Source organism: Vombatus ursinus, unplaced genomic scaffold (genome assembly GCF_900497805.2).
Source record: "Vombatus ursinus unplaced genomic scaffold, bare-nosed wombat genome assembly UNPS02007284.1, whole genome shotgun sequence".
NCBI classification, from domain to species: domain Eukaryota; kingdom Metazoa; phylum Chordata; class Mammalia; order Diprotodontia; family Vombatidae; genus Vombatus; species Vombatus ursinus.
Window position 1 is genome coordinate 20,239,736 of NW_020947062.1, and position 140,707 is coordinate 20,380,442.

At 38.0% G+C, this 140,707-nt stretch overlaps 3 protein-coding genes across 4 annotated transcripts; 1 reads left to right on the forward strand and 2 right to left on the reverse strand.

Moving 5' to 3' along the window:
* Positions 1–314: 314 nt before the first annotated feature.
* CDKL3 (cyclin dependent kinase like 3) lies at positions 315–80,799 on the reverse strand. Its single transcript, XM_027849184.1, has 13 exons — positions 80,702–80,799; positions 79,670–79,855; positions 75,212–75,406; positions 49,599–49,777; positions 46,112–46,224; positions 41,814–41,953; positions 38,576–38,664; positions 13,416–13,569; positions 12,952–13,280; positions 11,616–11,712; positions 10,530–10,692; positions 9,572–9,669; positions 315–400 (listed from the first exon to the last, which is right to left on the reverse strand). Exons 2-13 carry the CDS (start codon positions 79,832–79,834, stop codon positions 356–358), a joined length of 1,767 nt encoding a protein of 588 aa, XP_027704985.1. The 5' UTR covers positions 79,835–79,855; positions 80,702–80,799; the 3' UTR covers positions 315–355.
* An 11,815-nt stretch (positions 80,800–92,614) lies between these two features.
* On the forward strand, positions 92,615–107,620 carry UBE2B (ubiquitin conjugating enzyme E2 B). Its single transcript, XM_027849089.1, has 6 exons — positions 92,615–92,721; positions 97,196–97,276; positions 98,920–98,945; positions 101,376–101,465; positions 101,882–101,970; positions 102,846–107,620. Exons 1-6 carry the CDS (start codon positions 92,678–92,680, stop codon positions 102,972–102,974), a joined length of 459 nt encoding a protein of 152 aa, XP_027704890.1. The 5' UTR covers positions 92,615–92,677; the 3' UTR covers positions 102,975–107,620.
* A 24,216-nt stretch (positions 107,621–131,836) lies between these two features.
* On the reverse strand, positions 131,837–140,283 carry CDKN2AIPNL (CDKN2A interacting protein N-terminal like). Of its 2 annotated transcripts, XM_027849229.1 has the most exons (3): positions 139,997–140,283; positions 137,748–137,847; positions 131,837–132,061 (listed from the first exon to the last, which is right to left on the reverse strand). In XM_027849229.1, exons 1-3 carry the CDS (start codon positions 140,236–140,238, stop codon positions 132,050–132,052), a joined length of 354 nt encoding a protein of 117 aa, XP_027705030.1. In that variant the 5' UTR covers positions 140,239–140,283; the 3' UTR covers positions 131,837–132,049. The 2 variants fall into 2 exon arrangements, with proteins under 2 accessions (XP_027705030.1, XP_027705029.1); XM_027849228.1 differs by lacking the exon at positions 131,837–132,061 and having other exon boundaries at positions 137,112–137,847.
* Between the last annotated feature and the right edge of the window lie 424 nt (positions 140,284–140,707).

Genomic DNA, 140,707 nt, shown 5'->3' on the forward strand with positions numbered 1-140,707 from the left:
ATCATGTTTACAATTGCAAATTGATGTATTAAAAGTCAACCCAAATAAGTTTACCTTACCATTACCTTTTTAAAAGTCCCTTTCAATAAAATTACATTCAGTCCTATGAAGTACAGTCTTTAGTATTACGTCACATTTTATCATGTATTGGCAAAGTATGACGACACATTTACATTATGGTTTTTAGATCAACAGCAATTTCAGGACAAGATCCTATTTATACAATAAGGGAATGAAATCACGTCGATACAGGGTTCTAAGCTTTTCTGAGACTTAGATCTTGAACTAAAAGGGAAGAAAATCAGTAAAAGGTTGTATCAGGCAATAACTTATGCAAGTCTTCGTTCTTTGGCAGTCACTCTAGCCAGTCATCTTTAAAAATTGCCAAGGATCTTTGTACCTAGGATTTAAAATTGCAACATAACATTTTTTTAAATGAAAAAGAATCCTCACATCTTTAATTATCACACCCATAATTGAGAAGTGAAGTTGTAGTAACTTTTACTACAGTAAAACTGTAGTAATAGTTACTACAACCAGTAAAGATACCTGATCCTATGATTTTTGCACATGGTAAAGATGTGGGCATTTGGGTGGCAGACTCATACCACTGTGTATTTCCTTTGAATAACCTTAATTTTCCAAGGATAGAATGTCTGTCTGGCAGCTGAGGCTAAGAATATGCCTATTTGGAAGGGCATACCATTTACATGATTTAAGTTATTATTAATCCTAACAAAAGCTTTTAGTTGAAGAGATCATAAAGCAGCACTGAATTAAACTGTTTTCCTATGTGATTTTTTTTAGATTATTTTGTGAATGCAAAATTCTTTCATTTACATTTTCAACAAGGCAAGGAAACACATGACAATTCCTTTTTATAAGCTTACACATTGCTTATGAACTGCTTAATGAATAAATTCAAGAGACTAATTACTATTTGTTACGCATCATTTTTATGTAGGTTGATCTACACCACAGAATAAAGAAGATAACCCAGTGTCAGCCATAGAAGGGTATACAATAAACAAGTGGGTCTAAAACTAGGCCTTTCAAGTCTCTGAAAAGGCAAATTACCTGCCACTCATTAAACATATGGTACTCTTCCCCCTTGACTTATCAGTTAGTGACAAAACAGGGTCAGGAGAAACAGGGACAAGTACTTTCATACATGCCATTGCTTTCAAAGTGTCTCCGTGATCTAATGCAATCAGCACTGATTCTTACTAGTTCTCTCCATCTTTAAATTTTTATATACTGAGAGACATCCTGAATCTCAATTATCTACTTAAAGAATCAGATATAGTTCTGAAAAAATATCAGAGATGATTTTATTATGCTTTAGGAAATGATGTAGTCTTGCTTTTTTGGTGATCCTCTGAATTTTAATAATATTTTATAGGAGTTACTATATGGAGTAGGGATGGAATTTTGCATAATGTGAAAATTATATGTAGTCAAAGGGAAAATCATTCATAACTTTGAATTACTGGGAGGTATTTAAGATAATAATGGAATTTCATTAAGATTTTGTACATATCATTTCAGATATTTTACTCATTTTTATTACTGAACACCAGAATATATTTTAATCCATGATAATGGTAATGCATGTGTTATTTTGGATTTTTTTTTTAAGAACAATGGGTCAGATATTTACTAAGTACTTACAAGTACTTCAGTAAGCCTGAATAACCTAAAATAGAATTTAACTCTTAAGGTTGTGAGATTATCAAAGGGCAGAAATCATCATTAATACTATGTAGTATTTGGATAAGAGAATTGTGTCCTACTGAGTAATCACAATAAGTAAAAAAGCAGGAAAACAGAAGGTGACATTATAACTCCATTTCAAAACATCACATCAAGAGAGCTCTTCTGAAGGAGAAAGTAGAAAAGTGACTATTTTGCTAAGAAAACAGAAAGAGTTGGCTGGTATTATTCAGATGGCTGGCTGTCTTCACAGCTCACATAACATTTCTATTGTACATAAAGTACATATTAAGATTGCCAAACTCCTGATTTTTAGGGTTATTTGGATACAAAGGCACTACTATGAGAAAAATCTGTTCCTCTTCAAATTCTTCCCCTCACAATGGGCTTGTCCTCCCTAAAATTAAAAACCAAGCTAGTAAGGACCAGGGGTAAGAATGGAAATTATCTGCTGTTGAAACCCTGGATGCATTATTGTTAAATTATTTATATTCTACTAAATGATGAGCATGCTGGTAGGGCCAGGAGACTCCAGAACTGTGTTCATTTGTGTTTTCCTACATTGCTATCACTTAAAATCTGCCGTGTGTTTAAGTGCTGTTCTAGTATCTTCATGTGCAGAAACAAAAACTGTGCTCCATGCTTGTCAATTCTATTGTTTTGCTCAGCAGTATTTGATGCTTCCAGAAATAATGATCTTACCTTATCAAGAATTCAGGAACATTTTCTTCCTCATTACTAAAGGCCTGAACCAAAGCTAAATATGACCACCAATAAGACAAAGTTGAGAAGACAGATGATCAAATCAAATCCTGTAACTTAATGTAAGGTGCAGTTTTTTTTTATTAAGATGCACCTGTCAAGCAGTTTTTAATAAATTAATGTTCAAATTAGGAAAATACGAATAATTTATTGATCAGTAAATTTTCAAACAAATTTTGGTAAATATATACATAACGATACAGGGACTATGATATATCTGTAGAATTCTCTAGTCAGCATCTGTGTGTGTGTAATGTTTATAGAAAATGATTTTTTTAACCATACTGGAATTCCCTGAGATCTCAGCTGCTGCATTTTCTACTCTACATCTGGCAGGTTCTTCTTCCTTTTAGTTTGTGCAATTCCTGTATTCTAAAAACTAAATATAAACAGGCCCTTAATTGAGAGAATATTGATTCTTTGGCCAGTTGAAGACAGCCAAAGAGAAATTTTAAAAATTACCTTGCACTTGCGGGTTATTGCACAGAGACTATATGTTCCTTGAGGGCAGAGATTGTATAATTTTTTTATCTTTATCTCCTGATCTCCTAATACAGTGCTGTGTGGATAGCAGGTGCTTAATAAATGTGTGTTGATTTAAACTGAACAAGATAATTAAAAGTGATGAACAAAATGTTGTCTTTACCCTTATCAAATATAATTTAAGATTACTATGGGTTCTAGACTTCCTCTCCCCTGTCACTCCATAGTCAGGTGCCTAAGAAAGCACATAAAGATTTTCAGGTCCTAGGGCCCATGGCACTTCAATACTCATTTAGTAACCTGAGAGAGTTAATGCACCTCCATACATGCCCATATCTCTAGGGCCAAATATTTGGTTATAATTTGCATTTTATAGATGGGGAACATGATTAGGTGATTCAAGGAAGACCAGATAAGAGCCAGGAATAGAACAAATTATCATTCTTTCTCAGGGGGAGAAGGAGAAGAGGGAAGGAAGGTCCAAAAAGCATGTCATACTCCCTTCTCTAAAATGACAAACTACAGATCTAAACGTTTCCAAATTTCTTATATTTTCTTAATTTCAACATTAATTTATTAAAAGCTTTTGGAAATAGCCAATGGAAATAGCCCTGCTGCTGGTACAAATGCAGTCAGTCACTTGGAACTGCCTTTTGAAGTGCAGTGCAAATAAACTACAACTTACATCAGTGACTTCTGACTCTGAAGTAAAACTACAACTTGTTTCAAGGTCACTTAAAAAAAAATAATTATTCTTTCAGGGTTTCCAAATCATGGAAGGTAAAAAGGATTCTCCTTCCCTCTCACTCCTGTTTAGACTCATTAGAGAAATGACAGACACTTTTGAAAACTTTGTCTCTTTTTTTTTTTTTTTTTTGAGGCAATCAGGGTTAAGTGACTTGCCTAGGGTTACACAGCTAGCAAGCATCTGAGGTCGCGTTTGAACACAGGTCGTCCTGACTTCAGGGATAGTGCTCTATCCACTGTGCCACCTAGGTGCTCCTGTCTCCTCTTTTGAAAGGTATAAAAGTTTAGTTCTGTGGAACATTATTGATCCAAGGTGTTATAAACACATGCATCTCACCACTAATTTGTTGCACCTTAATTCCATACAACCCTTAATTTATCCACCATTCAAAAAATGTGCAAAATTGAACTTATCACAAATAAAATATTATGTAATAAAAGACACCTGTTTCAATGTTTAAAACCAGTTTGAATTTTTTTGGAGAAAACTAAAAAGATTTCTACCAACAACGTCTCTTGTTCCACCTGTAGCAGGGGACTGAACAGGGGAAATTCTGATCAACTGAGCCCTTCCAGTAAAGTTGGACCTAATCTCTGGTCTCTTGCTGAAGGACGTGCACTTTGCTGAGATAACACAGACATTCCTGATTGGTCCCTGTGGGGGTGGTGGTGGTGGTGCATCAAATAAGACTGAAATCTGTGAATCAGGAAGGGCTACCCACTCTGTGGTCTCTAAGAAGAGCAAAGGAAAATGGCTCCATCCACTTCTTTGGGGCCCTTCTTTTTTGGACCTCTTTGAGCACTTTTTTTCCCTTGGACTTCGAACAAGGCTAGAGAAGGGGATTGTTTTTCTTGTTTTCTCAAGGCGGAGGGGAGGCAGAGGAAGGGAAGGAGGTAGTGGATGGGAGAGATTTGGTGCTAAAAATAAAACTGAATTTAAAAAAAAGAAAAGAAAAGTATATGATAATAGTGATCAGCTTATGCTTGCCAGGGTGGCCTGAGACAGGACCTGGGGTCCCTCGATGCTTTCTGCCTGTTTCCTTCCCTGAGCACAGGCCAGCAACCAGCAATCCTGAAAAGAAGATTCTTCTAATCTTAGTGGTAACCTCCTGGGGTGAGAGCTCCACGGTTCCAGATTCAGGCATCAGCTGACTAGAGAGAGAATAACTTCCCAGAAGAAAAGAGGGTCATCACTTAGATCATCCTGTGGCTGAAGGACTAAACAAGTCAACGCTCTGGCTGGCCAGGAAGTCTGGACCTTCTAAATTGTTCAAACAGTTCAGGTCTGAGGTGAATGGGAAATATCTGTGCAGCCAGTCAATAAAGGGCCTTTATCTTTTGGGGGACTGTAATTTGCTGTTTGAGATGCTGTATGTTTTCTGTACTTATTATATATGCCTGTGAGTCTTTTGTATCTTAAGCATTTGCTGGGGCAGAGGAAATAAACTCTGTTCTATACCACCACTCCCCCACATATATATATACACACATAAATATTTATAGAGACTGCTTTTTCTAAAAGGGACAATGTTGCCACATTTTGAGGAAACCTTAGACATAAAGCATTCCTAAATCTGTTTGAGAGTTTTATCCTAGGGTAGGGGGCAGATCCAGAATGAAAGAGAAACCTTAGCCCCATTTGGGGTCAGGCCCTTCCAGTATGAATCTGGGTCTAGATGAGCCTAGAGCCCCTTCCCCTAGGGAGGTCTCTTGGGCATTAGGACACTTCCTGATTGGTCCCTGTGGGGGGGGGGGTACATCAAATATGACTGAAATCTGTGAATCAGGAAGGGCTACCTGCTCTGTGGTCTCTAAGAAGAGCAAAAGAAAATGGCTCCACTCACCTCTTTGGGGCCCTTCTTTTTTGGAGCTCTTTGAGTACCTTAAACAGAACTCAAAAGATGTGGAGGCTTAGTTCCAATTAATTCCCAAGTGCTTAATCCCTTTGTAGAGTTACATATATCTTTGGGACTTTTCTGAGTTTGATTTCTTTTGGGGTTGGCTTTTTTAGTAGGATGGACTAAGTTTGTACCTCCATTTGGAATGCCTATGCTTTTGCTGGGATCCTTGGGAGAAATTTTTAGGTGTCCTATGCATTTGTAAAATGTCACTGGAGAAATGTTCATCAGGACCTTCATCTGGATTGTCCTAGTTATTAGAAAGATCCATTACAGGCATTTATTAGTTACCCTCTATACTAAAGAACTCCATGGCAAGAATTTTTACCCAGAACAGTTTGGTTTGTCACCTTAGGATAAGGGTGACTTATAGTTAACCCCACGCTTCTAATCCCTAATGGAAGAACTGCACAGGCTCTGGGAACTGATTTAGGACTAGATTTTTCCCCACTGAGGAAGCAGCTTGTTTATATTTTTCCTTTTCCTTTTTGTTTTTTGCTTTTGCTATGGTTAACTGTTTATTTTAATTTTGTTCATTCCCAATTGTTCTGGGTTGGAATAGACCCTTTAAGCAGTAAGATAGGTGGTAACCTATGCCAACTTATGTGGTTGGCATAACTATATATTTGGGAATGAGTGCAATCTCCAGGCCTCCAGCTATGGTAGGTCTGGGCTCTCACAAAAGACTTAATTTGGGGAGTAAGAATTGTGCTGAATAGACATTGCTAGGAATTTTTGCATGGCACTTAGGAGGCATTTAACAACCGGGTCATTTGAAATCTGCTGAGACTCTTTAGTAGAAGGCATTGGAAAAACAATATCTGAGCCTCCCAGGCTTCCCAGAGTGTTATTCAGAATTGGAAATATGAAAAAGTGACTAAAAGCACTCTAGTTTGATTTACTAGGACAGCAAATATTTACCTAGGGGAAGGGTATAGAGAGGAGTTGAATTGAGTCCCCCTAGTCCACTTGATGAGATTACAGGGTATGAATCTGTCAGAAAGGGATACCTCTGATGGAGCTGGACATATGCTCTGGCCTCTTGTTGAGGGACATATGCTTTACTGGGATGACACTGTGATTCTTGATCGATCCCTGTGACTTGAGAAGTTGTGCCAAAGATAATTGGCTAATAAAGATAAGAGGAGTCACCCATTTGTGGTCTATAAGAAGAGCGAGACAAAAAGGTTTTCCCCAATTCTTTTGGGTCTATTACACTCATTATACTACCACCCAAAGGTATAGATCCTTTGTGGGATGGCTGCACAAACATTTCACATTCACCTCCCTATAATATCTGAGCAATTCACAAAATCCAAATCTCCTGGCTTTCTTTAGTCCTTAAGCTACAGAATGATCTTTGTGGTCCTTTGTGACTCCTTTGAGAAGCCATTCTCGCTCTAGCTGATACTTGAAATTGGAATTCTGAAACTCTTTATCCACAAAATTACCAAAAAGAGTAGAAATATCTGCTTCTCAGGATTGCTGGCTGCTGACCTATGTTAAGGGAAGGAAATAGACTGAAGAAGGCAATAGGGACCCCAGGTCCTAGCTCAGGCTTACCTGAACAAGTATAAGCCAATTGCCATTGGCATATGCTTCACAAGAAAGCCACCAATGTCACTGAGTGAGGAAAGAGAAATACCTTCTCTCCTTCCCAGAAGTTTAAAAGAGAAAGGGTGCTGGAAAAGTCCCCCAAAAGAAAAGCCCAAAAGAGGTGGGTGTAACCATTTCCCTTTGCTCTCATAGACCACAGAGTAGGCAGATCCTCCTGACTTGAAGCTGCTGATTATCTTTGATACAACCCCTATCATCATAAGGGCCAAACAGGAATTTCTCAGTCATCTCAGCAAAGCACCCATTCCTCAGCAAAAGGCCATAATGCATTATCTCCATTGAAGATGCCCCTTTCTGCTAAATGCTCATGCCCAATAACCTCATCAAGTAGGTGGGGAGCACTCAATTGATCAAGGTTTTCTCTGACCAACCTGGATGCACAATTTAGAGAGAAAACACCTCAGATATGAGTCTAACAATAACAGCTGTGTGGAAGATATCTTAGGCTAATCTAGAACAATCATGGGAAATATGCTCCTTTCATAAAATAGCCCTGGACAAGTTAAGGCATCCCATAGGATGATGAGTCTATATAGCAACCACAAACTGTAATAAAACAATTAGATTTACCCCAAATAAACTAGAATGTACAGATTTATCCTGGACTGGACCTCTCTTGGGTACTGAGGTGTTAGGATACTGGTCTGACCCTCAGCAAAGCATGTGTGACTGTTTTCCATGGGAAAGACAAAGAAACTATATTTAATTTATCTGAATTATTTGCTGAAATACTTTTCCTACTATACTAATGCTCCACAAAGTGATTAGGCTAAGGAACTTTTCTGTAAAATCCTAAATTAACAAAACAAATAACTATAGATTCTCATATTTGATAAATAACACAAAGAATGTTCAATCTAATTCTAGAAAATCAATAAGGTGTGGAGAAATAGTATTACATTAGGAAGTTAGGTTGGAACAGTCTAGTCTCTGGAAAAGTAGGATGACTGTGTTAAATGTGTTTACTCTTCATCAAAAATCCACAAACAATACAAGGATATGCCTGTGGAGCTTTGAAGGGAGACAAGATCCTATAAGGAGAATCCAAGTTTTTTTTTTTTGTTTGTTTGTTTTTGTTTTGGTGAGGTAACTGGGGTTAAGTGACTTGCCCAGAGAACCTGTGTGGCTAGTGAGTGTTATGTGTCTGAGGCTGGATTTGAACTCAGATCCTCCTGACTCCAAGGCCAGTGCTCTATCCACTGTGCCACCTAGCTGCCCCCAGAGTCCAAGTTTTGCTTGTTTAAGTAGGTACAATAGAAATGGAGACATCTGCCTATACAAGGAAGTTGATGTGATTTGAGAGCTACCAGGTAGAGCCCTCTGCCCTCAAAATATCTCTCCCATTATCTTCCACCCTGAAAGATTCATTCCTTAAGGTTTAGAAGGCTTTTCAGTCTTCATGTATCATCAAATAAAACTCAAATACCTTTTTGCAGGATATTTCATGGGAAAATACTGAACTAGGAAAAAATTCTTCTGTGAGAATGGAATACTTGTTAAGCATTAAGGTGGGGAAGAGATTAGGGTTTGATTATAAACAGGAGGAGGAAGAGGAGGGGAGAGAGTTAACAATGACAAACTTTGTTTCTTTAACAAATGTGCCCAGGGAGAGGCCAATCATAATTTACACTGTTCCACATTTCCCCTAATGTCACTTATCTGACTATGTGTGTGTCTGTAAGTTTCAATATGCTGTTTTCCCTGGATACCACAAAATCCATATAAATCTAATCATTTTGGTTTTAATTGTGGCTGGAAATTGCTATGTAACAGTAGGAACTGTGTCAATAACTTACTATCCTTTGATACTTAAAGGATCTACTATTTTATCAGTGTGAGTACTTCTTCCACCAACTCCTCCCACACCTTACCAAATGGTCTCTATGAACTATTGTAGTTTCCCACAATTCATCACTTGGTAGCCACTCTGGTAAAGAGCCACTCTGACACTTAGCTAGACTGGTCTTCAGACAATGACATATAATCTGTCACCAACCCATATTCAAAGTCTTCCTTGCACTGCAGGGCCTACCGGAGTTTGTGATTCATTGGCAGAACCTTTGAGAACCCAGGGTTACCTCCACATCACAATGGGGCATTAGAGTAAAGTTTTAGTGGAGGAATTATTAAGCCAAGATAATGATGATGATCAGTTTCCAGCTTTAAAAGAATTTAGGATTTGACATTTTTATCCAACTTTCTAGCTGGGCTGATTGAACTGACACTGAGTCAAGACTGAAAATACTCAAATATGCAATTGAGTATTCTAGCTCGACTGACCAAATGTATACACTGAATTAAGATACTCAACAAGAATTTCTTACTAATAACTATGTACAGAATAGTTTTACCTCTGGTTTTTCCTGATTTTGATCCACATTAAGTAAAGTTGGTATTTTAGATGTATCAGTTTTCTTTGGTTCCCTCTTCAGCACCTTTATCTGTTTAACTTTTATAAAGAGACAGAATCATTACTATTTATAATTCCTAGTCTGAATGTTTTTTTCCTTCTCATGGGTTTTGCTAGCAAATTCTAATGCACATAAACGTCCTTTACTTTCAGTTGGTTTACTACAAGGTATTAAAACCTAATTGTAAGTCCTAATGATAAATATCCCAATTATTTTGCTAGAAAGTCAATATGCTACCAAATATAAGATACTGGATATTCCTTTTTAGGTTCTGAGCCAAATTCTTAAATACGCAGTTCAGGAACGTGTTTCCTTGTGTACTATCCAAGCATAACATTACTGCTATTACAGAAACTTTTCACCAGATGTCACTGTTTTTTAACTAAATAAAATAATACTACATGTAAGGCACCACATTTCATTCATAAATTCAATGCTTGTTAGAGACCTTAAGTCATTAATTCTTAGAGCACTTCTTGAATGTATGAAGTAAATATTGTATTCCCTTCACTATGTGAGGGAATCTGAGTAGGGTCATTTGTTCCAAGTCATATGATAAATAAAAACCTAGGTAAGAACCTAGACCTAGACCAATATTCTAACAACTCAGTGATATACCTTGCCATACTCAGTAGTAAAAGCAATGATTTAATAAGAATTCCATCATTTAAAGCTTTTCCTAACTCCCTTTTAAATATATGCTCAACGAGAGAATATACTAAATCACATTTAAACATAACAAAATCCCACCAATTAGAAACTCATGTAAGTTTGAATCTCTTGACAGTTTATAATTTTTTCCCACAAACAACACATCAAAATTAAGGTTTTAGTTTAAAAAAAAGTCTTATAAATAATGCCATTTGAATCTGTACAAATCTAAGCAACAAATTTATACCTTCCATTCCTTTCATCTCCTTTGATTGTATTGTGAAAGGTAGCTCTGGGAAATGTATCTCTTTCTTGTCATTCCTTAAAAGATTCAGTTTCTTTTTGTTCCCATTTGCTATTTGATCATTTTGAGCTGTTCGCTCATGAAGTATGCCCTTCTCTGTTTGATTCTAAACAATAACAACAACAAAAATATGTGTGTGTAATTACTCACAGAATGACAAGATGAGAAAAGACCCCAAGTTAGTCTTCTGTTTCCATATGAGACCGAATGAAAATCATATAAAACAGTTGGTTCTTTATTCTCAAATCAGTCCAAAGAGGATCTTTATTATTTATTATCATATTTTATGACTATATGTGAAGAAGATATGGTCAGGAATGGATAAAGAGGAAAAGGATAAGGGAAAAAGTTTAAAAAGGATACAGGGAAATGTAAAGCAGTTCTAAATCCAATAAATATTTTAGAAACTAAGGTTTCAGTATACTAAGCATTATGAGAAAAGGATATTTTTTAATGTGAAAGAACCATAATAGGCATGAAAAATTATACATGTATGACTATTCAGAAGTCAGAAACTTCTATTTTTAAGTTCCATTGTTTACATTTCATCATTGTACAAATCTTCAATTCTGAATAGGCAGATTTTCCTATGTGTTATAAAATGAGATTGTGCATTTTGTTATTTTTTCTAATTAAAATTTTTTTGTAAGTAACTATTATATGAAATCCAGTTAGTAACATTTTTAGCGAGGGAAAACAAAAAAGAGCTGACCTGAAAGTGCTATATATTTACAAGTCACTTGTTTCACAAAAAAAAAAAAGGAGGAGGAGGAGGAGGAGGAGGAAAAGGTGGATCAGGTTTAATGATCTTTAGAGATGTAAAGACTTTCCTGAAGCCAAATATTAAATAGTTAAGTCAGACAAGAAACGTTGACTCTGTTGAGGACTTAAATCCCAGGGAGAAAATTTAATTTAAAATCAAAAATGGATTTAATAAATTAGAGTAGGGCCTCAAATGCAACAAACAATGGAAATGAAGTATAAATGTAGAAAAAGGTCACATTTAAATGATCAGCTCCTTGAACTTACTTGAACAGGGCCTGCATCCTCTTGCTTGTTAGACACAGACTGTATAAGAGACTGTGAGGAAGTCCTTCTCTTTTTGGCTTTTTCAGATGGCTTATTACTGAGAAATGAATATAAAAATTGTTAAAACTCCCTGGGGAGGCCAAAACCTTTGCTTCTTCTGCAACCTAGGATAACCAGCACATGTAGAGCCCTCTTTCCACACCAGCACTAATGCCAGTGCTTGTTCACTCACACTAAGCACAGCATGAAGCCAAGGCAGAAGACCAACAGCATCTAGTTACCACCAGGCTGCTGGAGCTAGTCATCTCCTCCTGTCTATAGGGGTCCACGAATCCTACCTACTATATACCTTTGTGCCTGGGTTCCTGGTGTCTCGATCAGCCTATCCAATAATGGCTTCCATTCTTTGTTACTAAGTTCTTCTGTGCCTGAAGACTGTTGTTCTGTGTCCAGGCTCTTAGCCTGTACTCTTGATACTCCCCTGACTCAGACCCATACTGTAAACTTGAGTCTTCACAACTCCTCTCTTCTTGTGTTCATTTCCTGGATACTTAGACCTAGCCTGTCCAATTATACCATTATTGCTTATCTTGATCCTTAATACCCATGGTTACCTTTGACTCTGCTTCTCCTCTTGGACTTAAAGAACTTGTGCGCCTGTTCTTAATCTAACTGATCTGGCTATTCTGATCTTCAATCCACTCCTTAGGTCTCTTCAGGCTTACTTGATTCTAAAGCTGCCCAAGAACCAGCAAAACAAATGATAAACACAAAATTGACCCAAAATATAATTCTTTTCCTAAACTATTTGACTATTTGAGAGTATTTCCAGCTTTCCTTTGACCAGTAGAATACTTTGTTTTACCAGGACCTAGTATTTCTAAAATTTATGCATTTCGTCTTTAAAAGCATTTCATATACACTATTTATTCTCTTCTCCAATATAATTCTCCTTTGATGATTCATCATGCATAAAGGTACCACCAAGGTCTCAAAGTTCATATCAGTAGAGTGCAAATTCTAACACGTCCTACCAAACAAGAAAGGTTTCAAAAACTGGCATGATGATTAACTGCCAGAAGATGAATCTAGATAAATGGAGGGGATCTTCACTGGGTTGGTGACAAGATAATGAATTTTGTCAGCTGCCGCAACCTTTGAAAGTCATCTAAGCTATAAAGGGAAACTGCATTAGTAAAGGGAATATACACCCCAACATTTAAAAATTCTTGAAGTATTGAATAAGTATTCATTCTTTGCAATATGCCTGGTAAACAAAGGCGAAATCACTTTTACCTTTTATTAATACACTATTATTTCCATAGTTACTACCCACCTTGTATTTGTCTGGGTGAAATGTGAGTTAGGATTTGCAGCAGTCAAATTACTGTTATTTGGATTGATGGGTGGCATGGTCATACACCCGCCAGCATGGGCATCTTCCTTCATGTTGTTACAATCAGTGTTGAGATTTGCAGGGATAGGTGATTCGGGTGTTGCAGATTTACTATCTTGAGAAAGAGTGTGAAAGATTTCCGAAGTGTCCCATTGGCAATGTCCACTTTCATGCTCTATCTTTTTACTTTCAGAAATTTCTCCTTTCCCTCCTTTTACTTTATAAACTCTGACTTTTATCTCCTTGGCCTTTTTGTCCTTGTCTCCATCCTAGAACAGATATAACCAAGTTCTGAATATACAAAATAACTTAGTCAATAGAGTCCTAACAAATGTTTTCTCTATATTATAGTTTTCCATATACAAAGTGTTATTTTTTGGGAAAATAAACATCTAAATCCTCACCTTTCCTATAGTTGAATTACTTGGCAATGTATTTCCATGGGTTGTTTTTCTGTCTTCTTTAATGAGTTCAGTTTCTTTAGAATTCTCTTTGGGCTTTATGAATGAATTGACTTTTGCTTCTTGTAGTAACTTAGCCCTCAGTTCTGGTATAAATCTGATAAAAAATTCAAACACAAAGCAATTTATGCACAAAATGCTGTATCTTTATGTTCTATTTGCTCTAATTTACTTATCAACTATGTAACAAATATATTTATACATGCTACATGCTGAATCAAGTGAACAACCATTTATTAAGTGCTTACTCTGTGCCAGACACTATGCTCAGCAAAGGAGATACAAAGAAAGGCAAAAACAATTTATATTTAACTCATCTATATTGCTTATAAATAAAGATAAGTCTTCCAAAATCTTTAGAAGAAGGAATTCTATATACTTGGATTGCTTTACAACTTAAAAATAAACAAATATTCCTAATAGGCAACACAGTTCAGAAAATGAAAAATGTTGATTTCAAATCGTTAAAGCCTTAAGTCTTGAAAGACAGCATAACACAGTAGATAAAGTGAGGAACTTGAAGCCAAGAAGCTTTGGTTCAAATTCTGCTTCTGACATTTATTAGCTCTATGTCTTTGTGCAAGTCACTTTTAACCTGAGTGTTTATTTTCTCATTTCTATAAAATGAAGGGGAATTAGACTACATGGCCTCTAAGATTCATCCACCTTATAATCCTATGATAGGATACTATGAGATCTTTCCTTTCTGTTATCAAACTATAAACTATAAAGAAACATGTATTGTTGTCATGGGATTTGTTTGGGAATGGTGCTCTGCCACGTTAGGGTTCCTCCCTGTGGGGAGTTGAGGGTCACAGTCTGTTGTGTGAAAGCAAGGAAGTCTTAACTGACCTCTCCTTTGTGGACATGCAGCAATCATGACTGGCTTGGCCCTCCTCTGACTGGTTGAGTGCCTCCCTGCATGCCCTGGACACACCCTGGACCTGAGGCTTTCATGCGGAGTGGGATAGCTAGGACTGGCTGTAGGGCTCTGATCATGCAATCCCAAGGTGCCTTGAGGGCTATAAAGGTCACACCCAGCTTACAATAAACAGGAGTTTCTGCCATCTTGCTGTCTCCCGCCTCATCCATGCGTCTCCGGGTTACTGAGCACTGAGCTGGTCTCATGCTCTCCACTGCAGCAGCCGCGACAACTGGCGCCCAACGTGAGGCAGATCAATGAGAGGCCTGACAGATACCCCACGGGTGGAGTCTAAACTCCATGAATAGCGTGTCAGCAAGCTTCGAGCTTTCAGCCCGACGGAATCGGGTCTCCGAGACGTTTCCCGTCCTTGGGGGGCAGAGAAAGTAAAGGTTTTGCTTTACACAATGGGGCAAAATATAGGGCTTCTCCTTCCCACAGATGAGGAGAATTACGCCAGAGCTTTATATAAGGTAGCAAAGAATGAGGGAATAACGATACCCCTAAAAGGTCTTAGAAAATTTGTGAGGTTGGCTTTTCAGGTATCCCCCTGGCTCCCAGAACAGGGTTGCTTTGAGCCAGGGAGATGGAAGGTGTTTGGGGAGCAGCTGACCTCGTATGATGGTACTTGCCCTGGAAAAGTTAGGTTTTCAGACTATACCATCTACAATCTTGTAAAACAGGTTCTGACGAATTAAAAGCAAAGAGAAGTCCGGTGCTTTCCAGTCTGTACTCAGACAGGTTCCTCCCTCCCTTCCCCTGCTGCGAGTAGACCCTGCTCTCCTAAACTAAGAGAGGATCTCGCAGACCTCCGTCTCTGGTCACCCCTAGGACACTATTCAAACTTGTATCCCAACTTGGGGGAGCTGGACACTTTAAGAAACTTGGTAGTGACCCCTCCCGAGAAACGGGGATTGCAGGAGCAGGATAGTAAGGAATTTCCACCGACAAGAGCAGATATTCCTGCACAGGATGTTAGAGGAAAGCCTCCCGCAAAAGAATTTCTTGCTGCGCCACAGACTTTGGGAAGTAGGTGTGGCCACCTTGGCACACACCCAGCAAAGTCCAGTGGTGAAGAATCACCATTACAAAAGGGCATTAGAGAAGCAAAAGAAAAGGGTGAGGATGTTAGTGAATGGGATATTGGCCTCTATCCGTCATTGAAGAACCTGATCCCTTTAATCCAGGGCGGGTATGGAGGAGGCATGAAAGTATTCCTTTTAAAACCTTGCTGCAATTAAAGCAAGCAGTTGCCCAATATGGACCTACTTCACCTTTTGTAATGTATCAATTAGAGGTTATATCTAACTCTATTTTGTGCCCAAATGATTGGAAGGCAATAGCCCGTGCTGTTCTGACGCCCGGAGCTGCTGTCTTTTGGATGGCTGAATTTGTAGATCAGTGCTGTATGGTTTCATACCAATTGGCACCTGGACCCCAAGAAAAAGCCCTCTTCAAACAGATGAGTGGCACAGGGGATTTTGCTACCACTGCCCAACAGCTAGGATATGCTGAGGAGGGCTATCATAGAATTGCAGTACAAGCTAGAAAAGCTTGGTCTAGGATACCAGAAAAGGGGCAGGCAAAGGAGTCTATGACTGCTGCCCGGCAGAAACCTACTGAGACTTTTGTTGATTTTGTGGCTAGAATTCAGGAACTAGTCGCACGAACAATGGGAGAGGTAGAAGGGACTGAAATAGTCATAAAATCACTACTTAGAGAAAACTGCAATGAAGACTGTAAGAAAGCCATGCTAGGTTTGCCTAGGGACGCTACCTTACAGGAAATGATAAGGAGATGTGAAAAGGTAGGGACTCAGTGTTTTCACTTTGAGTTGATGAATCAATTTTTAGCAGAGCATAAGTCAGGGGAAAAAACAGGGAAAACATGCTATCAATGTGGGAGAGAAGGGCACTTTAAGAAAGACTGCAAGTCAAACAAAAGGCACCCTCCCACACCCTGTCCAAAATGCAAGAAGCTAGGGCACTGGGCCTCTGAATGCAGGTCGGGAAACGGGCGCAGGGGCTCTACGGGAGCCCCGAACACTTGTCCCATGGGAATGACAGTACAGGAATCAAACCCTCTCCCAAACGAATGGGGAAAGAAATACATGACTCTAGCTGCCCAAGAAAAACAATTCGAGTATTGAAACTGAGAAGCTTAGATAATTTTAGACTGCCACCCCATGCTGTCTGTAATGTCCCACTCATGGACCAACAGGAATTGGGGCCAGAATTTTCCTTGATTACCATATCACCCCCAGATCAGCACTACTCACATGCAGTCCCAGTTATTCAAATGTATAAGGGTTCCCTCTCTCACCTCACCATGATTAACACTAACAATGATGATACCTATATAGAAAGGGGACAGTGCGTGGCTCAAGCCATCACCATCACTGCAGAATTCCATATAGAAGATCCTACCATAATAAAAGGCCCACCGACAGGCTGGAGGTCAGGAGCATTTTTTACACAAGCTGTCTCTATGGACCGTCCCCTATGTACTTTAAGTGTAGAGAAACAGAAATTTACAGGGTTAATTGATACTGGGGCTGATAAATCAGTATTCCCTGCAGACCAGTGGCCACCTTGGTGGCCTAAGGAATTGGCTTATACCTTTCTACGAGGTATAGGAGGCAATCAAGAAACAGAAATCTCTACACGTACCCTCACATGGGAAAAGGACAATAAAAGTGGCAGGTTCCGTCCGTATATCACAGCAGGATTACCTCTTATTTTATGGGGACGGGATGTTCTTACAGACATGGGTGTTAAAATCAGCACAGATTTTTCATAGGGGCCACTGATGTTTCATTAACAGCACATAAATTAGTTTGGCTTACAAAAGAACCAGTGTGGGTTGATCAGTGGCCCCTGACACAAGAGAAGCTCACCGCCTTACTTTCTTTAGTACAAGAGCAATTACAGCAGGGACACATAGAGGAAAGCTCTAGTCCATGGAATTCTCCTGTATTTGTCATTAAGAAAAAATCAGGAAAATGGAGAATGTTAATAGATTTAAGGGAAGTAAATAAAAGAATGGAAAACATGGGTCCTTTGCAAACAGGACTACCCTCACCTAATATGATCCCTAGACATCAACCCTTGTGGATCCTTGATATTCAGGATTGTTTTTACTCCATTCCCTTGCACCCTGATGACTGCAAGTATTTTGCATTTTCTATACCTACACCAAATCACTGTGCTCCTACTCGGAGATATCAATGGAAAGTTTTACCACAAGGAATGAAAAATAGTCCTACTATTTGCCAAAGACATATAGCAGACCTACTAGAGCCTTTAAAAATCAAATATAAAGGAGCTTATTTAGTGCACTATATGGATGATATTCTTTGTAGTCATGCCAATTTAGAAGTCCTTGAGCAGATACTCCAAGAAACAGTATTTTGACAAACAAAAGGCTTCGTATAGCACCAGAGAAAGTGCAAAAACAACCTCCCTTTCAATATCTGGGATTTCAGCTTGACTTGGAGGAAGTCTCTTTACAACCTCCTGAGCTTAGACAAGACAAGGTACAAACTTTAAATGATTTCCAAAGATTGATAGGCAATATTCAATGGATGCGACCAAAGATAGGCATTACTAATGAGGAGATGCAACCCTTATATTCTATCTTGAAAGGGGATCCCCACTTAAATTCTCCTAGAAAATGGACCCCTGAGGCTGAACAAAGCTTAAAACAAATCATTAGGAAATTAGGACATCACACCCATCGGGTATCTCCATAGAAGGCGATTGAAGCCACATTGATAATGGCTCAGCAACATCCACACATTATACTTCACCAAGAAGATAACATTATAGAATGGTTATACAGCAAAACCAGTAATAAAAGAGCTTTAACTAGTTATCTAGAAGAAGCCTCTATGTTGGCTAAAAAGACACTTCTCCATATTATACATCTTAGTGGGCAGAAAGGCACTTTGTGGGTCCCTGTTACAAAAGAAAGACTTGAGACCCTTTTATATTGTGATGACAATTGGACTGTGTTATTGAATCTAGGTAATATTCAAGCAGGACAAAAATACTCCTTTGCTAAATGGTTTAATAACTGGCAATGGATATTCCCCAAGATTGTCAGGAATACACCTGTTGATGGCTATAATGTCTATACTGATGCTACTAAAGAAAAGAAAGCTGCTATATGTTGTCCTAACTTAGACATTCATACAGTTATACAGACTCCATATACTTCCACTCAAAAGAATGAGCTATATGCTCTTCTACATGCTTGCAAAATACCTCAACCTATTAACATTATTACAGATAGTCATTATGCTGCTGGTGTGATCTCACACATCGAAACAGCATATATTAAACCTGAAGCTTCACCAATAACAGAGTTGTTTTATGACCTTCAATCATGCATCAGATCAAGACAACATCCTCTGTATGTAATGCATGTAAGATCCCATACAGATGGTTTAGGTCCCATATTTTCAGGGAACAATATTGTGGATTCTATGCTTATAGGCAATTGTCAAGAAGCACAAAAAGGACATGGTAAGTATCATATGTCAGCAAGGTCTCTACGTCGCCTTTATGGCATAACTAGAGAACAAGCCAGAGCTATAGTGAAAAGGTGCACTCAATGTGTCCCTTTCAATTCACCATCACTTCGCTCTGGTATCAATCCTAGAGGACTTTTTCCTAATTCTCTATGGCAAATGGATGTTACCCATATTCCACCATTGGGGAAACATAAATTCCTCCATGTTACTGTGGATACATTTTCTGGATTTTGTATAGCCACTCCTCAAACAGGAGAAACTGTTAAACATGTCATTAATCACCTTTATCATGCTTTTGCTATAACTGGCCCACCATGTGCGATAAAAACTGACAAGGGGCCCGCTTATACTGCCAAACAATTACAAGCCTTTATTCTAGAGTTTGGCATACAGCATATATGTGGTATTCCTTATAACCCAACTGGTCAAGCCATTGTTGAACGCATGAATCAAACCATCAAAACTTTCTTTCAAAAACAAAAAGGGGGAGCTGAGCGGTTATCCCCTCAAAGACAGATTAATAAAATCTTGTATACTATAAATTATTTAAAATTTGATGGTAATGATCTTACCCCTGCTATGAAATTCTTTTTACCTCACAATTCACCTACCTTGACTCATGATGGCCCAACAATATACACAGATAAAAAGAAATTGGTCCTGTGGAAAAATCCCAATAATGAATGGGTAGGACCTTTCAGGGTACTAACCTGGGGACCGGAGTATGCTTGTATCTCAACAGGTGTAGGAGCTAAGTGGGTGCCAACGAAAACTCTCAAGATTGTCCCTACTCAGGAGACACCCCAGGAAGAAAAGGAGGAGACCCAGCAAGAGGAGAAGGAGACGAAAGAAAATGATGACATCGACCAGTAGCACCTTGGCACTGCCGAGGTTGAGCTCATTAAGTTGACACAGGATCTCCTGTGTGACTATAGTTATACTAGCCTTGGTGGGGCTCTCTCACCCATTTACTTATTTTGCTTGTATTCTCTGGCATGCTCCTCTGTTGCTTATCTACTATCGTGGGATGTGTACTAAAAGCTATTACAGAGATGATTCGCAAAATCTCAGCCCAGGTACGAGTCCTAGCAGAGATGCATCTGCATAGACAGCTCCTCTAAAACAAAAAGGGGGAATTGTCACGGGATTCGTTTGGGAATGGTGCTCTGCCACGTTAGGGTTCCTCCCTGTGGGGAGTTGAGGGTCACGGTCTGTTGCGTGAAAGCAAGCAAGTCTTAACTGACTTCTCCTTTGTGGACACGCAGCAATCATGACTGGCTCGGCTCTCCTCTGACTGGTTGAGTGCCTCCCTGCATGCCCTGGACACACCCGGGACCTGAGGTTTTCATGCAGAGTGGGATAGCTAGGACTGGCTGTAGGGCTCTGATCATGCAATCCCAAGGTGCCTTGAGGGCTATAAAGGTCACACCCAGCTTACAATAAACAGGAGCTTCTGCCATCTTGCTGTCTCCCGCCTCATCCATGCGTCTCCGGGTTACTGAGCACTGAGCTGGTCTCATGCTCTCCACTGCAGCGGCCGCGACAAATTGTAAATCACAATCTCTATTTTGCTTAATTTATTTTTTATGGGAAAGTATAATGGGGGAAGTGACAGTTGTTTAATGGTTGATGTGTTAAAATAAAATGTATCAATAAAAATTAAAAATAAAGTATAAACTTTAACAAAAGTAATTATTTTGTTTTTGAAGAATTATATTAAGCTATTTGCAATGTAGGACTAGCATTCAAGGGGGAAAAATAGAGGTATTTATAAAGATCTTGGGCAGCTAGGTGGAACAGTGGGTAGAGCACTAGGCTTAGAATCAGGAAGTCTCATCCATCTAAGTTCGAATCCGGCCTCAGACACTTACTAGTGTGTGACCCTGGGCAAGTCAATTAACCTTGCTTGTCTCAGCTCCTCATCTGTAAAATGGGCTAGAGAAGGAATTGGCAAACTACTCCACTACCCTTGCCAAGAATATCCCAAATGGGCTCACAAGGAGTCAGATACAAATGAAACAACTCAACAACAACCAAAAATATAGATCTGGAGGACTTCAAGCAAGTATGGAGAGAAAAGAGAAGGGAGTCCAAGATGGAACCTTATCTCTAACTCTCTAAAACTTATCCATATGGTTATCCCACATTTTTCTCTCTGACTTGATTAAATTTGAAACTGAACCCCCTGGGGTCTGAAAATAAATGACTAAATGCTATAATAATAAATGGCATTTATTTATATTGTACTCTAAATTTACAAAATGTTTCACATACATTTGATCCTCACAGCAATCTTGTGAGATAGGTATTATAGGTATTATTAGCCCCATTTTATAGATGAGGGAACTGAAGCTCATAGATGTTAAGTGATTTGAAGATGGTCACACATAAGAAGAATCAGAGGTGGGATTTGAACCAAGATCTTCTTTTCCAAGTCTACTGCTCCACCTACTAAGTCACGGAGCATCTCAAATGGTACTGGACTAAATTATTCATCCATGAGTAACTTTCCCCATTACTTTTTGAAGCACAAGTAGTAATCATGAGGTTGCTTTTTTTAAAAAAAAACAAACTGTTTTACCAATCAAGTATTTGAGAGCACTTTTGCACTCAATACTGTGGGAAATTTTTTAAACTATAAAAATTATGGTCCCTGCTCTGAAGTTTACAATCTACATACTCCAAAACCTTAACACTTATTCTAATCAACCCTACCCTTCCCAAGGTCCACTCCAACATGGTCTGAAAGCAACTGTAGTCAACAAGAAGTATATTAACTCTTCCTTCTGTCCCTTTGATTTAGGGGAGTAAGAGGAGTAGACCCCAACAGAGTGATTTGCATTTCCTACCTCATTCCAATGTACCCTTTGGAACTCTCTTAAATATCAACCTTGAACTTTTCATTCAGCATCCTGCCCCCTCCTTACTCTAACAGAAATCCAATTCTCTTCTGAAGACACCATATACTTTATAACTCTCTCCACTGTAAGCCACTACTCTTTTATTACATAGGGCCAGGAGAAGAAATTGGCATACTTTTTTTTTTTTTTAGTGAGGCCATTGGAGTTAAGTGACTTGCCCAGGGTCACACAGCTAGTAAGTGTTAAGTGTCTGAGGCTGGATTTGAACTCAGGTCCTCCTGACTCTAAGGCCAGAGCTCTGTTCACTGCGCCACCTAGCTACCCCTATACTCTTTACTTCTTACTGCTACTACCTCTAAACTATCCCTCTGCCACTATTCCTCAATAACCATTCTTCTTTTGAAGTCCAAGACTGCCATTCGTACTAATGCTTCCCTATCCCTGTTGTTTCATATATTCAACCTTCAAGTCATTCTCCTAACTTTCTTCTCAGTACTACCCTCCAGGAAACTCTCCCAATTTTCTCAATAGCTTTAATACCTGCTCACAATCTTCTTTGTTATTTCAACTCCAGTCACGATTCTCAGGGGCTTTTATGTTCATGTTGTCAACTGGTCTCACAATTCCTCAAATACCTCAGTTCCACTGACCTCTATTTCCACTTCAAGCATACTGACCTCTAACTTCCCGGGTCCTCAATTTATTCATTTCCCATGATGGATGTTACTGATGACACGATCCCAACACTTTAGATCTCATCATATCACAGATTTCCAGCACCTCCAAGATTCTACTACCTAAACAAAATTTTCTGTTCTACCTTTCCCCCCTGCTATTCACAATACATTTTTTTTTCAACTTTATCATGATCAACCTTTTCACCCAAACCATACACACCCCCCCACACACCACCTTACTTGCCTCCACACTCAGGCCCTGACCTCATGGTCTACCATTGTAATGTTTCACTAGCTACTACCTTAGAATTTCTTGCCTTCCTGAACTTCCATCATTCTTGGCCTACAAATCTTCATCTCTGGAAAATGCCCACCATCAAATTTCTCCACCCCCACTTCAGAATTTCTGAGCATCACTGGAAAAAGTCATAAAACCAAGCTTGTTTTATCTGTTACAAATTTCAGTTGGTCCTGTCTTGCTGCTCAATGAACTCCATTTCATTCCCCAGTGACTGTTCCAAACCTTCTTCTAAACCCCCTTGGTTCCAACCATAGCTCAAACCTCCACAAGTACAATTGATTACTCAGTCTACTACTTCACTGAGAAGACTGAAGCAGTCCAATTTAAGTTGCCTCAGGTCCTCTTCTCTATTATTCAAAAGTTCTAAGTACCTCTCTTTTTCTTTAGTCACAGTACAAGAGGTATCTCTATAGTTCATTAAGGCCTAATCATTCTCCCTATACCTTTGATTCTATTTCCTCAGGTCCTCCACAATATTGCTCTAATATTTATTCCCTCTCTCTGAAGCACTTTCAAATTCTTACTCTTCACTGAATCTTTTCCATCTGCTTCCAAATATGCTCATGTCCTCCCAATTTTCTTTAGTTGATTATTATTCACCAGAGAGTTACCTTTCCTATTTTTCTTCTCCCTTTTGTGGCCACATTTTTCAAAGAATTGTTTATATCCAATCACTCCACCTCATTCAGCAACTACTCTCTCCTCAAACCCTTGCAATCTAGCTTCTCTCCCACAATGCTACAGAAACTGCTTTCTCAAAGGTTGTTAATGGCTTCCTAATCAACAAATCCAGTGATCTTTTTTTATTTTATTTTATTTTTAAAATTTATTTCATAAAAATGTTATTTATATTTAACCACATTTATAAAATAAAGAAATTTAAAATGAAGCCTTGCTAACAATACTAGGGATATGAGGCCTTCCTATATTACTTCTTTTAATTCTTACAGAACATACAACAAATTTTTTTTTCATATTGTGAAAAACTAAGTATATTTCCCTTCATCTTATCCCGGCTCCCATTTATTCTGTTCTCTCTTTCGACCCTGTCCCTCCTCAGAAGTATTTGCTTCTGATTACCCCCTCCCCCAATCTGCCCTTCCTTCTATCATCCCCCTACTCTCTTGTCCCCTTTCACCCCCCTATTTTCCTGTAGGGTAAGATAGGTTTCCATACCCAATTGAGTGTCCTCCTTAAGCCAAATCCAATAAGAATAAGATTCACTCATTCCCTCTCACCTTCCCGTTTCCCCTCCACTGTAAAAGCCTTTTCTTGTCTGTTTCATGTGAGATAATTTACCCCTTTCTACCTCTCCCTTTCTCCTTCTCCCAGTATAATCCTCTCTCACCCCTTAATTTTATTCTCCAGATATCACTCCTTCATCTTCAACTCACCCTGTGCCCTCTATCTATCTATCCATATACATATATATAATTTTTTCCCTCCAACTACCCTAATACTGACAAAGGCCTCACAAGTTACAAATATCTTTCCATGAAGGAATGTAAACAGTTCAACCTTAATAAGTCCCTTATTAATAAGTCTTTCCTGTTTACCTCTTCATGTTTCTTTTGAGTCTTGTATTTGAAAGTCAAATTTTCTATTCAGCTCTGGTCTTCCATCAAGAATGCTTAAAAGTCCTCTATTTCACTGAATGTCCATTTTTTCCCCTGAAGGACTATACTCAGTTTTGCTGGGTAGTTGATTCTTGGTTGTAATCCTATCTCCTTTGCCCTCCAGAATATTATATTCCATGCCCTGCGGTCCCTTAATGTAGAAGCAGCTAAATCTTGTGTTATCCTGATTGTGTTTCAACAATACTTGAATTGTTTCTTTCTGGCTACTTGCAATATTTTCTCCTTGACCTGGGAACTCTGGAATTTGGCCACAATATTCCTAGGAGTTTTCCTTTAGGGATCTCTTTCAGGAGGTAATTGGTGGATTCTTTCAATTTCTATTGTGCCCTCTGGTTCTAAAATATCAGGGCAGTTTTTCTTGATAATTTCTTGAAAGATGATGGCTAGACTCTTTTTTTTTTTTTTATCATGGCTTTCAGATAATCCAATAATTTTTAAATTCTCTTTCCTGGATCTATTTTCCAGGTCAGTGGTTTTTCCAATGAGATGCTGTTTTCTATTTTTTTTGTTTTCACATTGTTTTCTATTTTTTCATTCTTTTGGATTTGTTTTACAGTGTCTTGATTTCTCATAAAGTCACTAGCCAATTGTTCCATTCTAATTTTTAAGAAAGTATTTTCTTCAATAAGCTTTTGCACTTCCTTTTCCATTTGGCCAATTTTGCTTTTTAGGGCAGTCTTTTCCTCATTGGCTTTTTGCACCTCTTTTGCCATTTGGGTTAGGCTATTTTTTAAAGTGTTATTTTCTTCAGTATTTTTGTGGGGGTCTCCTTTAGCAAGCTGTTGACTTGTTTTTCATGATTTTCTTGCATCACTCTCATTTCTCTTCCCAGTTTTTCCTCTACTTCTCTTACTTGCTTCTCAAAATCCCTTTTGAGCTCTTCCAAGACTTGGGACTGATTCATATTTTTCTTGGAGGCTTTGGATGTAGGAGCTTTGACTTTGTTGTCTTCCTCTGGTTGTATGTTTTGATCTTCTTTGTTACCAAAGAAAGATTCTATGGTCTGACTTTTTTTGGACCTTTGTTTATTCATGATCCCAGCCAATTACTTGAGTTTTAAACTCTTTGTTAAAGTAGGGGTCTGCTTCCAGTGTGGAGAATGTACTGTCCCAAGCTTCAGGAGTTCTGTGCAGCTGTTTTCAGAGATACTTCTAGGAACCTGTAAATTTTCAGTTCTTCCAAGGTGGGATGATAAGTGGTGAGGTGTTTATTCCTTTCCTGGTCTGTGCTCTGGTCTATGAGTGACCACAAGCACTCTTTTCTGCCTTGGAACTGTGAGAAGGATTTCCTCTCCACCACCACTACAAGGTCCATCATGCCAGCACTCCTCCTTGCCCTAGGACTGCCACCCAGAACTGTGACCCAGATCCAAGCATGGGCAAAGCAAGAGATTCCTGCCTCAGCACTGGCAAAGAGATCCCTGTAATCCCCCTCTGATCAGCCACTAGATTCCCCCTCAGTCTGTGGGCCAGAAGCTCTGGTAGCAGCCGTCGCCGAGCTTGGGGACTGGGGCTGGGATCATGCTTCTCTCTCTCACTGCAGTCACAGACCTTTCCCACTGACCTTCTAAGTTGTTTTTGGCGTTCGTGGGTTGAGAAGTCTGGAAACTGCCACAGCCACCCTGGATTCATTCCTCTGAGGCCTGCTCCAGGTTTGCTGAGGCCTGCCTTGCCTGTGCGCCCATGCTAAACTGTGCTCCTCTCCCCGCTTGGCACAATACACCTTTCTAATCAACCATCCAAGCTGTCTTGGGCTTTACTCTGTCTTTTTGTGGGTTCTGCTGCTTTAGAATTTGTTTAGAGCTATTTTTTATAGGTATTTGGAGGGGTTTGGGGGAGAGCTTAAGCAAGTCACTGCTTTTACTCCACCATCTTGGCTCCACCCCTAGTGATCTTCTTTTAATCTTCATCTTCTTTGACCTTTCTGCCAAACTTGACATTCTTGTTCCTTTTAGGTCTTTTTCTTCTCCTTTAGAATCAGAGATATCACGTGCTAATTATCATTTAAGTACTAAATCTAATGGCCTTTTTTCAATCCTTGTTATTCTTGACCTTTCTGTACCTTTGACAACATCAATCATCCTCTCCTCATTGACACTCACTTCTCTCTAGTTTTCATGACAGTGCTTTTTCCTAGTTCTCCTCCTACCTGTCTGACCTCTCCTTTGGTGGATCTTCATCCACATCATGCCCACTGATCATGGGTGTCCCTCAGTGCTCTGTCTTGGACCCTCTTCTTTTTCCCCGCTATACTATTTCATTTAGCGATCTGATCATCTCCTATGGATTCAATCATCATCTCTATGTAGATGACTCTCAGATCTACCTTGTCTAGCTCTAACCTCTTTCCTGACCCCTAGGTTTTAAATCTTCAATGGCTTATTAAACATCTTGAAATGGATATGCTACAGATATATTAAACTCAACATATCCAAAACGAAATTCATTATTTTCCCTTCTAAACCCTTCCCTCTTTCCAAGGTTCCTATTACCACCAACAATGCAGGCTTGCAACCTAGGTATCACTCTTAACTCCTCACTCTCTCTCACTCTCCGTATCCAATCAATTGTCAAGTCCTGTCATTCTACCTTCATAACATCTCTCATATATACACCTCTTCTCTCTTTTGATACTGCCACCACCCTGGTGCAAGCCCTCATCACTTCATGCCTAGATTACTGAAATAGCCTGCTATTGGCCCTCATACCTCAAATTTCTCCCCCCTCCAATCTAACCTCCACTGAGCTATCATATTGATCCTCCTAAAATGTCAGTCTGACCTTATCAACCCTCCTCAATAAATTCTAGTGGTTCCTTATTACATTCAGGATTGAATAGAAAATCCTCTGGCTTTTAAAGCCATTCATAACCTGGTCTCTTTCTACCTTTCCTATCTATTTACATCTCATTTTTCCTCCAAATACTCTGCAATCCAGTGACATTGGCCTCATTTCTGTTCCTGGCACCATCTCCTAGCTTCAAGCATTTTCCCTGGCTGCCGCTCATGCTTGGAACACTCTCCGCCCTTATTTTTGCTTCTTAGCTTCCCTGGCTCTATTCAAGTCTCAGCTAAAGTACCACCTTTTCTAGTCTCTCTGTATTACTATCTCCAATTTATCCTATATATATCTTATTTGTACATGGTTATTTGCATGTTGTCTCCTCTGTTAGACTGTGACTTTCTTGAGAGCAGAGACTGTCTTTGTGTCTTTGTTTGTGTTCCCAGAACACAACACAGTAGCTGGCACATAAATGGTGCTTAATATATGTTGGCTGACTGACTGATTCTCTTCCTACCTCACTTCCTAACTCATTCATTTTATTGGCTTCATGTCCTTTTGCCATCCCTCTAGAGTAGGTATGACCCCATGTTATGGATTTTAACCTCTTTTCTCTCTGCATTCTTTTCCCTGACAATCTCATTTACTCATACAGATTTCATTATCAGTTCTATGATAGTTAATGTCCAAATCCACATTTCATGCCCCATTCCTGAGTTCCAGATCTATATCTCCAATTGTCTATGAGATAAAACAAGCTTATAATTGTGCCTCCTAAACCTACTTCTCTTTCAGACTTCACTTTCTGGGGAATGACATCACCATTCACCTAATCTTCCATGTTTGAAACTTTGGGTCTGTTTTGACTTCTCATTCTCCCTCACTTCTCATGTATAATCAGTTACCAAGTATTGATTCTTCCTCAGCAATATCTCTCACATCCCTTCAACTTTCCTCTATTCCCACTGTTACTACCCTAGAACAGGCCCTCATTATCACCTGCACTATTGCAATATCTTCCTGCCTCCATCCTCTTCACTCCCTAATCTAGCCTTTCTGCCAGTGCTGGGGGAATATTCCTTCTATATAGGTCTAGTCACGTTGAAAAATGTTGAAAAATCTTCAGGAGCTGGAGAAGGAGAAACAAGGTTCCCTGATACAAAAGAGAAAGACGATATATAAGGTGCTATTGTATGGCTGACTCTAAGTGCTGTAAAAGGACAAGGAAGATGACAATAATATAGTGATTTACTTAAAGAACCCTAGAGATTCAACTAAAAATCAACTGAAACAACATTAGAAAAGTAACAGGACATAAAATAAATTCCCCCCCAAATCATCAGCCTTTATACTATTAACAAAATCTAGTAGGAGGATATAGAGAAGAAAATTAATTTCAATAACTACAAAATGTAAAATATATATGGGAGTCAACCTATGAAGACATACTCTAGACTTACATGAATAAAAATACAAAAACATTTTCATCTTTAAAGAAATAGAGTAAGACACAGATAATGGGAGAAATACTGATTTCCATAACTAGATTCTGCAAATATAATAAAATGAGAATACTATCTAAATCAATTTACCGATTTAGTCATGCCAAACTAGTAATACTTCAGAGAACTAGATAAAATAGTAGTAACATTCATCTGGAAAAACAAAATATCAAGGACAATAATGAAAAAAAAAAAGTAGGACTAAAGATGACCTAACAGTACCAGATCTCAAACTTTACTATAGGTCTGTAATCTTCAAAACTATTTCTTACTGGTTAAAATTAGAAAAGGTGATAAGGAGAACGGACTCATAAGCAATTGCACATGGTAGCATACTGTTGCATAACTTCAAGTTTGCCAACTATTTAATAACCAACTTAAGGACACCGACCAAATAATGTTACAAAAACTAGAAAACAGTTTTCTGGCAGAAATTAGTTTTAGACTAACATTTTATACCATTAACTATATTAGCTACACAAATGAGACGAGCAGGAAAGGATATACCATTCACAATTATGTGTATGAAAAGAATTATTGACCAAACAATAAAGAGGATGACAGAAGACAAAATGGATTAATTTTGTTTGATAAAATTTTAAAGTTTTTACATCAACAAAATCAACATAGTTAGAATTTGAAGGAAAACAATGAATAAGGGAAAAATTCTTGCAGCAAATTTCTCTGACAATACACTCAAATCTGAGATATGGAGACAGACAACTAATACAAACATACATGAACAAAAGCCATTCACCAACAGATATATGGTCAAAGGATGTGAATAGACATTTCTCAACAGCAGAAGGCAAGTTAACAACAACAATATGAAAAAATGGTCCAAATAATTTATAATAAGAGAAATGTGAATTAGAATAGCTCTGATGTTTTACCTCATTTTTCAGATTGGCAAAGATGAAAATTGCTATTGTTGGAGGGACTATGGGAAGATAGGCACACTGATGATTAGTAGGTGGAGCTGCCTAAGATATAAGAGGAGTCAGCAGGTAGTGATAGAGATAAAAAGAAAGAAAAGTACATCAGTAAAACACTAGATTTCCAAAGAAGAAAATAAAAAGGAATTCAGAAGGAGATAGGAAAAAAAATAAGGCAATTCTGTTACTACCTTTTAAAAGGTTCTATGAAGGGTATGAACCTATGAACATATGTTACATACAATGTTTTTTAAAAGCGTGTATTATAAGATTCTGGGAAGATGTCTAAGTAGGTCAGAAAACTTTTGTCTCTCCAAATTTCCCCCACAAAAAAGGACAGAACTTTGCCTAAGAGTAGCAGAAATAAAGCAGTTGTCCTCCTAAGACAATTTGAGAAGACCCCAGGAAAGACCCAACCCCCAGGGGTGCAGATTCAGCCTGAGTGAAGTGCAAATACCTCCAGGTGGACTCTGCAGAATCAACAAACTGGGTTGAGAAGCAGCCTCAGCCTGAGAAACTCATATTGCAGATAGTGTAGGGGTCTGATGGCTGAGGAGAAGATTGAAGGACCTTCCACTGTGAGGGATGCCAAGGAGAGTTGTGCTGACCAGACGCCTCTAGGCTGTGGCTGCAGGGAGAAGGAGCTAGCACACACCTGGTGAGTGCAGGAGTGAGGGATGGGGACCCTGTTGGCTATGGGCACTTGCAGGAGAGCAGAGTCCCTGGTTTCAGTTCCAGGGCAGAGAGGACAACTGTAGTTTGCAGCTACTGGAGGGACAGCAGGGAGCAAGATCCTTTGTGGGACAGTGTGGCTGTGGGCCCTAGTCATGGCTTAGAAGTGGAGAAGAGAGCCCAAGGTTGGGCCCCAAGACAGACCTCAGAAAATAACAGTAAGAAGGAACTGAGATTTGGGGCATCATTCCCCATACCTTGGGACTATAACTTGATTACACTAATAGCTGCTAAAAACAAAACAAATAAATAAATAAAAATAAGTAAGCAAAGGAGAAAGAACCCAACCACAGATAGTTACCATGGGGATAGAGAAGATCTGGCTTCATATTCAAGGAAGATAATGGAGCTAAAAAAAAAAACCACTCCTTTTTCAATGAGAAATGTCAAATGGTCCCAAGCACAAAACAAAACAAACCTTAGAAAAACTTAAAAAGGACTTTAAAAATCAAATAAGAGAGATTAATGAAAAAATAGAAAAAAAAAAGGCCAATCCAAGAAAATCAAAAAAATTATGAAAAGAAAGTCAACCAACTTGAATTAGAGAAACAAAAACTTAAGGAAGAAAATAATTCCTTGAAAATTAGAATTGTGCAAGGGGAAGCTAATGATGTTCTAAGACACCAAGAAATCATAAAATCAAAAGAATGAAAAAATATTAGAGAAAAGTAAAACATCTCATCAGAAAAACAACTGATCTGAAGAACAGATTGAGGAGAAATAACATAAGAATAGTCAGACTACCTGAAAATTATGATAAAAAGAGAATTTTGATACAGTATTACAAGAAATTATAAAGGAACATTGCCCTGAAATTCTAGAAAAAGAAGGCAAAGAAGAAACAGAAAAAATCCACCTATCATCACCTGAACAAGATCCCAGAAAGAAAACTTATAGAAATATCATAGCCAAGTTTCAAAGCTACCAGGTTAAGGAGAAAATGCTGGAAGTAACAAGAAAAAAAAACCAATTTAAATATCATGGAGCTACAATAAGAATTATATAAGACCTAGTATCTGCTGTGTTGAAGAGTCAAAGGTCTTGGAATACCTTACTTTTATGGAAAAAGAACTCGGGTTATGACCAAGGGTAACTTACCCAGCAAAGTTAAGTATAACCCTGAATGAAAAAAAAAATGGACATTTAATGGACTGAAAGACTTTCAGGTTTTTGTGAAAACCCCCAGAACTTACGGGAAAATTTGACATATAACATCCAGGAGAAATATAAAGTAAACATTAAAGACTAATTATAAAGGACTCAATGAGGTCAAATTATTTACTTTATATATGTGAAAATATTAGCAGTACTCATAATTATCATCATTATTTTGGTAGTTTGAAAGAAAGGCTTGGGCTGAGCTGAGTATGATGAGGTGATTCTAAAAAAATAAAACTGTGTAAGGAGAGAGAAAAAGGAGTAATTATCTCATACAAATGAGGCATAAAAGGAAAAACTGATACAGAAGAAGCTAGTAGGGGGTAGGGCAGGTAGTGCTGGGACCTTACTCCCATTGGGAATAGGTTAAAGAGGGAAATAAATAAATATGTGTGTGTGTGTGCGTGCGTGTGTGTGTGTGTGTGTGTGTGTGTGTGTGTGTGGGTGTGTGTCTTCTAAATTCAGAAAGAAATAAGAGGGCAAAGGGCTGGGGTGTAGGGAGAGGACAAGGCAGTGACTTTTAGAGGGGTGGGTAGGTTAAGGAAAAGGAGGGCAAGGTAGTTAATTAGAAGTAAAGCAGAAGAGTGAGGAGAGATAGGGTAAATAAGGTGAGTGAGGAAGAATAGGAAGGAGGAAAATACATAAGTAATTGTAGCTTAGAATGTGAATGGGACAAATTTAACCACAAAATGGAGATGGATAGCAGATTAAAAATTAAATTCACCAATATGTTGCTTTCAGGAAACATTATAAAAATAGAGATACACACAAAGATAAAATAAAGGGCAGCAGAATAATTTATTATGTAAAAAAAAGCAGGGAAAGTAGTCATGATCTCAGACAAAATTAAAGGTAAAATAGATTTAATCAAAAGTGAAAAATAGAGAAACTACACTATGTGTCAGCAATATAATTCAATATTGTTTTAGACTAGGGGTGGGGAACCTGCAGCCTTAAGGCCTATGAGGTCTTCTAGGTGTTTAAGTGTGGCCTTTTGACTGAATCCCAATTTACAGAACAAATCCTTTTATTTTTGTTAATAAAATAATAATGTTTAATTAATTAAATATTAATATTCAATGTTAAAGTAATATTAATTAAATAATTGATTGCTTGGTTAATAATTAATAAATTAATAAAATTTTATTTTTTATATTTATATTTTATTTTAAAAGTGAACATATTTAAAATACCAAAGAATAAAATAAGTTTCAACAAAATAATCTTCCCAGATTGACTGCCATAATTAGAATATTAGTAAGCCATAAAGGCTAAATTGATAGCTGCTATGCTGTGATCTAGTTCTAACTTCTCCTACCTGACTAGCACCACTATTGCAAGAGGCTAGTTGGCAAGAGTTTATAAGGGTCAAGTACACCAGTCTGTTATGAGCTTTTGACAACAGTATACTGTGTTTCTGTTTGAAGTAGAATTTGTGAATAGTTACACAGCTCAACAGTATTTTTAATTTCTGTCTGCTTAACAGCCCATCACGTAAAAAAACAAAACAAACAAAAAAAAGAGACCAAGAGAATGCTGAAGGAAGAAAACAGATTTTTTAATGAGGACTGGGAATTGCAATATTATCTTGTTTCTGCTAAAGATAAGATGATTTGCTTGCTTTGTGATACTACAATATCAACATTAAAGAAATCCAATGCTCATCAGCACTATAACACTCTTAAGGACCAAAAATATTTTAAATTAGAGGGAGAGGTGTGAAAGGCTGTTTTCCAGAAATTAAAAGATGAAAAGCAAAAGCAAAGACAATTATTTCAAGCAGCAATAAGAGCTGGAAATAATGCCACTCAAGCAACTTGTAAAGTAGCTTATATACTCAGAGGAAAAGGAAGTCATTCAGTGATGTAGAAATTGTGAAAGAAAGCACTGTTGAAGTTGTAGGATGCTTAGACCCGATAACTTGTCAAAGTACAAACAACTACTTCTTTCAGGAAGAACCATAACTCATCAGGAGCATGAATTAGCCTTCAACTTAACAGAACAACTTCATGCAATACTTCAAAAGGAAAATATGTATTATTCAGTTGCTTTGGATGAGTCAACTGATACTACATACTTGGCGCAGGTTTTATACTTCATTTGGGTCATAACAGAAGATCTTTGTTACCAAGAGTTATTCACTTTGGGCACTCTTGCAAACAGAACAAGGGGAAGAGACATCTTCAACAACTTTGAAAATAAATGTCGTGAAGTTGGACTGAATTTGGTAAACTTAGTAAGTGTATGTACAGAAGATACACCTTCCATGACAGAAAAACATGAAGGGCATATTGCAGAGATTTAAAAAAAAAAAGTTTTAACAGATTCAGATGCTCTCATTTCTTTTCATTGTATTTTGCATCAGCAACATCTCTGTGCTAAAGCTACTATTTTAAGTGACTCTTTGCAACAGGTTATACGTATTGTTAACTATATTTGTGCAAATGCAACATAGTATCATCAGTTTCATAACATGCTCAAGTTGAATGATGAGGTGTTTGTGGATTTGCCGTATCATTCTAAAGTGCATTGACTATCACAGGGACAGATGTTAGCCAAAATTTTATCTCTGCAAGAATAGATAGTTAAATTTTGTGAAGAACAGAATCAGCAATGTGAATCATCAAAAGAAGATTTCTATAGGAATGCTGCATTTCTGTGTGATATCATGTCAAGTCAAAATGACTTGAATATTTCTTTAGAAGGTAAAACCAACTCTATATATATGTGAAAAAAAAATCCAAATATTTCAAAAAAGCTTTTTTCAAATTACTTCTTCAAAAAGAAATTTCAGATGAACATTCTTCCCAATTAGCAAAGGTCATTGATGCGCAGGATGATACATATGAATCATTTGAAGAATACATAGCTGCTATAGACCTATTATTTGAAGAACACAATGAAAGGTTAGCTGACTTTGAGAATCATGACATCACACTCAAATTAGCATTTCAGCTTCAACTAGTTGATATCACTAAGGCACCTGAAGAACTACAGATGGAATTGATAGAGTTCCCAGTAGATGACATTTTCAAATCATTATTTGATGCTAAGAAAGATCCAATTGAAATATGGAAAAATACAGTAGAAAACCCATGCCTCTGGCAACATGCCTGAAAAATGCTTTCTTGCTTTTCAACCCCTTGTTGCTGCAAATCTGCATTCTCCTACCTAATCCAAATCAAGAGGCCCTTAAGATCACAAATAACTAATACCCATCTAGAGGATCAGCTGAAACTTTGGACCTCCATGCTGCAACCAAATATTCAAATGCCTTCCAACAAAAAGTAAATAAAACAAAGTCATTAAAAGGTTAGTTAACTTTAAAATTAACAATTTTCATTTTTTGAAATTACTAAGTATATAGTAGTTATATTTTTACAAAATAACGTACTTTTTAAAGTGTATCTAATTGAAGTTTCTTGAATGCAGCCTTATTTGATTACAGCTAAATATTAATGCAGCCTTCTAACATGAAAAGGTTCCCCACCTCTGTTTTAGACCACTTAAAATACCTAGACAGTATAAAATATCTAAGTGTATATGTGCCAAAACAGACACAGGAACTATATGAACATAAACATAAAAGACTTTCTGTATAAATAAACTCTTATCTAAATAACTGAAGTAATGTTTATTGTTCATTGGTAGGTAAAGCCAATATAATTTTTAAATGACAACTTTACCTAACTAATCTATTTATTCAATGTTATCCCAATTAAATTACTAAAAAATTATTTTACTGAGTTAGAAAAAATAAGAACAAAGTTCATTTGGAAGAGCAAAAGGTCAGGAACTTCAAAGAAACCAGGAAAAAAGATGTAAAGGAAGTAGATTCAACAGTATCAGACCTTCAACTATATTGTAAGGGAAAGCACTGTTGAAATATAAAAAGGATAATTTTTATTATTTTAAATGAAAAATTTCTTGTATAAATAAAACCTACATAGCCAAGGATAGAAGGAATGTAGAAAATAGGGAACAAACTTTCATAGACAATCTCTCAGCTAAGGATGTGATTGGAATACTGCTATGGTGTAGGAAATGAGGAGCTGGTTGAGTTAGAAAAACATGGATTCGGACCTGTGGAAGATGTTATCCACCTTCAGAGAAACAAGATGGGTGGAAATAAGCATAGCATCATCTTACATTTTTGTGTATGAGTGTACATGTGGATACCTGTGTATGTTTATAGATATATATATACACATATATACATACTATATATACGTGTATGTGTGTGCATGTGTGTGTGTGTGTTCATACTTAATTGTAGCCTTCTTTGGTGTGGGGGGAGAATAAAGTAAAAAGTATACAGCCCAGAACAAAAGAAAACCAACAAAGAAGCAAAGAAAAGCTGGGCAGCTTTGAAAACAATGTGAAGAATTTATTATATAGATTTTCTTGAAATGGAAATTTATTGTTTTATATTGGATCCTCTCTTATGGTCTACTGTGTACATGGCAATGTATTTTTTTTTCTTTTCTCATTCTACATTTAAGTTTAAAATTTTTAAAATTATTTTAAAATGTATATAACATTTATATACATAATCTTTTTATTCATTTCTGTATATCAAAATATTTGTATTTGATTACATTCTTAATAAAAAAGAAGACAACTTAAAAAACAAAACAATAATGGCAAGGAGTCAAACCATCAACAGGTACTAGAATAGCATTGTCTCTGATTACTTAATATCAGGATAAATTCAGTAAATTGAAAACTGCCTTGTCTGTTTCTCACAATTTAACTCACCCTATATTTTCAGCCTTCTCATAATCCCTACAAACTCTCTGCTCCAGACAAAATGGACTACTCTGTACCCCACATACATGTTCTCTGTTTTTCTGGCCTTGCCTTTGCTTGCTCTGATCTTTATTCATAGGGTAGCCTTTCTCTCTCTTCCATTTTCATCCATTTTTTAAAGCTCAACCCAAATGTTACCTCCTGTGGAAACTAGACATTGACCCTGTTTTTTATATTTTGTAATTGATCCTATTCTGTAACTGTATTCTCTATTATACATAACAACCTAATCCCTTTTTTTCTGTCTCTGAGTGTAGAAGCTCAGGAGTTCAAAAGTTTAGTCTCTCTTCTCTCTCTCAAGTTAGATGCAAAGGTTTAAACTTTCCCACAATCAATGTTAAAGAAAAACTCTGAGCTAAGTTTAAGAGGTTAAATATTCTCATAAAACACTCTAACACTCTAACTCTAAAAGAGTTGTTATCCCAGCACCACATGAAAATCACTTTGTGCCAAGGAAGCTTGTTCTCCCTTATAACTCCAGCTCCTGAGAAACTCCATGACATCTGTGTGCTATCCTTGAGGGCAGACAAGCTGACCTTATCCCACCTTAACCTCATCCTTACCGATTAAAGGTGGTCTTATCTCATTCCCAGGTAGCCATGAGTCTACCACTCCTAGACCACTATCAATGACCTAGGGCTGAAACTGGGCCTCATAAATTCACAAAGCATTCCCTTCAAGACAGAGATGGCTGACCCCAATCCCACGTGCATGTATGTCCACTTTTTTTAAAATAACCAATCATGATCCCTCACTCCCATGATGCTGCCAACGCATACCAATGGTATGATTTCCTCACCTACTTCGTTCTTTTCTTTTATGCTTATAAAAGTGAGTTGCACCATTAATTCTTTGTTTTTTGGGGTAATCAAGGCAGTCATTAGACCCATTCTATTGGCAGGTTAGTGCCCTTGTTAACAAAATATTATTTTGTTCAGAGAAACATGCCTCAGTTTTACCTTTTTGTTAAATTTCACTTCAGACACTCTTCTTCCATGAGACTCACCCCCTATTGGTAATTATCTTTTCTTTCATACTTCATAGCACTTAGCTGTGATATTTTATCTTACAGTTAGCTGTATGTGGTCTTGGGTGATCAAATCAGATAATATTTGTTGTTATCCATACTTAGCATTTTGATATTATGTACAGTTAGCACAGTGCCTGGCATAAGGTAGATATTTAATAGATACTTGTTCCCTCCCTTCCTCCTCCCCTCATGACCCACCCACCCCCCTTAGACTGCAGGCTTCGTAAGGGCAAAGACCATGTTTTATCTAAATTCTGAGTCTCCCTGAACTTGTACCTAGCAGTGTTCAGCATACAGTGTGCAATTACTAAATGTTTATTCATGAATGAACAAACAAATGAATATAATAGGGGAAAATAACATACAAAAAACAATTATAGAATAAATTAGTCTAAGGATCTAAGATTTAGAGACCACTAACCCCCTCATTTTAGAGATGAAGGTGACAAGGAACAAGCATTTATTAAGTGCCTACCATGTGCCAGGCACTGTATTAAGCACTTTACAAATACCGTGTCATTTGACTCCTGACAACCCAGGAGGTAGGTGTTATTATTACTCCCATTTTACAGCTCAGGAAACTGAGGCAAACAGAGAGAATGTGCCAGCATCATATAGCTAGTAAGTGTTTGAGGCTGGGTTTGAATTCAGGTTTTCTGGACTCCAAGTCCAGCATTCTATCTATTGTATCATCAAGACACACACCTAAGTTAAAATCTCAGCTCTGCACCTTACTATTTAGGTGACCTTGAGTAAACCACTTGCTGACTCTAGATCTCAGTTTCCTCATCTCTAAAATTAAAAGGTTTGAATAGATGATCTCTAAGATTCCTTTAAGCTTTAAAGTTATGATCTTGTAATGTAGGTGTTATATTGTACAGTATAGGGACTATCAGTGCTATATAAGGATGGAGAAAGGAACCATCAATGTGCTTTGGCAGTATTATTGTCCTTGATTAGTCAGCATTGGAAAATAAGTCCATGTTCCCAATGGGACTAAAGACAAAATTACTGTTGTTTGATCCAACTGACTACCACTAGTTTATGATCTCTAAAGTTTATACATATACTCACTTTATTAATTTTCTTTTCTAACACACACGACCATCTATAGCTATGCACATTACAGACATTTCCAATATACAAAACCCTAAAGAAATCTGTCAACTCTTACAACATAAAAGTTTTAATTTAAAAAAAAATTTTTAAACCTTTAAATGCTTACCTTTCAATGAACCCATCTCTAGTAAAATAGTCATGTTTCAAAAGATCTGTAGATGACACCCTTTCACCAGGATCAATTTGTAAACAAGCCTGGAAAATAACAAAATAAGGTTTTTTAAATTACTGTACAAATTTCTTTACAGAACACAGTAGGAATTAGCTCTTTTTTTATTAATTTATGCTGATTTATTAGCAATCACTTCCATAAGCTTTTGAGTTTTAAATTTTTCTCCTCCTCCCTGCCTTCCTGCCTCCCTCCCCAAGACAGCACGCAATCTGATACAGGCTCTCCATACACATTCCTATTAAACATACTTTCACATTAGTAATGTTGTAAGGAAGAATTAGAACCAATAAGAGGAACCACAAGAAAGAGAAAACAAAATAAAACAGAAGAAAAAAAACAGCAAATAGTATGCTTTGATCTGCATTCAAACTCCATAGTTCTTTCTTTGGATGTGGATAGCATTTTCCATGATGAGACCTTTGGAGATATCTTAGATCCTTGCATTGCTGAGAACAGCTAAGTCTATCAAAGTTAGTCATCGCACAACATGGCTGTTACTGTGTACAACGTTCTCCTGGTTCTGCTTCTTCTTCTTCTTTTTTTTTTTTTTTACAACTGAGCAAAAATGGGGTTGCCCAGGTCTGAGCCATTAAAAAGATAAAATTAGGACCCAGTAATCCTCTTCTCCCCCTTCCTACCCCTACAAATTTACCTAAATTATATTAAGTAAGCCTATTATCACAGGTTAAAATGTTCTGTGCTACAGGGTGTAAAGATAGATTTATGTAGGTCAAGCATGTAACTAACACAGTAACACAAAACACTGATGTTATGGTCACTTAGAAAACATATGGAGAGTTCTGGTAAAGAGATACTGGGGACTGAATTACTGGTTTTGGCTAAAATGATCAAGATTAAAAATAAACATGCAGCAAATTTCTATCTTGAGCTATAGTGGAAAGAATATTTGATTAGAAGTTAGAAAACCTGAATTTTAAGTCCTAATTCCACAATTAAACAGCTGTGTTGTTACAAACAAGACACTTTAAAGTCTGTGAGGCTCAGTTTCCTCACATATAAAATGGGCCTAAAATACTTATGCTATTCTTATCTCACAAAGCTATTGTGAGCTAATATGATAATGAGACAATATATGTGAAAGCTAGTTGATAACTACAAAATACCTTACAAATGTAAAAGATTGTCATAGAACTATAGAATTTAGAGCTGAAAGGGATCATGTATTTAGAGATCATCTAGTCCAACCCTTCATTTTATAGATGAAAGAATTGAAACCCAGAGAAAAAACTTGCCCAAGAACATACAGGCAGTAAATAGTAGAGTCAGGGTTCAAACCTAGGTCTATATCCAGGGCTTCTTCCACTATACCAGCTGCTTATCATGTGATTGTTATAACTCTTTACAAAAGTATGACAGACACTAAGAGCTCCATCTTACACCTGAGAAAACTGCAACAGAGATTTAGTGACATGGCAAGGCAAGTCTAGAACCAGAACCCAAGTCTTTTTACTCTTAGCCAAGATAGTACCACGCAATTCCATTTTAGTAAGGCTTCAGCCTTTAGCAGAACAGTCCTACTCTTTTCTCTATTCTCAGGAGAAATAACACCGATCAAAGAAAAAGCCCAAAACATAGACAACAGAAAGAAGAAACAAGGCGTTTGGAAAACATATAAATGAAATAACAAAATTTTAAATAATAAAAGATCAATTATATTATAATTACAAATGAAACCATTTTATAAGCCAAAATAACAAAAAAGGGTCCAAAATGTAATAAATTTCCCTAAATAATTTACATTTCAAAGTTCCCTTAAAAATTACAGATCATGCAATATCTTACTCTTCCTTTCAAAAGGCAAAAACTTGAATTGAATCATAAAATAGAATTAAGAAACCATTACCTAATACGTGATATGAATATCCTTATATTCTTAAAACTGTTACTAGTTAAAATTATGTAGGTGGTTTTAGAGCAAGATGGAGATCCATTGGTAAAGTTTTGTTTTGTTTTGTTTTGCTTTTTGGTGAGGCAATCAGGGTTAAGTGACTTGCCCAGGGTCACACAGCTAGTAAGTGTCAAATGTATGAGGCCACATTTGAACTCAGGTCCTCCTGACTCCAAGGCTGGAGCTCTATCCACTGCGCCACCTACCTGCCCCAATTGGTAAAGTTCTATAAGGAAAAATTGTAAAATGCCTGCCTAATCCAGACTCTTCTATAGTCAATTAAGCAGATATTATCTGAATAATATAAGTTAGTGAATTAAGAAAACAGAAAGTATAGCCTATATCAGAAAGCATGCCATCTTGGGGTGGGGGGAGGGGAAGAAGGGGGAAAATTTAGAATGCAAATCTTATAAAAGTAAATGTTGAAAACGAAAAGTAAATAAATAAGTTTTTGGCTTTTTTTCTTAAGAAAAGAAAAAGAAAACAGAAAAAGACATTTTGGCATGTATGACCTTAAAACCAGCAGTATCTTCCAGCAGCCAATCAAATAATTTCTGGAAAAGCTACCTTCTATTACAAAGTTTACTAACAATTCTAAATTATACTTTATATTTCAGTGTTTTGGGATCACCAGAAATACAAGAATGAGAAGTTCAAAATAACACTTATCCAAAGGCCTACATAATGTTTTTACTTAAATTAATTTCAATTAAAAACTTGACATCAATGTATCTCCGCATGCCAACACCACAGGAATAGAATAGGACATTACAGTGCCAAACCCAGATAACATAGGCCCCTTGCAGATAGAAACGTGAGATATAGGGTGTATAGTTTTTTAGGACGTTGGAAGTTCTCAAAAGATCTCCATCCCCTGCTTCCTGTAGTAGATTGGATGACCTGTTCATCTTTTGCTGTAAAGATTTGCCCTAATTACAACAGCAAGTCATTCTGGTACAGGGGAAGAAGTACTGAGCTGATTTGAGTGTCAGAGGACCTTAATAAGAGTCCCAACTCTGCCCCTAAGGGGAGGGTTGGATTAGATGATTTCTAAGATTCCTTCCAGTAAATCCTACAGTCCTATAAATGATAATTCTAATTCTTCAATATCTAAGATACACATTTGTAAAGATATACTACTTTTTTCCAATGATATTTTTACATATTAGTATACTTCAATTTCTATTAAAGTAGGATTTTTAAAATGTTGTTAAAATTTACAAACAGTTCTGGGAAATAAGTCCCTGCTCTCTTCTAACATACGTGGACTATGTCTGCCAGTAATCCATTTAGATTTGGATACTTTCTTCTTGCATTTTTAGGGTGCTGAACTTGAGGAAGAACTACCCCAGCAAAAATGGGACTCCTGGAAAAAACATTCTGCAAGTGAGGCGTCAAATTGCCTGAAAAAAGAAAAAAAAAACTTAAGAGTTGAGGAAGCTGACAAAAGTCAAAATAATTAAATAATCAAAATGCTATTTTTGCACATAAAGCAAGAATAATTAGAATTATAGGCATATGTCAACAAAGCTTATGTATATTTAATTTTTAGAGCTGGACAAAGAAATAACAATTTACTGCCTAAATATCTCAGGATTTCTAATTAATTTGTCAACAGGTTATAGCATGATTTAATGCAAAACCACCAGGCTCATTTCCTTCTCTGAAAAGAGGGGGAGCAGATCTGATACCACAAGAAAAAAATTTTATCTAAATATTAAAACTTGGAAGTATTTCTATGTGAATATCTTAACTGTTCATTATTATTCATTAAGCTAGCCTGAAGCCACATTCATAAAAGCTTAAATATGACAATAATTTGGAACTCTGAATGGAAATTGGAAATGAGGCTGCAGTACAGTGTAGCAGAAAAAAGACTAGACAGAGGGCTAAGATAATTGGATTCTAGTTCTAGTCTCGGCTCTGCCTAAGTAGCTAACACTTAACTTTGGGTAAGTCACTTCACCTCTCTGGGCTTCAGTTTCCTCATTTGTAACATGAGGAGTTTGGACTAGATGACTGCTAAGGTTTCTTCCAGCTTTAAGATTTTATAACTTTATGGCTAGAGAAAGGTAAGAAAAAATGTCTTAAGGCACTAGAACACGTTAGCATAGATGATCGCATATACAGATCACTTCTCAATGTATTGCATCTCTACTGCTCTGATTACTTTTAATCATTAATTAGTTCTTGCACAGGGACCCTACCTGGGCAGTGACTCTACCTGGGTGGTGACTCAGGGAGGCAGTAGAAGAGAGGAGAGAGAGAGGTGGGCCCCAGTTGGTGTTCAGAAAACCCTGAGATTCATAGATCATAACATAAAAGAACAAAAGGGCCAGGTTAAAGAGACTCCTCTTCTCCAAATCCTTATGACCAAAGTCTACAGATATAGATGCCATAAATGTTAAATATTAAAAGAATAATCAATGGAATGATTCTGAATGTCTCTGCTTGCTTACACGGAAAATTCATTCAGAGAAAAAAGAAAGCATTAATCAAAATTTCCCTAAACACCTTTTTAAAGAGACATGGACCATCTCAATCATTTCCCAGAAGTCCTTCTAAATTCTAAGGTAGCTATAATAACTATTAAACAAGCAAAAGTTAAGTTAATCTTATCATTAGTTGAGTCAACAAATAATAAGCGCATTCTTTGTTCCTTTCAGTCAACTATGAGATGGTAACGATAGGGTGTGTTTCATTGTATTGTGAAAGCCAACTTGTCCCTTTCCATAACTTTATCAAAGATGGCCTCGATGATTTTGCATATTGTTTTCATAAAAATTTCATAACAATGGGAAGGCAGACATAGGGTCAGAAATTCTTTTTAGTTTTTCTTGATATTTTCTCCTTTGCCTTTTATTGGTAATAATAATTTGACTAGGAAAGGCAAAATGACATCATGAAGGCTCTTCTCTCAAAATCTCCCTCACATATATATTAATATCATATTATCCTTTAAAATGCCACAAAAGAGAGAACTCTGTTCAACTCCCTGAATTTCATTCTGGCATAATACCAGGAGACAGTCACCAAATATGTCACCACTATTACAGAAGATGTTCAGTGTAGAGTCCAAATGGCAGAGAGGAATCATCAATAGATGGTGATGTCCTCCAAATGCTTCTATTTGTGGAGGATTTTATGCTGATTTCATCAAGCCTTGGAATATTGCAGAGCATCTTAAATGAAATCCATAGTCATGCAAAACAATTTGGCCTAACATTCACCCAGGAAAAAACAAGTAGATAAAGACTGCCCATTGTACCAGACTATGATAGGCAATTGGATGGACAGCCCATAGAGGTGGTCCATCAGTACATGTATCTTAGACAGACATTGCAGATGGACACGGAACGAGGCCCACAATTGAATAATAGGAAACTAGCAGGCTGGATTGCCTTTGGGAAATCACACAATGCTTTTAATGACCCCAAGTTTCTCATTCAAACAAGAGGCTAAATTTTTAACTCCAGTATTCTTCTGGTGTTTAAATTAAATCAATTTCACATTAAATATTCCCAGTCTCTGAGGAATTAAAGTTGCAGGTCACATGAAGGGCAATGGAGAGATGTTTAGTGGGCATAAATATGCTGTAGCACGTTACCAATAAATCATACATCAAGAGTGGCATAAAGGATATAATTGAAGAGATGTAAGACCAGAAATGGAGGTGGGTTGGTCATGTTGGCAAGACCAAGGGATAACAGGTAGACAACTCAAATGCTACACTGGTATCCATTCAATGTCAAGAGATCTAGAGGAAAGCCCTCAGTGCAATGGGTGGACCCTCTGGGGTGGATTAATGGGAGGACATGCACAAGAGTCACATAGGATGAAAAGGTTTGAATGAGTGGTGATCTGCAATGCTGAAGGGAGTACTCGCATTAATAAGATCAGAGAGCCATCAAAGTATAGCTAGTGCACTAGTTATAAAGACGGTTTTTGATACAGCAAAGTTGTACCCATTTATAGAACTTGTTATAAGGAAGGAAAATGAGGTGGAGTGGAAAGAGCTTCTGACCGAAATTTAGGAGCTTCACTTCTAATCTCACCTATGCCCATAATGAGTTACATAGTCTTGGGCAAACCAGTTCACCTCGCAAGGCCTTGTTTTTTCTCATCTACAAAATGAGTATTGGATTGGAATTCTAAGGTCCCCTCTAGATTTAAATTCAATGACTTGGAGGAAAATTTGACTATATTCAGTCATCACAGCGGATGATAGCTATTTTTAGTTATAATGAGAGTTATAATGATACTTCTTTGATGCTTGAGTTTTTGCTCAATAACACTACTTCCCAGTTATTACACGAGAAATTTTAGTCCACTTTGAATTGTACAATATGACACAGTTTTCAAAAATGCATCATGATAAAAAGGAGGTATTCCCTATTGTAAGAAAACTTTTAATAGCCAGCTAGAAAATGTTTAGAGGATGTTTTGAGATTTTTTTTAAAAAGTAACCTTCTGGCTCAGATTCTTATAATCTAGCCACTGCTCAGATTCTTACAATCTAGTCAATAGCTCACTAACATTCAGACTCCTTAAGAGTCTGCCCAATATGACTGATGTTCTAATAAACTTTGTCTTTGGCTGAAAGAAAAAAAAAGTAACTTTCCAAAATAGGAAAATGATCATATGCATATTTATTTTTTGTAACATTGAAAACTTCTAGTGCTGCCACATACTATATAGTATAAATCTACACATTAAAATTCAGTATCTTGAATCTTCAGCACAATAATAATTACTTTATGCACTTTTACAGAATAAGAGACTATACTTGGACCACAAATGAAAATAATTAAAATGAAAGTGTATGAACTTTTAGCCTTTAAAACGGTTTTCAGAACTTCTACAAAATGAAAGAGGAAACTCTTTAACTTTTAAGAATTTGAAACACATTAATTTTAGCTATATAACATGGAAATTTTGTTTAACACAACAATTTGTTTTAATTCTATACTTCAAGCTGCCTTTCAAATAAGATAATTTAATGACTTCTGTTCTCACCCTATCTCCAGTATTTGGCTACTTAAAATTAAAGGACAATATTTTGGAAAGAATGAATAATAATGTATATATTCCACTAGTAGAGATATGCATACATATGTTTATGCACATAAGCATGTGTATGTACATATGTGTGTATAGTTTCTAATCTAAAAAGTAATGCCTTTGGGGAGCAAAAATATTTTTAACATTTAAGTTCTTTTAAGTAATATCTTTCCTCCAAAATTAAGAGTCTTAATATATCATTTCTCATCGTACCAACTAGCAACATGGGATAGCAGTTTCTTTCCTGGCATGATGTTATTTGTGTAGAGTAGAGAATTTGGTACTTTATATAGACTTACGACATATATAAGCCTGGGGACAAATTTGCTGATATCTTTGCGAATAATATGACTTGCTATCGTAACATAAAAACAGTTGCTATTCTTTATGAGCAGAACTGGGCAAAGCAATTTGCATTTTAAGATACAGTGAAAACCAAATTAATGTGTTTTGTTTCATTTTCTTTCTTCAGCGTAACAAAGTATTTTAGTAATACCTACCTACTTTTATCACAATTTTATGGAGCAAATCTAAGTCAGAGCTGCCAGGAAGATAGGGGTTCCCAGTGGCCATCTCGATGATCATGCAGCCTAAAGCCCAGATGTCCACAGGTCTAAAACCAGAAAAATGACAAATAACTTTTCAATGAGGAAGTAAGCAAGAAAGTTTCATTTAAGAAATGATAATCTTTAATGTACCAAGGATTAAGCTTGACAATCTTTAATTCACCAAGGAAAAAGCTAAAGAGATAAAAGTTATAAAAGTTATAATTTCCATCAAATCACAACATGATCTTTTACATACAAAAATTCCAGGTTATATTTAAATGTAATCATTGCTTTATTTAGATATAAATCAATTTGCTTTGATTTAAATTGTCTAGGAAATCCTCTAGCAATCCAGATGACAGATAAGTCTCTGTATCATAATAACTGCAGAATTAATGTATATAGGTGAATTTGAACAATTGTGTTCTATTACTCATCATGTACTTAAGGACAGAACAATAATTGCCATAGTACCTCATTCCCAAATATTTTCTAGCATGTATGTAATTTATTAACCTTAACTCATTTCTAACATAAGAACCAGACATTAGCCCCCATAACACGAAATGGGATCTAGGTTTTTTTTTCAATAAGCAATTTTTAAAGCATCATTATTTGAAGAGAAGAAAATTTAAAAATCAAGTAATTTATGTCATCCATAAAATCACCCTATATGCTGAGCACTTGCCACAGAAGCAGCACAATTAAATTCAGATAACAATGAATTCAGGAATAAAGAGGTTGACATCAGTTTGTACAACTTGGCAAGCCCAAACATTATGCATGCTATTTAATGATGAAATGGAAAGTCAGAAGTAGCTTACTTCTCAGAATTTCTAAGAAGTAAATGGTGGCTTGTTGCGTTCTGTACAAATTTACCATTAAAAATAATCTTTTTCTCAACACTTAAAAGTGTCTCTACAGAATCCCATGCACAAAACTCATCCTCCACTTCTAAGACATCTCCCTAAACTTATTCTAGTTTGCTCATTCACAGATGAACAGCTAGGGACCACTAGGAATTGGATTTTTCTACCTGAACATTCCCTGGATATATATTTCTAATTGGTATTGATGCCCGGTTACTTAACAATTAAGGGAAAGGATGGCGAATATCATCTTAGTAGTGCTGGGTAGATAGTAAGTGCTTTAATAAATGGTTGCTGATTGATTAGCAATAACTTTAAGGCACAGAAGACTGTATCTGGTTAATTGTTACTATATTTGGTTAATTGTTGAAGTCTTTCAAAATATTCGGCTTAATTAGAATGTTCTTGTTTGGCTATTGAGATAACCCCACAATAACTAGAATATTCACCAATATCCACAGTATTTCTGCTCAATTTTATCTGTTGAAAAACTCAATGTCACTCTGAAGGTCTCTAAATGTAGCAACTCTGTTGCAGGACCACTAGAGTCATGAGCACTGTGAATAATTTTCTTCAAGCATTAACCTGACAAATGATTTCAGAAAAAATGAAAATGTGTTCAAATTTAAAACAAGTTCCTTTCCATCACTTTTATATGGAGGCAAAAATAAAATCTGGAGTTTCCCCATCAGAGTGATCATTCCTAGGAAGAATGTGGAAGATGGTTCCAAAATTCATCTTTTTTTCTTTGCATGTATATATAAAACAACTTGTTCCCTTCATATTTTTCTATATTTCTTATCCAGCTCTCAAATTCTATAATTCTATTTTTGCCTCAAATTGTAAATCCATTAGAGACCAGGCAACTTTCTAAAGCTCTTAGAAGAGCACAACATGCACAGATCAGTTCAGTTATAAAACATCCATACAAAAAAGGGCCACACTTTCCCCTCCAAGTCTGGCTTGTATAAAATCTGAGTACAGCCTATGAGTATTACTTTCCAGGGCAGCAGAAATGAAATAGGGAACCTCTGATTTTCTGCACTAGAGTACATAGAACAGGATATGTGCTCTGGCCCCTCCCTCTTGTGGAATGAGGTTGCTCTGGCCTCTGCTCCAAAACCCTTTCTCCGTGAAGAGTGACTGCCATCTCACAGCAGACCTCTCTTGTTCTTCAACAGTAGAGGCTGAGTGATTCAGAGTAGCCTCTTATTTGACTTCAATAGTCTACACCTGAGAGGTGTCTTGGAACCCCACAAAGCCATTTTCTGTTTCATTAGCATGTTCTCCATGCTCATAGAATCTTCTCTGCCAGATCAACTGTACCAGTTTAGAGTAACCTGGGAAACTGTTCCTTTTGCTCATTCAGTCATAGCTACATCCCCCTGGGAACTTGAGCCAACCTGGCATGGTCCATGTGCATGGTCTATAAGAGGAATGAAAAGAAACAACTCCACTGACTTTTAGGACTCTTTTCCAATGTTTTCTCTCACTTGGATCCCGTGGGATCTGCTTATAGCCACTGTATTAAGTATAATACTGAAAACCACTGGATCCCCAAACAGTCCAAGGTATCTTGAACTCATGGCACGCTGTACTGACTGGTCCATCTTAGTTATCTCATTCAGTGTCCAGTAGTCTGTACAGATATACACATATGTGTGTGTGTATATGTGTTCTTTCAAATATTTTGAGGGAATTTTCTATATCTAAGAAGACTCTCTCCTGAGGTCACTCCTGAAAGGATCAGGATTCGTTGAGCTGGATTCTCTGTGCTATGTCTCAGGCACACCCCACACTCCACTCAGGCACTGAACACACTACAGCACTGACATTTTGCCTCATATGATCATTCTGTTACATAGGCACCAAAGAGTCACCACAGTCAAACTTTTATGGTTCTACTGTTATGACAGAGGCAGGTCTGCTGGAAGATGGCCTAGTAAGTAGAACCACCCCTTCTGAAAAGGGAAAGGGGTTGAGACCAGAGAATAAAGCAGCCTCACATAGAATAGCAAGGGACAGATTGCATGTACAGTTCCATAAGACATACCTCAGTCCTTCAAATCACGAGTTCTCCTGATCACTTCTGCCACACCTAAACGTATGTACGTATATACGTATATACATATATATTTCAAAAAGATGTCATGTATTACATCAATATAACTAAACACTTAACACATGTAATTGGAAATTTATTTCTAAATTGGTAGTGAAGTAAATTAATTATAAAAATTTTCCAAGAATATAATGGCAGAAGAAGTTACTAGTAGGCACACAGTAGGGTAACTAACTAGAAGGCTTAATGTATGCACTGATGTTTTCTAAGGAGATTCTAAGCTAACTAGCTTCTACCATCCCTGCTACAATCATTCAGGAGAGGAAATGGAAGAACTAGTAAGCTGGTCTCTCTTGGGCCTCCCTTAAGGTACAAGACCCAGAAATGCTTCCCAGCCCTGGCCATGTTAGATGCGCCTTGTTGGAAGGACAGAGTGGAGATCAGAAAAGTATATTATGGGGAAATAAAGAAGGGAAGAAAAGTGGAACATATATTAAAACATACTTACTTTCCATAAGTGGTATCTTTTAATACTAATTCAGGAGCTCTATACCAGCGGGTAGCCACATAGTCTGTATAAATGTCCCCAGGGGCTGCTAATGTCCGAGCAAAACCAAAATCACACAGCTTAGTAATTCCAGACTGAGATACTAAAATATTCTCAGGTTTTATATCTCGATGAATAATCTAAAAACAAACAATAATCATTTTAGTTAAATTAAGTTTCAATAAATAGGGATGTTCTCTAACTTCTGTATATGGCAGATATATATATGTATGTATATATGTATGTGCATGTGTGTGTATATGTGTATATATGTATATATGTGTACATATGTGTGTGTGTGTATATGTATGTATGTATGTATGTATATAGCCAGCAGTAAAGCTTTTCTCTATAGATGGAGAGGATGCTCAATGTCTATGTTATACATTAGGTTTCTAGTTCCTAGTCCCATACCCCATTTCCCTACATTAAAAAGAATATGGGGAAGGTAATACTGTCACAAAAAGTCAGTGACATTCACTAAAAGAAAAAACAACTAAGCATTCCAATTTACTGTAAATACCATGGAATAAACAAGAAAAATGTATTCAAAGTAAGAAATTTGGGGTCTTTTCTTGGTTATACAATTAACTTGCTGTAATCTGACTCTATGACTTAGTCTTCTAAAAGATGGGGGAAATATTAGCATAGGGCAGGTTTGTTTTCAGTGGGTAGTGCCATTTGAAAAAAAAATGGATTATATAAACCTGCTTAGAAGAAAGTGAAAAGCTTTGTTTATAAAATGCCCTGATATTCTGAGAAGAAAACCAAAAAGTTCAGTTTGAACCTTGCAGCAATTTCAGCTTTTAAAGTATTACTTTTTCTCATAGCTTACCTAATTATTTTTTAATATAAATGTGCTTATATGCATACATTTGCTCTTTTGATATCCTTCCAACTCACTGATGTTAAATTGTGAACATTTTTCTTGTATTCTAACACATACCACAAAAAAAGTTGAAATTGAGAACTTTACAATATATCTGTCATTTTTATCCTTTTAATATAAGAAATTAGGTAAGATTTGATGAAATAAAGTCAGTTTTATATCAAATCAATAAATTTTTATTTTGTTTTCTGAGCCTAAGAAACAAAGGAATGCGTAAGCATATGGGAATTCAATGTTCATTCATTAAGCAAATATTTATCAAGTACTTCTTTGTAAATATCTGTGTTTAGTGTTCAAGAACATCTAATAAAGGCATATTAGGGGCAGGTAGAATTTTTGACAGGTAAAAATAGAAGGGTAATGTTCCAGGAGTAGATAGTGACCTAAGTCACTGAAAAGTCCAGTTTGGCCACAGTGTAGTATACAGTGAGATAGCATAATAAAGTGGAATAAACACCAGTCAGGAGACCTGGGTTTGAATCCTGGCTCCAACATTTAATAGCTTTGTGACCTTGAGCAAGTCACCTAACTTCTCTAAGGTCAAACTTCTTTACCTATAAAGTGATAATAATATCTTCCTCACAGGATTGTTTTGAGGAAAGTGCTTCCAAAACCCTAAAGCACTACAGTAGTATGAGTTATCATTACACAAAGAATAAAACAGTTAGAAGTATGTATACTATGCCCTGTTCCCTTTTGAAGCAAGGACAGAGTAGAGGTAAGGAGCCTCACTGCTACCTACCAGTAGTTGTCCCATTTTATAGTAAGAGTAAATAACTTAGAGAAGTTGTTAGATAAGATGTAGGCTTTGCTAACCACTTACCTCCACTCACAAAACACCTCAGAGATATTAACAATTTTTATTTGCATGTCAATTAAATTCCATTTTAAACATGTACACATTATACATACACATATGACACATGCATATATGTGTGTATGTATATCTACATATGGATGAGACACAACATGATCTGAGATATTTAGATAGAGAGCTACTCTTGAAGCCATGAAGATCTAGATTCAAGTATTATCTCTGACCCATATGTGACCCTATGTGACCTTGGACAAGTCACAAACTCACTGTGCCCTAGGCAGATCTTTAAGACTAAAAGTTGCAGAGGAAGAGCCAAACTGCATTGACAGTTAAAGTTCCCTACACCAGTGGAATCACAGGTCCAGTCCCAATTTCTATCTCTATATAGTCATACCCCAAATTTTATATCAAATTCATATATGTAAAGATTAATCAGACAAAATAATTGACTAGGCTCTGAATTGAATGTCAATTTTATACTATTATATTTTGAACTTCAATTCTGTATAACTATATGGTGCAAGCATATGCAAGTCAATACTACATTCTAATTTACAACACCATTGTTCCATACAACTTTATATGCTTGAATTTAAACAACCTTCAGAATATGGAAAGGCTCAACTTTTTACTATCTGACAAAGATTTGGAGTTCTGAATCATGTTAAAGATTCTATTAACTAAATTTTTCATCTACTTGTCAAATCTTTACATTCAGCACAATGTGGAGATAATTAGATGTTAATGTGGCACAAATAATGATAAGCTAAGTGTCCAAAGAGACAGAGACACACACAGAGAGATGCCAAACGAAGATGTTTGCAAAAGACCCCAAATCAATTTTATGACCAGTATTCTGATTTTAATATATTGCTCAGAACATTTTTTGGATGGAAGAAGATGGTCTTAAAATGAATAAAATGAAGTGCCTAAAACAAGAACCAAGACAGTACTCAGAAAGGATTATAAATCAGGGAGATATAGGTTGTACCTTTCAGGTTTCTTCCTCCATACTCTAAGGCCATGTCTGTGCTCACAACAGTTTCATTTTGAGAACCTTTTGCTTGGATTATCTTTTTGTGCGGGAGGGGGAAGTAAGGGAAACAGACATTTTGTATAAAAATTTGCAAATATTTCCATTATATAAAACAAATGAATGTTTTATATAATTGATTCAGTAATCCCAAAGAATACTTTATAAGCCATTACAACAAAAGTAATCATATTTTGTTTGAAAAGTCTAAGATACTAAGATAAGGTTTTTATTTAGAAAAGGACAACTTGACAATGAAATCAATGTGGTCCAGGCACAAACCATGATACCCTTGCAATATATATACAACTCTGGATATTGCAATGGATCTAGGATCTCACCTTGTCGATGTGGGTACTGCCTTCAACATTGCAAATCACATTCATACCCTTTCATCCTACGTGACTCTGGTGCACCTTGTTCAGTTGTTTCAGTAGTATCCGACTCTTCATGACCCCATTTGGTGTTTTCTTGGCAAAGATATTGGAATGGTTTGTCATTTCCTTCTCCAGCTCATTTTACAGATGAGGAACTGAGGCAAACAGGGTCAAGTGACTTGACCAGGGTCACACATCTAGTATCTGGCTAGTAGACAGATTTGAACCCATGAAGATGAGTCTTCTTGACTCTAGACCTGGCACTCTATTCACGGTGCCACCTAACTGCTTGACTCTTGTGCATGTCCTCCCATAAATCCACCCCAGAAACTCCACCCAATGCGCTGAGGACCTTACTCTAGATCTCTTGACATTGAATGGATACCAGGGTAGCATTTGAGTTGACCACCTGTTATCCCTTGGTCTTGCCAACATGACCAACCCACCTCCTTTTCTGGTCTTCAATTCTCCTCTTCAATTGTATCTTTTATGCCACTTTTGAGGTATGATTTATTGGTAATGTGCTACAGCATATTTATGCCCACTAAACATCTCTCCATTGCCCTTCATGTGACCTACAACTTTAATTCCTCAGAGACTGGGATTATTTAATGTGAAATTGATTTAATTTAAACACCAGAAGAATACTGGAGTTAAAAATTTAGCTTCTTGTTTGAATGAGAAACTTGGGGTCATTAAAAGCATTGTGTGATTTCCCAAAGGCAATGCAGCCTGCTAGTTTCCTATTATTCAATTATGGGCTCCATTCCATGATCATCTGCATATCTGTCCAGATATATGGACTAATGGACCAATTCAGCCTGCTAGTTTTCTATTATTCAATTGTGGGCTCCATTCCATGTCCATCTGCAGTGTCTGTCCAGATATATGAACTAATGGACGAACTCTATGGGGTGTCCATTCAATTGCCTATCATAGTCTGGTACAACGGACAGTCTTTATCTACTTGTTTTTTTCCTGGGTGAATGTTAGGCCAAATTCTTTTGCGTGACTATGGATTTCATTTAGGATGCTCTGCAATATTCCAAGACTTGATGCAATCAGCATAAAGTCACTCACAAATAGAAGCATCTGGAGGATATCACCATTCACGGGTAATTCCTCTGTCATTTGGACTCTCCATGACACCTTTGGCAAACGTACGTCACTCTGTTTTCTTACTCAAATGATATCAATAATCAGGAGGTTGAGGAAGGTCTTCTCTGTTCTTACATTTTTCAAGGAATATCATATGATTTTGATATATGATATGGAAAACACTTTATGGAAAAAGAACCTTCAAGGCAACATTTTGATTTACCAAATCAAAAAACTTTTTATCTTATATCATCTGTACTTTTTGGTAAATTGTATGACTATAAGAATAGGTAGAACTATTTGTAACTTTCTGTTCTTTTATCATATATACCTTCAACAAGGGCACTTTCCATATATAAATAATCATCATAAAAATTTTGTAGAGATGGAAATGTAGTTATTGATCTTTTCTTACCTGTCTTTTTTTTTCTAAGTGTTTTGTATCCTACACTCTTTCAGGTACCTTGTAAATCAACCAAACACCTACAAAATTGTGTTAACTTAGCATGAACCTTTTCTACGTATTGACTAGATCTAGTCAAACTGGTCTTTCTTTTCTCTAGTGCCATCTCTCCTTCCCTATACTGCACATGGGGGATTGGGATGTTAGACTATAAATAAGGGTGCTCCATTGTCAATGACGGGAAAAGTTATAGAAATCTTGACAGACCTTCATTTTGCTTGTTTCTTATCCTTCCATTTTTATCCTTTTGGGAAGTGATCTGGCTTAACTGGATCTCTTGCCAAGTTTTTCTGCAAACTTGTTTTTTACTTCACCATTCCTCATTATTTTATGAGTGAACATTTATTTCATGGTCTTCTAACCAAGTTTATGTTGTAAATTGGTATTGCCTTTGACAGTTATCTCTCTGACTGGCAAGGTGATCAACTTTGTTAAATGAGGCAGTTTCTAGGCTCTTCTGACCTCCTTAATGAAATGACTAATTTACATTGGTAAATATTTTTAGGAGATAGTGATCATCTCTATTGATATAATTTCTTTTATCTACTTCTCATTTATCATCTTCTCACTGTTATTTGATACTGACTCTGATCTTTATTCTAATAAGTCAATATAACTAAACACAACTGATTCAGAATTAGTTTTCACATTGGTAACCAGTCATTTAAGTTATAGTCATTTTTTTTTTTTGCGATGCCATTTGGTAGTCACCATATCAAAGGCCTCTTAAATCTCTTCAAGAAGTGTATGTAATAAATATCAGCATGAAGCATGTTTGCTTTTTTTTTTTTTTTAGGCTAGGCAATGGGGTTAAGTGACTTGCCCAGGGTCACACAGCTAGTAAGTGTTATGTGTCTGAGGCCGGATTTGAACTCAGGTCCTCCTGAATCCAGGGGCACTGCTCTATCCACTGAGCCACCTAGCTACCCCTATATACTGACTTAATTTAGAGGGTCATATGCAGTTATTTGAAGAATTTCCCTACCTCCTTATCTTCTGCAACAGAAACTGGTGCATAATAGGCTGCAATTACCTTCATGGTGGTCTTTTTGTAAATGCTCACAATGGCTATCACAGAATTATAGAATTTAAGAGAGGGGAGGGACCTCAATGGCCATCTAATCTGATCCTTATATAAAAGGAACTCCACTATAAAATATCTGACAAATGATGGTCCAGCTTTTGCTTGAAGACTGACGAAAAGGGGAAATGCCTTCAAGACAAGCCATTCCTCAGGGAATTCTATGCTATCCCCTGGATAACTCAAATTGGTGGGAAGTTTTTCCTGACATCAAGTTTAAATTTACCTCTTTGAAACTTACATCCATTGCTCCTGAAGTCAAACAGAACAAATTCAATTTCTCCTCCACGTGATCCTTCAAACACTTGAGGACTGCTACTATGTACACTCTGAATCTTCTTTTCTCCAGGCTAAACATGCCCAGTTCATTCATTGATTATATGTTATGGACTCAAGTGGGGCAGGTAGGTGGAACAGTAGATGGAGCACTGGGCCTGGAATCAGGAACACAAGTTCAATTCTGGCCTCAGTCACTTACTAGCTGTGTAAACCTGGGCAAGTCACTTGACCCTGTTTGCCTCAATTTCCTCATCTGTAAAATAAGCCGGAGAAGGAAATGGCAAACTACTCCAGTATCTCTGCCAAGAAAACCTCAAATGGTCACAAAGACATGATTGAAATAACTCAACATGTACTCAAGGCATCATAACAAGTTGTCCTCCTCTGGACACTGGCTGGTAGCTTATCAATATCCTTAAACTGAGGTCTGGCAAGGGAGAGTACAGTGGGATCATCACTTTCCTACTCTTGAAAGGTATGTCTGTCAATGTAGCCCAAGATTACACTGGCTTTTTTGGCTACTACATCACACTACTGACTCATGATAAGCTTGCAGTTCACTAAAACTGAAATGTCATAAGAAATATTTCTTGTTGCCTATGGACACATAAGATTAAGTGCAGCAACTCCTTTACTTGCCTACCCAAGAAGAATATGTAAACTATCCTTCCATTTAACAGTAAATTCCTAGTCTTCCGGTTTCATTAGTAAAAATATAACAATACTGATACAATTCAGTTCCTCCAGCGGTATGTCAACTTGTTAGTGATAAAACAATGATCTCACATTTAGAGTAACAGCAATAAAGTTTATGTTTGTAAATAGTGCAAAACTATCTAATTATTACCTTTTGCTACCTGTTCCCACTACTTTGCTACAGTCACTAAGTTCAAAAGAGCTGTACAAAACTGAGAGCCATTTTTGTTTTTCTTTTATGTATTGCTATTGGTAAAAAACTTATTAATCACCTATTGATTAACCTATTGCCAATAGCCTCTCCATACTTAGTTGGGCTGGTCCTCAGAAAGCAGTCTGTTGTCAGGATTATACCTAAAACCTTTCCAGCTTGGTAGACTCTGCCAGAGCTTGTACTCCACTAGTATAGCTTTTAATAAGCCAACATTGCCTCCACACCATGACATTGAATTCCAGTAGAACTTTTATGTAGGACTTTAAGTAGTGTCATTCTTCTAAGTTCGGGCTATTTTTTAGGTACGAACCCATTAAATTTTTATGTTTTTTGGTTTTTGGTTTTTTTTTTTTTTGGTGAGGCAATGAGGTGAAGTGACTTGCCCGGGGTCACACAACTAGTAAGTGTCAAGTGTCTGAGGCCAGATTTTAACTCAGGTCTTCCTGAATCCAGGGGTAGTGCTCTGTCCACTACAGCTTCTAGCTGTCCTTGGACCCATTAAATTTGATAATTATTTTTTAACATGTAAAAACAGTTACGTTCATAATATTCCTATGAGGAATTAGTGGAATAGGTACCATATTCTATGTACTACAGATGGAAACTAAACAAAGTCAAATGAATGATTTAAACTTTCTCCTTCAATGTTTCTTCCTCTACTACTTCCAAGGTTCCAAGGTTTTTCCAAGTCTAGGTAGTTAGGGGCTGATTTATCACTCTCCTTTTTGCAAGTTGACAAATTCTTTATTATTAAATTTATGACAAACTTTGAAAACTCATAGGTACTGGGGCAACTAGGTGGCACAGTGGATAGAGCACCAGCTCTGAAGTCAGAGGACCTGAGTTCAAATCCGACCTCAGACCAAACACTTGTCACTAACTAGCTGTGTGACCCTGGGCAAGTCACTTAACCCCAATTGCCCAAAAAAAAAAAAAAAAGCTCATAGGTACAAATTAATAGTTTGGTAAAATATAAATTATACTTTCAAATAATAAATTAAAATATAACATTTTAGTAAATAATGGTAAAATATAAGTGTTAACAGACAGCTAGGCAATAGAGTGCCGGGCTTAGAGTCAGGAAGACTCGTCTTCTTTAATTAAAATCTAGCCTCAGAAACTTAAAAGTTGTGTGACCCTGGGCAAATCACTTAACCCTATTTGTCTCAGTTCTTCATCTGTAAAATGAGCTAGAGAAAGAAATGGCAAACTGCTCCAGTATCTCTGCCAAGAAAACCCCAAATGGGGTCATGAAGCATCAGATATAACTGAATAACTAAACAACAATACTATAAATGTTAACAAATGACAATTATAAATTAGTTTTTCTACGTACCTTTCTGAATCCATCTGTATACTTACAAATGCATTCTTCCAGCTTTAAGACCTCTATGTGGATGACCCTTCAATTTATATCTCTAATTCTTACCTCTTTCTTGAGTTCCAGTTACATACATAGCTAATCATCTACTGGATGTTTTCTTTTGCATATCCAACATTCATCCTGTACAGAGCTTATCTGAATTGTCTTTCTTCTCCCACTTCCCCAATGAAATTAATCTGATTTCTCTGATTGTCCCTAACTCTGTCATTAATGCTAGATGATCCTAGCTGTCAAAAGTTAAACCTTGTAGTTAACTTTACCTCTTCCTTCTTCACTTCTTGTCTAATCAGTTGCCAAATTTTATTATTTCTATATCTGGGATATTCCTATTCATTTTTTCCCATAGAAATTCAGTGATCTCACAGATCATTTAGCCTATTACATAACTGAAGAAGATTTTCTGTTTTAAGACCTCTGGGAAAGGGGATAATCTGTAAAACTTCTGGGTCATGAGAACAAGAAGATAACAGATTAGACTAATTCTCTAAAATTCATAAAAAGATGAATTATGCACCAAATAAAGGACAATTACAGCTGCATCCACAAGATAAAAAAAGAGAGAATCCTGACAAGATAAAATCCTTATGAATTAAAAAGAGAAAACACTATTGTTCACACCACAACTAGGCTGTATCCCAAAGAGATCAAAGATGACGGAAAAGGACAATTTGTACAAAAATATAGCAGCTCTTTTTGTAGTGACAAAGTATTGGAAATTGAGGAGATGCCCATCAAGTGGTGAATGGCTGAACAAACTGTGGCATACTGTAAGGAATACTACTGTGCTATATAAATGAGGGGGATGGTTTCAGAAAAACCTTGTAAGACTTCTATGAACTGATGCAAAGTGAAGTGAACAAAACCAAGGAAATACCCTACAAAGTAACAGCAGTATTGTAATAATGTTCAACCGTGAAAGGCTTAGCTACTTTGACCAATAAAATGATCCAGGACAATTCCAAAGGACTTATGAGTAAAAAAAAAAAAAAAAAAAAAAAAAAAAAAAAGCTATCCACCTCCAGAGAGAGAACTGATGAACTTTGAGTGCAGACTGAAACATATTTTTTTTTCACATTTTTTTTTGGCAACATGGCTGATATGAAAATGTTTTCTTTGACTTCATATGTGAGTATCACATTGCATGCCTTCTCAAAGAGTGGGGGAGGGGCTGGAGGTAAGTAATTTGGAACTCAAAATTTTTAAAGAATGCTAAAAATAAAAATAATAATTAGTCAAGTAATTAAATAAACTAAATAAAAGGGGAAAAATCAAACACTAATGCTAACACAGCATCCCTCCAGCATTTGTCTCCATATTCTAGACCAGGACTCAAACCAAATGGTGGACATAACTATGCCTGAGGACTACACTGAGATTCTTCTTGCTTCAATGATTTTGTTCTCAACTACATTCCCTGCCACTTCCCTTCCCCTCTTACCCCACTGTAACAAGTAGCAGACACTGATCCTATTCAGCCACATAAGGAGCAGAGGGTAGGGAAGAAGGGTGCTGCCTTCTGCTTGGACAACCCCTAGGTTAGGGAACCTCAAGACTGCAGATATTCCATCTGGAATATCATTTCTACCCTCTTCCCAAAGTACTTGCAAAAAGTTAATTGATTCAGCTCAGCCTAAGAAGAAAAAGAAAACCAATGGAGGAAATAGGGCAGGGGGCCACTATGAATGGATATACAGAGTCTGAAGGAATGGATACTGAAACCCATCTGGGGCCATTCCTGTGCCCCAGAGGCTATTTAGGGCAGGGACCCAAGACAGTGAACAAATCCAGCAAGTGGAAGGGCGCTAACAGCAGCTTTTCAGTTCAGCTCAGGGGATATATTCATCAGCAAAGGAAGTGAGAAGTCAGAAAATGAGTAAAGGGAGAATATAAGGAAAAAGGCTGAAATACCAATGGTTTCAAGAGGAAAAAACACTCAATAAAAACTCAGAGCTCAGAGGCAACCCCTTTCAATGTAGCAGATATACAATTAAACTTAATCCAAACTAATCCAACAAGCTTTTATTAAGTGTCTCCTATATGCAAGTTACTGCGCTAGGCACTGAAGATACAAAGTAAAAACGATTAAGACAGACATTGACCTCAAGTAATTTACTTTTCGGGCATGGAAGGTGAAAAATAGAACATGTAAAGAAATAAATAGACACATGATTATTTGATATGAGAGATATGGGACATACTTCTCTTTGGCCAATAACTAGAAGTCAACATAGGCATAGGCCCAGGTCATCAAGCAAGGGTCTACTGTAGACAATTAGGGTTATTCTCAAGAGGTAGAGTCAACATACACTGAAATAAATAAAGCCTTTGAACATGTCACAGATACTTTAGTAGTTGCAGATGCTAGAAAAAAGGAACACAGATGATTACTAAATCTCTTCAGGGGATTTACTTTAAACATGCCTCGAATCTCAGAAATAGAATATATCTAGTTAGGATACTTGATTGTATGTTTATAGCCAATGAAATGGCACTGAGCATGACATTCAAATTCCTAACAATATCCCAGGTAAAGGGGGGAAAGGGCTTCAGCTCTGAGCAACAGTTGGAGAGCATACTGTAATCTGTAATCAAAGGCACAATAAATTTAGGGATTGTGAACCATCCTAAGCTGACAGGCAGTGTTTAGAGGCATGGCAGATGAACTATTGTGGCAACTATAGCTGCCTGTGCATTAGAAAACACCTCTCTAACTACTGAGGATTGATCTGACAGACCAGGGAGGTAGAGATGGGGCTTGTAGTCAAAAAAAGTAGATGAAGGTTATGGAAATCCATTCAGGTGTTGGCCACCAAGACCAAAACAGGCTGGACGTGATCAGGCAAATTTCACCAAAGAAGTTTAAACCATGGCTCTGAAAGACCTCCATGATGTTTTTAGGTACCTAGGCCAAGATAAATCTATCTGATGTGCAACAGATTCTTTTGCTCCCAGATGGCAGCGGAAGTAGTGTAAGACTGGTGTCCGGAGTACTCATAGCAAAGTGCTGATTCAAGATGCTTATCTGAAGAATATAAGCAGAAGCAAATCTTTGAGTTGTTATCTATCTTGCCTCTGGAAGGGTTCTGGAAGAACATAAGCAACATCCAAGTGGCGACAGAACCCTTTGTAGAATATACATAGGCCCACCCAATCAGCAACCAAAAGGCTTCTGCAGGGTAGTACTTCTCAGTGTATGGATTCCTTACCAGGATTCATTCCTATCCAGGTTGAGATTTTGAAAGCAGTCCAATTCAAGGATGTGCTCAACCTGGCAGGAGCTAAGTTTAGAACAACTCCATATCACCCTTAAGGAGACCAGAAAAGAAAGGCTTTTAAGCTCACCTCACTGAACATATCAGGGATGCTGAGGTACAAGCACAATGTTAAGTGGAATTAGCATATGACCTTTTTGGTGCATACCTACAACGTCACTAGAAGAATACCAGAGGCTTTATTCCCTACATGTTATTATTTGAGTAAAGACCAAGACTGCCTACTGATCACTGCTTTGGTGTATCTAAAGATAGGGAAGACAGAAATTGATGGTCTGTATAACCCTCAATTGAGAGACCTTTAGCTTCTAAATGGCTTCAAGTCAGAAGAGCATGGAGAGGAATAAACAAAGGAATTAGTTCAAGTTTGAAGGCTGAAACTTCAGCTAAGATACAGTTCAGCTATGAATCTTGCTGTACTTATATACTTATAAAATATAAGACAACTGACTAGTAGAGAACCACTCCACAGAAAGCAGTTGGGAAACTATGTAGCCTACCAGTCTACAAAACAGTCTTAGAGAATGATGAAGTCCTATAAGGCTGATTCATAGACACCACTCATCACGTACAGAGGAAACTAGTCAACTACATGGTGGATAGGAAGACTAAAGCATGAGTTGAGTACCTGGGCCCCTAAAAAGCCTCATTCACTGGAGGACGTTCCATAATTGACCCTAAGGAATGACCCCTAAAGTGAGGATCTGGGTCAAAGTCTAGGGGGAAAGGAAACTAAGTTTGGCAATAATACTGAGTAAAGAGAAAGTTTCAAGGGAGCCTAAGGCTGGGAAGAGGTGCTAAATCTAGACACCACCTCTCTATTTCCTACTAGTCTGGTAAAGAGAACAAAGTCCATTTATGAAGCCAGGTACCTTAGAGATCAGACACAGTCCCATTTATCCTAGGTCATCCAGACCTAGATTTAGGACCACAGGACAGTGCAACTGAAGACACCTCTCCGGAGAAGACAGGGATCAATATCCCTGGCAGCAATGGCATCAAAGAAATGGCAGCAAATTACTACAGAAGTGCTTTGACTATTAGGAGCCAGGCTGTCACTTTTGCAGGCCATCAGCATTTGCTGCTATAGGGTATTGCATTCAGAAAAAAAGGGCTCTCTGCTGTGACCAGCAAAGACTACACATTTTTAGATAATCTAGTAAGCACACAGATAAGCTTTCCTCATTCTTGAAGGATTCTTGGGGTTCATTAGCAATACAGGATTTGCTTCTGGATATAAAAGGGAACACATAATCTATAAATAGAAAAGACAGAAATGCTGAACTCCCACACAGACAAGAGAAGCATTCATAGCACCCTTTCCTCTCTCCTTTCCCCACAATGGCTATCGAAGAGAAGCACATGCACTGAGGAACCAGGGCCACATGGGCAGTATGTAATGATAACACAGCCACAAGGATGAAGGACCTTTGTTGATAGTAAAGAAGACAGTGCAGCAGAAAACCATATGTATCAAGGAGCAACTTGGATCTACTTCCTCACTAGCATTATGAAGCATGTGGATTCTACAGAGACCTAGGTAAGATAGGATTCACTAGTAAGAAGGGGTGTTTCACACCATATGGAAAGAGGAAAGTTTTCCTGATGGAAGAGAGGACTCATCTGCACTTTTTCGTCAAATAAAAAAAAACAACAACATACTTTTACTCTAAAGTCCCTTCAATCCCTAAATCTATGATCTGATGATATTAGTCTGAATGAACGCTTACAAGAGAATGTTGAGGGGACCATTTAGGGACAGTAAAATGAGCTAGAAACTTATGTTCCCATAAATTTTCTTTGCTGGGGACACTAACTACAGACTGTTTATGAAAAGGAAACCAGATACTGACTTTCCCAGGGTTTCTTTGGGTTGGAGCATGAACCATAAAGAACTTCCTGCTAATCACAATTACATAAATGAAGACGCTAACCAGCAAAATAAATAAAGTTAAATACAACAGATGAAGTTGGTACTACAGATTAAAAGTCAAAGCACATACCCTTTCTTTCAACAAAGGGAAAATTACAAAAGTTTACAGCAGTATGTATGACTAGTCTCAATCACTCATTTGTGAGTTTGTTTTTTGTTTGCTGTCTTCTGGGAGTATGCTTTGGTTTTGGTTTGTTCATGTTCATCTGCTGTTAAAATAAAATTGATCAATTGAAAAATAGCTATCTTTTAAAAATCTAAGTTGGTTAAAGAGTTCTATGAATAGCTACACCATCAGTTCCTCCTTTTCTCCCTGAATGAGGTTTGTTTCTGTGTTGTTAAAATGTCATTCCTGAGTACTTTTTCCCTTGGGCTGACCCTATCTTGTAGAAATTTTACACATGGAATTCTACCTGTCCTTTCTCTAGATTCTTTAAATCTGTTCTTCCAAAATCTAGGGCACACGTCTGACTATGAAGGAATGGGATGAGTTGTATATAGAAGCATTAGACAGAGTTGGCTTCTAGCCAGGAAGACCTGGGATCAAGCTCTGTTTCTGAAACATACTGGCTGTGTGACCCTGAAGAAGTCACATAACTTTTCAATGCCTCCAAACAATCAAGATTATAAACTTATAAAGTAGATGCCAACCTGCGCTGGTAGAAGGAACTTCTTCAAAAGGAGATGCCTATGCCAATTAAATCACAGGTATAGTTAAAAAAAAAAGTCAGACTACATTTGGCTTCCTTCTTCCCTATTATGATTATAAGATGGAATGGTCACTTCCTCCCATGGTTCATAATATTATTTTTACCACAGCAATCAATTCCACCTTATTGGTCAGAATCATGTCCAGAAGAACAGTTCCCCTTATCACTTCCATCACCTTATGAAAAATAAAATCGACATTAGCATAAGTTAAAAATGTATTAATCACTCTGCTTTTGGCAGAGAGGGAACTACAGCAAATGGTTCATCTAGTTGAAGTCTCTCATCCCTTAACATCCACCCCAGGTTTGTGATATATTCCTTAAACTTATCATCTGTTAACTACTCTCCAGATGCTTTGGCTTATACTCCCAATGCTATTGCTCCTATTTCTTTCTCTATTCATCCTTTGGAAAAATTACTTTTCTTGTCTTTATTTTTACATCACCTTCACTCCTGAATATATTCTTCCCTTCAGCATTTTACATGAAGCCATCTCTTATAACAAAGGTTAAAGAGGAGAAAAGACAGTTCAATGACACCAACACATAAATTGTGTATCTGATGGTATAGTTCCATACATCTGCAAAGAGAGGTAGGTTCTTCTCTGGTGCCAAGTTTGGCCATTGTAGTTATACAGCATTCAGATTCATTTTTCGTTCTTTCCATTTACATTGCTGAAGTCATTAAGTATAGTTTTCCTTGTCCTATTTACTTTATTGGCCATCCTCATAATCATCATTTCTTACAGCACAGTAACATCCTACTAATGTAACTACATTTTGTTTAACCATTACTCAGTTGATGGGCATATACTTTTTTGGTGTTCTTTGCTACAATGAAAAGTGTTGCTATAAATGTTTTGGTATATGAGACTGTTCTTTCTGCTTTTGACCTCCTTGGGTTATATGTCCAGCAGTAAGGTCTCTGGGTCAAAGGGTTTGGGAATTTCAGCCACTTTTCTTTAGTATAATTCCAAATTGCTTCGCAGAATGGCTGGACTAATTCACAGCTACTCTAATAGTATATTAGTGTACCCGTTTCTGTGTAGCTCCTTCAACATTATTCCCATTTTTTATCACCTTTGCCAAATGCTAGGATGTTAACAGAAGTCTCTGAGTTGTTTTGATATTAATTTATTTTATGATAAATGATTTGGAGAAATCTTTCACAGGTTTAATAGTCTGTAATTTCCTTCTCTGTTGATCCTTACCCCAGTGCTCTCCTATCATGCTTTTCTATTTCTCATACAACTATGTCTTCTTGGTTCTTCTACCTTGAGTTTCTGTCCTCTCTAATCCATTCTCCACACAGGGGCCAAACTGAGGTTCCTAAAGCACAGAACTGACCATGCCATTAGTCTGCTCAAGAAACTCCAAGAAGCTCTTTATTGCCTCTAAATATATAAACTCCTCTCTTTGGCATGTAGAACCTTTCATAATCTGGCTCCAACTTCTCCAGATTTATCACACATTGTTACTCTTAATGTATTCTAAGTTCCCATTAAATTTAACTACTTGCAATCCTACCTCCCATTTCTGTCCTTTTGCATAAGCTGTTCCCCATGCCTAAAAAGCTCTCCCTCTTTCCCTTTGCCTCAGAGAATCCTTAACTTACCTCAGAGCATAACTCAGGTACTGCCTCCTACGGGAAGGAATAGGTTTGTGCTCTCCCCCAACAAAAGAATTTTGTATTAACATACCACATATATTATGCACTTAATTATCTGCATATGTGTTATTTCCTCCCAGTAGAATATAAGTTCCTTGCAGGCAGGGACTTCTTTATATTCCCAGAGCTTAGCACCATGCCTAGGAGATAGTAAGTCACTTATTAAATGGTTGTTGAACTGAACTGTCCCTCTTATTTGTTCCTTTTTTTTTAATGTTTATTTGCCCATGCTCTAATATCAATGACAGCTATGAAGTCAACTTTGCCTCATGTGAAGATCACTAGTTCTCCTTATTACTATTAATGTTTCTATATAGATATGAGGCTAAGCTTTTTATTGTAAGATTTTTTTTCTTTAGCATCTTATGAGTTAGATTTTCTATTGATATTCTGCTTATACTGTTACTCTCTATAGTATCAGCTTGACATATACTGGTAGTTTTCTCTCTTCTCCATTTTAGTTTAAAGCCCTAATGCTCAAAGTTTTAAGACCTTAGTCCTAGGCAAATACATTTTAACTGGACCTCATTAGGTACAATGTATTCCCAATATTAAATTACTATAGTTTATTCTCTCATCACTTACCTGTAATCCTGCCTACCTTGATGGTGATAACGACAGGAGTACTGAACAAAGTCGTATTTGTGGTTTCATTTATCAAGGAATCTTAAATGATCTTAATAAATGCATGGAAGGTACTTTGTTCAAGAAAAGCCTTTAAAACATTATTTTGCTCTAAATCAAAAGATTTTAGTAATAATCATCACTGTAGCATCTTCTATTCTCTACACATTTGTCCTTTTTGTGACTTTGAAGACATACTGTATTAAACAAAATAATTTTCATAAACCTGCTTCTCCTTATTTCTCATTTTCATCAAGGATACTCTTGATTCATGCAGACCCTTGTCATAAAAATTTTCTAAAGATGAAAAAATTAGGCATATATGTTGATATCTGCTTATGGTCTAATTGGTTGCCTTTTTCAGTAATAAATGTCCATTATTATTTTTCAACTCCTTTGGTATCTTGTCTCCTTTTGAGTTATTTTAAAAATCACTTCATGAAAGCTTTGAAAATTCTACCACCTCTAACATCAAATTCTTCTTTAATGTCCAGCAACCATTCTTGACTTCATATTTTTGTGTCATTTCTATTTATTCATATAGTACAAGTTCTGAAGGGCTGGATTCCAAATGCAGCAAATTTCACTGTCATCAGTAATGAGAATAGATTACTATAGACATGCTGGCAAACTGGTTCCATTTCGCATCTCTATAACCTTCCTTCCAGCTTCATCTATAAATTCTCTTGTGATGATCTGACTTAGTTGGTTTGGTAATCTTTATAGACTCATTTTCCCCCTCTACTTTTTTCTCATTGTTTTATGAGGCAATAGCATTCTTTTAGTCTTGTGCCATCCTCTTCCATGATGAATCACAAATGAGTTTATAAATGAATACTGTCAGAAAAAACTCTTAACAATTAAGAGCTGTGTAAAAGTGAAACATGCTTTCTGGAGAGTGGGGTGGGGAGAAGTACAGTGGCGTCTTCCCTACTTAGAGGTCTTTTTTTTTCCCCTAAGACTGTCTTCTTAACTTGCCCAGTCTGGAAGTGCAATGGCCACTCATGGCCTTGATTCCACTGCTAATCAAAATGAAAGTTCTGACCCACTCCATTTCTGACCTGAGCCAGTCTACTTTTTCATAGGCAGCCTGGTGGCCACCTTACTCCCAGGGGCTCAACATATTGGTACTGGACTTGGTGCAGGCATCTGATCAGCTAGCCCTACTGCAACTCATAACTCCTAAGCTCAACTGATCCATCAGTCTCAGCTTCCTGGAAGCAGGAATGACAGACATGGAATGAATGCAAGAGAGAGGTCAAAATTTGCAAGCCTCAATGACTGGAAAAATGGTCGTGCTCTCAACAGCAACAGAGAAGTTTAGAATAGGGGAGAGTTTTGGGGATAAAGACAATAAGTGCTGTGTTAGACATGTTGAGTCTGAGATGTCTATGGGACATCTAGGCTGAGAAGCCAAAAAAGGTTACCAATGATGGCTGAGCTGGAGCTCAGGCCAGGGCTGGATATACTATTCTGACAATTATCTGAATAGAGATGATAAAATGAACTTGGGGAACGCATGAGATCATCAAGTAATATAATATGGAAGACAAGAGGTCCCAGGACAGATCTCTGGGGACACCCACAGTTAGTTGGCAAGCCCTAGATGAAAATCCAACCAAGATTATTAAAGAGTGATCATTACAGGTAGGAGGAGAACCAGGAAAACTCAGTGTCATGAAAACCGAGAGAGGGGAGAAGAGGAAGATCAACAACGTCAAAGGTCAAAAAGAGAAGAAGATGATCAACAGTGTCAAAAGTCAAGAAGAAGGAGGAAAGAAGAGGCCATTAGATCTGGAAAAAAGGGGTCATTGGTAATTTTGGAAAGAGCAGGATCAGTTGAATTATGAGGTCAGAAGCCATATCAAAGAGGGTTTAAAAGTGACATGAGAGGAAGCAGAGGGGCCTGGCGTAGACAACATTTTCAAAAAGTTTAGTCAAGAAGGGCAGAAGAAAAATGAGGCAATAGCTAGAAGGGATAGCCAGATCCAGTGAGGGTTTTTCAAGGATGCAGGAAAGATTGGAATAATTATAGACAGTAAGGAAACAGAAAATAGACAAGGAGTTAAGATGAGAAGAGTAGAAAATAATATAGGGGGAAATCTGCTAAAGAAGGATTAAGGACACATGTATTCAAGTTTGCCTTGAGAAGAAGGACCCCTTCTTCAGTAGGAACAGAGATGGGAAAATAGTGGGGGAAGATGTCTGAGAGAGATGAGATGAAGCAGCACAAGAGAGATCTCTCAGGGAGTGGCCTCAATTTTTTTCAGTGAAGTGTGAGGCCAGGTCCTCAGCCGAGAGGGCTTGAGGAGGTGTGAAATGGTTTGGAATAGTTGTGTGTTAAGTGAGAAAGCAAATTGATTAGAGAGGTGTAAAAGGAATATGGGGCAGCTAAGTGCTGGGTCTGGAGTCAGGAAGACTCAACTCCCTGAGCTCAAATTCGGCCTCAGATACTTACTAGCTATATGAACCTTGGGCAAGTCACTTAATCCTGTTTCCTCATCTGTAAAATGAGCTGAAAATGACTAAACAACAAAAAGCATTTGTTGTAGTGAGGGTCCAGTTCAGGTTACATAGTATGGCAAACCAATCCAGTATCTCTGCCAAGATAACCCCAAATGGGGTCACCAAGAGTCAGACACAACTGAAAATGACTAAACAAACATTTATTAGCTCTATGATCCTAGACAAGTCTCAGCCTGTTTTTTTTTTCTTTAGGACAGCTAGGTGGCACAGTGGATAGAGGAATAGTGGAATTAGAAAGACTTGAGTTCAAATCCAGTCTCAGACTTTTACTAGCTGTGAGACCCTGGGCAAGTCACTTAACCCTCTTTGTCTCAGTTTCCTCATCTGTAAAAGGAGCTGGACAAGGAAATGGCAAACCACTCCAATACCTTTGCCAAGAAAACCCCAAATGGGGAAACAACTGAAAATGACTAAACAACAAAAGGCATTTGTTGTAGTGAGGGTCCAGTTGAGGTTATATAGTATAAATCTGTAGTGAATGCAGTCCAGTAGAGTTTTTGTGAAATTTCTGACTCTGTTCAGCAGCATGCGAAAAAGGAAAAGAGTGGTGGTTAGTGAAAGAGATCGAAGGTTGCAGTTTGACAAGGTACAACTGGTGACTGATGAGGACCTAGGAATTCATATGAAGGATAATATTTGTTGATGTTGCTAAGTCATTTTTCAGGCATGCCCAAATCTTCATGACCCTATTTGGTAAAAATAGTGGAGTGGTCTGCCATTTCCTTCTCTAGCTCATTTTACAGATGAACTGAGGCAAACAGGGTTAAGTGACTTGCCCAGGATCATGCAGCTAGTAAATGTCTGAGACCAGATTTGAACTCAAGAACATGAGTCTTCCTGACTCCAGGCCTGGCACTCTATCCACTGTGCCACTATCACCAAGAGGTCAAGATAGGGAAGGGAGGACAGTGTTGCCAGTGTAGGGTTGACGGCCTAGAAATAACTGTGGGATAGGGATTGGAGGTCCTGATGAAGACAAAGAACAGGGTTAGAGGTCATAAGAAAATGTGAAAGATAGAATGGTGATTATGAAGAGACAAAAGTATTTTGGGGTTCATGAACATGGTAGAGGAACACTTGGAGGTAATAGTAAGTTCAAAGGTATAACTACCTCTGTTTGTAGCTGATATGGAATGAAAAGACGATTCATGGGCATTTATTAGTTGAGGAACTATCTGGATTGGGCAATAAATTTGAATACTGTGAACCTAAGGGTAAGAAAAGTTGCTGAGTGATGGTGGTAGAGGGAGTCTGGAAGTGCTAACAGAAAGCAAGGAGTATCCTGACTGTTCCAACCACCATAACCAATGAGTTAGGGGATATGAGTGAAATTAATACTAAAAAGGGTGGCCAGGGATAGTGTGTCATCAGGAAAAAGTCAAGTCTCAGCAAGTACCAGAAGATGGAGAGAGTAAGAAAGGAAAATATTTAAGATAAAAGCATGTTTCTGAACTATGGAGCAGGCATTCCAGACAGCACAGTGTAAGAGGGGGGTAGTTCTGAAGGTGGACATGGAGGGAGTGAGGGAAGGAGAACAATTGAGTAGGATGGGAGGGAACAGGTAGTCGGAGATGGGAAATGAGGCATGTACTTTAGCAGCCAGGGTTCAGAATCACAAGGATGATGAGGATATGAGAAGAGAGAATATGCTAATCATTAAAGCATGAGTTCTGGCAGAGTATCAGTGGCTGGAGAGAGATCTATTGAAGAAGACAGGTAAGCAGACTTCAAGGCCCTCCCTCAAGATTCAAACTCAGAGCATGCTGTGTCCTTCAAGGCCCAGGATGCCTGTTGCAAGAAGCAGAAACAGACAAAAGTATCACCTGAAAGACTCCAGCAAGGAAAAAGGAACTGTAGTTCAAACTGAATAAAGTTCAAGAAGGGCCTCCAGAGCCTTCAGGGGGAAGTCTCTGAGGCAAATAAGTCACTGCTGGGTGGCCTGTATCAGGAGCTGACTCAGGGCTCTTGGCAAAGTCTTCATAGCTAAGAGGTCAGAGGCAGGAGGTTTGAAGCACAGCTCCCTACAAAGGCCCGAGGTCAAAGACAGAAGCCAGAGATTAGGGTTGATGCAGGGGCTCCTGGTAAGTCTTTTCCCCTTTTTTCCACTAATTCAAATCTTACTCATGTTTCCCCAGGTCCAAGTCTAGTTCTCAGCTCCTTTTTGAAGCCTTCTCCATCTAACTGGGCTCTATCTAACTCAAGATGATTCCTCCTTTTCTCAACTCCTATAATCCTTACTGTCTACATCCCTTAATTGTATATTGTCTCTTATTGCTATTTAATCAATAATCCTTACTCTGTCTTCTTTCCAATTCAATTATAAACTTCTTCAGAGCACAGGACACAGCAATTACTCAAAAATTTCTTAAATAAATCACATAATCCAAATCAAATTAGCAAACATTAAGCACATACTGAGCACAGAACATTGTGGTAGGCTTTGAGTAGAAATAAAGTTTAGAATAGGGGCAAATAAAAATGTGATTGTAACCACTACAAATTTATGGTAAGTGCATTAACTAGGCCTTTAATGTTGCTTAATAACCTTTACTCTACCACTATTGACTTTCCCTCATCTTCCACAGTGACAGTTGCCACCATCGTCTTACTCTTGACTCCACATTTAAAACAGATGAGACGTTGTCATTGTGATACAATTCGCTGAAATTGAGGACTTCTGAAGGAAACTCAACTTTTTTCCTCCAAATCCCAACTTCACAGCATCATCATTCATTCTTCTTCACCCCAGTCTCGGATGAAAAGTTATCTCTTGCTAAAGCAAATCCCCGCTATGTGTGGCCCTTGATCTCAAGCCCTCTTGCCCTTCTAAACATCTTTCAACAGGAAGCATACCCTTCACCTCATGCATCTTCAATTTGAGTCTCTCCACCACCTCTTTCTCAACTGCCTCCAGATATATTAAAGTCATCCCTTCCTCTCCACTCCCACCAATTCAACTACCATCCCACTATTTCTTTCTCCTTGACCCTCTACTCACTCCAATCCATCAACCATTCCATCCCAACAACCTATTTAACAGGTTATTTATACCCATTATCTGTTTTCTCATCACCACTCAATCTTTGCCAGTCCCTAGCAATTTTACTCTCCCCCTCCCCATTAACACTTTTCAAAGATCAGCAATAATCTAATATGGCAATTTTTTTTCAGTCCTTATTCTTCTTGACTTGTTCACACTATCTTACACTTACCTCCTGGATAAACACTGCTTTGGATTTAGAAATTATATACTTTTCTAATTTTCCTGTTTCTCCAATTGCTCATCTACCCCTTTTACTAGCTCCTTATTCTCTTCCCAATACTTTAAAATGGATGTTCCAGAGGTTTTATTCTTGGCCCACTTCTCTTCCTTAGTAACCTAGGAAGGCCTCAACTCTCATCTCTCTGCAGATGTCTCCCAGATCTATATCTACAATTCTAAACTTTCTCTCAAGTTCCATCCAGAGCCTCACCTCCACCTAAAAATTTTAACAACTCAACATGTTCAAAACTGAGTTTATTGGGGCAGCTAGGTGGCACAGTGGATAGAGCACCAGCCCTGGAGTCAGGAGGACCCGAGTTCAAATCCAGCCTCAGACACATAACACTCACTAGCCGTGTGGCTCTGGGCAAGTCACTTAACCCCAACCGCCTCGCCAAAAACAAACAAGCAAAAAACCTGAGCTTATCTTTATCTCTCCCACTGAACTCACTTGTCAGTGGTAACACCATTCACTCAGCCTCCAATGTTTGATATCTTGATGTGGTCATTAAATTTTTCCTCATTAAAGTGTCCAAGTCTTACTGATTCTGCCCCTAGTAGAAACTCTCACTGCCTCCTGCTCCTTGCAAGGAGCGTCTCACAGCTATTTTGCCTCTACTCTCTTATCCCCATTATTACCCTCCAATCTATTATTCATACTATTGCAATCTTCAGTATGCACAAATTTGATTAGGTCACTTCCTTGCTCAAAAATTTTCAATGGTTTCTTATTACCTACCAAGTTCAAGCTCTTACCGGCATTCAAGCAGTCCACAATCTACTGCTAATCTGATGGTCTTTCCAGCCTTATCATGTACTATTTTCTCCTACTTAATCTATATTACAGCCAACCTGACTGCAATCCCCACTAACCATGCCATGCATTTTCCTGTTTCTTTGCTTCTGCTCCCTCAGCTCCATATCTGGACTAAGCTGTCCTCCTCCACCTGCCTGTTAAAATTTTGCCTATCCTTTAAAGCCTAATATTAATTAGCTCCTCTATAAAGCCTTCTCTGATCACTCCAGTGAGTAATTAAGTATTGACCTTTCTTTCAGTGGGATCTCACACTGCAGGTCATTTTGTACTTTTCCAAGGTATTTTTTGCATGTTGTTTTATTAGTTATCTCTGTGTGTATGTGTCATCCCCTACTAGACCATGAGCTCCAATAGGGCTAACTTCCACCCTTATCTACACTTTGTAATTCTACACACAAAAGTCATTGAATACATGTTTGGTGAACTGTAATGTCCTAGATAGAGTACAAGTCAACACTAAATTCTTTATAATGCTTTTCCCCTAAGTAAAGTTGCAAAACCCTCCACACTTCAGCAAAAATAATTTCTTACTCATTTCTTTCAAAAGAGGACTCCAGAAAGTCAAGGTAAGCAGGATGCCATCTCCAAAGTCCACAACCCATGCTTTCAATCATGCCCCCCCCCTTTAACCCACACTTCTGGTCTTCAAAACCTAGCGCAACACTTACCTCCAGGATTCTAGGATTTACCTCATTGTACATTCTTGTATTAGGAACACCTTAGTCCCCCATGTCTTCAATTTGCACAATATTAACATGTACTCAGAATCAGAATTAGAAGAGAACTCAGAAGTCACCTAATCCAATCTGTACCTGAACAGGAATCCCCTCTACAACATCCTCCAAAAGTGGTTATCCAGTCTCCATATGAAGACCTACAGCGATAAAGAACTCAATAATTACAGAGGCAACCCATTCCTTCTGGACAGCTCTAATTATCAGAAAGTTTTTTTTTTTTGTATGCAAATAACCTCTCTACCTCTGGAATTTGTACCCATTGCTCCCAATTCTGCCCTCTAGGACCAAGCAGAAAAAATATCATCCCTCTTTCACATGACAAGTTTCCAAATATTTGAAGGTAATTATCTTTCCCTTAAGTCTTCTCTTCTCTAGACTAAATATCCACAATTCTTTCAATTGATGTCCTGTCAAATATCATAGTCTTTGGTCATCTCATCACCCATCATAGTTATCCACCCTCCTCTGCATGCATCTGAAATTTGGCAATGTGGTTCCTAAACTATGGTACTTAGAACCAAACAAAATATTCTAGATGTGATCTGACAAGGGCGGAATATGGTAGGAGTATCATCTCCGATATTCTGGACACTATAATTCCATAAACATAGTCTGTGACAGTGTTAGTTTGGGCTGACATTACACTGTTGATTTATATTGACCTTATAAGTCTACTAACCTCCCATATTTTCTTTATATCAAATTTTGTATCCTTAAAGCTTATTACTATGCATGGTCTATAATAAAGGGTTAATAAATGCTTGTTGATTGACAGCTACACTTCCTCCATCCTGTACTTTGATTCAAAAAATCAATTCCACAAGTAAAGGATTTTGAATTTGTTAGACTTAGCTCACTTTTTTACTCTCTTTAGCTTGACTTCATTTTTGAAAATTTTTTTAGAGAAAAAAGGTTTTCAGAGACTATTTGAAGCATACTAACTTGTATACAAGACCTAAAACTATTAAAGTTGAAATATCAGATATTTTTATATTATCAGAGACACTATTTAGATATTTTTGAATCCCAATTCTATCATGACACGTTTACTCCCAGTCTGATGTCATCTGGAGATTCTATTAGTACCCTATCTATGCCTTCATACAAGTCATTGATAAAAAATGTTGAGTAGCATAGGTCTGAACATCTATTTATCCCCAACAGACTCCACTAGACACCTCCCTCCATGATGACATTTCATTACTCACTACTCTTTTGACTTCATCATTTGATCAGTTACAATTCCATCTAACTTGACTACATCTACCTCACATCTTTCTATTTTGTTTACAAGGATAGACTGTCAAATGCCTTGCTAAAATTCAGGCATTCCCCTGACCCACCAGTCTAATTAGTCTGTCAAAAAAAGAATATGTTATTTTGTCTTGACCTGTTCATCTTGAACCCGTGAAGGCTCCTAGTTTTCATTTCCTTTTCTTACTTGTTACAGTTAATTGTTTTGGTCTTGGGTATGTGTTCTAGATCCTCAAATATAAGGCCCCTGAATGCAATCTTCTATTTATTTGTATGAGGTTCCCGATGGTTCCCAATAGCACTTCCACAGTCACTTAATCTTATTATGATCATGATGGAAATAAACACTAGCAAAATAAATTTAATGACAAACTTTTAAATAGCATGAGAATGTTTATAGTAAGCCTAAAATTATGTTGGTTTACTGAGAAGCACTCACATTATTGTTGTGAAGATATTCAATTGCTCGAAGGATCTGGAAGAGGTATTTTCTTAGTCGTTTACTCTCAAGTCCATGACAATAATGCTGTAACTCATCTAAAACTGTGTGATCAATAAACTCAAATACCAAATGAATTTTCTTTTTCTGTCTAAATACTTCAATCAGATTGACCAGATTTTCATGACGAAATTGCTATTAACAAAAGAAAAAAAGGTTTTCAGAAATTATTCCAAGCACCATAACTTGTATAGAAGCCCTACACAATATTGAATCAAGGTTAAAATATTACCATTTTTCCTCTAATGTTACAACTTGAGAGTCACAAACTAAGAGAATTTTGGTCCACTGAAGGATCTTCTTTAATTGAAGGCAATTTCTCCTTGTCAACATAACCCTTCAGCTTTTCACATGTGCTTTTTCCAAGATAACTACAGTCAGAAGTATGCTGATGTTGATATTTGGCAAAGTGTTAAAGAGTATAAATGTCAACTTTTAAGTTCCACTCATAAGTCAATCTGATATCTTTGCTAACTGGTGGTAAATAAAAGCTTTTATATCAGTAGAATTTACAATCTTAAAATAATTTCAATGATATAGTAGAGGTTACAGAAACAATTGACTGTACTGCTTGGTGCCTATGTATTACAGAACTACCAGTTATTGTAACCTCACTTAGACACTAGGTCCTAAACACTGAAAAGCAATGGAAGAAGTATTGGGTAGTCATCCAAACAAATTACCAAAATGCAAGAGAATTACTTTAAAATGCCTAAAAACTTCTCATGAGAATTTTTTACTTTAAATATGTACACATGATTTAAACATAACTGTAGGAACTTAGTGGGAATGTGGAAAGCTATCTATGGGTGGAACACTGCCATATGTCCACATTACTCAACTAAATATACAAAACACTTCCTATGATAAGAACCACCTTGATTTTGCACCAAGATTCCTCAAAATCAACTTTCATTATATTTTTTCAGGATTTCAAAAATATTCTCTCTCAAATCTGTTTAGAAAGCAAAAATGAGGATAATTCATTTAATGCTCAGTCATCTGAGATAACAGTATATTTCAATTCAACTCATATACTCAAGGACTTACTCCTATTGAGGTAAAAGCTACTGAGCTAATCACTAATGCCCCTAATAGAAAAAAAAAACAAAAACTCATACACCAAAGCAAACATGTTATCATTTCCAGCATTAAAATACAGCAAGCCTATTTTCTTTTGACTGGCTGTTGACCTACAACAAATACTATCTTTGACTATAAACCTTAAATTACAATAATCAGTTGAATTACCAATTCTGTATAGAAAAAAATTTTATGTGGTAACATTCTGTCCCAATTTTACCAAAACTCTTAACTCTAGTTGAAAGAGGTACATTTTAATGTTACACTTATTAGATTATTAAACATTTCATGGTAAATTATTTATATTTATTCTAAGGGGCATGTGGATTTTTAAAAACAACTATAAATTAGAGTCTTATGCAATTTCACCCTTTTGGTTCTTTTAATGTGACTAAAAGATAAATGTTCTAAAAATCTCTTTAAAGTTTTTTTTTTTAATTTCTTATCCCAATTCCCAAGTTGGCAAGGTCTGGCATCATAAGGATAACAGTAAAAAAGATAATTACTTCTGATCACTACAACACAAACCACTAAACCAAAAGAATACCATAGTTTCTAGCTCGGTTTTTATTTCACCAAGTGGCCCAAAAGTCTGAGTGCAGTTTTAGTCTTTAAGTTTAAAATCATACTTAAGACTTTTGGGTCTCTCTGTGTAAAAGACAAAAGTAATGAAAACAAGGATGTTTTAAAAGAGTAGATATACTACAAGTAGGTTATCCAGAACGAATGATCACATCTTCTCTAAACATTACAATGAAATCAAAAACATACCCAACTTCCTTTTTTTGTCCTAGTTTTATCAGTATTTTTTTTTTCTGCAGATGGCAGAGTTGCGCTCCATAGAAACACAGCCACTAATGGTGTTTCACAGAGCTTTTATAGAAGCTATTACGTCTTCACAGAAATTGGGTTTAGTTCAAATTGTCAGAGTGAGTTAAGACTTTAAGTAAGAATTCTATCTAGCTCAAACTATAAAGCACTCTAAAATTCAATGATATCAAGCTAAAGTCATGCTAGAAATAAGCAAATCAGAGATAATACATTTGAGGTGTCTCAAAATATTTTTATTTAATAGTCATGACATTAATACACATTTTCACAAATGCCTTCAGTCTTGTGACAAATTGGTCATTTTTTTCCAAATGATTAAACAGAAAAAATAACCAGCTACAAAACCTTAAAGAAAAACCAAGACAGACAAAAAACATTTTCTTTGGGAAGAGTTCTATTTTTACCTAAATATGACAGTAATAAGGGCTACTTTCACTAAGAGCAGTTTTGAATTGGCACATATTACAATTATAAAAGTGGTCTTAAAAATATATGAAGAACTTGTGATTTCTTCACTGTAAGAACCTAGTGTTGGATGATTTATTAAACAAGTCTTAAGATTACAAAGTTTAAATGATTTGCCCAGAGTCATACAGCTAGTTTCAGTGGTAGGATTTGAACCTAGATCTTTCTGACTCCAAGGCCAGCACTTTATGCTGCCTCTTGTATTCTCTACAAAATGATACCAACTAGATTCCCCTTTCCATTGTATAGACTATTCATTTATTTAAGGCAGAAAATACCTATACCTTTCTTCTTACAAAATTGGTCATATCTAATGTAGATCCACATGCTGGAGAAGGAAATGGCAAATTACTCCAGTATCTTTGCCAAGAAAACCCCAAATGGGGTCACAAAGAGTTGGACATGACTGAAAAACGACTGAACAGTGTAGATCCACATGAGGCAAAAATATTTTCTGTATTAAAAAAAAACTATCTCTCTAATAGGTGATCACTATCTATGTTCTATATATAGCTCAAATTAAAAAAAAGTATCTAAAAGAAAAACACTACCTTCTAAACAAAACTCAGTAAGTTTTGTTTCACCCTCCCACTTCATATCCTAGTAAATGAAATACATGCATAAGTATTTTAAGTATTACATGCGGTCAAGGTTCACACACTACAATTATGCTCTTCTCTCATCTAATTCTTTCCTCTATGTTTTCATTTACTTTTATGATTTCAAAGGTCATTTCTATGTAGATCTGCATCCCTTCCTACCTCGAAACTGAAAAAGGAAACTTCAAATAGAAAAAGTCTAAAACTGAACTCATTTTTCCCTTCAAACTAGCTGTTCCTGGATAGTACTGATGTCACAATTCCACCTGTCACTCAGGCTAGAAACTTTGGAACGCTGGACTTGGGGGTCAAAAGATTTGGATTAGATTCCTGACTCTGTCATTGCCCCCTTGTAAAACCTTGGTGAAAGCCACTTAATTAAGCCTGTTTGCTCTTCTCTAAAATGGGGATAGTGACACTTTCATTATCTAAGGAATGTAAAGCACTTTTAAAAAACTTTAAGAACTGCAAATAGTTTGGCAGCCATCAAGTCTGGTTAAATTCTTCTGAGGCTATTATTTTGTATGTATGTCTCCTACTCAAAGAATCTTAGCATGAAATTGCAAGGTCCTCCACAATGTGGCCTCAATCTACCTCTCCAACTCGATCTTCTGTTACCTATAGAAAATGATCTACCTTATATATATTCTCACCTCCCCATCTTCTCTTTTGAGGTTACCCTGGCCAGAAACACCTACCCTTCTCTACTTACCTAAATCCTACCCAACCTGTAACATCCAACTCAAATCCTAATTGAGCCTTTCCCAAACAACAGGATTCCTAAGAACCCCTTATAGCACTCGTTGTTTGTACAACACATTTGACATTTACATTTTTTTTGTGGTTTTTTTTTTTAGGCAATTGGGGTTAAGTGACTTGCCCAAGGTCACACAGCTAGTAAGTGTCAAGTGTTTGGTCTGAGGCCGGATTTGAACTCAGGTCCTCCTGACTTCAGGGCCGGTACTCTATCCACCGAGCCACCTAGCTGCCCCAACATTTACATTTTAGTAACCTGAATTGTTATTTATCTATCTAAATATGTCTTCTTTAACTGTAAATTCCTGGAGAACAGGGATTGAAGCTTCCTTCACTGTTTTTGTTGACAAAGAGTTGTGCATTTACAACTGGTTAATCTGAATGATTTTTTCATAAAATAGGGTTTTAAAAACTTGAACTTTTGTGCATGCATGTTATATGTGTTATACTTTCAAAATAGCTACTTTCTATAACTTCTCTGTATTTTTTTCATAAATCATAAAAGGTAAACAATAAAATTGATATGACACCTCCTTTTTCTACTAGTATATGTATAGACATACAAACAGCACATAATTTATCAAAATATCCTAATATGGAAATGACTTTTATCTCCTAGCCATTTCTCTTGACTTACATAGCAATTAAAGCAAAAGAAGCAAACCTTTAGAAACTTTATTTCTCTCATTGCAATTTTGTTGACAGATTTTTCCGGTTTTTCATAAAATATCTTAATGGCCACTATCTGCCCAGTATCCTTATGTTTACACTTCATGACTGTTCCATAACTTCCCTCTCCCACTTTTCCAAGGGTTTCATACATCTCCATTTTCAAGACTGGTTTCCAGTTCTTCACGGAAATAAAGGGGAAAAAAAAAAGACAAATGTTTATACTTGTATTTGCTTCAAGCTGGAAATCTATTTCTAGGACAAATCCATTTGTATCATAAGTTATTCTTACAGAAAACAAAGGATTTTTAAGAAATCTGTGAATATCTGGTCCCAAATACTATAGACGAATAAAGGAAAAAGCAAAAGTTTTCTCCCTCCCCCCCCCCCACCCTTCCCCGAGTTTCTGCATATTCCTTCTGGGGGACTACCACAGGCACTCCTCGCAATCTTGTTATTTTGTCCCCGTTACACACATAATTCCTAACTATACTTTTCATATGGCTTCAATCACCCCCATCAAACTCTGGGTTCCCACACAACTTCAGACATTCACTTCCCTTCAACACCTGGGGATTTATGGCACCTCAGTCCTTCCTCATCCAACATGGGGCTCCCATACTTACCCTCCCCCATCAAACCTGAGATTCCAACATAGCCTCGAACCTCCTACCCACATTCTTTATGACCTTCCCCATCTTGAAGGTGCCAAGGCGGGGCTGGCAGCCCACTCCCGCTGCGCATACCCAGTTAGGTCTCAGTTTCCCCGCCTCGGCCCTTAGGCAGGTCTCAGTCCTCCAGGCGCCTGCCACCTCCCCCCACCCCCCGACCCGCAAGTCCCACTCCCTCACCGACCCCCAGGGAGGTGCCCCTAAATAAGACTCACACTCCGCTCCCCACATCACCATCTCCACCCGATCAGAACTTTCCTCATGAAGTTCCCAGAAGCCTCAGTCCCCTCACGGGTCACAGTACGACCTCTGCTCCGAGCTTCCCCCTGTGCCCCGCCGGAATCATCTCCCATTACCTAGGCTCCCATATTGCCTCAATCCTCCATTCCCCTCATCAAACCCGCGGTTCCCAGGCCCGGCTGCAGCATCCCTCTCCGCTCCGCCCCGCCCAGCCGTTGACCTGGTCAGGGCAGCCGCCGCCGCCTCAGCCCATTCTGCGGCCCCACGGGCCTGGCTCCGAGCAGTCGCGACCCTAGCCCCAGCCCGGCCGCGAGGACAAGGCCTCGCCGAATCGGCCCCACCCTGCCCGTCTGCCCGCCTGCCCTACCACCCACTACCATGGCAACGCCGGCAGGGCGGGGACAAGACGCGGAGCGCGCAGGAGCGGAAGCTTCTTGAGCCCACCTGGTTCAGGGACGGCAAGCAGAGAGGGACAGAAGATGAAAGAAGGTGGGCCGCGGCCTGGACTCGGCCTGGACTTGGCCTGGCCCTGGCCGGACCGTGTGGAGGGAGGTGGGGGAAGGCGCAGATGGCCCGGAGAAATGTCACCTGTCATCAGCTTTTTCGCCCGTGGTCATTGGAACCAGAATTTGTAAATGAGCCTCCCGGGCTCCAGTGATTTCTGTCAAAGGGCAGACGGGTCTGTGACCGGGAGAATGTCACCTGAAATGTGAGGATTCGGGCCTAAGAATCCGAAACGAAGATGCAGGACGCGACGGAGGGAGAGCCGGGGAGAGGAGCCGGCGGGGCCGGGCAGCTGGGCCCGCGACGATCGCGACTCCAGCCCTAGTTCAGGCCCTCCGCACCTCCTCTCCGCCCTCCCGGGCTGTTGTCATAGCCTCCTCACTCACCAAAATGTTATTTTCTTGCCCTCCCTCCCGCCTCTCCACTCCCACCCCCATTGGAAAGAGAAGGAAAAGCAGCCCCCTCTGTCAGAGGTGGGTGACGGAACCTCTGGAATCATGACCGGTCCTTGTTCAGCAAGCATTTATTAAGCCCTTAGCAGTCAACAAGCATTTATTAGGCATTTGTGTACTAAGCACTGAAAATGCAAGAAAAGGGGGAGACCCCCAAAACAAAACACGGTCCCTGCCCTCAAAGAGCTCACATTCGAACGGGGAAACAACATGCAAATTATCTATATAGCTACAGTTATACAGTGTGAATGGAAGGTAATCCCAGAGGGAAGGCACTATATAGTCATGGGAGGAGGGAGAGGGCTCTTGCAAAAAGGTGGGATTTGAGCTGAGTCTTGATCTGAAGGGGCAGAGCATTTCCAGAAATGGGGGACAGCAGATGCGAAGGAGATGGAGTATGTAGAATTGGAGTTAACAGCAATCAGGCCACTGTAGAATGTGGTAGAGGGAAGTAAAAGTGTGAGAAGGCTGGAAAGGCAGGAAGGAGCCAGATTATGAAGAGCTTTAAATGCTAAAGAGGAGTTTATAGGGAGAAAATTGGAGAGATTGTGGAGAAAACAGGGAGCCACTGGAGCTCACTGAGCAGGAGAGTGATATTGTGATCAGATCTGTGTTTTAGGAAAATCAGCTTGGCATTCAGTAGAAAATAGATTTGGTAGATCGTTGAAGCATGAAGCCTTCAAATAATTAGAAGGCTATAGCAGTAGTCCAAAATTGTGAGGGTCTGAACTAGAGTTGTGGCTGTATGAGAGCAAGAAAAGGAGATCTATAAGACAGATGTTTTGAAGACAAGATTTGGTAATGGAATGTTTGGGTGATTGAGGAGTCAAGGATGATACCAAAGTTGTGAGCTTAGGTTATCGGATAATGGCATCCTCAACCAAAAGTTTGGAAGGGGTTTGGGGGTAAGTAATGAGTTTTATATTGGACATGTTAAATTTCAGATACCTACTGTTCAAACTGTCCAAGAAATAGCTGGGGGTGAAGAGTTCAGGAGACCTAGGGCTGGATATCTAGATTTGGAAATCATCTGCATAGAGAAAATAATTAAACCCATGGGAGCTGGTGAGATCATCAAGTGAGAGTGTATTGAGCAAAAAGAGGGCTCAGGTTGGAACTTTGGGAGACACCCACATTGGTAGGTATGAAATGAAGAACCAGTGAAGGAGACTGAGGAGCAGTTAGATAGGAGAACCAGGTAGATTAGAGAAGTTGAGAGAGGGTGGGTACAGATTCAGGAAGATCTGGGCTCAAATCCTGCCTCTGCCAAATACTGCAGTTGTGATCATACATAGGCAAATCACTTAATCTTAGCGCCCTAGTTAACTCTCTTAAAATTAAAGCTACCAGAAATTACCATTGTACATCACTGGAGGGAGTTTCCACCCTGGGAGCTCCCCATATTGATGAAATCACAGATCTGAACCAAAACAAGAGAGGAAAGACTTTCTGGATTATTGTTTAAGTGGCATTTTGAGAAAGATAAAGGATTAATATCTATATGTGTCACAGGGATGGGAGGAAATATGGGTGTGCCTTTGTAAGTAAAACGTCCTATTTTTTTCTAAAGGAATTATTTTAGCTATGTCACACATTTCAAATTTGTTTTCTATAGCTGCTAGTCAGAGCCATGGTAAGAAAGCTTTTAGACAAATGTGGGTTTCCTCTCTATTATTCACAACCATGGCCATACTGGTAGAAATGCTACGAACAACATTACCAATCCCCACAAGAAAAACCAACTGGATGGAGAATATTTATTGTTCGGTATCAATTGCAGTTGTAGTTGGATGGGCAGTTCTTTTAGTTAGTCCATGATTACCCATATATCTTGGGGAAACAATGTTTAAAAAAAAAAAAAAAGGAGCTGGACCCAGAACTTGAGTTGTCTATGTTGGATTATTGAAAAATTACATACCTCTTTTTACAATTCTAAACTGTTTCTGACACAAAATTGCTTTTAGAAACATTTAAAATAATGCAATGGGGAATGACCTCACACCTTTGGCATGTGTTTCTTTCTCTTTATTTATGTGCCTTCTATTCTAGTTCAGGTCCTCATCACTGCTGGTGTGGTGTACTGGTGTCTGAGGCTGAATTTGAACTCAGGTCTTCCTGACTCCAGGACCATCATTCTATCTAGCAGCCTCTTTGATAATGTTATCAAATAACATTCATGATAATGTTACAGCCTACTTAAAACCCTGAAGACACACCCCTTCCCTGCTTCCTCATGTTTGACTCTGATCTCTGGGTCCTTTGCAACGACCAGACATAAGACATTAAGAGGGGAGAATACTTGTGTGAAGGGTACTAAGAATCATACCTTCAAACCCTCAGAAAAAAGTCTTGGATTGAGAACCCCTTCACCAGGCTCTAATAAAATAAACTGAGTCCAACTTTATTTACAAAGCATCTTTCAAAAAGGTCTCACATACCATACATAAAAGACTGTCTCATCTATACTTTTTATAGCTATCATTTTCTTTAAAAATTTTTATTTTTTTCAATTAGCAAAAATTTCCACCTTCTCTCCCTCTAACCTCAACCCATTTTCTTCCATTTGGAAAAAACCCATTACAAACATAGTCAAGCAAAACAAATTTCTCCATTGACTATGTCCAAATGTCCAAACTGATCATTCTGCACTATCAAGAGGTGGCTGTTCATTACAGTGATCAGAATATTTAATTCTTTCAAAGTTGTTTGCCATTACCATATTGTTGTCATTGTTTTCCGGTTCTATTCACTTTGTTCTCCATCAGTTCATACAAGTATTCCCAGGTTGATCTAAAATCAGCCCCTTCATTATTTCTTATAGCACAAGTAAGTATTTCATCACATTTATATACCATAATTTGTTTAGCCATTCTCCAACTTATGAAAACTCCCTCAGATTCCAATTCTTTACCACCTCAAAAAAAAAATGGTTTTTTTTTATGTCCTTAGAATTTGTTTTGCTTAGGACTAATCTCTCCCTTAATCTGCCCTTCTAATTTCCCCTTATCCTTCTCTACTTTCTCAATTTTCCTGTTGAGTGAAATGTATTTTTGTATATAACTCTAGTATGTCTGTCTGTATATATTTCTTTCATCCTTTGACCAGTTCAGATGAGAGTAAAGTTCAAGTATCGGCCACTCCAACCCACCTCTTCCTTCTTGTTTGTATAGATGTCTACTTACACACCCTGATTATATAATTTTCCCTAACTTTCCTCCCTCTCCTCCTCCAATGTATTCTTCTTCCCCTCACTTTCAATTCTTTTCTAAAGGTCCTCAGAACATAAAGAGAATTACTCCAAGGCCTTGTGTAATTAGGTTCCATGACCCCTGATAAAGTTCAGAGAGGACTCATATATCATGTCCCTACATTTGTAAGTAAATTAGCAGATCCTTATTTGGTCCCTTAAGTACCCTCATTTTTGCTTTTTTGTTTCTCTTAATTCCTGTTTAAATTTTAAACTTTCTATGCAGTTCTGGTCTTTCATCAGGAATGCTTGGAAGTTCTCTATTCTGTTGAAGATCCATTTCCTTCCCTGTAGGATTATATTTAGTTTTTCTGGATAATTTATTCTTGGTTATAAACCCATATCCTTTTCCATCTGTAATATCATACTCTAAGATCTCTGGTCCTTTATAGTGGTGACTGCTATGATTATAAGGGTGATCCTGACTGTGGCTCCTCATTTTCAAAAATCTTTCTTTCTGGCTGATTGCAGTTATTTTTTCTTGGACGTGAAAGCTCTGGATTTTGACCACAATGTTCCTGGGAGTTTTCATTTGGGGGTTTGTTTCAGGAAGTAGTCAACTGATTGTTTCTATTTCTACTTTTGGTTCTAAGAGATCTGGGCAGTTTTCCTTTAAGATTTCCCAAAATGAGCTATCAGATCTATGGAAAGGGGGAGAATTCATGACCAAACAAGAGGATTCACAGGAGGTAAAGTGTATATTTTTGGTTATATAAAATTATGAAGATTTTGCACAAACAAAATCAGTATAGCTAAAATTGGAAGAAAAGCAGGAAACTGGGAAAAAATTTTGCATGTTTTTCTGATAAAGGTCTCATTTCTGAGGTATATGGGCAACTAAGTCAAATTTATAAGAATAAGAGCCATTCTCCAATTCACAAATGGTCAAAAGATATGACTAAGCAGTTTTCAGAGGAAGAAAAGCTATCAATAGTCATATGAAAAAATGCTGTAAATCACTAATAGAGAAACAAGTATTAAAACAACTCTGAGGTACTATTTCACATCCATCAGATTGGCTAAGATGACAGAAAAAGGAAAAGTGACATGTTGGAGGGGAGGCAGCTGTGGAAAAACAGATACACTAATGCACTGCTGGTAGAGCTATAAACTAGTCCAACCATTCTGAAAAGCAATTTGGAATTAAGCCCCAGAGATGTTAAACTATGTATATCCTTTGACCCACAATACTGCTACTAGCTCTATACCCCAAAGAGATTTTTTAAAAAAGGAGAAAAAGAACCCATATGTACAAAAAATATTTATAGCAGCTCTTTTTGTGGTGGCAAAGAATTGAAAACCGAGGGGATGTCCATTAACTGGGGAAGAGCTAAACAAGTTTTGGAATATTAATGTGATAAAACATTATTGTGCTGTAAGAAATGAAGGGGTTGGTTTTAGAAAAACCTGGGAAGACTTATATGAACTGGAACAAAATTAAGTGAGCACAACTATAAAAATAATTTATATAGTAATAATAATATTGAAAAGATAATCAACTTTGAAAGACTTAGTAATTCTGATCAACACAACAAACAATTGTTCCAAAGGACTCATGATTAATATGCTATCCAACTCCAGATAGTCAATGAACTCAGAATGTAGATTGAAGTATATTTTCCTTTTTTTGAACATGCCTAAAGCAGGAATTCATTTTGCAGGCCTATACACATTTGTAATGGGTTTTATTTTTCTTGCCTTCTCAATGGGTGGGGTAGAAGAAGAGTGGAGGGACAGAATTTAGAACTGATGATAAAACTAAATTTTTAAAAACCAAGATTTCCCAAAACCCTTATTGATATCTAAGCTCTTTTTCGGGCATGGTTTTAAGATAGTCCAATGACTTAAATTTTTTTCTCTTTGATGTTTTCTAGATCAAGTTGTTTTCACCATGAGAAAACTTATATTTTCTTCTATCTTTTGGTCTTTATACTTTGTTTTAATATTTCTTATTATCGCATAGACTTATTGGCTTCCATTTGGTCCATTCTAAATTTCAGAGAATTTGTTGCTTGAGCAAGGTCTTGCACCTCTTGTAACAAACTTCATTCTCTTTCTAATTATTTCTTTAACACCTCTCATTTCTTTTCCAATTTTTTTCCCCTCTAGGCCTCTCATTTACTAAACACATATTTTTATTTTTTGTTTCATTGTATTTTTATTTTGCTAATATTTTCTTTTTAAATTTTTATTTATTGTTTTTAGCATTCACTTTTATAAAATTTTGAGTTCTAAAATTTCCCCCCTCCCTAAGACATAAAAGATGGCATGCAATCTGATAAAGGCTATATATGTACAATCATATTAAACATATTTCCACATTAATCATGTTGTAAAAGAAGAATCAGAACAGAAGGGAAAAACCACAAGAAAGAAAAAAACAAAAAAGAAAATAGTATGCTTCGATCTGCATTCAGACTCCATAGTTCTTTCTCTAGATGTGGACAGCATATTCCATCTTGAGTTTTTTAGAATTGCTGAGAAGAGCTATCAAAGTTGGTCATTGCACAATGTTGCTGTTACTATGTACAATGTTCTCCTGGTTCTGCTCACTTCACTCAGCATCTGTTCATGTAAGTCTTCCCAGGTTTTTCTGAAGTCCACCTGCTTATCATTTCTTATGGAGCAATAGTATTCTGTTACATTCATATACCACAACTTGTTCAGCCATTCCCCAATTGATGGGCATCCCCTTGATTTCCAATTCTTTGCCACCACAAAAAGAGCTGCTATAAATATTTTTGTACATGAACACACACAAACTTTAAACTTTTTAAAATGCTTGCTTCATCTCATCTAGGAATTCTAGTTGAATTTGTGCCCAGGCCATGTATTTCTTTGAGTATTTGCTTGTAGAGGTTTTGAAGCCATTCTCTCCTTCTGAGTTTGTGCCTCAAATGTCTTTGTCACCATAACAGCTTTTTATAGTAGGGTTCTTTTTTGTTTGTTCAGTCTTTCAGCTTACGTCCTGCTTTCAGACTTGATGTTAGAGCTAGCCTCTGTGCTTCTAGAAGGAAGGTCAGGGATGGTCCTGCTTATTGGAGGTATCAAGTATTGTTTTATTTTAGGATCTCAGGGACAGCTCAGATTGGTAAACTGCAAGCTTTCATTCCTCTCAAAGTTGTATGATCTGAGGCAAATTCTAATCACTGCCCTTCCCGTCTGAACTCTGCAAGTTCCTGACTTGTGTCTGGGTCTGAACAGCAACAGACTGCTGCTGGACTCACTCCCTATCAGGCAGCTGGAAAGCTCTGCTGGTTCAGTGAGGATTCCTGCCCTGATTATTTCCCTGCAGAATGGACTAGATGCTGGAAGTAAAACCCTGCTCTGCTCCTGACAGACAGTTCTTGCTTGCTTCTTTACTTCTTAGTACAGCACCGAGAGACACTGGCTGCTACCTGCCCTGTAACACCACCCCTAGACACAAGTCAGTCTACTCTGGATCTGTGACCTAGAAATGGGTATTGGGTGACATAGCTGTCAGATGGCACCAGCTCCCTTTTGGTGGCCTATTATGAGTCTAGACCCCTTCTTGCCCTAATGCTCAGCCTCTCTCTGGGTACTTAAATGCTCCAGATGACCACTTGCTCCTGGCCAAACCCCGTTCCTAGTGTTTACAGACCTATCAGTTTCTCTGTGCCAACCTGGGCTGGAAAAATTAGTAACTATGATTTTTTTCCTTGGATTTTCCCATCAGTATTCAGTATGGTACATTTTCTATATGTTTGGAGGAATTTTGGGGGGAAGCTCACTGTACTTCTTCCCACTATTCCATCATCTTGGCTCTGCCTTCCTCATCTATACTTTGTATTCCCCCCAATCCCTATCTAATACAAGTGCTCATACAGGCCCTTAATAAATGTTTGTTGAATTATTCGTGATTTTAATAGTTATTACAGAACATTTATAACATATTTAAAATGTGAGGGTGATCATATTCATTATATCTTGAACACAGTTCTGCATAAGCCTGGTCCAAGTGCTGGGTAACAGACTCCTCTGCTGCCCTAGTCTTCTTACATTGCTTCTATTCTGAGCTCAGTTTGCCATGGGATTTTGCCGGCTACAGATTTGGCAGCCTTGTTGCCTTCTGGAGAACATAGTTTCTCCCAAAGGGAATGCTATCTATGTCTCTGCTCTGAGATTCTTTTTGTTTCCACTTGTATATGGTAAGGCCTGATCTATAGATAAGCTATAACTATGAAGAATACAAAGTCTCATCCTTGGACAGCTGCTGCTATTCCTCTCATGCCTGCTTTATCCTTGATCCTAGCTTCTGCGTCTTAAATGTCTTAACACAGGCTGAATTCTTTTGAGTAGCTGTGGATCTCATCAAGGAGACTCAGTAGTATTATAGGGCTTGATATAATCAGCACTGTGTTGTCTATAAATAGGAACATCTGAAAGACCTTACATATAAACAGTCCCTTCTTCTATGTGGAGTCTATGGGAGGCATGGTCCATAGCAATGGCATACACAATGGCAAACATGTTTTATGCCTCACTTTATGACTCAGCATACTAATAATTAGAGGATGTTTGAACAAAGTTTTTCCCCCCCATTACATCTATCTCAAGGAATTTACTATGATCTTAACTCATGCATGGGAAATCTTTCTCATGGTGTCTATAGGGCTGCATTTTGCTCTTTTTTTTTTTTTTTTTGCAAGTGTGGAAAATAAGGCACAGAGAGGTTAATGTCTTGTCCAAATCCATACCCTCATCTGATTCCAAACCTAGAACTCTTTTAACTATAACACGATGCCTCAATTTCTCTGTTTCTACTGATAGCACTACTATTTTTACAGTCACTCTGGTTCACAATCTGGAGGTTGTCCTCAACTCTTCTCCCTTAATCCTCATATCCAATTAATTGCTAAGTCTTGTCATTCCTACTTCCCCAACTCTCTCATATCCATCCTCTTCCCTTGACTCATACAGCCTCTGCCCTAGTTCAAACCCTCATCACTTTCTGTTTGGATTATTGTAATAGCTTCTTTAATGGTATCCCAATACTTTCAACCTCTCCCTTCTTCAATCCATTCTCAATACGGCTGCCAAATTCACATTCCTAATACTCATCTCTGAATTTGTCAACCCCTTACTAAAAAAATCTTAAATGCATCTTTGTCTCCAGGATAAAATGCAAAATCATTAGTTTGGCATTTGTAGCCCTCTGCAATGTGGCTTCCATTTACATTTCTAGTTTTCTTTCATCTTATCCCCCTTAGTACCCTCTCCAATCCAATCAAACTGACCTGCTAGCAACTGAATCTAATATTCCAACTCTTATCTCCATCCCTTTGCACAACTGGTCATCTAATTTCTAAAAGGCACTTCCTCAATATCTCTGCCTCAGAGACTAGCTTCCTTCAAAGCAAGCTCAGGTGCCATCTCATACATAAGGCCTTTTCTAATCCTCCCAGTTAGTAACACTTTTTACATCTTGAAATTATTCTGTATTCAGTAGTCAGTCAACTAGAATTTATTAAACACTTAACGTTGTGCTAGGAACTGTGCTAAGCACTGGGGATACAAAGGAAAGCAAAACAAAACAAAACAACAATCCCCTCTACTCTTAAGGAGCTCATAGTCTAATGGGGGAAACTTGCAAATAACCACATGCAAACAAGATATGGACAGGATAAATTGGAGGTAATCTGAGGGAAGATATTAAGATTAAGAAGCACTAGGAAGGCTTCTTGCAGAAAGTAGGATTTCAGCTGAGACTTGAAGAAAGCCTGTGAAGCTAATAGATGGAGATAAGAAGGGAGAGCTTTCCAGGCTTGGGGCACAAGTAAGTGAAAATTGGATCTTAACTTTCCTTACAAAGTGTCTTTCAAAAGTCATGTATTCATTATAAGGTAAACTCTGTGTGTCATCTATACCTTGTATCCTCACCAGCCCTGAATTGTTAGTGATTTAAATATAAAGGATAATTATTACAAAATGCATAACAACATATATTAAGAACACTATAGCAAGAATCAAGAGGGTGATCACCAATTTACTGAAAGCACTTTTAAGGAAGAGTAACAGCCTCAATGGCTTGGGCAATGATTTGTTATAATGTTACCATAGCTCTTGATTTATTAGAGTATACCACACGATCTTTAAGGTTTTTATTTTCTTTCAGTAGAACTGGTGAGGTGATATCAGCTCAGCATCTCAGTCTCACTTTTTATACATTCTCCAAAGAATCCAGAGAATATGCTCATCACTGAACTTGCCAGGTGGTAATTTCCTTCACTTTGCTAAAACCATAAATCTCTTTCTACAAAATGACAATACATTTCTGGGTGTATTGATATCATTTATCATTTACAGGCTCCTGATAGATTGAGAATTCCACTGGGACACATATTATAATTATCTTTCTGTCTCACAGGGATCTTAGTTACCTTTGCATCTCTTCCAGCACCTAGAATGTGCCTTGCACATAGTACTTATTAATAAACAGTTCTTAAACAAATGAAAAACACAAGGCCAACGTTATATCAAATCCAACCTGCTGTGTACTGACTTTTTTTTTCAAAGCAGAATCAAGGATTTCTTACAGACAAAATCCACGAATTCTGATACAAATCTTCAAATGAAATACAGCTCATTCAAGAAAAAATTAAATTCCAGCATAATTTTGCCTGAAATTCTAATATAATTTTGAACACACGCACAACACCCCCCTTCCTGGGGTTTCCAGCTCTAGAGTAACCTCAGTGAAGCTTAGAACAGGAGATGTCTACACACATTCGGACATTTTTATTCCTCTGTATAGGGGAGGGGAGGCGGTCACCATTCATTGTTGCCCATCAATAAAAACTCTCTACTACTGCCCTACATCGATACCTCGAAGTAACTTTTCAACAGCCTGAGAAGTGTTTTTGTTCTGGCCTGTTTTTTTGGGGGGGGGAGGAATTTAAGCCTTAAATTATAGCGGCACAATTTTAAAGATTTTAGACAAGACCCCTGTGCCTATCTTCTGAAAACTAACCAACCTAGCTAAGTTTGGAGTCTAGATCACCAAGGTGGCCACAGGGCGGAGAGCTGCTCCACCACAAGAACTCACAAAGACCCTCAAAGAACAAGAAGGGTTGCGATGTGCGCCAGGAGAGGGAGTGCCCGCGACGACGAAGTCCCCAGGCCCTGAAGGAAGAAGGCAAAAAGAAACGCAAGCCTTCGTTCCGACCTGCCTACTATCTCCTGGCTGGCTGCAGACAACAGCCGTGGTTCCTGGTGGGGTGACTAAACAGATCAGGCCCTAAAGAGAAGATCCTTCCGTCACCAGGAGAACTAGCCAAACTCCTCGCAACTTCACGGTTCCAGTCCCTTCTCCCAAACAGTTCTGCCTGCGTCACAAGGCCACGTGGTCTAGTTCCCTCCCCCCATCTGAATTGTTGACAGCACCACCGAGAGTCACGTGATCTGACGTCATTGTCCTTCCTCCAGCCTGAAATCTCAGGAGCTGGCTGCATCACCCCCTCCCGCATCTCCGACTCCTCCCCACTCGGGCGAGTCTAAGATTGTATCAAGGGGGAACTAGCAGAGGGTTGGTTGTGATACGGTTTCAGTTATTCACTATGCAATGGAAATCAGGCGAATATAAGGCGTGTTGCATTGAAAAATAGTGCTACAGTCAAAAGCTCGATATTTTTCTGATGAAGGATTAGAATTCTTTCAGACTCCTCCCTTTCCTCCCCCTCCTACAAAGTCGCCATAGTGGTACAGGCGGAGGGCGGAGGGATCTTTTGTGCAGCGGAAGAAGAAGTCATTGCAGGTTGTTTGTGAAGCTTTGGCGGTGGCGGTGCTCCTGAGTGCTACGGCGGGGGGGTGGGGGGTGGGAAGCTCGGGACTCTTTTCTCTCACACAGACCGCGGGGGAGAGGGGGGATAATGTCGACCCCGGCCAGGAGGAGGCTCATGCGGGACTTCAAGCGGTAACTGCCCCTAGCAGATGTCCCTGTCCTATTTTCCGGCTGTCTTCCTCCTTTCCCTGAAGCCTGTGGGCAGAAGAGGAGACTAGAGACCAATCCCGGCGAGGCTAGGCCGCAGGGCACCTTCCCTTTAGCTCCGCGACGCGGCCTGGCCTGTCTCAGATCCCGGGTTAGGGCTGGGGTAGGACCCGGGTTTGAGGCGGCTCCTGACCGGAGCTCGCTGCACTCTGTCGACCTTCAGTTCCGGGCCAAGGGAATTCTAATTTTCTCTTCCTTTCCTAGGTGAAAACGGGGGTGGGGGTGTGGGTAGGGGACTGCACAGGCCGCCAGCTGCGCCCAGCTCCGCGTCCCCATCAGTAGAAGGGGGCGTCCGACACCCCCGTGTTTGGGGAACGGAGGGCTTGTCTCAGCCTGGTTTGTTTTTGTGATAGAGGAAGGCGATCGGACACCCCCATGTTTGGAGGGAGGGAGGGGAAGGAGCTGATTTCTTTGCCTTCCTGGGTTTCATTTGTTATTTTAATGAGGCGAATGTCGGGCGACACCCCCAGGTTTGGAGAAGAGGGGGGTATTTCTCTTCCTTTCCCCCCCTCAATCCTCTGTTTCGTTTATATTTGTATGCCCTAGCGGGGTGTCCTTTTCACTGGAGGATGCTCCCCTTCCCCCAACGGGAATCTTAATTCTGTGTTTTTCTAATTGAATCCGACACCCCTTTTCCGGGGTTGGGGCTGGCCTTGAGTAACCCCTGTCCCTTCCGTGAGAGTGGTGAATTTGGTGGAAGCTGGAGACTAAGCCTCTCCCTCTCCTCCCCTCCCTTCCCTTTCTCCCTTCTCCCTCTTCCCCCCCCCAACTCCCCCCCCGGGAAAAAAAGCAAAAACAAAAACAACCTTGCCGGGTGCTGAGCCTACCCAAATCTCTGGTTCCAGTCCTTGTAAGAGCTAGTTAGGGGTCTGGTGGGGATCAACTCATTCTTTCCAGGTATCCTTTTTCGTTACCAGGAGACATGTTGGATAATTCTTTGAACTAGTAACTTTTAAGGTTTGAAGAAATGGCTTTCTTGCCAGTACTGAAAGTGATAAGACGAGCACCTGGGTTTCCTGTGGTGCATTTAGATTTGATTTTAGGATTTTTATCTGTTGAGAAGGATGGGATTTTGACAAAGTAGATGTTTTTTTTAGAAGTGATTTACTTACCTTTACAAAAACTTGGAAGATACGTGGGAATATAAAATAGTGAGGAAATTTATTACTGAACCTATCTTTCCTCAAAATTTTTTTTTTTTTTTTTTTTTTGCTTAAAGAGAAGTGTTTGGGATGACTTTGTTCTGGGGAAACCTGCTTGTTTGCCACAAAGTTTTTAGTTACTTAAAAATTAGAGTGCTTTCACCACACCCTTTTAAGTTCTCAGGTGAGGTGCTTGAGAGATCTTTTTCCTTAAGTATACTACCTCTTAATTCAGACTGAGCTGTTGTGGGTGCCTTTTCCCCAGGGGAAAATGGTATAATTCTGCTTAAATGCAATGTACTTGAACCCGTTTACCAAAAAAAAAAAAATTCAGTATCAAGATAAAATACTTATGTGCAAAGTATTGAATAGTTTACAATATTTTGCATGTAAAACTTTATAACTTCATAGGTCTGTATTGAAGCCTTTAAAAGAAGGTTACCTGAATAAGAGACAAAGGTTAACTTTATATCCTAGTTGTCTTTTTCCAGTTATTGGAAGGTAACACACTTGAAGCACTTTCTAGAAAAATTAGGAGGGTCACATGTATAATGTACTCAGCTTTTGATTTTTTTTAAAAACATCTTTAAAACACTATTTTATGGCTAGATATTTCATTGGTTGGTTTTTCTGAGAATTACCCAAGTAATAGGTTTCCAATTTGGGTTCCAAGTACAGTTCATTTTATTTCTTAAATTTTGCTTTGGATACAGCTTAATTCTGGCAACACAACTTTTTATGTACTACATTTCTAAATGCTAAAAAGTTTCTGGACCTTTAGAAGTATGCTGGGGTTAATTAACAAGAAGTTGTGGCCATTATGGAAGATATATCAGTCCTGCCACTTTGCTTGTTGACAATCTACTGAACGTGCTTAAGAGGCTGTGATGTTTATCCCTGAGGGGAGGGTAGTGAATTGCTGGGGTCAATTATAAAAGGGAAATAAATATGCACTACTTGCATATGGAACTTCAGCTTCCTGTAAATTGCATTGTCCTTGTTGTCCATTGGTCACTGTTGTTCACAGACATTGATATCCCGGGGTACCTTCATTGTTCTGAACTTTGACTTGCTTCTTCCGGAACCTCACTCTTATAAAAGACTTGCCACACCTTGCTGAGCAGTTGAATATACACTTTAAACACTGGCTGTTTAGAACCCTTTTACTAGACTCAGCCACCTAATTAATTAACTGCTTGACCTTAGGTAAGGTATTTAATTTCTTTGGGCCTCAGTTTCCCTGTCTACTAATTATAAAATAATGGTAGTTGTATTACTTCACATGCCCAGTACTTTTAAGGGATCAAATGATATACATGTATATGAACTGATGAGTAATTCATAAAGCCCAATGAATATCAGCCATTCTATTTATTGTCATTTTTGTGTAGCAGTCTTGTTTAGAATCATAGTGGTCACAAAGTCATCACTAGTATAAGAGACGAGTATTTACTATTTACGACTCTGTCCTGTACCATTATGTACAAAATAGCCTTTCAGTTATGAAAACTGAGATAAAATTTTGAGAGGTAATGTATCATTTGGTGGTACTGTACTTGGAGAAAAAGCATCATTATCCTTTCTTCTAATGTAGTTACATGGATTTCTTGTACTTGCAACCTCGGTCTGGTTCCTGCCTAATTAAGTTTAGGAATCTGGCAGCCAATAAACCTTGAGAGTTTATAATCCGAGGCACAGTTGAATGCTGAGTGAACTTGACCCTGAGGAAGGTTATATGTCTGGTTGTTAGTCTAGCCCTGACACATTGTCACTCTCCAGACTCCTGGTGTTTTGTCACTGCCTTTTAAGATACAGCTTTTATAATTGTTGAATCTGGAGCTTGAAGAAGAGGTAAATGACAATAAAAGGGACCTAGCTGCTTTTTGGAAGTTATTCCTATATGCTTTCCCACCTTCATTATATCTTAACTAAGCACACCATTTAGAGTGTAATGGAAAGAAGTTTCTGCTTACAACCTGTGTATGATTATAGTCTTCGTCACCCAACCTTTCTGAGCTTCAGCTTCCTTATCTGTGAAGTGAGGAGCTTGGACTAGATCAATGATGTCGAACTTAAATGGAAAGGGGACTTACCAGTCCATAGATTTGGAAGGTTCCCTGTGGGCTGCATATCTACTTAGTTTTAAAATGTAATATTGTCTATGTTTTATTTTATTTTCATTTATTTTGTTAAATAATTCCCAATTACATTTTAATCTGGATCCAGCTGGGGAGTGTTGTGGGTAGCACATTTGATGCCTCAGAATTAGATGACCCTAATTTCCAATATAATCCCAAGTAAATTGATATTTCCTTCTCCTGAAATAAACTGAATAAAAATAAGATGTTTATTTATTAGTAGATTGGTATACTACTATTATTGCTACTACTAATAATAAGTAGCTTTTCTTTATACTTGTGCCAGGCATTATGCTAAACATTTTCCAAATATTTGATCCTCACAACAACCCTGGGAAGTAAATGTTATCATTATTTTACAGTTGAGGAAATAGAGATATACCAGACATTAAGTGACTTGCCCAGGGTCGAGGCTAGTAAGTATCTGAGGCTGAATATTGAATTCAAGTCTTCCATACTCCATTGTGCTACCTAGCTGCCTTCAGTAGGCATAGTTGGGCTATTTTGTAATTGTAATTACATTCTGTCCTCCATGTTGTAAAGTAGCAAGGGTCAGGATGAAAATGTATTAAAAATGCAGGGACGATGAAAATAAGGTGGTGTAATGGAAGGAGTACTGGATTTGAATATCTGCTTTGCTCACAGCTTTTTTGTGATCTTGGGCAAGATATTTAATTCTCCGGGCCTCAGTTTCCTCACCATCATTTGAAGGGAAGACTTCTAAAGCCAGTCCCTTCTAGCCCTAAATAATATGGTCGAGTGATCAGAATTATCTTGGCAGTTGAGCTATTCAGTTAATGCTACATGGTAAGGAACACCATCTTACGTAACCTAGGGGAAAATCATTGATCCTAAATCCTGTAAAATTCTGGAGAACCTGGAGTGCTGTGTAGCTTTTTAAAGGCAGCAAGGTTTAGGTACCTCTAGATTTTTTCATTCAAGAGTTGAGAAGGACCCTTGTCCTTTCAGCAAAGACATGGAAATACATCTAGTTTAAAATAACATAAATTGATTAGAGTTTCTAGAAGACTATATGGAACAGTGATCCTGTGTGCTTCAGTGGGCTTTCTCATTGGGTTTCATAGTCAACTTTTTTGCTTGTATTTCTTTAATTCTTAGATTGCAAGAAGACCCACCTGTGGGTGTCAGCGGCGCACCATCTGAAAACAACATCATGCAGTGGAATGCAGTTATATTTGGGTAAGTAGCAAGTCATAACAAATGATAGGCCTCATCATCCTTTGAGCATTGAAGTAAAATATTTGGCAAATGTTCTCCGTAAAACCACATTGTATACAGGGAGTTCATCTTCAGCTCTAAAAAGCTACACTAATGAAATACAAGCTAAACAGGTCCTATCAAACTAAAAAAGCTTCTGTTGGTGGTACAAGGACCTAGCTAAGTGCAGAGGAATCAATCACCAGAATGTTGGTTACCACTTGATTTTTTTTTTTTTTTAAACCATAAAGACCAGTAAGGTATGGAAAAATTGTGATCTGCATCTGTTGAGGAAATACCTACATGAGTGAAATGATGTATTTTTTGTAGTATTAAAAGTTCAGTTCTCTTGAAAGAAGTTGAAATCCTCCAAGTCTAGAACTGGAAGTTAAGAAGTTTCTACTCGAATTTTTATAGTGGGATTATAAGAACTATTTCACTTGTGCTTTTGGTCTTTTACATAAATTTAATTATGCTTTTATTTCCTTGTAAGACCATGCTAGTTAAAGTTATTTGTTCAGTAGAATGGTAAAGGAAAAACTGATAGTCTTCTGTGTCAAGCCAGTCTGGGTACAGGCACAACACAGAATGCATTTCAGTCTTACTGTGGGAGAAAAAGTACCACTTAATGTGGCAGTATAGTAAATGCAAATACTCTATGGGCCTATGTAAATAAAAGTGGAAAGTGAGTTCTTGACTTCAGTAACCACGTGTTAAAATGTAAACTTGATTTTTTTTCTCTTTACATTTAAAATTCCATTATGCCTTTTGTATTTTGTTTATTTTCATTCTTTATTCCATTTCTTTTCTTCCTAGGGTTTTGTTGTGGTTGTAGACACCAGCAGCTTTAAATTCAAATTATTATGAAGTGATCCTTTTGATCTTTTAAAAAGGGTTTACTTTTTAATAATTATTTTTAAAATAAGATCCCAAAAAAAGTTCTCTTTGCTCCAGAGCAAATTTTTAAAAATCAGATTGTTTTCAATAGATAAGTGAGAATAATCTCAGAGTGAAGAAAGAATAAACCTACGTTTAACCTGCCATAGTAATTATTTGTATTAAAATGCTTAATGTACTCTGTACATATTGTGTATTTAAACCTCTTGGGAAAGGTAGAATTGGTATGAGAAGAAGGGAAGAGATTTGGGGCAAGAGAAGAACGGCAGTTGGTAGAATGAATAGCTTACCTGTGATAACATCCACACCGAGCTTAGCCCCATTTCTCACAAGACTGGTGCTTTGATGTTGTTCATTTGTGACCAACTCTTCATGACCCCATTTGGGGCATTCTTGGCAAAGATACTGAAGTGGATTGCCATTTTCTTTTTCAGTCCATTTTACAGATGAGGAAACTGAAGCAAGCAGGGTTAAGTGACTTGTCCAAGGTCACTGGGCTGTTAAATGTCTGAGGCCAGATTTAAACTGTGGAAGATGAGACTCCAGGCCCACACTTCTATCCATTTCTCCACCTAGCTGCACTAATGCTAGAAGATATTAAATCTTCTAGAAATCAGGATAAATTGGCTCAGGGTCATTCTAAATTGTCTTAAAGTGTTTTGGTCCCCATCTTACAAGAGTGTATTGAAGGGCATATGCTAATTGAATTTTTTTTTTTAATCTTTTAGGCCAGAAGGCACACCCTTTGAGGATGGTAAGTGTTCCTGGTGAACATTTCTTTGCTATCTCCTACATGAAGAGGATGCTTTTAAGTAGCAAGTTGGCATATTAATACCTTCTGCTTAAAACCTTTTCCTGTTGTTGCAAGCCAGTTTGAAAGTAGACAAAAAATTGTAGGCTATTGGGAATTGACAGCTCACAAAGGACTTTCTCTTCTGGAGCTTGAATAAACTTCAGTGCCCTAGTTTATTGCTAGGGCAGTTGGATATTGGACAGTAAACTTAGAGACAGGAACCATGTTGAGAATAGTTTATATTTAGATGGTTTGTAACGTACTAGAGATGTCCATGAGGTAAACACCAGGAGGTTCGTCATGCTTTTAGCCTGCTGTGACCATGTTGGCATAGTGTTCAACAGGAGTTGTTTTTAAACATTGCTGCCAATAGCTTCATGTAGAATAGTTTACAACACCACTAGACTTTCCCCACTCCTAAGTGATGGTAAATATTTTGTATTCTCTTTTGTACACACATTGGATTATTTTCATAGAGAAGCAGAGTAATGCAAAACTAACTGATAACTGTTTAATTGAACTCATTGAATTGATTTTTTTTAAAGCCAGTTCTTGGGATTGTCCTAAAAATGACATCTTTTCTTAAGTCGAATTATTTAAAATGATCAAGTTTTTAATATTCATCAATCAGAATTTTTAAATACATTGTCTTGATCTGGATGTGTGATTTCATCAGTGTCATGAACTCTACTTTGTAGAAACTCCTTCCACAGTTGCAGATCAACAGCTGTTTGTAACTTGTGGAGTCGCCTGGATTTGGTGAGGGGTTAAGTGACTATTGCCAGTGGTTGCACAGCAAATATGAATCAAAAGCAGAATCTGAACCCAGTTCTTCTTGACTCCAAAGATGGCCCTCTATCAACCAAGTCATGCAGTTTCTCAATCAAAAGTGTGTAGTCTTTTAATAAGACAGTATTTTTTCTTCAGTGAGCAGTCATGGATCTGAAATACCTGTCTTTATAAAACTTATTTTCTTCATATTGTTTAAATTGCCAACCCTATTGGATGCAGATTTGAAGTGATTGATTTTTGGATGTGACTTATGCATGTAGAAAAATCCCAGATTATAAACAGACAAGGAAATCCCATGCTGTTAAATATGGTATAATTTCCAGTATTTTAATCTAGTAAAGACTTCATAAAATCTTTTCTAAATAAGAGCCTCTAATGTCAGGGTAGATTAAAACCAAATTTCATTTGACTTTTGAATAAGCCTGAGAAATAGGTGTGAGGTATTTGTGTTCTCTGTGAGTATGTATTTTGAGTAGTAGAGATAAGGAAAGAAGCTTGAAGCTTGTCCATTAGACCTTGGCAACGAAAGCTGGACTAAAAGTTTGTTGATTTTTACTTTATGGAATATTTCCCAGTTTATTGGATGCCCTCTAATAAAGCAGATAAATGTTCGTAGATTGGAGAGTTTTAGGTGTGGTTATTTGGGTAGTATTTTCTGTGGTTAAAAAATGACTTTTAATTTTGTGAAGTTGAATTTACTTTAACAGATATTTTAAAATTGCTCATTATTTACAAAGCATTGTTCTAGTTTCTAGGAATACAAAAGGAACTTCCTCTACCGATGCCAACTACCACCCTCTTAATTTTAGAGAGTTTTGTAGAACACCAAAAAGCTAACTTGCTTGCCATAGGGTTACCCAATCAATATGTTTCAGAGGTATGACTTAAACCTAGGTCTTCCTGGCTCAGAGGCAGCCTCTCTTTCCACTATGCCAAGGCTGCCTCTGTAAGATATCCAGAGACAAATGCAGAATATTCCCTTCTCTTATGTACTTTGATGTGTGACTTTGTATACTTAATAGTAACATTCCAACTAAGTACTTTCAGTGAGGTGAAAGAGCAGCTAAACAGTTCCCTTCTACCACCATTTTGCCTTCTTAAAAAATACAGCCATTAGTTAGGATCATAGATTTAGAGCTACAAGGAACCTTAGAGATCATCGATCTAAGTTCAGTCTCTTCATTTTAAAGATGAGGAAACTGAGGCCCATAGAAATAAAGAGTCTTGCCCAAGGTCACACAGATAATAAGTAAACCAGGCTATCTGACTTCAAATCCATTGCTTTTTCCACTATATCACGCTGCCTACCTCAACAAGAGGGACATTTTACCTACTTATGCTTAAAACAACTATTCTAAATGAATAATAAAGGGGAATATAGGTAAATGAGTCTATGTTGGCAATCCTAACTCATTCCAATTTCAGAATCTCATCACAGGCATATAATGTGTCCATGAGTAAGGGTACTAATAGATGATACCACCTTTTAAGTATAGAACTAAAATAGGGCATTTATGTTTGTATGGTAATTAAAAGGTGCCAGATGATTGCTCATACTTGTCCTAATTGTTTTATTGGCTTTGTTTTCTTCTGTCTCAGGTACCTTTAAACTAGTAATAGAATTCTCAGAAGAGTATCCGAATAAACCTCCCACTGTTAGGTTCTTATCAAAGATGTTTCATCCAAATGGTAAGTGACTATATTGGATATTGCAAATACTGAAGAGGGTGTATTTAAGCCCTTTGAATTGTCACATTTCACAAAGGAGCACCTTTAGTGCTATTAGCTATTTTCTGCCATGGTCTTTTTATCTCCATCTCCATAGTTTGAAATACTAACACAATTTTAATGATCACAGGATCATGGACTTAGAGATGGATGGTGCCTTAAAAGTTATCTAGTCGAACCCTCCTGTTGACATCTAATTAGAATAACCCTTCTTCCTGGTGGCATTATTTTTGAAAGTTATATTCCTGTGGAGCAGAGAAGTTTTGGAAAATTGTTGGGAGGGCTTCACAGAGCTTTATTCTGTGTGGGAAAGATTTCTGGGAACTCTTGAATTATAACAAAGTAAACTGTTACTGACTTCAATATTATATTTGCAGTCTATGCCGATGGTAGCATATGTTTAGATATCCTCCAGAATCGTTGGAGTCCAACGTATGATGTGTCCTCTATTTTAACATCAATTCAGGTAAATTCTTTGTCTTTCTTGCTAGAAATAGTGTAAATCAGGTTTTCTTATGGTTAGGAAATCTTGGTGAAGAATCCCAGAAAGGATATTCTTGTTGATTAGAAGAATGTAGACTTCTATTTATTTAAGGGGCGCTAGAGTAAGAATCTTGGGATGATAGTATATGAGCAAAGCAACATTAAATTTGCCTAATAGGTAAACTGTAGTTTCCTCCCCACCCTTAAGTGAAACTTAGATACCAAAGCAGCATGGTAGATAATAATTGGAAGTCAGTGAAATAGAATGACAGGAATTAATTTGGGGGGTCGGGGAGAGGGGGAAGTGATAGAGGGAGGGTAGTGTGCACATGGTAGTGGTTCTTTGGTTTTTAATATACCCTTTGAAGCTCCCTCCTACTTCTCCCTCTCCAACACATACACATACACACACTTATTTCTAGCATTGTTTTCTCCTTACCTACTTTATTTCCTCACCAGTTCTATACATTTTGGAATATGAAGGAAATTGAAAAGATTCACTGCTAAATGTTTGAAAAGTAACACCTTTTGGACTGAGCCTTTACAATGCCGGTTGCTAAATTATAACCATATATTTAACAGCCAAATTAGCTTACTGTCTCTCGGTTTCTGGAGAATGCTGTTCTTTTCTGATTGTCTTTGAAATGTAATCTCATAAGATAGTTGGTAGTTATTTGCTTTTGAAGTTAAGTTCATTGTCAGGATACTATCATTATTAGAGTCAAGTAGCTTGGTAGCTAAAACTTGCATTAATATCGATAATTACTCCTCCTGAAGGATTTCTGTTGTTTGTATCCTTGTCATGTACTGTGTTTCAAGTATTAAATATGTACGCTTTTCCTCTCTTCTCTCTTTCAGTCTCTGCTGGATGAACCTAATCCCAACAGTCCTGCCAATAGCCAGGCAGCGCAGCTTTATCAGGAAAACAAACGAGAATATGAGAAAAGAGTTTCAGCTATTGTTGAACAAAGCTGGAATGATTCATAATAGACAACTGCTGTGTTCATCCTCATCATCATTGTTGTGTATAATTTACCTCTCAGTAGAAAGGCTACCAGAAATTTTAAGTGCCACAGGTTTTAAGGATTTGCATACCTAATGTGTCTGCAAAAAAGAAAAAAAAGCCCTTCAGTTTAGAACCTTTAAAAGCTTGTGTATCTTGATTAATGTACTTTTTATTGCATGGTATGAACTAAGTTATTGCTACATAAATTTGTAATATATCCTGTTTGTATTTTTTTTCCAAGTGTATAATGTTGGTGTGAAGTTTTCATGACAGAATATACACATTTTGTAAATCTGTACTTTTTTCAAATATTGAATGCCTTATTTTTGAATTCTTTAGATTTTTAAATTGGAGAAAAGCACTTAAAAGTTTTTTATATATAAATATTACATGTAAAACTGTTAAATACATAACTTCAGTGCAAGAGACTTTGTCACTTATTTCCTTATCTGACTAGGAGGGATTGATACATAAGTATATCTCTCCAGTCATTTATATTTGTTTTATCTCTCCAATTTCAGGGGAATAATAACATTCTCTCAGTAGTTTGTCAGGAAATATAAATCAAATGTGTGCTTCTTAACTGAATATCCATAGTAATTTCATACACCAGTTCTGAATATGCATATTAATTACTCTTAATAGAGTAATTACTATACAGAGCTATTTGGTTTCATTATGATGCTTAATTATTGAAGGATCACTTGTCTCTCTTGGTCATTTCACTAATTATTCTAGGAGATTTGGTATACTCTTGATCTTACTAATTATTCATTTTGGTGGGAAATTGAAACTGTTGGCATGAATTTTTTAAAAATTATGAATTTACTTCCTAGTAGAATGATAAATCAAGAACCAGATTTTTTCTTTCATCAAGGCAAAGTTTTGGAAAGGAATTATTATTTAGCCTGTTTAATGCCAGCCTTTAATGTAGACCTACATTTCTTTCTCCTCCAGAACCATACATACTTCAGAGTCTTATAAATTGCTCTCATGGGGAAAAAAAAAATCCCTCAAATTGTACAAAAGCTAATTGTACATGAAGTTTGCAGGGTCATTACAAGGCAACAATGCTTCAGAAAGCTAATGCTAAGATGTTTAAGAATAAAGGGGAAACAGCTTTCCATATGATGAACTTGAGAGTTCTTATTTCCTGTCCATCTCCCCAAAAATAGGACATTGAAAATTAGTTGCCTGGTTTTTATGGTAGGTCTGTGATTATAAGCATCTGTGGCAATAACCTTAAGTGTGTTTTTCATCATATCCATGCAGGTCACTTGAGGAGTGCATATGCCGCCTTATTGCAGTGGCACACATTCAGAGGGAAACAACAGCTCCCTCACTGATAGGAGCTGGACAGATGATGTAGCACCCAGAATGAACTCTATAAAGAAATTGTAATAGTAGGAGAAATAACTCCTGGCATTTCCCTTTAAGGATTAATTCGCGTATTGCTGAAACCATGTGGTATAATTTAAAGGGGGAAATGTTTGAGTTTTACAAACTGCTGGTTGGAAACTATTCACTGATGAAAATACTGATAGTAGCATCAATAAGAGACTTTATTTAGAGGTGCTTTGATATAAGTGGCTGATGCTTTTAGAATTACTAAATGTGTACTTTCTGAATATATGTAATTTGAAAGAATGAACATCTTGTAGTTTGTGACAGTAGAGAGGTGAACATTTTGACATGTTCATGAATACTATTGGATAATCAAAAAAAAAAAAAGCTACCATTGGATAATCTCTCCAAATCAGTTTAATCCTCATATGACCTATCTTCCTTTCCTAGTTGAAACCCACAGCATGTCAGAATTGATGGAAAATTGTAAGTTTAAACTGTTCAATCTAAACCTTCAGAAATTGAGCTCTATAATTTTGTTGTTTGTTGTTGAATAGAATTATTTTGTGGGAAAACTTCAGAGACACTTGTGAATACAGTGAAAAGCAAATTGAGGCTATCTCTTGACTTCTGTCTTTATACATTTTTGCAGATTCATGAAATAAGCTTTGCGTTATTTGTATTTCATATCTTAATGATCATAGGGTGTTTGTAGCATTATGTTAACTAGATTAAAGATGTAGACCAAAGAAAAATAAGACTGCCCTCAAGATTATAAGCTGGAGAGTTGAAAAATGTTTAGCATAAATGCTTGTGGAGTCTAGGGGCTCCCTACTGGTGTAGGGAGTGCCTAGCAAAGGAAATTACATATACCAATGCAAGTCAGCATCTTTCCTGCACCTTAGTCATAACTGTAGACAGTATTGAGAGGCTCAGTGACCTACCTGGGGTCACACAGTATTTGTCAGAGGTGGGTCTGGAACCTTCTGTCTCAAAGGCCATCTCTTGATCCATTATGCCATATTGCCATGTAGGTAGGCTTTGAAAGATATAAGCCCTGTTTTCTAGAGGCCAGAATAGGCTAAACGCTCTTAATCTCAATGATAATTTAGAGAGAAGCAGACAGAAAATAGTACATACAGTGTGATGGAAAGTGGAAAGTATCCTGGAATGAGTTGGGAGATGAGAATTTCTAACTGACTTTTCTCATCTGAAAAATGAGATTTACTAAGATGATCTTTCAGGTCCTTTCCAGCTCTAATGCTGTCTGATAACCAGTTAAGTTACTTGGTTCATTTGATTCCATTAATGTTAATTCTGTGGCACTTTACACAGATTTCCTCACAATGTCCTTGTGAGAGAATACTGGCATGCAAAGAAGTTAATGACCATGATTACATGGTTATTAGGCAGTGCAGCCACAACTTAACACCCAGACCGCCAGACTCCCCAGTTAGGGGCCCTTTCTAATCAACCATACTATCCTCTTCCCTGTAAATAGTTCTGTTTCAGCCTTATTGTAGAGCCAAACAAATTTTTGAGAAATAACATTCAGTGATTGGGGGAAAAGAACCCAATAAAGAATAGTAAAGAGTGTATTTAAGACCAGATGAATAATTTCCCTAGGATAGCTCTGAAAATCTTCCTTTTAGCAAGAGTGGGGTCAGTAAAATCCCATTTCTGTAGCAGCTTAATGTTTTAACAAGTACAGAAAACTGAGATAGGTAATGCTAGTGTAAATATCCTTACAGTTGAGAAAATGGGCTCAGGGCTTAGTGAGTTGGAGGCAGGTCTTAAACCCCAGGTTTCTTCACTCCAGCATATACATTGCTGCAATGATTAGTAACATTTGTTCTTCAGGATAAGCAGTCTTTTCTCAAACTGTTAAGCTTAGTGCCATCTCAGAAATGATCCTGAGCTTCCTAGCACTACGAAGATAGTGCTTCACAAATGGATTACTAATAGCTCATGGTAGTGAGACATGAATTGCAGAGTACTAATGACTATTTTGAGCCCATCAGCTTGCAGTCAGCAATAGCAATGGAGCCTTGCTTATGTAGGGGAATATTTATGCAAATAATAGAGGAGTAAAGTCAGTAGCTAGAAAGCTATTAAAGGTAAATAAATTGTCCTAAACTGGCATACTTTTTTTTTTATCAAATGGAAAACTGGCAAGAGAAGCCACTTGAATCTCTTCTGTGGAAAGAACCAACCTGTTGTAGTCTTCGGGGAAAGAATTTGCAGTCATTTGCTCCCCAGTTGTTCTAGGGCCATGTGGTAGACAGCAAGCATATTAGAAACAATTTACTTGGGGAAAAATCTGAGTTTCCTATATCTTTCAAGGAAAGGAATTAGGTAAGTTTATCACTCAGAACCTTTTTAGTTGCTAACAAAATTTTCTGGTATATTCTACAAGTTTGTGAAATTCTTTTACAAGTCCTTTTTTAAAGGTAGGTATGGGAATTATTAAGCAGTTTCCCTTTTGGACAAACTTGTTAGGGAAGTCTTTAATGTATCAGTTATTTCACAAAATTGTATTTATTCAAAATATAGGTGGAAAAGTCTCCACAGAAGCAGCTCTTTTTTTGACTGAAAATAAAAGCCAGTGCCCATCAGTTGGGGAGTGGCTAAATAAATTATAGAATGTGAATGTAATGGAATACTATTATAAGAAATGATCAAGGGTATGATTTCAGAGAAACTTGTAAGGACTTGTATGAACCTCCTGCAGTAAAGTAAGCTAAACCAGTAGAACAATTTTTGCAGTAACAACATCGTAAAGGCCAACAACTTCGGAAGACTCAAGAACTCTGATCATCACAATGACTAACCACAATGGCAGAGGATCTGTAGTGAAACATACTACCCACCCCCAAACAGATGTGATTCCAGGACTGGGACATATTTTTTTGGTTTGGTCAATGCTGGAATTAGTTTTGCTTGTTTGCATAGTTGTTACAAAAAGTTGTTTTTTCCAATGTGGTAGAGGAAAGTAAGAGAGAGAGAAAATATTTTTGTTAATTGAAAAACCAAAAAGAAATAAAAGGTCCTCACAGAAGTCTAATTTAATGATGAACAGTGAAAATGACCTGAAGCCTAGAAGAGAAGATGGAGAAACGAAGAGGCTGAATAATGACTTTTCGAGGAACTTGTTATCTGCGTAAGAGAATTGTATTCTAAGGTTTCTTCCACTTCTATCATTCTGTAGCTCTAATTGGTATGAGAGGAAGAAGGAATGTACCTGTATGAAAATGAATCAAAACTGCTTTGTGCTTATCAATGATTTCTTAGTTGCTTAATATGGTAGCCTTTTGTTTTTCTCTTGACCTCTCTAGCTTTTGATATTTGACTCAAACTGCCTCTTCCTGGGTATTTTCTTTCTTTGGAGTCCCAAACAATACTTTCTTCTGGTTTTCCTTCCTGCCAATCACACCTCAGTTTCATCATAAACCATGGCTGGTCCCAAGACTGACTCTGAGCCCTCTTTTCTCCTTATACCTCTAATGGTGATCTCAACTACTACCCTGAGTTCAATTATCTTTCTATGCATATGACTTCCAGGACAACCTTTCCTTAATCTCTCCTACATCACCAACTGCTTTCTGTACATCTCCACCTCAATGTTTAATAGACATCTCAAGCTCAATGTGGCCAAAATGGAACTATCAACACTCAAACTTTATTATTTCTATCAAGGTACCACCATCCTTCTAGTCACTCACAAATTGGCAACAGCATCCTTAACCCTCCCCTCTCCCTAATCATCCCATATATAATCAGTTCCCATTATCTTACAGATTCTACTTCTATAGCTCTTTCACCTGTCCCCTTCTCTCTGCACTCAAGGCCTTACGTTACTTTTCAAATCTTCATCATTTCTTTCTCAGGCTAGCAGTAGCTGGCTTTCAGCACATATTCCACACAGCTGCCAAAAATATCTGATCATGTCACTCTACTCTGCTCAAGACTTCAATAGCTTCCTTTTGTTTCTATGATAAAATACAGCTTCTCCAGGTTGGCATCTAAAATCTTTCATTGTCACTCCAGACGATCTTTTCAGATTTGTTTCATGCCTCTGGCCTTACTACATTTCAGCCAATGTGACCAATTTACTAATCCCTGAACTTAGAATTCCATCTCCCGCCTCTACGGCTTTACATCGCCTGGCCCCTAGGCCTGGAATTCACTCCTTCCGCAGCTAGGTGGCGCAGTGGATAGAGCACCGGCCCTGGAGTCAGAAGGACCTGAGTTCAAATGTGGCCTCAGATACATAACGCTGACCGTGGGCAAATTACTTAACCCCATTGCCTAGCTAAAAAAAAAAAAATTTTTCGCTTCTTAAAGGCTCAGCTCATGTCACCTCCTCCCTAATTTTTAACTTTCACTCCTTAAATTTTCTTGAGCTTATGTTTGTATTGTACGCCCCAGTAGAATGTAACCTGGAGTATAGCCTATTGCATTTTTGTCTTTAATTCTCTGAGCCTAGCTTAGTCTTTGCACATGGTAAATGCTTAATACTTATAATAATACATTTATTGCATTGTTGAATGATCTTCAGAAACCTATCTGAGGGCTTTCCACTGATGCAAAGTTAATGCTGCTATCCTTTTTTTGAGCTGGTTGTGTGAGGGGAGCCAACTTCAAGCCTTATCTAGACATTTTCAAAGAGCAGCATGATCCACCCAGAGATGCAGCTGGATGGAGTAGAGGAAAGGGCACTAGATTAAGAATATGAAGAAATGGGTGCAAGTTTCAGCTCTGGTATTCATTACCTAGGTAGCCTTTCTGTGCCTCAGTTTTCCCACCTGTAACATGAAGATTATTACCTACTTTACAGGTTGTGAAGATCAAATAAAATAAAGTGTGTAAGGCATGTCTAGTGCTATATAAATGTGAAATATGACCTAGTCACCTAAGTCACTTTTAAAAGAAAATTCAAGTTCCTCTTTTTTAAATTAGTTTTTATTGATATCTTTTTCTTATATCATCCTAGTTATCCCAACTATCCATCCCCCTACTGCTCCAGAGAGCCATCCCATATAACAAATAGTATTTTTTAGAGATGAAAGAAATCACAACTGATGGAGATATAAAAAAAGAAAATCTAAAACCAAGTGCAGTGTGTAACACCTGTGGACCTTCCACCTCCATGAAGGGGTGGGTTGGAGGTGTCTTCTCATAAATCTTTTGAGTCCTGCTTGAGCTTTATAATTTTGTTACATTTGCTTTGGATTTTTTTGTGTGTTGTAATTCTTTCCATTCACATTTTTACAGTTACTGTGTATGTTGTTTTCTAGGCTTTGCTTACTTCCCTCTGGATCTGTTCATATAGATCTTTCCAGGCTTCTCTCTACTCACGCATAACATTTCTTAGAGCACAGTAATATTCCATTACATTCACATGCCACAGTTTGCTTAACCATCTCCCATAATGAACATCTATTTTATTTCTAATTCTTAGCTATCACAAAAAGTTCTGCTAAAAATACTTCAGAGCATATAGAGACTTTCTTCTTATTAGTGGCTTCCTTGGGATATAAGCCCAGTGATGTAGTCTCTAGTTCAAATGGTAGGAACATTTTAGTTACTTTATTTGCGTAATTCCAAATTGCTTTCCAAAATGATTGTACCATTTCACAGCTTCCAACAGCCATGTGTTAGTGTGCCTATCATTCCATAACTCCTCCAACTAATTTATAGGGTCTGAGTAAAACCCTGGAGTTGTTTTGAATTGCAATTTCTCTTATTAGTGATTTGGAACATTTTTTCATGTGGCTGTGGAAACCAAGAACTATTTGTTCATATTCTTTAACCACTTATCTATTGGGGAATGACATATATATATATACACAATATTTATTTATACACACATACATATGTGTGTTATATGTATGTGTATATAAATTGTTGATATATGTGTGTATATATGCATATATATTTATATATATTATACCAATCCCTTATCAGAGAAATTTGATACAAATATTTTTCCCATTCAACCATTTCCCTTCTTATCCAAATCTCCTCCCTATTGCTGTAAGAGTTATACTACCTGTTTTTCTTCTATTTTTTTTTTATACTATGCTCCTTAATATTAAGGTCATGTATCAATTTAGAATGTATTGTTGAAGATGGTGTAAGGTGTTGGTCTAAAGCCCAAGTCACTCAAGACCTTTAGGAGAAAGGAGAATGGCTGTCAGAGCCAATCTCTTAAAAGTTTTATTTCCTGGCCAGGGATCAGATTGAACTTTCTTATCTTCCACCCTCCCTCTGCACACATAACTTCATCGTTTTCTAATATCCTTTTCTACCATCTCCTGCCCTAGGAGTTCCTATCCCACCCAACTCTGGCTTCCTGTCTAAAGGGCAAAGGGCACACCTGCCTGCCTTCCCCTCTCCATCTACAAACAACACTTTTTGCCAAGAAAAATACAGCTTGTTGTTAGAAGTGAGTCAGTCCCCTTAGATCGCAGAAAGTCAAATGAGGAGACTCTTGCAAATACTGGGCTAGGTCTGGTGTCAAGTTATTGTACAAACTTGAGCTGGAAAATGCTTTTCTGATGTAATTTTCTGCACTGTTTCTGGAGCAAGGAAAAGGAGAGTAAGATAATCTAAGCTGCAATTAGCAATGGTTTTTCATAAAAGTGCTTATCTAACCACTCTCTTCTAACCTTGAGGGGGAGTAAATACATTCCATTAAAGGTTGTCCCAACTCCCACTATCCTGTAGAATGGCATATGCCTTTGTTACACCTGGCCACCAAGTTGGAAAAGAGTGAAGCATGCAGAGAATGAGTATCAAGATCCGTAGGGTTGCAGAAATCTCATCTGGAAGGTTTGATCCCCAAAGCTACTGCTAACACTATCTCATCCTAAGATAAGTTTCTGTGGAGTGCACCTAAGATTCCTGTTGTCACTAGGAAATTTGTCTGAAATTCGCACATGGAGATTTGGGGGAATGGGTGGGAGATTTTTGAGGGCTTTGCAGAGTAAGGAGTAGATAAGCCTGAGGTGGTGGGAGAGGGGGAGGTTGCAAACCATGTGCAGAGGGAAAGCAAACACTGAATGTTAAAAAGGAAAAGAAAAAAAATGCTAAACTTAACTTTTTGTCTATTACCCAATCAGTGGATTGGGGCAGCGTTGGAGGGTGGGGTAGAAAAAGTTAGTTGTAATACTTTTGTCTTCATGGATCTTGGAGAAAGTCATAGAGGCTGGGAAAACCTTTTTCCATGTTTGCAGAATTCTAGTCACTGTGAAGAAAGCATTTGTCTTGTGTTTTTAATTGTTTTTACATCTTCTTTTTCCCATCACCTACATTTCCCAATATATCTGTTTCCAGGACCCTCTTCTAATGAGCTATCCCTTAATACAAAGATGGATAGCTAGATAAATAGATAAGGAAGGAGAGAAGTAGACAGATATAGATGATAGTACACCTGCAGCTCTGCTTGGTGTCAGCGCCACAGAACAAGGTGCCTTGGCACCACATACTCCCTAGTGCCTCCCCCACTCCTTTCCATCTTCCATTTGTGTGCTGTCTTCCTCCCATTAGATTGTAAGCTCTTTGAGGGCAGGACTGTCTTTCTTAATTGTAGCCTCAGAGCTTAGCATAGGGACTGGCACAAGGTGGGGACTTAATAAATGTTTATTGTTTATTGAATATAGATTAGACAAAGCATTCAGTAAGCATTTATATGCTAGAGCTGTGCTAATCACTGGGGATGCAAATACAAGCTAAACTCTGCCTTCAAAGAGCTTACTTTCTAATGGGGAAAGAGAACAAATAAAATGGAGCTGAAAGGATGAAACATGGAAAAAGCCTGGAAGTTTGGTGGAAGCCTGAATGTAGGCAAGATAAGGAAGGCTAAATCTGGCCTGTCAAAACACAGGACAGTTTCAGGGGCAAGAGTCCAAAGTTTTAGTGGAGAGGGGGGAGATGGTGCTTGGAGTGGAGACTGCATGATGTGAGGGGGAAAAAAAGTTTGGCAAAACTTTCACAATGAAAACAACTAACCTTATATGTTGTACTCCACAGTCATATTTCCCTATCTCTGTAAAGAAAGGGGAAGGTACAATCTTATATCTCTTCCTTTGTAGACAAGCTTGATCACTGTACTTTCACAGCATTCAGTTTTTTAAAAAAAAAATTTTTTTTAAGGCAATTGGGGTTAAGTGACTTGCCCAGGGTCACACAGCTCGTAAGTGTCAAGTGTTTGGTCTGAGGCTAGATTTGAACTCAGGTCCTCCTGACTTCAGGGTGGGTGCTATATCCACTGCGCCACCTAGCTGCCTCAGTATTCAGTTTTAATTTCATTGATGTCGTTCTGTAATTTTCCTGGTTCTCTTTATTTCATTTTGTATCAGTTCATACAAGTCTAACTATACTCCTCAGTGTTCATCATATTCATTATTTCTTATACTACAGTCATAGTATTACAGTCATTGCACCACTATTTGTTTAGCCATTTCTTTATCAAAGGGCATCTTCTTTGCTACTACAAAAAAATGCTGCTATATTGTGGTATATTCAGGACTTTATTTTGTCTCATTTTCCTTCTTGGGGTATATGCCTACCAATGGAATCTCTGAGTCAAAGGGTATGAAAATTTTAGTCACTTTCTTAGCTTAATTTTAATTTGCTTTCCAGATTGGTTGGACCAATATTCAAAGTTCTACCAAAAGTGTATTAGTGTGCCTGTCTTTCCATAACCCCTCCAACACTGATTATTCCCAACTTTTATGATCTGATTCAATTTGCTGGATGTGAAGGGAGAACCTAAGAGTTGTTTTGCTTTTCAATTCTTTTATTAGTGATTTGGAGCTATGCCCTATATGATTGTTAAATATCTTTAAAACTTGGCAGAAAAACATTTGGGGGGAGGGGAGAACTTAGATATATAGAAATCTGTTGTCATCATTGAATAAAATAAATGGTCTGCAGAACAAGTAGTTTTCTCTCATTTGGTTGGTATTGTTTTCAGTCAATAGGATAGCTCTATTTCAACCTAAAACAATAGCATGTTTTATGTGAAAAGCAAGATACTTAACTCCAATAGAGTTCTTCTCTACATGTATCCAATTGCTCATAAAAACTTCCATTTCATGTTAGGTTGCTCTCTATAGAAGGATCCCTGAAAACCCTGCACAAAAATATAACTCTTAGGAACTGATAGGTAGCTAGGAAGTCTGGCACATTTCTTGAGTGCAATATGTGATCTAAAGACAAATCTTTTACTCTAATTTGGTTGGTTTCATTCTTTATCATTAACCTATCTATATTTCAATGTACAACAATGAAAGTTTTAAACTAAGACATAAGATGCTTAAATTAGTTACTCTTCTTCTAGAACACTTAACCCATAACTAATGAAGAGTTCCACGTGATACCAAATTGTTGCCTATAGGTAAACTCCTGGGGAGCAGCGAGGTGCTGCAGTGGACAGAGCACCATGCCTGGAGTAAGGAACATCTGAGTTCAAATCTGGGCTCAGACACTTACTCATAGTGGTAGCAGGGCAAGTCATTTAATCCCTATTTGCCTCAGTTTTTCATCTGTAAAATGGGGACACACTGGAGAAGGAATTCGCAAATCATTCTACTTATCTTTGCCAAGAAAACCCTATGGACTTTCTGGGGGGTCATATAGAGTCTGACATAACTGAACAACAACAACTACAACCGCTTCCTGGAAACCCCTGAGGAGAAACACAATATTATCTTTAGGAGTCTAGATATATAATAATCAAGTATATGCCTAGACTATAATTCATTTCCTACATAACAATTTGCTTAGTTTCTTATGCTTTGTATTTTTTCTCATTGTTAGGATATCTATATTTCAATTTAAGGCAATGAAATCTTTCAAGTAGGCAACAAAATACTTAACTTCATTACAGTTCTATCAGGAAACTGATAAAATAGAGGAGAATTTTGGGTCATCTTATGATGCTTAAATCCAATTCTAGGACTTTGGAACAATAGCCAGTGGAGTTCATGTCATGTTGCTATCTGTGGATGAATGCTGAACAATAATAACAAAAAGAACCTAATGTAATCTTTTGGAATGTAGGTATGTGACCTAAGTAATCCCTTATATCCCTTGAATCAGATGCATGGTCTACAGGCCAAGTGCTTTACTACTATTTGACTTGTATTGTTCTCAATTGTATGGCTCTATTTCAATCTAGAAAGTGAAATCTTTCAAATTGGAAACAAGACATAATTAAATCCAATAGAGTTCTTTGACATCGATCCAAAAGCAAATGGAGATTTCCAGTTCATGTTAGCTTGCTCTTTATAGCAGAGTTGCACAACTTGGCAGTAGGGAGGGGCCAAAATTAAAATAGGCTAAACTTTTTCAGGTCACAGGCTCACTTTCCTAAGTAAAGATATAATTAATGATTAAGCTATTTTGCAAATAAACAATATTTTTAAAAAGGGAAATTTCAATTAATGTCAATTAATTACTTACTACTTAAGGTTTTATTCATCATGAAACCGCTCCTCTCAGACTAGAGATAGACTGATGATGTTTGGTTGCTGTGGGTCATGTGACAAACAGGAGAGTGCGCAGTGGCAAACCACCCACCATTACATGACGGGCGCAATAGTGACTAGTGGAAGGCGGTTTAAGCTGGGCATGGACAAAGCACTTGTTACATCTTTACTTTCTTTTACATCCTCTACATTTTTGGCATACTGCAAGCAGCCTGTGGGCTATATGTTGTGCAGGCCTGCTCTATAGGAAGACTATTGAGATCCCTGCACGAAGATTAAAAGATAAAAGCGGCATTTATATAGCATTGAAGGACTACAAAATGCTTTATATATATAATTACCTCATTTGTTCTTTCCTACAACCCTGGGGATGAGGCAGATGCTCTAATCTACCAGGGGGTAGATGCTATTATCTAATAGCAGATGCTTTCTTCCTCATTTTCCTGATGAGGAAACAGGCTATGAAACTTCATGTGACTTGCCTAGGATCACATCCACTAAGTGTTTGGGCAGGTTCTGGACTCTGGTTTTACCAATTCCAAGCCCAACACTGTATCCACTATATTGCCTGGCTGCTTTGGAAATATTCTACTCTCAGCCTACTCAGTGAATCTCTGGTTGGGCAAACTGTATGTGAAGAGTCCCAGCCTAACTCACTCTCCACACTGCTCCACTTCCTGACCAGCCTCGTCCCTGTGTGGGCACCCTCTCCTGCTCCCTTTTTCTAGCTTCCCTTTAAGTCTTTTCTTCCCTTATTATAATGTAAGATTTTTGATGGTAGGGACCATCTTGTTCTGTTGTCATAGAGACTTAAAAACACTTATTAAGTGCTTACTATGAACCTAGAACTGTGCTAAGCACTGGCTCTTATCTATCTATCCATCTATCAAAAGCATTTTGAGCACAAAATGTGTTATCCTAATAAAGGCCATTTCAACCCATTGGATCATGGGCACTTTGTTGTGATTCTGTTTAGATCAGGCCTGTTGACTTTGAACTGTCAAACCGCCCTGTTACAGAGAATTAAAGCAAACTCTAATTTGTTTTTCAGATGAGCCCCTTCCTGGCCTTATAGATCAGGTTATCAATGAGATCTGTTGGTATTCACTTAAATCTATTGTGGGAGTATGTGTAGTGATAAAAATAGTCAAGAATGCTCCATAGCAGAGAGGAATGAGAGGATTCTAACCCTTAGGTTTCCAGAATGTGTTTTTAAAACAAGCAATACAAGGGGATGGGGGCAATATGTCTTGACGAGTTTTTGAGAGGTATACTCTTGGCTAAAATTTTCCTGAGACCTTTTAGGCTATCCCTTCACACAGCTACCAAAATGATTTTTTTTTTCGGTGAGGCAATTGGGGTTAAGTGACTTGCCCAGTCACATAGCTATTGAGTGTTATGTGTCTGAGGTCAGATTTGAACTCAGGTCCTCCTAACTCCAGGGCTAGAGCTCCATTGTGCCACCTAGCTGCCCAAAATGATTTTTCTACAGTGCTCTCCTCAATAAACACCAGTAGGTTCCCTTTATATATCAGATCAAATATAAACTCTGGAACTTAAAGTCATTCACACCATGGCTCCAATCTACTGTTCTAGCATCATCTTTCATTACTCTCTTCACAATGCTATGGTCCGGTCAAATTTGCCTTTTTATTGTTCCTCATGTAACCGTTGGCTCAAAGGGCCAGTTGCATGGGACTCTCTCCTTACTGGTGAAGGTTGATTATTCAATGGCTGTTGTTTTGTTTTTGCCTATGTAGGTTATGTGCGCCCACATAGGTCTGTCTAGATGTGGCTCGCAGGGAGACAAAAATAGATATTTCTAGCATCTTCTCTTCCCACCCTTCTTCAAGAAAGATGGATTCCTGCCAGGAGGGAATGCAGGAGTTTAGGGCCAGAGGTTGGTGACTCTGTTCTTCTCAGAGAGGGTACTGGGCTAAAATTATATCTACTCCCTTTAAATATTATTAGGGTAAGTGATTTTTAGGCTTAAGTTACACTCCTGATCTCTGTTCCTTAACGGGAAAGGAAGGTTCCAAGCTATATATCCAAAGCTTGACTCCCTTCCTACCAAATGCCTGTTCCACAATGAAGATGCATAGCAAATAGCAAATAAACCCATTTATTTAAGTTGATAGCAAAACAGAGATCAGAGAAAGTATGTATAGGAGGGAGCCAAGATGACAGAGTGATAGGTGAACTCCTGTCTACAAATTCCTCCAAACAAATCTAGTAAGGTTCCAGACTAAGTCTTGATGGGGAAATCCAGAAAAAAAAGTCACAACGAGACGTCTGTCCAGCCTAGTTTGGCATAGGGAGATAGGAAGGTCTGTGGATACTGGGGATGGGGTCAGGCCAGGAGCACACTGCACCCCTTACACTGTATGCTCTGGTGCCCAGGGAAACACTGTGCACCAAGGCAAAAGGATTGAGCCACCCCCCAGGACCATTCCTTGCCATTGAATGGGGACAGGTGTAAACTGGAAGCTTTTGTTGTCCACTACCCACTTCCAGGTCACAGATCCAGGGAGTAAGGTTTAGAGGTAGGTTTTTCCTACAGCAGCAACAGCAGTGAGTTGGCTCATACCTCACACTCAGAGTGGGGTCTCACTTCCAACATCTAGCTCAGCCTGCAGAGAGGAATAACCAAGGCAGGAATCTCAGACCAAAGGGGAGCCTACAATTCTGCCACTCTGAACTAACAGAATTTTCCAGTCAACTGGTAGGGGTGGAGTCTAGCAGCAGTCTACTCTTTCAAGACCCAAACCCAGGTCAGAAACTTTCCAGAGTTCAGACCAGGGAGACAGCAAAAAGACTTTGCCCTGGATCAGAACACTTTGGGAGCACTGAAAGCTTGCAGTTGATCAGCCTATCCCTTGGATCCTGGAATAACACAATACTCAATATTCCAAGAAAGCAGCAATAAGACCAGCCCAGACCTTCCCTTCAGATGTCCTGCAGAGCCCAGGTCTAACATGAAGTCCAAACATAAGAAGTAGCCTGGAAGAATGTGCAAACCAAAAAAGGACACCACCATAATGAACTATTAAGGTGGCAGGGATCCTGACGCTAACACAAGATAATGACTCCAACAAAACATCCAAGCAAAGCCTCAAAGAAAAACACAGCTTAGGCACAAATTCAACTGAAATTCCTGAAAGAAATGAAGCAAGAGTTTTTAAAAGTTTAAAAGGTTTTTATAAATGGAATGAGAAAGTTTAAAGGAAAAAATTGGAAAAGAAATAGGAGCAATGGAAGCAAGACTTTGTAAGGGAACTAACACCTTGGCACAAGAGGTACTTGCCCAAACAACAAACTCCATGAAAATTAAAATGGACCAAATAGAAGCAAATGATTTCATGAGGCAACAAGAAATATTAAAACAAAGTCAAAAAGCCAAAAAAAAAATAGAAGTTATTTAAGATATTACATGAGCAGGACAACTGACATAGAAAATAGATCAAAGAGAAAAAAAATTAAGAATCATTGGACTATCTGAATGCCATGATAAAAAAAAAGAACCCAGACATCATATTTCAATAAATATTAAAACTGACCAGACCTTTTAGAATCAGAAAGCAAAGTGGATATAGAATCTGCCAGTCACCTCCTGAAAGAAACCTCAAAATGAAAATTCCCAGGAACATCATAGCCAAAAATCTAGAACTTCCAGGTAAAAGAATAAGTACTACAAGTAGTTAGAAAGAATATATGTACTGAAAGATATACAGGAAATAGGGTACAGAAATCTATCCTGCCCTACAGGAAAATATAAGGGGAAGGGGATAAGAGAAGGGGGGGAGAGATAGAAGGGAAGGCAGACTAGGGGAAGGGGTATTCAGAATGCATGAATGGGGGAGGGGTGAGATGGGGTGAAAATTTGGAATTCAAAATCTTGTGGAAGTAAATGTTGAAAACTAAAAATAAATAAATTTCTTAATAAAAAAAAAGAATATGTGTACTGAGAAGCCACAGACAGGAACACACATAATTTAGTAGCCACCACTATAAAAGAATGAAGGACTTGGAATATATTCCAGAAGGTAAAGGATATGGATTTATAGCTGAGGATAACTTACCCAGCAAAACTTAGTATAATGCTACGGGGGAAAATTGACCCTTAGTGAAATAGAAAACTTCCAAACATTCTTGATGAAAAGATCAGAGCTGTGTAAAAACTTTTAAACACAAGAGTTAAGAGCAATATAAAAAGGTAAACAATGAATAATAATAAAGGGCCAAACAAGGATAAGCTGCTTACATTCAAATATGGGGAGATGATACATGTGTCCCCTATGAATCCTATCATCATGAGGGTCCATAGAGGGAATCTAATTAGATAAGACAAAGGAATGCCTTGCTGATTTTAAGAAAAGAAAGGAAAGAGAAGGGAAAAGGAATACCTGAGGGAAGAAAGGTAGAAGGGAAAGGAGTTTAGGGGAAATTTTTCACATAATCAGGGTGCACAGATAGAACTCTGCCATTGAGAAGGAGCAAGGCACACACACACATACATAACTGGATACAAAAATAAATTTCAACAGGGAATTAGAGGGAAGGGAGGGATTAGTCCTAAGTACATCAAACTCTAAGGATGTACAAATAATATTTATGACTCTTTTTGAGGTGACAAGGAATGGGAATCTGAGGGTGTGTCCATAGTTGGGGAATGGATAAACAAGTTATGGCATATAAACATGATGGAATATATTGTGCTGAATTCTTAGCATAATGACCAACCAAAATTCCTGAAGACTGATGAAGAAACATGCAAAAAAGAAACATGAAGAAACCTAGCTCTTGATAGAGAGGTCAAGAACTCAGACCGCAGCATGAGACAAATACTGTTTTGAAAATGGCCAATGTGGAAATTTGTTTTGATTGACTACACATGTTTGTAATGGGTTTTGTTTTTCTTGTGTTCTCCATTGGAGGTGTTGTGGGATTGAGAAGTGGGTTGAGAAGGTTGATCTTGGCTGATTAAAACAAATAACTTTTTTTTTAAAAGAAAGTATACACAGGAGGATACATACCAGACAATACAAAAAGTAAATAAGCTTTCCCATTGAGAATGAGATAACTCAGCTCAGCCAAGAGAAAGAGACTCAACTCTCTCACCCCAGGAGAAATTCCTCGAAGTCTCTAGTGCAGCAAGTTGGGGATAAAGTCTTGACAGAGATTCCAGCTTCCCTACCTTGTAGGCTTCTTCCTAGAGTGTTTCTCTCCCTTCGCTGACCTAAAGAGAGGCTGGAATGACATATCATCTTTCTTGATGGGATGCTGGAAGCACAAAGTCTTGGATTTCTCTTCTCTCCCGGTTTTACCATCTCTACCTCTTATACAAGCAAGGAGCATTGTAACCAATCTCCACTAATGAGGAGAGTACCCTACAATTGGCACTTTGAGCCAAGGGTTATATTCATAAATAGCACTCCATTTCCCATTTCTGTGCCTTTGTACTGGCTATTCCTGGAATGCATTCTCTCCTCTCAACCCTTTATGTATCCCAATAGAATGTCTATCCCAATAGAATGTAAGCTCATTAAGGCAGGGACTGTTTCACTTTGGTCTTTGGATCCCCAGTTCCTTGGCAAATAGAAGTTGCTTCCTAAGTACTTGTTGATTGAAACAGAAATCTTGTCAGGTAGGTTCAAAGCCATATTCCTCCACTGAGACCATCTCATTATGGACCCTGTTCTCCATGCCCCCAGAAACAGGAATTTCCAGCAACCACAGTGAAGCTAATGGACTCATTTGATAATGAGTTAGAGAAGTGTTTGATTTGTGTGTTTAGACTGCTGGGTTAGAGAACTGGAGGGAGTGTGTTGGGGAGGCCTGATGAAGAAGATAAATGATATTGAAAATTAGGAGCACACAACATAGGCTGCATGAGATTCCAAAGATGGTTAGTATTCAAGTATTTGAAGATCTGTCATGTGTAACAAGATATAGATTTGTTCTCTTTGCCTCCAGAGGGCCAAATTAGGAGCAACTGATGAAAACAAAGAGTCAAAGTTAAGTTTGCTATGAGGAAAGACTTGCTAACAATTATTATAATCCACAAATGTAAATGACTGCATCCAGAGGTCCTCCAAGCATTTTTCTAGTATGGGTTGGATCGTATGGCCACTGAGGTCTTTTCCAACTTGATGTTCTTCTGCCCAGGTGTAAGTTACATCACCTGGGAGATACATTAATGAAGGTATCACAGAGTGTACTTTCTTGCAGAAAAGAGTGAAGGATGGACCCCACCTCTCCCCATCTCCATTTACCTGGGTCATTTGCAAATACTCATTACTCTTTTGTTGCATAACTAATCACGTCAAAGAGTCAGGCCACTTACCCAACTTCAGAAAGGAGTTGATTCATTCCCATTCAATTAAATTCAATTTAACAAATATTTTATAAGGTATCATCTGTCATTACTAGGTCAAATGTAGGGGGAGGGAAGGGGAAGATATCAGGTTGAGAGAAGACTTGCTCCCTGCTCTTGAGGAATAAACAGTCTTACAGAAGTATTATTTATCTTCTGGATGGAACGGACTGGGAATCAGCAGAATTGGATTCTAGGGTTGGGCTTCACTATTAAATCTCTGGCTTTCACTTTCCCTGCCTGTGCAAATAAGAGGAATGAGTTATAGGGGTATCACACTCAAAAATAAATTATCTCCTACAGGCTGCTTATTGACTTAGAAAACCACAAATTAACATTATCTATGGTGTATTGAATTTGTATTTTGTTAAGCATTTCCTAATTGCATTCTAATCCAGTTCAGGTAGCACTTGGAGTTTGCAACTGCTTGCAACCTGAGGGCCTCGAGTTTGACACCTCTGCAGATGGTCTCTGAGGCTTTGATTCTGTACACAACTTCTGGAAATGGAAAGGTATTCTGCAACACATACACAGCCATCAACCTCCATGTGCATTTGCTGTCTTCTGGACAGCAGAGGGCAGTGGTTTTGCAAGCACAGGAGGGAGACTGATCTAGTACAACTGAAGGGCTAGTCTAGGAAGGAAAGAAACCTCACCAGCCCAGACAACTGGGAAGAAGGGGGGCGGGGCAGGCAGGAATGCTTCATATCATCTGTTGCTATGCCAGGCACCACTGCCTTCTTCCCAAGGGATGCTGGGTCTGGTTGGAGGAGAATTCTGGTTGTGTGGATTAATCCAAGGGGAAAGCTGAAAATTTGATGCAGGCACTGACTGATCTCTTTAGCTACTGGACTGAGCTCTTCCCTGGACACTGAGGGGATATTGACAGAAAGGGACTTCACTCACTCAGCCCCATCCTGACTGATCCGCAGGTGAAGAATGCAGTGGCTATTGGAAGGCTGGTCAGGACTCATTTTGCTTTTGAAGAGATGGTGTGGTATAAAGCTAGTGTTGAACTTGGAATCAGAAAATCTGGGCTAAAGTTCTGGTTCAATTTATTAGTCAAATACTAATTTCCTTCTCCTCTTTGATCCTGTTTTCTCATCTATAAAATAGGAAAAATAATTGCTCTATTCGCTTCTCAAAGCTAAAGTGAGGAAAAGCTTTTCAAGTATTAGTACTGGATAAATGTGACTATTATCATTCTTCTTTTAAAATCAATGCCAAAAGCCCCACCTCTTTACATGGATGAAGGGTTTTCTGCCTTGCTCAACAGCATGAGAAAACTAGGTCAGGCATCCAGGAAATCTGCCTTCTTTTTCTGTTTCTTTCTCTCTGACTCATCCTGTCACTTTGGGGAAATGAACTCTGATTTTTAAAAGTGTATCAAGTAGTAATGATGTGAGTCACATGGCCTCTCTAATTTCTTCCCTTGTAAGAAGGGGGCGTGGGGGGGGGAAAGTAATCTATTCTTTCTTGATGAAGGACTTCTTTTGAAGTATGTCCTCAACAAACTGAAGTAAATCCCTCCTCCACTCACACAGAATCTAGGCTCAGTAATTCTCTCAGTCAATCAGAAGTCAGGTCCTCTTACAGTGTTGATGGGAGAATTGGGTGAGTCAACAGTTATTAGTATTAACCTAGAAAACCCAGCAGTCCTTGAAGAGAGGTGATAGGAAAATTCACTGACTAGTCAGCCACAGCAAATCTATTGGCTTCTACCCCTTGGGCAAAATCCAAGGGAATTTGTCAGAAAATGGATGTTTCACAAGAATCTCATCATCTCAGATCTGGAAGTAAATGATTTAGTCATTTAGACAGCCCCAGGATCACATAAGAAACACTATTAACTGTCAGAGCTTCTGATGCAGGGTAGGGGACATAAATAGCTGAAAGGAAGCATTCACTTGCACAAGTAATAAGATATGGAGGGTTGAAGGAATTTTGCAAAAAACAAAAAAGCCTCACGTTTCTGTTGTAGCTAACACCAAAATGTTGCTCTCAAAGTTTTGTGACCCTCTTCATATAAGGTATTTTACTGGGTTTTTCAAGGACTATCCCTTGTTGAGACTCTTTTTTTTTCAATTGTAACACTCACTCCCCCCAGGCAAGATTGACAGTTTTTCTCTGAGTACCTGTAAGGGGAACTCCTGCTTGGCAAAGAAAATACTGAGCTAGATGCTGTGTGAGGGAAGGAAAGACTTCAGTTTACTGAAGAACACTTCAAGAAAGGGCCTTGATCAAGACAAACAAGTCACAAGAAAACTTTTGCGTGGCTAACAGGAGCTCCAGAGCTGAAGACAAGTGGGAAACGAACCCCCATCACATCCCTTGACTTCTAATGCTTGCAATCTTAAAGACTACTAAGAACAGACTCCCATTGGTGAGATAGTTCCCTATATCATCTGTTGAGCTGAGGTGTTTTATTTCACTCCCAGTTGAAGAGCCCCTTTACTATCGTGTATTCTTTTATCTAACTGAATCTTTGTAACTTCCCTGGTTTCTGTTTATTGCTCTGCTTGGATAAAAAGATTGATTCACTTTGATATTTGTGATGGTCTTTTGTGAAACCAGGACTTGATGGGATTGAGTGAAACTGGCAATACTAAGCTAATACCCTTCTGTTGATAGCAATCAGGGGAAACAACTTTCATTCTGAACCACTTTGAACTACACTTCTAGACTAGAGATATTTGAGGAGTAGCAGATAGATACATCTAGCTCAAAACCCTTCTTGAAGATAGGAGAGATTATCCAGCCTTGGAGGTCCTGGATCCTCCCTGCCCCTCCTAGTGTTAGCACAGCTCTTCTCCTACTCTTCACAAAGGTGGTCTGGATCATATATATCCACACTACCTTTACATTTAAACAGCAACCACCCCCAGATACCTTCCATAAGTTGAAACAAGAAACTTAGACTTAACTAGAGGTAAAAAACCTAAATAACCCAGGAAAATGCCCTCCAGGTTACTCAAAGTTATGAAGGCTCATAGGAAGGAAATCTGTTTTTATTATGTTAGAAAACTTCCACAACTGTTAAATAGCAATTTATGTTTTTTGGTCTCATACTATTAGACTTGGAGTCAGAAGACCTAAGATATCCCAGTTCTGTTACTTACTATCTGTCTGGTCTTGAGAGGTCAGGCCTCTTAGGCATTCATTTTCCTCATCTATTAAATAAGGGGGTTGGCCAGGGTGATATCTAAGACCTTTCTAGTTATAAATCCTATAATTTCATGGAAAGAACTCTGTATTGGGAGCCAGGAACTGTAAGTTCTAGTTCCATTCCAGCTCTGCCACTAACTGGCTGTGTAACCATGAATAAGTTCTTTCCCCTCTCTGGGGCTCAGTTTACTCCTATAAAATAAGGAGGCTGACTACTAGGTCTATGTTTCAAAGAGATCATAAAAAAGGGAAAAGAACCCACACGTAGAAAGATATTTATAGCAGCTCTTTTTGTGGTGGCCAAGAATTGGAAATTGAAGGGATTCCCATCAATTGGGGAATGGCTGAACAAGTTGTGGTATATAAATGTAATGGAATACTATCGTTCCATAAGAAATGTTTAGCAGGTGGATTTCAGAAAAAACCTGGAAAGACTTCCATGAACTGATGCTGAGTGAAGTGAGCAGAATCAGAACATTGTACACAGTAACAGCAACATTGTTCGATGACCAATTTTGATAGACTTAGCTCTTCTCAACAATGCAATGATTTAAGACAATTCCAAGGGACTCGTAATGGAAAATGTTATCCATATCCAGAGAAAGAACTATGGAGTCTGAATGCAGATCAAAGCGTATTATTTTCTTTTTTTTCTTTCTTGTGGGTTTTCCCTTTTGTTCTGATTCTTCTTTCACAACATGACTAATGTGGAAATATATTTAATATGATTGTACATGTATAGCCTATATCAGATTGTATGCCATCTTGGGGAGGGAGAAAAAAATTTGGAACTAAAAATCTTGTAAAAGTGAATGTTGAAAACTATCTTTGCTTGTAATTGGAAAAAATAAAGTACTATTAAGTGGAGGAAAAAATAAGGGGGTTGCATTAGATTCCTTGTAGCTCTAAATCCTATGGCCTTCCTAATCACCTACAAGACCATGTATTTTCCCTCCTTTTCTACTTTACTCTGGTCTTGTCACTCTCTTGTTCTTTCTCCTCCCTCCTCCCTGGTCAAAATGGTACTTTCCAAATTGTTCAAAGCCTTGGATTATAAAGATAATTTGTTCAGCCTAGAAAGTTTCAGTCTATGCCAACTGCAGTGTTCAACCCTGCATCTACAATCCTTACTTACAACAGGAGACAGTATGATACTGTGCCTGGGGTCAGGAAGATCTGGGTTCAAATACTGTTTTAGATTCTTACTAGCTGTGTGACCCTGGGCAAATCACTGACACACTCTGTAACTCAGTTTCCTAATCAGTAAAATGGGGTAGTTTAACTTGACTTGACCTGTAAGATCTCTTCTAGCTTGAAATCTATGATCTTATGAACTAAGGCTTAGAGGAGTAAAAGGACTTATCCATTCACACTTGAACCTAATGCTTCGAATTTCACCTTTTTTGCCATACTATCATGCTTATAATGGAATGAAGCAGGGGTTCCCTTGTGGAGAAAAAGATGGAAACTCCAGAAAGCCTTGATTAGGAGATAGAGACATGATTCAATTTAGCCTCCTACGCCCACTGACAAGGCCCATTTTCATCACAGACAGTACAGTGAATGTATGAAATGAATGAAACTCCTGCCTAATCCTGCCTTTCCATTCTACCTTATAAAATCAGTAGAGGATAGTTTCTAAAGCTAGGTTAACCCCATTTCCTCAGTCTCAGGAAGATGAAATCTCTCCTTGAACGGTTACTTGTATAATTTCTGCTGTTGAGTTTTAGACCATCTTCTCATTCTGTTTTCTTTTTTTTTTCCCATCTTTAAAATGACCAAATGAAGAAATTCTATGCAGGTTGGCATCATTCCCATCTCCTGTTTTGTCTGGCTGTTGACTACTTTGTCTCACTATTGAATACTGCTCTGGGAAGAAGTATCCAGAACTTCAAGCCAGTTGAGCTACCTGTCTTTGGCGCCACTTCTCCCAACTAAGGATGTGTGAGAGACTCTATGGGCAGTTCAGTTAGCTCTTCTTTCTGTCTGAGAATCAAGGGGTAGAGACATCAGAATCACAGGATCATAGAATTTTAGAGCTAGAAGGGACCTTAGAAGTCATCTAATACAGCCCCCTCTTTATTTTTTGAAAATACATTTTATGGATTTTACATAGTTATGTCAGTCCTTGTTCTCCCACCACTAATTGAACCCTCTCTTCTGAGAAAGAAAATGATTAAGCAAAAAACAAAAATGAAAACACTTGATTTTGAGGTATAGAAATCATAACTGACAATGTATATAAGATTATTACAGTTGTATAGAGTAGGAAGGTATATTTTATTATCTCTTCAGGACCTTCAACAGTTTGTTTTTCTTTTTCAGTTACTCAGAGTTCAACTTTCCAATTACATTGACATAGTTATTATGTTTATTTTCTCTTGGTTCTGCTTATTTTGCTCTGCTTCAATTCATACAAATCTTCCTATGTTTCTCCAAATTCTTCACTTGTAATTTCTTACTATGCAATAATACTCATTAGCTTTTTTCCAACCATTTCTTAGTCGACAGATTTTCCACTGTTTCCAGTTCTTTGCTAGCATGAAGTGTTTCAATAACAAATTTGATAAAAAGTAGACTTTTGTTCCTGTCTTTAACATCCTTGGGACACATGCTAAAGTAGTGAGTGAAAACACTGGGTCAAAATTATTATGAAAAATTTAGTTGCTTTTCTTGCATATTTCCAAATTTATGTCCAGAATGATTAATCGTCTCATTTTATACATATGAAAAGTGGCCTAAAGAATTAGAATACACAGGTATTAAGTGGTTCCACTTTTTTTTTTCAAATTTAGGATTTGAAACAAGCTTCTCTGACCCCAAATCTAGTGCTCTTCCCACTGCACTACACTGCTTCTATCACCATTTCAAAACACTGTACAAAGTTATGATGATATACATCAGTGCAACTTTGGTCAGAGTTTGGGTCCAGAGAAATCAGATTTGTTCCTCTCATCTCAGAAATAATTATATGGTTCAAATTATTCATGATTGGGCAGCTTCTGCCTGCTTGGGAAATTCTAAGGAGACACTCAACAACCAGCTTTTGCCTAATGGGAATAATTAAATATTCTCAATATCCTAAAGGTGTTGGTGGAAAAGAAAAATAAATAATAACAGGATGAGAATTTGTTGTGGCCTTTCTCAGCTAAATAGGGCAGCTAGGTGGCTCAGTGGATAGAGTACTGGGTCTGGAGTCAGGAAGATCTGAGTTCAGATTTGACCTCAGACACTTGCTGTGTGATCCTGGGCAAGTCACTTAACCCTGTTTGCTTCAGTTTCCTCATCTGTAAAATGAACTGGAGAAGGAAATGGCAAACCACTCTAGAATCTTTGCCAAGAAAACACCAAATGGGACCACAAAGAGTTGGACATGACTGAAATGACTGAACAACCATAATTCTCAAGTAAATAGTGCCTTCAGCCAAGACACACTTGAAAATCATGCTCCCGATAATTGTTACTTCAATGTGGATAAAGGAGGTGGAAGATTTAACTTCTATGTTTAAATGTAGTGCTGACCTCTGATGAAGCGATGGGTGAGAGAATATTTTGGTATAGTTAGGAAAATAGGCCCTAAAAAGAACTAAGGATGTATGTGTATGAAAATTAGGCAGCAGTATTAATAGCAATTTAATATTCTATACTTCTGGTTCTCATTCTGTTTGGTTTCCATGGAAATGTTTTTGGTAAGAACTTTATTTTACTTACCACCAATGGATGAATGGGATTCTTCTTGGGCATATGAGAGTCAGGGCATAGATTATACTTCTCTTTGATATTAACTCAAAGATAAATAGTGACTACTATAAAAGTGACTTGTGGTAAACATGGTGAAAACTAAGAAATTTTCAAGGCAAAGCCAGTCAATAATTCAAAATGGTATTCTCACAATCCCTTTGAGGGGAATCCAAATTCCATTACAGGAACTCAGTGTTCTAATGGTGGGTTTTGTGCCTCCTTCAGTGACACAGCTATGGGATCATAGGGTCATAGATTTCAACCTAGAAGGAACCTTAAGAAGCCATCTAGTCTAGCCCTCTTATTTTACAGTTAAGAAAACTGAGGTCCACAGAGGTTAATTTGCCCATAGTCACACAGGTAAAGGGACAGAATAGCATAAAGGTCCTCTGACTCCAAATCCAACATTTTTTCTACATTTCCATGTACAAGTAGGTTGTTTTCTTTGCCCTAGGTTCCAGTCACTGAGGTTTGACTCTACTGAGCCTTTTCTTCTGTCACTTGAATTGTGAGAATGCTTCACTTGTAATGATTTACTTAAAAACCAAAGAGATACTGTTGTAAAAGCGGGCAGCGCCATAGTTCACTGTTTAAAGAACTTTGAGGAGACAAGGAGCAAGAGTGATATTTTTTTTTGGAAAGGAATATAATTGCACCTGGCTTGCTTTTATTTAAAATGTCTCTTATTTTTAATAGCTGGAACATGTCTTCCATATGATAAAAAATCTGCATGCTTTCAAATTCTAAGCCATCCATAAGAGAGGCCGAAGTTAAGTATTTTAGGAAAAGTTTTGAGAATAAGATTATTCTCTGCTATGGAGGGTAGCTCTTATTAATGTGAAAGTGTAAGCAGATGTTAAATTTTCATTCAAGTTCAGTGTGATTGGCAACTCAATGCCCATGTGGCTTGCAGATTATAGAAGCTGGTTAATAGTTAACCACAGGTTAGTTCCAGACATAAGTCTCAATTTATGGCACAGATTCTACGCAATCAAGCAGTTAGAAACCCTCCAATTACTTCAATTCAGGTGAGCATTTTTACTAAGAGTTACTAGAGATCAATAATGTGTACACAAGATGGGCAGCAATTGCTAACACACTTATCCATTAAATGCCCAATGGGACAGTTAGTGGATCAAGCATCACTTTGCCAAGTCTAGACTGCCTGAAGCCATAGGTCCAAATCCTGCAAAGGGGAAAATGTGGTCCTTTCATACTCCACAGGGGGATGAGGAACTTTAGAATACCATTTTTGAAATATGGTTTAATTACAGGAAAGATCATTACCATCAAATTAATCAGACACCTACAACAGTACCTCAGCTACTGCGGCCCACACTTTTCATGACAGGGCTAGGAGAGAACTTAAAGGTCATTTAGTCCAACTCTCTTTCTTTTACAGAAGACAAATGGTCAAATGATTTGTCCAGCCAAAGTCAGTAAGGTAGGAGGTGCCAGAGCCTGGATTCAAAACCTAAAATTGAGTGCTATTTCATCTGCACCAATGGCTCCAAAGGGCTTACAGTTGAAGAATGATATTTTGAAGGATTTTGGAAATAAATGTTGGTAGGAAAGTGGGTTAGAAAAGATGCGCATTAACTTTGTAGATAACATGGGCAGATGAGTTTGGAGGACAGAAACAGGCACTAAACTAGAGAGGAACAGAAAACATCTTGGATCATAAAATCAGAGTTTAACATGATCTGATATGATCTCTTAGTTAATTTAAGTCAGAAATAAAGTAGTGATGTTCTATGAAAAGACTTAACACAAATTGGCTGGGCAGTTTTAACAAATGTACAGGTAAGAAAATCAACTTGCTTTACATATATCTCCCCAACTCCCACCCCCAAAGACTGCCCTCTCATTTTGGAGTTTCTTCCTTTAGTGCTTGGGGCCTTCTCACCCTAAACATCTCTGGGCCACACTGGGCTCCTTCTCTCACTGATGAGCTCCTTCTGGGTCTCCTTTTTGGAGATAAGTACAGTCTGGACATGCTTCCTTCCCCTCCCAGTTGTGCTTCTGGGCTTCCCCATCATTCCCCCTTTTCAGTTCCCTTTTATGTATTATCTCTCCCCCATTAGATCCCTGAGAGTAGGGACTGTCTTTTTGCTTTGTATCTCTGGCACAGCACCTGGCCTCATAAGCACTTGAAGGTTTGATGCCTACCTGCCTGCCTATACAGACTTTTTCTTTTTATGAATTGAACATTTAAAATGTACTTGCAAGGTTTACTGTTAGAAATCCTTGATGCATTCTTAGTATTTGTAATTCCATTGTAAATCCATATTTTTATGGATTTTCTGAAAGCTAAGTCCACTTGTACAAATACGGTTCAACAATTTTGCTTTGAAGCTAGGAACCAACCAAAAATTGACAAGCCAGATGGATTGTTCACCTCTTATAATCTTAAGTTTCCTTCAATTCTCAGCTTAGTTAACACTTCTGCAGTGCAACTTTCCTGATTCCCAGTTGTCAATGGTCTTTCCCACTTCGAATGACTTCTTACTCACTTCTCTGTGTACATGTTGTATCTCTCAACAGAATGTAAGTTTCTTGAGAGCAGGGGCTGCTGCCTTTGTATCCTCAGCATCTTGCATATGAGGATACACTTGTTGAAGTGAAAGAAAAAGAAAAAGAAAAAAACCCAGCAGCCTGTTGCCATTCGGCATCAATTCCAAATCTTGAAGAAGGAAACCTGAATCAAGGTTATTTAATGAATCCCTTGAAGGAGTCTCTGGAAAAGACTTGGAAGGAGCTGAGCACATGTGGTCTAGATAGTTCCTGAGTCATATTAGAAGTTAGAGGGGCAGCTAGGTGGCACAGTGGATAGAGTACCAGCCCTGGAGTCAGGAGGACCTGAGTTCAAATCTGGCTTCAGACACTTGACACTTACTAGCTGTGTGACCCTGGGCAAGTCATTGAACCCCACTGCCTAGCAAAAAAATAGAAACAAACAAACAAAAAAAGAAGTTAGAAGAAGTTCTCATGGTTCCTTCACTGGATCCTATACACAGGGAGTAGAACTCAAACTTGAATACAGTAGGCACAGTGACTCTCATAGTCAAATTCCAGTGAATCCAGCCTGAACATAAGTAGATATTCCACAAGAATTTGTATGGATTATCTGTGAATGAATGAAGATGATACAGAGGAAAATCACAAAATATTAACAAGGCTATAATAAGTGAAAGCAATCAATATAATTTAGTCTAGGAAAGAGAAAGTAGACCCTCTAATGAAAGGTGAGCTTCTGGTTTTATTTACAGAGAGAAGGGGAAACTTTAGCTTTATAAAAAAAAAAATCCCAACAGGAATCTAATAGGAAGTGTTAGAATGAGTGGGAGTAAAAAAATTGGTGTCTCAGGTCTCAGAGCTTTGGAAAGAAAATAGATTATCTCCCTATTGTTTTTCAAGTAAGGGGGCTGACTAGGTGGTCACTCATGGATGGATATTTTTGGTCTCTGATTCCACTGATTTATGTCAAAGGGAAGACATATTTTATATATTTTTTAAATTTAAAAATAACAAAGAAAAATACACAGTTTTGTCAAAGAGTTCATGCTGTCTCACTCACAGTTCAAGAATGAAATGGAATCTTCTTGTCATGATGATTTGCAAGATAAAAAAACCATGACATTTTCAAAAAGCTTGATATTTTAAAACTGAAAAGAAAATCAGAAAGGGATTTTATGCAATATTACTGAACTCACTGTCTATAAAAAACATTGTCTACATTTGCTTTAAAAAGGTAGCTACCAAGACAATGACAGTTAAAGAAGTCAACACAAAGATTTTACTTCATCCCAATTGTTTCTCTTCTTCCTGTGTATGTGTGATCTAGAAGCTTTGCAAAAGCCTTTATGTTCAAAAGCCCTTTCAGTCTACCCTCTTGGTCAATCATTCAATTGCATGATGAAAATTGGAGAAATCTTCCTTAGTGTTGACACTGGAAAAAACCAAACAAACCAACAATAAAAGGTTATGGAGCCAAAATTTCCATAAGTAAGGGTATAGGAATGATGTGATATTTCTGTGTCATCCAAACAAGTCTCCCCAAAACTTCTACTATCTTAAACCACATCTAGAAAAATCTGCCAAAAACCAACCACCACCTATTTGCTGACCCAGCACCTAATTTTTTTTTGTCTTGTCATGCTAAATCTACATTAGTCTACAATTTAAGGCAGTAATATAAATAGTTGAAATACAACTTTTCTCCTGCTATGCTCTGAGGAAAATAACTCTCTTTAGTCACCAAAATACTTAGTGTTCTCAATTAAAAATAGCCAAACTCAGGTAGTAATTCACAGCACTTCACATTGACTCAGATAGCTAAGTGATAGGAAGGTTATACTTTTCTGGATTTCACACTGCTGTAAACTGTAAAAGCATGTCTGCAAATAGTAAAGTGAGTAAAAGCAGAAACATCATTCCTGGGTACATACTCTCTGGCACCTTTGGTAAATTCATAATTAGCTTCAGACAACTCTTGAACAGGGTGTGAAGAAATCACTTTGGTTGTCTCCTTGTATTTTAGTGGGTTTCTTTAACATTTGGCAGTGCAAAAAGATAAATCCTGTATTCTTTCCAGTAAAGAGTTTTCAAGGTATGACCTACTTCCCAGATAAAGCCATTCATCCTGTATTTCTCAATAAATGAAAGAACAAACTAAATTTCTTAGCAAGAGCAAGAAATCAGAGATGGCTGCTGCCTCTTTCCAAAGATTTCTGCATCAGTTAAAGAAACCATCTTTAGGCCAAAAGCTCCATCTAATGCACAATAGAATTATTTTGAATAAATAAAGCTTATATAATTGCAGAATTCCCTCAATTTCTTGTTTTAAACATTTTAACAATGTTTAAAAATCTAAGAATGCAATGAAAGGATAGAGGGAATACAAGGGCTGGGAAAGTTGGCTCTTTGCCATGGGCTGGAATTATAATTGTAATCCCCCTTTTAAAGAAAAATATAAAATGTCCCACTCATATAATTTTAGAATGAATATAACAATTTAAAAATACACTTCATTCAAGAACAGATAATAAAAACTTTTCCTCCTTCTCCAGGGTGTGTGAGTGTGTGTATGTGTGTGTGTGTGTGTAGGATAGTATTTGTGTATAGGATAGACTATTGTAAATATCCAGATGAGGTTATTGTATGGGATATTTTACTTAATTGTTTTTCTTTGTCTCAAGGGAAAGTTCAAGCTAGAAAGGAAGGATTGAAATAACTGATGTAAAGGCAAAAGGTATCAATGAAACATTTTTTAAAAATAAATTTCATTTTTGTAATGTTGCAAGGACATTTTTACACTATAGAGACATAAGAGAAATAAAGGAGAGAGGGAGAAAAAATAGGTATGCAAGAAGACAGTAAAGGAACATTAAAAAACACTCTAGTACTTAGCACAGTTCCTGGCACATATTAGGCACTTAATAAATGTTTATTGATTGACACTCAAAAAAATTAACTATACAGAGAATGGGAGATATGAATGACACACAGATTTTTGTAGATTTTATATTCCACTTGTAGACTTTTGAAATACAACCACTACAGTATTTTAAGTTGTTTTGTGGCATAGATGAGCCTATCACCTTTTGGAACTTGACTGCAAACTGGAAAAAATTCAGCCAAAATCTCCCCACCTCTGTAGAAGGTAAAGGAATTTAAATAATCCAATGACCCTCAAAACTGTGGGATTAGTTATCTCAAACCTTTGACAGGATCTCCCATAGCAAATGAGTAATAATACTCATAAATTACAGTAAGAATGCTTTAAGGTTTGTAAATTGCTTTATCTCATTTTAAATATATGAAAATGAGGTAAGGATTCAGACTTTAAAACAATTTTTTAAACAACTGAAAACCACTACAGCCAGCAACACATGCTCAAGAGGGACAGATCTATCATTAAGCAAATTATTTAACTTCTTCAGAATTTGGTTTTCTCACCTGTAAAAGTAGGGAGTTAAACTCGATGACTTCTAAGGTTCCTTAGAGTCTAGATTTAGTGTCCTATGATCCTAGCTTTTGCCAAGTTCTTCAGGAAGGACAGCTTCACAGGACATGGAGACATTCACTGTGGTGAATCACTGTGGTGAATCAGTCTGTGCACTGAATCATACCTCACATGATGCAACAAGTTTGTTGCAGTGGCTAAGAATTTGATGCTTCTCACTTCTTTGCTTTTTACTCCATAAAGATAGTAATATGAAGGAACCATCCAGGAGACCCATCCACTGCTTTCAGCAGTACTTAGGGATTATTAGCACAGTCAGGCTGAATTTCTAAACATTTACTTGGTTCTCAACTTTCACCTTAATACCCTGAGTGCTTCTGCCAAACTAGATGTATCTACCTGAGTCATGCTATGCAGAGACTTCGCTTTGTGTTTCACTGCTTCCACCAGAACATTTTAAAGTGTAGGTAACTCATTTTCCTAACTTCTTTGTCCTCTTTTGCTTTAAAGTTGATTGAGACTCAGAGTCATATTCTATAATGCTATTCTCCCCTTTGGTTTCAAAGTTTCAGGAAAAATTAATAAAATACTTAAGTTGAAAACTTCTTCCTCTGAGACAACAGTATCTTCTTATTCTTTATCAAATATATCTTTCTCCATAATAATAATATTACCTTGGAAAGTTAACTATAACTGCTGCAGAAATAACAACCTTCCTTTAAAACAGCTCTTGACACACTTTAATTATCAAACTATCGGCCAAGAATATGCTGGCTACTAACAAAATCCTACAATGTGGGACTTAGAATGACTGTTTTAATTAAGATTGTTTGTTGAATGTGTCTGATGTGTCATTTTAATTCCCCTTTCCCTCTCCCACCAGAAATGCCATAAACATAGCCATGTGACAAATCCCACCCATCTGAGGTTAGCACTGATTTATTTTTTATGGGGGTGAAAAATAAGGTAGATGAACCTAAGAAAATTCACTCTTCCAAAGCGGTGTAACATCAATAACAGCTTCTAAAAATTCTTATTTAAAGAGTCCTTTTCTCCATCTGATTGTGAGATACCAATGACTTGAAAGCATTCCATACCCAGTTGTAAGTCTGATTTAAATCCCAATCTCTCTAATTTTAGAGGTTATAATCAATCTTGAGAGGAAGAACAGACTTTTTCTTAGTGAGATAGCTCTAAACCAGATTTCTTTTTTCCCTGGGGCAGGAGTTGTTTCCTAATATTTGCCAGCCTCCTCTATTACACACACAAAAGGGGCAAGCAAGTGACAAAACATATAGGTTCCTCTTGCTAAGTCCTTTACTCTCAGCATTACTTCTTCCAGCGGGCACTTAAAGATTATCTACAAATAGGAGTAGGCAGATTAGAACATAGTCAAAGCCTGTTAGTGCAACAAAAGGTGACCCCTTTTCAGGATGTCTCTATCTGGAACAATTCTGACAACTGGCAACACATTCTGTTCCCTCTAAGTATCTCATTTTTCAGGATCAGCTGAGTTTCATTTTAAGTAGCATCAAAGACCTAAAATTAAACTTTACTAAGAAAACAAAGTTTTATTTGAAGGAAACTGATGTACACATAACCCAGAGATTTTATTCATATTCATATATTCACATTCAGTTCGTATCTTAGGCTATTTAAGTGTTAAAAGAGTTTAATGATCTCCGGAACCATTCCCCCTCACTGAAGATTCATACTATACCTGTCAAGTTACCAAAAGATAATTTCCTAAGGTACCCAGATCACTGGTCCCCTGGAGAGACACCTTCAAAGATTAGGAATCACCCCAGTTTCACAAAACAGAGAACAGTTGTGCAGCATGAGAAGGAGGACCATGGAAGGGAGAGTGCTAAGAGGGAGGAAAGGGTAGGATACAATAACTAGCAGAGTGTTTTAATTGCACACAGGGGACTCAATACAAGTTTACTGAATTTTAAAAGTAAATGTATTTCTGATAAAAAATCAAGGGAGGAGATAAGCAAGAAGATGTGAATGAACAAAATATTTTCAAATTAACTTGATGTTCCATGTATACATCAAGCAACTGGCAAATCTATGAGAACAATGGATTGTGCTCCAAGGAAACTCACCAGAGTTGAGTATACTGCAAGTAATCTTACTAGGGAACTTTACAATGTTAACTGCTGACATTTTTTTAAATGACACACTAAAGTCTGTCTAAAAATGGATACCTCCTGCTTATCCCATCTGATCTGTCTGTAAGAATAAAATGAAAACTCCAAACCACTGAAATATTCAGATTAGGAACTGAGGTAATCCCAAAGAAGAGATATGAGAAGATACTCCTTCACCTTCTTTGAGGAGGGGAAGGAATTATGTCTGTGAACACTGCAGATTTCTTTAATGTGTTGGGTAGTTTTGCTGAACTGTGTTTTTTTTCTCCTCCTTTTTATTCTTTGTTATGAGGGATGATTCTCCAGAAGTGAGAGGGGTAAAGAGTATATGACATATGAAGTGATACAGAAACAAAAGAACATTTTTAAAACAAAAACTGTTCTAACAGCTTTCCTGAAAGCTATTGCAAATAAGGTATGGTGTTTTTCTTGTGTTCTCAGCACCCTCTGAGGGGCCTACTGCTATGCTGGGTTTCCTACCTGTTCACTTGGCAGGCATTCTTTGTGGGTCTACTTTCCTCCTGGTCATCCCAAATACTTCAACAAGATTTAGTGAGGGACATGGATGTAGGCTGCTTGCTTGTCAATAGTGAAGGCTATGAGAAGTCTCCTTCCTTTGTTTCTGGGGCTCATTTACAAGGAAGGGCTGAAAAGTTCCAGTCCCCCAAGGTTCTCCACCATTCTCTCTTTATTACTCTATGCCAGCTTCTAAGCACACTTCTATGATCAATGAGCATTGAAATATCCAGCCTGCATGTGGGGAAGCCAGGTGGCACAGAGGATAGAGAAGCCCTGGAGTCAGGAGAACTTTAGTTCAAATTTGACCTCAGACACTTGACACTTACTAGCTATGTGATCCTGGGCAAGTTACTTAACCCAGGTTGCCTCACCAAAAAAAAAAAAAATATTCAGCCTGCATGCCTGTGTGCAACCTTGATGAATAGCAAACTATTATGGAACTTGTATATAACACTGCATCTATATTCTCACCTGCCATCAAACAAACACAACTCTGGCCTACCCTAGGGTAAATAACAATTTTCCAAACGAAGGGTCTCTTTCTATTTTTTTCTATCATTTTAGCAAACATTTACTCAATTAAATAAATCCAAAAGTTCAAAGCAAAATGCTCTCAAACAAATAAAAGAGGTATTATTTGCTTGTTAGCCTTCAAAGCAGTGGTCCTCTGGTCCACTTCTTGGATCTAGTAGGAAAATGCCAGTGGCAGGGAAATAAAAATCCAGAAACTTAATCCTTTTGAATAGTGAACAAGAGCATTAAAAATGAGAGACAAAGAGACAGAAACAAAGGGAGAGACAGTCAGAGATAGAGACATTGAGGGGGGAGAGGGAGAGAAAGAGAGAAAGGGATAGGAAGAGGGATAGGGAGAAAAGGTGGGGGTATGTTCCTTTCTCAAACATATTAATTTGTAAAAGTGATTCCAGACATCATAAAGACTTGAACAGTTAAATTCAACATCATCATTCAAACTGAATACTGAAATATTCTATATTTACCTTTTTCATTAATTCATCTCTGGTTTTAAACTGTGGCAGATCTTCTACTTCAATCCCATCAGCCATTTCTATTACCTTGTCTAAAAGTTCTTTGTTGTAACTGTACGATAAAAAATAAGGTAAATGGCTTGGACTGAAGAGTCACTTGTAGTTGGGTGTTAATATGAAATTGCAGTATGCCATTTTAAGAGTAAAACTCTTAGTAAATTGCCTTGATGCTGTAGGGAAAACATATCACTATCTGGCAGCATGAAGATATTTCAGTTAAGAAACTGTTCATTATACTTGAAGGTGCTCAGAGGAAGATATAGGAGGTATGAATAAGCAGATATTTCAGGATTGAGATATATAAAGTATACTTCACATTTGGAAGTGATATTAAAACTAAAAGATTATTTTTTCAGAGCTTAAAAATGGTGGACGTAGGAAACTGACATTTTTTCTTGTTCAACACTGGGTACTACTAGATAGAAATGACAGTCTCTGCCCCTGTAAAGGTTCTCATCAGAGACACAGAAAGGATATGTACTTCTTCCAGCCCTGACCTAAAGATTTTCAAGTTCTTCTCATGTCTACACTAACCCTGCCCCTATGGCCCACTGTAGCTTTGCACTTGTAAGTCTAAAAGTACAAGATAGTGGCTTAGGCTAGGAAAAGCTGTGTGATCAGGCAGGTTTGGAGACAGAGGTAGTCCTTAATTGACAGTGAAAACAGTACTGGGGTCAAGAATGAGACCTAATGTTATTTAACAATCATGCATATGAAGCTATTTTCATTGTCATTTCTGAAGCCCATCTCAGTAACAAGCTTCATAAGAAGACTCATTCATCCTCACTACTTATTTCCCTGTGAAGGAAAGGAGCATTTTAAATGGAGCGGTTATACCTTTTATATTCTTGGCACAAAGCAGGTTTTTCATGTTAAACAAAGATCCCCATTTGCATAAATTGGATGATGGAAGGACCCCGGCTTCTTCAGGAATGAAACCAGGCAAGATAGGTACTCTATGTCTGTTCTCATGTCTGTTGTCAGAAGGGTACTGATGGGGAAGGGGCAGGACAATGAGAGGATATGAATATTGTATGTATAGTATTAAGGAGAAGACAAAGGTGTTTTATCTTCATAGGAAAAAAAAGGTTTTCACAAAACATTAGATCTGAAAAGAACCTTGGAGACCATCTAGTTCAGAGGTTCTTAATCTAGAGTTCATGGACCCCCAAGGAATCTAAGGACAGATTTCAGGGGATTTATGGACTTGCAAGGGGAAAAAAAATACATCTTTATTTCCACTAACACCTAATTAAAATTTAGCATTTCCTTTAATTATTTATTTAAAAAAAAACAATTATTCTAAGAAGGGATTTACAGGCTTCACCAGATTGCCAAATTGGTCCATGACACAAAAAGAGTTAAGAATCCCTGACCTAGTTCAAATCCTTCATTTTACAGAGAAGACAACTAGGCTCAGAGAGGGAAAGAGTCCTAAGTTCATATAGTAAATTACTGGAAGGAAAAGAACTAAGACTCAAGTTTCTTGACTTCCAATCCAAGACTCTTTCCATATCACAATGAATAAGGAGAGGTAGGAGGGGATGAAAGTTTTCTCCAAAGAGAAAGAGAAACCCTATGAGATGGGCATAGAAAAAGGGGTCATCAGTGAAAACGCCCCAACCAAGAAACAGTCAGAGAGAAGAAGTCAAGGAGCTTAGTGAGTTAGATATCAGAAAGAAAAAAGTCTAATATAACAGGGATGGTGTAGCAGAATGGAACTGGCCCCAGCCGGTCAGAGGTCTGACCACATGAGTCTACTTCAACACTCAAGGGACCAAAGGTGTGTGGGGACAGACTTAGGGGACTTCAGAGGGGTTCAAACCTAGGTTCATCCTCAGTGCAGTGAAGGATGAGGGAAGAGTTATGAATTAATTCCCTCTCCTTCACTTGTGGCCAGGGATTGTCCAACAGACTTCTGAGTCGAGGAGTGGGCTTGGGGAGGTGGGCTCAGAGAACAAAATAAGGAATAAGGCGGCAGAGGGAGCTTCAGAGGCTAGTCTTGGGCAATGGGCCCAGACATCAGGCTAAGGGTGGGGGGGTGTCAGAGGACAGGATCCCGGGGTCAGAAGTTAGGCCTGGGGCAGTGAGCACGGAGGAGGTCAGAGGTCAGGACTGGGCTGGTGGTCCCGGGGTCAGAGGTTAGAACAGGGTAGGTGGTGGGCCTAAAGGGGGTGGAGGTCAGAGTCAGGGGTCGGCACCTGCAGCCCAGGAAGAGGTGGTTGGCCCACACCATGGACAGCGCCAGCAGCTGGTCCAGGCGGCCGCCGCGGTCGGGCCCTTCCTGGTAATCGAGCAGGTGGCGCAGGATGAACTCCATGCGGGCCTTCCAGTGCTTCTCGCTCTCTGAGTAAGCCCGGAACTGCTCGGCGAACTCGGCCGCCTGCCTCGTCCCCTTCACCAGCTCCTCCACTGTGCCTGAAGTCCCTTCACCCCCAGCCATCGCGCTCCCAAACACCACCAAACCTAGCACCCAGCCTGCTTGACAGCCACCTTCCCAGAGTGCACCGTGCCTCCTCCGCCCTCCGGATAGAGAGGCTCCTGCGTGGAGGCCGCTCTCGCCGCGCTCGCCTTGACTGCTCTGGAGGACCTGGCCAGGCGCGGGTCCTGAGGCACCCAAACACGTCATCAGTCATCCGCCTGCGGGGAGGAGGAAGTGACTCAGAGCCTGAACTGTGGATGTCACTGGTGTGACCTCCCAGTGTCACCTCCCCAGGGCCACCCGGGATGTCATTGTTCCAAGGGCCACTCTTCTGTGTCACCGTCACTGTTAACACCCCAAGTATCACATACCCCTCAGGTCAAGTTAACAAATATTATTAAAGTGCTTGTTATGTGCCAGGCTCTGGGGATACACATACACACATACACACACACACACACACACACACACACACACACACACACACACA

Excerpts from the sequence above, each read along its gene's own strand:
- CDKN2AIPNL (XM_027849228.1), bottom strand. The coding sequence starts at position 140,238 with ATGGCTGGGGGTGAAGGGACTTCAGGCACAGTGGAGGAGCTGGTGAAG. Across the intron at positions 137,848-139,996 it reads CACCTCTTCCTGGGCTGCAG|TTACAACAAAGAACTTTTAG; the intron begins GTGCCGACCCCT and ends TTTATCGTACAG.
- CDKL3 (XM_027849184.1), bottom strand. The coding sequence starts at position 79,834 with ATGGAGATGTATGAAACCCTTGGAAAAGTGGGAGAGGGAAGTTATGGA. Across the intron at positions 41,954-46,111 it reads TAAAATTGTGATAAAAGTAG|GCAATTTGACGCCTCACTTG; the intron begins GTAGGTATTACT and ends TTCTTTTTTCAG. Across the intron at positions 13,570-38,575 it reads AGAGATGGGTTCATTGAAAG|ATTTATACCAGAACTGAGGG; the intron begins GTAAGCATTTAA and ends ATTTTTTATCAG.
- UBE2B (XM_027849089.1), top strand. The coding sequence starts at position 92,678 with ATGTCGACCCCGGCCAGGAGGAGGCTCATGCGGGACTTCAAGCG. Across the intron at positions 97,277-98,919 it reads TGGAATGCAGTTATATTTGG|GCCAGAAGGCACACCCTTTG; the intron begins GTAAGTAGCAAG and ends TTAATCTTTTAG. Across the intron at positions 101,971-102,845 it reads CTATTTTAACATCAATTCAG|TCTCTGCTGGATGAACCTAA; the intron begins GTAAATTCTTTG and ends TCTCTCTTTCAG.